The sequence below is a fragment of the Homo sapiens genome, chromosome 2, assembly GCF_000001405.40.
Source record: "Homo sapiens chromosome 2, GRCh38.p14 Primary Assembly".
NCBI lineage: Eukaryota > Metazoa > Chordata > Mammalia > Primates > Hominidae > Homo > Homo sapiens.
The window spans coordinates 19,402,684-19,524,579 of record NC_000002.12 but is presented as its reverse complement, the minus strand read 5'-3'; the positions used below and the strand labels follow the sequence as shown (position 1 = coordinate 19,524,579).

Here is a 121,896-nt window from a genome sequence, read left to right as displayed (position 1 = left end):
CACAGGGTGACAAAAGAAGCAATGGATCCTGTGCCCATGGACCTTATAGTCTAGGAGGGGAGAGAAGCTTGAATCAAAAGGATACATATTCAAATATAAAACCATCACTGTGATAAATATAAAGGGAAAAGTATAAAGTGCTATGAGGGTATTAAAAGGAGGGACCCAACCCACCTGAGTGCCAGGAAGGCTGCCTGAGAAAGTGATGTTTGAGGTGAGATTGGAAGAGTTCGGATGCGTCAGCTCAGAAGAGAACTCCAAGCAGAAGCAATTACTCAAGCAAAGGCTGTTGCAGGAGAAAGCAAGTGCCCTGAAGAACTGAAAGAACTTGTGAGGCATGACATTAGAGTAAGAGGTAAGGTGATCCTGCTGAGGCTGGAAAGGTAGGCAGGGTCTGAACCATTAAAGGCTTTGTGGCTTGAATAAGAATTCTGGTCTTTAGCTCAAGAACAATGGGAAAACAGAAAGGATTTGAAAGCTTGCTATGAAGCATAGTTTGGAGGGGTAAGAGTGAATGTGCGACACCTGTTAGGAGGCTAGTGCTATAGTCAAAAGAGGCCAAGATTGTAGCTAAGACTAAGGCATGGCAGACAATGAAGACAAGTGGACAGATGGAGAAGTTGGTAAGGACTGACAAACCTTGTCACCAGATTAGATATTTATGTAATTGTGGGCTGCATCAACAATGACTCCTAGATTTTGGCTTGCACAGTTGAATAGGTGAGGGTGCCATTTACTCAGATAAGGAATTCTGGAAGAGAAACAGGTAAAGAAAAATCACCAGTTCCTCTTGCACATGTTGATACAGCGGTGCCTTTGTAGCATCTATGTGGAGACACAGAATGGGCAGTTGGATAAATGGGACAAACGCTCAGAGGAAAGGTCAGGGCTGCACATGTGGAGTTGATAGTCATTGCTACACAACTGGTAACTGAAGCCATGGACATGAATGAAATTGAATGAAGGGAAGGGGGATATTCCTGCTGATGGTCTTTCTCTGCCTTAACTACCAAGCTATGGGTTCCCAGCAACACCTTGATAGCTGCCTTCTCAGGACCCCGAGAATGTTTTTCACTCAGTCTTGTCAGGTTTCTTGCCAAATTACACAGGAGTGTGTGTGTGTATGTGAGTGTGTGTGTGTATATGCATGTGTGTGTGTGTTTGTGGGTGTGTCTTTATGTGTGTATATAGGTAAAGTCTGTCCTATAGATCTAGAATTGAAAAGTCACCCTAGACTGAGTTTTGATTTCATTTTCTAACACTCCTGTCTGCGAAGATTTTCAAAATGGAGAAAGTAGAGTAGCTTTTCCTGGGGTATAACTTGTTTCCTTTACCTTTGACTTTTTACAAAGCTCACACCTTCTTCCTTCAAGGTTCCCTACTGCTTGGGACTTTAAAAACAGTCTGATCTTGTTTCACATTTCCTCATAGTTTCACCACCCACAAACAACTGGATAGCTGTACTTTTTCTTTTTCCAGCAAGGTTTACTAGGAGTTGAACACCTACTCTTTATTTTCCCACCTGCCTTGGCATATGATTCTGATTCCCAGAATGAGCCTATTGGTTACAACACAACGTGGTTCTGGCACTCCATCCCCACAGGTGCCCAAACATTCTGGTCCTTTGAGAGGGCACTATCAGGGGTCTGGATCTTTCAATAGAATTGTATGGCTGGATTTTCATTGACTTTTGCTTCCTTGATTTGGTTTGTGTTGATGGGGAACACATTTTAAAAACGCTTTTCTCATCATAGTCCTCAGGCAGCCTTCCTGACTTCTCTAAATGTCTCAGAGAAAAGGTAGTTTTGCAGTGGCCAGAATGTGGACTTTGGAAAGGTGAGGGTTTCTGTTTGTGGCTGGTAATTAGCTTATCCTCTGCTATGATTCTAGGGTCTGCTTTTACTGTCTCTCATCTTGCAGTTCTAGATTGGAAAAAAATATATTTTACTTTGAATTTGGTTACCAACCAAGATAGGGTGAGTGCCTAGTATCTGCTGGGCTCATACCCTGGGGATACCAAGATGAGAAGGAAAGACGTGGTCCATGCCCTCGAGATGCACATTTGTGTAGTAGAGAAGACAGGAAGAAGACAGGAAGAAAGTGACTGACTCTAAGGTGATGTCATGACAAAGATGATAAGGATGCAACTAACCTGAAGAGAATAAAACATTCCACTGGTCATTTAAAAGTTATATGCTTTTCATTTTTACTTTTGTTTTTTTTAATTCAACTTTCATGTTGGATACAGGAGGTTCATGTGCAAGCATATTACATGGGTATATTTCACTCAGGTAGTGAACGTAGTACCCAATAGGTAGATTTTTCAACCCACAAATGCCTCCTTCTCTCCCCACTCTGGTATAATGGTCTTCAGTGTTTATTGTTTCCATCTTTATGTCCATGCATCTCAATATTTAGCTCCCACTTATAAAGGAGAACATACGGTATTTGGTTTTCTGTTCCTGTATTAATTTGCTTAGAATAATGGCCTCCAGCTGCATCCATGTCACTGCAGATGATGTGATTTCATTATTTTTTATGGCTATGTAGTATTCTACGGTGTGTATGTACCACATTTTCTTTATCCAATCCATTACTGATGGGCATCTAGGTTGATTCCATGTCTTTCCTATGGTGAATAGTGTGGTGATGAACACATAACTGCATGTGTCTTTTTGGTATAATAATCTATTTTCCTTTGGGTATACACACAGTAACGGAACTACTGGGTCTAATGGTAGCTCTGTTTTAAGTTCTTTGAGAAATCTCCAAACTGCTTTCCATAGTGGCTGAACTAATTTACATTCCCACCTGTGGGGTATAAGCATTCCCTTTTCTCCACAGCCTTGCCAGCATCTGTTGTTTTCTGACTTCAATAATAGCAATTCTGCTACTGAAAAAAAAATAAATAAAACAAAAACAATAGCCATACTGACTGGTGTGAGATGATATCTCATTGTGGTTTTGATTTGCATTTCTCTAATGATTAGTAGTAATGATCATTTTTTGATGTATTTGCTGGCCACTTATATGTCTCATTTTGAAAACTGTTCATGTCCTTTGTCCATTTTTTAATGGGGTTATTTGTCTTTTTCTTGTTGATTTAAGTTCCTTATAGATCCTGGATATTGGACCTTTGTTGGATGCATAGCTTGTGAATATTTTCTCTCATTCTTTATGTTGTATGTTTACTCTATTGATAGTTTATTTTGCTGTGCAGAAGCTCTTTAGTTCAAGTAAGTCCCACATCGATTTTTGATTTTGTTGCAATTGCTTTTGGAGACTTAGCCAAAATCCGTTGCCAAGGCTGATGTTGAGAAGGGTATTTCCTAGGTTTTCTTCTAGGATTTTTATAGTTTGAGGTCTTACATTTAAACCTTTAGAATTATTTTTTTATATGGTGAAAGGTAAAGGTCCAGCTTCATTCTTTTGCAAATGGCTAGCCAGTTACACCAGGACCATTTATTGACTAGGGAGTCATTTCCCCATTGCTTGTTTTTGTGGGCTTTGTCGAAGATCAGATGGCTGTGAGTGTGCTGCTTTACTTTTGAGTTTTCTATTCTGATCCGTTGGTCTATGTCTCTGCTTTTGTGCCAGTACCATGCTGTGTTGGTTATTATAGTTTGAAGTCAGGTGGTGTGATGCCTCCAGCTTTGGTCTTTTTGCTTAAGATTGCTTTGGCTGTTAGGGTTCTTTTTATGCTCCGTATGAATTTTAGACTAATTTTTTCTAATTCTATGAAGAATGACATTGGTAATTTGATAAGAGTAGCATTGAATCTATACATTGTTTTGGGTGGTATGGTCATTTTAATGATATTGATTCTTCCAATTCAAAAGGTATATATTTGAGGAACTGAGATTGGTTAGCCTACACAAAACAGCATTCACAGTTTATCCATTTGTGAAAGAACACATAAGGGAGGGAGGTAACAGATAGAAAGTCTGTATTATTTCAGAGAAGATAAGTAGGCCATAGAAGTTACAGGGGGTTAAATATGGCACTCTAGAAGAAATAAGCATCCCAAGAACTTGAGACATCTGATATGGAAATGAGCTGCTTCAGGACAGTGAACTCACAATGACAGCAGTGTGCAAACAGATATTGGATTACTGCCTGTCAAGATTGTCATAGAAGATACTGATTTGTGTGAAATACTGGACTAGGTCAGAGACTTTCAATTTATTTTCAAGTAGTGTAATTTTTTCAAATGATCTCTTACATGAAAGCATAAAATTTAAAATATGTATGTGTAAAAGGAAGACTGTTTGGTTGTACCCTACCTTATTGGTCTCCTCAACTCCCCCATCCCCTGCAATGACTGCCCCCACCCATGACATTTCCTCAGAATTCCAAGGACTTGAACAATGCCCCTCCCCCAACACACTGTTTAATATCTAAGGCCTATGATTCCTTTTGCTTCCAGGATTCCATGATTATTCTATATAGGAAGTTTTCATGTTTAAAATGAATCATTAGCTATGTTTCTTTTATTTTCATTTCTTTTTGCTTTAATCTCCAAACATTATGGAATTTCACAAATTAGGTTCAGGAATGTTTAGCCCAGAGTTTAGTTTAGGTCTGTTGAAACATAGATTTTGACCAGTTAAGATACAGAAATGATTTTTCTTCCAAAGGATGAATGTTTGCAGTCTAGTAATATATGTTTTAGACACAAACTACTTGAAATCAGATTGTTTGAGAATGAGGAAGTACAGCATTAAGTAACCAGCTCCAAAAACTTTGATCAACTTGTGTTTAGCATGTTATGGAATTATGTGTTTCTTTCAACTTTGCCTGGCCATAGAAGATCTTTTGAAGCTCACATGTAGGCAGTTAATCTTAACTGGGTTCATTGATTTATAACAGGGAGAAAAATGCTCTTGTGAATCCAAATAACTTACACTTGAAAAAGGTTAAGTCAAGTGATTTTGTCCATAAGCCACTAATAAAATTAAAGAGACGTCAAACAGATGCCTTGCGGGGGGGCGGCGGTGGGGGGTCACTGGTCTGCAGGTGCGAAAACTTGAGTTAAGCCGTTAATCAGCTTCAGAGACTTAACACGCTAACCTAAAAAAAAGATGGATACATCAAGCATACAATTTATTAATTAGCATGAAGAAAAAGATGGCGGATTTGATTTGAAAAATGAGACTTTTTAATCAGCTTTCTCGTGTATATGTTCTCTTAGTAGACCAAATTGCATCAATTTACAAAAGAGAGACATTGACAAGTATGTTCATTGCTGCCTTAGTTTTGGTGGCTGGGAGCAGAAGGCGTTCTGGTTGTGCATAGCTTGAAGAATATGTAGATAAAATATGGTGGGTGTGTTCACCTTGTAATATTATGAGTAACCTCTTAGGAGCAATGTGCTAGCTGCCACATAGCAACATGGATGCATTGAAAGACATATGATTAATTTTAAAAGGAAACAGTGAAATGTAACACAATACCATTTACATAAATTAAAAATAAACATAAAACAGAAGAATCACATTTTGTCAAAGCACATACAAACACATTAGAATGGTTGTGTATACAGGGAATACAGGCAGAATAGGAGCTGTGAAACGGGAATAAAAGTGAATGATGGCAATAATCAAACAATTAGCTATTGTACAGTATAAAACTAGTAGTATGTAACAGAAATGTACACAGTAAAGTTTTGAAATGAAGAAGACTGACATAACTGTGAGAATGAGAGAAGACTTCTTAGTGGAGGAAAGGCTTGAGCTGGCATAGAACAATAAGAAAAATTTGGAGAACTTAAATAATTCAGTGTAGCTGTCATGGGAGATGAGGTGAATGCTACAAGCCAGGTAGAGATCACAGACTGTCTGGTACTCCATGTGAGCAACTTGTGTTTTATCCCAGAGGCAATGGAACAAATGGAAGTTTCAAGAAGAGGAAAAGTAAGAATGGAGTAATACATAGACCACTCAAGAGGCAGGGTAGAGGCCACATTTGAAGAAATAAAACTGAAAGAGAGAAATCAGTTGGGATATTTAAAAGGAAGAGGATGCCTGTAATTAAGGAAGTAACAATGAAGATGGATGCTGGGGAAAGATGTGGGAAGTATTGAGGAGATAATGTTGATTGGACTTTGTGACTGATTAGATATTGAGAGGTGAGAAAAAAATTTTAGGATGGCCCCCAGTTTTCTGGCTTGGATGATTGGATGCTTAGTAGTGTTGTTAAACAACAGAGGGAACACAGGAGAAGGTTTAGGAGAAGACCTAGTTCAGTTTAGCATATGTTGAATCTGAAGCACTTGTGGGACCAAACAGCGATGTCTAATTGGTAATTGAATCTAGTTATCAGGAGAGTGGTCTGAGATAGGGATAGAAGTCTGTGAATTGCGGCAGGGAAAGAAGTGTTTTCCCTATTCCAAGCACCCGGTGTAAAGATAAAAAGGAAGGGAAAAAAGAACGAAGCACTGTGGAGAGTACAAAGGAATGGGTAGGGGAAAGAAGGGGCAAAGGAACGTATTTAGGGAATAATAGAAGAATGAGAGCAAGGGAAGAAGAAATCTGGAAAACAGAAGGAAAACTAGGAGAAGGCAATGTCCTGGAGATCTAGGGAGTTAAACTCTTGACGAACGTGGAGGAAAGGCTTTCTGCTACTCCGCATATCCAACCGTCAGCCTACCCTGCTAACAACTTCCCTGAAACTTGTGTCTCTGTGGTTCTCCATTGCCATCTTCATCTTCCGAGCCCAAACCACCAACTCTCTACTGTGACAGCCACTTAACTGTTCTCTTGCTTCTATTCTAATCTTAAATTACAACCAGAAGACCCTAGTTAAAACAAATTATATCATGCCACTTATCTGCTTATAAACTTTTAATCACCTCCCCTTATAAGCAGGGAAAAAAATCTATATTCTATCATGACCTACAAGAACCTCCCAAATCTGTCATCCATGAGATGATCTCTCTCTAACCCATCTCATGACACTTCCTTCTTTAGTCTCCATTGTCCTTTGTTCTCTTCCTAAGATGCAGCAACCTCTTTGCTTGCTCTTTCCTTTCCCCAAATGTTAGCATGGCTTTTCCATTCTTATTTTTCATGACTCTATTCAAATATCATATGCTCAGAGTAATCTTCCCTGACCACTCTATCCCTCCACTACTCTGTCTTCATCACCCTATTGCTTTATATTTTATTTCCTTGATATCACGTATCATAATAGGAATAAGACAGTCCTTGCCTTGTGCCAAACGCTGTGTTAAGTGCTATTTCATGTATTAACTCAATCATCTCAGTGATACTATCATGTAGGTACCTGTATCCATCTGGGTTCTTTCAGGAAAATGAAGCTACTATGGGAAAATGGAATTAATATAGGAGTTTTATGTGGGAGGATCTGGAGAAGTGAAGATTTGGAGGCAGTGGCAGAAGCAGTGGAGAGCAGGGAGAAATCCACTGATCGTGGGCATATCAGGGAAAAGTCTTAATCACAAAGTGAGAGCTTGTAGAGAGATCTGGAATCCTGTTGTGTCTGACTGCCATGAACTTCTGAGAACAGGCCTTTGATTTCCTTCTGTCTTCTAAATTCACATGAGTTTCTTGTAATGGGAAATTCTAGTATGGAACTATCCAGAGAAGGGGGTTCTGGGAAGTCAGTTCTCAGCCTTAAAAGGGCCTGGTGGTAATGGCGCAAAGCCAACAACAGACAACTAACAATAGTATTGTTATCTCCATTTCTAAGCAGAAGAAATTAAGGGAAAAAAAAATCATGCAGTTTTCACAAGGTCACATAACAAGTAAGGTGAAGAGTGGGATTCAAACCTAGCCATCCTGGCTGCTGGAACTTGCTCTCACCAGTGTGTCATATGCCTTCAGTGTATACATTCTGTGACAACCAGGACCTATTTATCTTATCCCGAACACCTCCTATGGTACTTAATACATAGTAGGCACTCAGCAAAATCCATTAAAAAATACAGGAATGAAAACTCAGAGGTAATTGATGAGGTTATTAATTACTCAGCGTAACCAATGCCACTGTAGTGACTGAGAAAACATCAGCTCAAAATGGGTTAAAAAGTGAATGGAGGATTAAGATGGCATATATGAGGCAGAACTAGCTTGCAGCTCCTGCTCGCATGGACAGAGAAGTATGTGAAGACTCACACTGTGAACTTTTGCTCCAAGAACTACCACAGGAACATACCAGGAAAGCCAAGAGAATCCACAGACCCTTTGAAGAAACTGGATCACCACTGCAGACTTCAGTGAAATAGATAGCATAAATAAAAAACAATCACAACTTCTGGAAATCAAGGATACACTTAGAGAAATGCAAAATGCACTGGAAAGTATCAGTGATAGAATTGAACTAGTGGAAGAAAGAACTTCAGAGCTTGAAGACAAGGCTTTTGAATTAACCCAATCTGTCAAAGACAATGAAAAAAGCATGAAAAAAAAAATGAACAAAGCCTTCAAGAAGTCTGGAATTATGTTAAACGTCCAAACCTAAGAATAATTGGTATCCCTGAGGAAGAAGAGAAATCTAAGTTTAGAAAACATATTTGAGGGAATAATTGAGGAAAACTTCCTGGCTTTGCTAGAGATCTAGACATCCAAATACAAGAAGCTCAAAGAACACCTGGGAAACTTATCACAAAAAGATCATCACCTAGGCACATAGTCATCAAGTTACTTAAAGTCAAGACAAAGGAAAGAGTCTTAAGAACTATGAGGCAAAAGCATCAGGTAATCTATAAAGGAAATCTGCTGTCAGATTAACAGCAGATTTCTCAGCAGAAACCCTACAAGCTAGAAGTGATTAGGTACCTATTTTTAGCCTCCTTAAATAAAATAATTATCAGCCAAGAACTTTGTATCCAGTGAAACTAAGCTTCATAAATGAAGGAAAGATACAGTCTTTTTCAGACAAAAAAATTCTGAGAGAATTCACCACTACCAAGCCAGTACTGTAAGAACTGCTAAAAGGAGCTCCAAATCTTGAAATAAATCCTTGAAATACATCAAAATAGAACATCCTTAAAGCATAAATCTCACAGGATCTATATGAAAATAACACAATGAAAAAAAATGTATTCAGGCCACAAATAGCATGATGGATAGAATAGTACTTCACATTTCAATGCTAATATTGAATGTAAATGGCCTAAATGCTCCACTTAAAAGATACAGAATGGCAGAATGGATAAAAATTCACCAGCCAAGTTTCTGTTGTCTTCAGGAGACTCACCTAAAATATAAGGACTAACATTCACTTAAGGTAAAGGGGTGGAAAAAGCTATTCTATGCAAATGAACATGAAAAGTGAGTTGTAGCTATTCTTATACCAGATAAAACAAACTTTAAAGCAACAGCAGTTAAAAAAGACAAAGGGGGACACTATGCAATAATAAAAGAACTAGTCAAACAGGAAAATATTATAATTATATATATATGCACCTAACACTGAAGCTCCCAAATTTATAAAACAATTACTACTAGACCTAAAAAAAATGAGATAGATGGCAACACAATAATAGTGGGGGACTTCAATACTCCACTGACAGCACTAAACAGGTCATCAAGACAGAAAGTCAGCAAAAAAAAAAATGGACTTAAACTATACCCTACAACAAATGGACTTAACAGATATTTACAGAACATTCTACCAAACAACTGAAGAATATACATTCTATTCATTAGCACATGGAATGTCCTCCAACACAGACCATATGATAGGCCACAGAATGAGTCTCAGTAAATTTAAGAAAATCAAAATTATGGCCGGTGCAGTGGCTCACGCCTATAATCCCAGCACTTTGGGAAGCTGAGGTGACTGGGTCACCTGAGGTCAGGAGTTCAAGACCAGCCTGGCCAGCATGGCAAAACCTCATCTCAACTAAAAACACAAAAATTAGCTGGGCATGGTGGCACATGCCTGTAATCCCAGCTACTTGGGAGGCTGAGGCAGGAGAATCACTTGAACCAGGGAGGCAGAGGTTGCAGGGGGCTGAGATCATACCGTTGCACTCCAGCCTGAGCAACAAGAGTGAAACTCTGTCTCGGAAAAAAAAAAAAAAAAAAAAGGAAAATCAAAATTATATCAAATACTCTTTCAGACAAAACTGGAATAAAATTGGGAATCAACTCTAAAAGGAAGCCTCAAAACCACGAAAATACATGGAAATTAAATAACCTGCTCCTGAATGATCATTGGGTCAACAATGAAATCAAGACGAAAATTAAAAAATTCTTTGAACTGAACAATAATAGTGATACAATCTATCAAAACCTCTGGGATACAGAAAAAACAGTGATAAGAGGAAAGTTCATAGCACTAAATGCCTACATCAAAAAGTCTGAAAGAGCACAAATAGACAATCTGAGGTCACACCTCATGGAACTGAAGAAACAAGAACTATCCAAACCCAAACCCAGGAGAAGAAAACAAATAACAAAGATCAGAGCAGAACTAAATGAAATGGAAACAAACAAACAAACAAAAAATACAAAAGATAAATGAAACAAAAAGCTGGTTCTTTGAAAAGATAAACAAAATTGATAGACCAATAGTGAGATTAACCAAGAAAAGAAGAGAGAAGATCCAAATAAGCTCAAATAGAAACAAAATGAGAGCTATTACAACTGATACCACAGAAATCCAAAAGATTATTCAAGGCTGCTATGAATACCTTTATGCACATAAACTAAAAAACCTAGAGGAGATGGATAAATTTCTGGAAATATACAACCCTCCTAAATTAAAACAAGAAGATGTACTAAGTAGAATCTCTGGACAGACCAATAACGAATAGTGAGATTGAAATAGTAATTTAAAAATTGCCAACGAATAAAAGTCCAGGACTAGACAGATTCACAGCTGAATTCTATCAGACATTCAAAGAACAATTTGTACCAATGCTATTGACACTATTCAAAGAGAGAAAGAGGGAATTCTCCCTCAATCATTCTATGAAGCCAGTATCACCCTAATACCAAAATGAGAGAAGGACATAACAAGAAAAGAAAACCACAGACCAATATCTTTGATGAACATAGATGCAAAAATCCTCCACAAAATACTAGCTAACTGAATCCAACAGCATAACAAAAAGATAATTCACCATTATCAAGTGGGTTTCATACCAGGGATGCAGGGATAGTTTAACATATGTAAGTCAATAAATGTGATATACCACATAAACAGAATTAAAAATAAGAATCACATAGTTTTCTCAATAGATGCAGAAAAAACATTTGACAAAATCCAGCATCACTTTATGATTAAAACCCTTGCAAAATCAGCATAGAAGAGACATACCTTAAGGTAATAAAAGCCATCTATGACAAACCCACAGCCAGCATTATACTAAATGGGGAAAAGTTGAAAGCATTCCCACTGAGAACTGGAACAAGACAAGGATGCCCACTTTCACCACTTCCATCCAACATAGTACTGGAAGTTTTAGCCAGAGCAATCAGACAAGAGAAAGAAATAAAGGGCATCCAAATCAGTAAAGAGGAAATCAAACTGTTGCTGTTTGTTGATGATATGACTGTATACATAGAAAACCCTAAATACTCATCCAAAAAGCTCCTAGAACTGGGAAATGAAGTCAGCAAAGTTTCAGGATACGAAATTAATACAAATCAGTAGCTCTGCTATACACCAACAGTGAGCAAGCTGAGAATGAAATCAAGAATGCAACCCCTTTTACCATAGCTGGAAAAAAATACTTAGGAATACATATAATCAAGGAGGTGAAAGATCTCTACAAGAAAAACTACAAAACACTCCTGAAAGAAATCATAGATGACACAAACAAATGGAAACACATCCGTTGCTCATGGATGGGTAGAGTCACTGTTGTGAAAATGACCATACTTCCAAAAGCAATCTATAAATTCGATGCAATTCCCATCAAAATACCATTATCATTGTTCACAGAGCTAGAAAAAAAATTCTAAAACTTTTATGGAACCAAAAAAGAGCTCACATAGCCAAAGCAAGACTAAGCAAAAAGAACAAATCTGGAGCCTCACATTACCCGACTTCAAACTATACTATAAGGCCATAGTTATAAAAACAGCATGGTACCAGTATAAAAATAGGCATATAGACCAATGGAACAGAATAGAAAACCCAGAAATAAAAGTCAAATTCTTACAGCCAACTGATCTTTGACAAAGCGAACAAAATAAAAAAATAAAATGGGGACAGGACACGCTATTCAACAAATGTTGCTGGGATAATTGGCAAGCCACATGTAGAAGAATGAAACTGGATCCTCATCTCTCACCCTATACAAAAATCAACTCAAAATGGTTCAAAGACTTAAATCTAAGACCTGAAGTCATAAAGATTCTAGAAAATAACATCATGAAAGCCTTTCTAGACATTGGCTTAGGCAAAGACTTCATGACCAAGAACCCAACAGCAAATGTTACAAAAACGAAGATAAATAGATGGGACTTAATTAAACTAAAAAACTTCTCCACAGCAAAAGAAATAATCAATAGAATAAACAGACAACCTACAGAGTGGGAGAAAATCTTCACATTCTATTCATCTGACAAGGGACTAATATCCAGAATCTACAAATAACTCAAATCAGCAAGGAAAAACCAATCCCATAAAAAAGTGGGCTAAGGACATGAATAGGCAATTCTCAGAAGAAGATATACAAATGGCCAACAAGCATATGGAAAAATGCTCAGCATCACTAATGATCAGGGAAATGCAAATCAAAACCACAATGCAATACCACTTTACTCCTGCAGGAATGGCCATAATCAAAAAATCAAAAAAATAATAGATGTTGGTGTGGATGTGGTGAAAAGGGAACACTTTTACACTGTTGATGGGAAAGTAAACTAGTACAATCACTATGGAAAACAGTGTGGAATTTCTTTAAGAACTAAAAGTAGATCTACCGTTTAATCCAGCAACCCCACTACTAGATATTTTCCCAGAGGAAAAGAAGTAATTATACAAAAAAGATACTTGTACATGCATGTTTACAACATCAAAATTTGCAATTGCAAAAATATGGAACCAGCCCAAATGTCCCATCAATCAATGTGCGGATAAAGAAAATGTGATGAGAATACTACTCATCCATAAAAAGAACAAAATAATCTGCAGCAACCTGGATGGAACTGGAGACTGTTATTCTAAGTGAAGTAACTGAGGAATGGAAACCAAACATCGTACGTTCTCATGCATATGTGGGAGCTAAGCCATGAGGACACAAAGGCATAAGAATGATACATTGTACTTTGGGGACTTAGGGGAAAGGGTGGGGGGGTGGCAAGGGATAAAAGACTACACATTGGGTACAGTATATACTACTCAGGTGATGGGTGCATCAAAATATCAGAAATCACCACTAAAGAACTTATTCATGTAACCAAACACAACCTGTTCCCCAAAAACCTATTGAAATAAAAAAATTAAAAATTAAAAAAAGCAGCAAAAGAGTGAATGGAGGTGAATATGCAAGGAGAGAGACAAATAGACTTTCAGGTAATTTGGTGCTATATAAATGTTATGTTTTCATAGTATGGGTTCGTTCCTACAAATCTCTTTATTATGGCAATACGACTATTACCAGAGGCATATTTTCTCACTATATAATTGGTTATGTACTACTCTACTAACGCTCTAGGACTTTGAATACATCTTATCACCATTATTATCCATTATCCTGAGAGAAGCTCTAGTTTCTTCACAAGAGATAACCAGTTTCTCCAACAGTTATATATGCAAGACTATTTTGTCTTTTATCACAATTATTTTATCTTTTCCTCTATTTCTTTTCTTTTTACACTTTTCAGTGTAGTTCACGTATCTTAAGTATTCATTTGGTGGAGATACATATGTGTGTGTGTCGGGGGTACACATACTACTGATCAAGATATGCAAGATATAGAACATTTCAGCCCTCTGGGAGGCTCCCTTGTGCCTCTTCCAAATCAATACCTCTATTCTATTTTATCCTGCTTCTTTTGCTAAACCTAGTATTTCTGAAATTAATTAATGTCATAATGTGTAGCTTGTTCTTTATATTGCTGTTATTTCTTTACAATCTGCTACAAAATATTGCTACTTATTTTTCTGTGTTATTGTTAGTGGTTAGTTATTTTTATATTTTTGGTTATTATAAATAAATCACCTATGAACATTCTATTATATGACTTTTGGTGGTTATATATGTTTATTTCTCTTGCATATATAACTAGGAATGGAATTTATGGATCATAAGGTGCGCATATGTTTAGTTTTAGTAGATACTACCGCAGTGTTCTCCAAAGTGATTGTACTAATTTAAACTCTTACTAACAATAAGGAGAGTTCCAGTTGTTTCACATCCTCAGCAACACTTTTAATTATTAGACTTTTTTGCTTCAAAGAATGCACATAGGAAAATAGGATTAATCCATAGAAAAAAATAGCTAAAATACAAAGTGCTATGTGATGAGTGTATGATGGGACAAAAATTAAGGAACTGCAGATATTCCCAGACTTTATCCCTTGTCCAGAACTCTGAGGATAATCTTGCAATTGCTGACCCAGTATTCCCCTTCTTACTATATTTACATATTTAATGAAGATATAATTTTCATAAATAAAGTGCACAGATCTCAAATGATAGTTGGATGAGTTTTGGCAATTAGGTACATCTGTGCAACTTCTTCTCAAAACAAGTGACATAATATATTCTTCACCATCCAAAGTTATCTCATATCCCTTTCCAATCAATCTCCTCCCTTAAAACTTGCCAACAGAGGCAATCACTTTTTAATTTCTGTTACCAGCCATTTGCACTTTCCCAAACTTCTGCAGATGTCCCATGGGGAAAATCAGTTGTATGTTTGGGGCTTGACTAGGATTCCAATCCTTCAACATTGTCAGCATGACTATCAAAACTCTGAGGGGTTTTTTCCCCCCTTTGGTAAAGTACCTCTACCTTGGCTAGCTCCCATGATTGGCAAATGCTGCTAAGGTAGAAAATGACCAGCATTTGCCCACTTTCTGTAAAAAGGACATTTTCTTCTTTGGAAATTTAGGCAATTTAGCCATTTTTGCTTCTATAGTTGTCTGATGCCTCTAAAAATATTATCTTTAAATCTTTGTCAATTTTTCCCTTAATCATTGCAGCAGAAATGTTGAGCTATTACATTCTACTGCCTCCTACTTGAAAGTGGACACTTATTTTCTTTTTAAAAACTATTTTAAAAGAATTTATCAACAAGTACTTATTGGTCACTTGTTTTATTCTTAACACCATGCTGTGAGAGTTAGAAAAAGAATCTAAGCTGACGATCCTTAACCAAGGTAGCTGACATCCATTTAAGAAGAAAAAACGTAGCCAAGTGAAACTGTAAGAAAGCATAACAGCAACGTCAAATATAACAGGAAAGTCTGTAACTTTGGTTAAGTCATTTTGTCTTCCAGGTCTCCTTTTCCACAATTGTAAGCAAGAGATCTGATTCCGATTTGTGATTATCAAACATTTATGTTGAACACACTGAGCCAGATCATGGGGCTGGCCACTAAGTAGCTGCTCATGATATCAATCTGAATGAGGTGTAAAAACAGCAATGGAAATATAATAAGATGGAGAGAACACAATTTATCAGAACCTCACTCAGGAAGGGTACTGCCTGTGATCTTAGAGTAAGCCGTTTGGGATATTGGGTGAGATTTCCAAGGAGAATGCTTAAGAAAGAACAGATGGAGGATAAACTCTTCTACGGAGGGGGAAGCTGGTTTACCACAGAGTTTTTATTCTGTAAAACGGCAAGTTTGGGTTCCATCCAAGATGCCTGGCATAATAGAGGGGAGGCTGAGGCTCTAACAGCCCTATTTTTCTGTCCCCTCATGCAGCTTTCAGTATTTCTACATGAATGATGAGCATATAGTTTAAAAGTATAGTCTAAATGAGACCACATTCATATTAGCTCTGCATGCGCAGCCTAGTTCTCTAGTAAATAACTCCTTTATAAGTGAGGTTGTACATAGAACCCCAGTACAAAAACACGAAACAGAAATCACCTGGTTAAATTATACACAAGGGTGTGGGGCTTTGTCTGCTCAGCTTCCCTTAAAACCTGCTGATAAAATTTTACCAAATCTTAGGTCTTAGTGGAATACTCTTTGAAAACTACTGAGATGATTTCCACCTTTTTTTTTAACCACTGATGTTCTCTGATTCTGTGATAAGGTATAGACATCTGGAGAATCAGACTGTAATACTTTACTTCTTAGATTCTAATCTGTCATTCATGAATATTAATGCTATTAATTATTTGATGTAATATCGGATATTTTGAGAAAAATAAAACATGTACATGTTAAATGTATAATTATCCCTTACATTTTATTTTCTCTCTCTTTTTTTTATATTCTGAAAGCTTTCCTGAACTTCTTGTGGCCCTTCTATTAAATAATGTTTTTATTTCTATGAACTCTTTCCTTTTCTTTTACTATGTATTTTTTTAGTCACCTGTTCTTGTTTTCTGGATGCCCACTCTTCTTACAGCTCTTGGACGCTATTAATTAGAATTCTCTTGATGTTTGTTTCTCTTTTCTAGGGTACCCAATGTTTGCTTCTCAGTTCTTTCTTCCATCCTATTCCTTCTTCTCTGAACAGCTGGCTCTCTGCAAGTTTTCCAGGAGCCTTGATTGTAATTCATATTTAAGCACGAAAGACTGTTGATTAGTAAAGGCAGATGACGTGGTTTCCTCTGTTGCTTCAGGTGCCCCTCCACAGGGAGACAGCAGTTTGAATTCGGGGTGTGCTGACTGCCAGGCTTCACCTCAGTCAAGCTGCCCTGTCTCTCCCTTTGCTGGGCCACAACGAAGAGAGCCAGCTTTGAGGGACCAACTTTCATGTAGGTGCAAATTATTCCCAAGCAGGTTGCTTAATTCCTTTGGGAGCATCTCCCAGGCCTTCATGGGGGAAGACACTGCTGTGGCACGGGGCAGAGAGAGTGGAGAAGGGATTATCTCCTGACCCAGCAGAATTCCACAGGTGGCTCTTTACTCATCATCTCAATTTCTGCCCCTTCTCCCATGCTCTCTACATTGCTTATTCCAAAATATTATACGGGAAAAACTTATGTGGTGGTCTTCCTCCTGAGCTGGAGCCTCCTCCTGCATCCAGTGTTAGTAGGCAGTATAAGCCTGTTGTTCAAGATTTTCTAAATGGCTGTAACTCCCATTCTTGGTGCTTTTTTATGGCTTTATATCCTTGTGCACTTTACTGTGATAGCATACTAAAGATGGGGCAGCTGGAAAGCTCTGGGTGCAAGCAACAGGAGATGTATTGCTGGTAGAGAATTTAAACACAATAATAAAACCAACTGAAAGGAAGTCTGGTTTTTATAATCACCAAGGTCAGTGATAACTGGCCTCCTCCAATCCCCCGACCAAAAAACCCACTTTCTTTGATCTAAGTTCTAAATAATTGCTTTGGTTACTGTAGAGTTTTAATAATATATATGTGTATCAGAAAAAAACCACAGTTTTTACTGCCTGCTTATTCTTTAACAACACTGAATTCTACAGTGAAGCTAATTTGGAAATTTCCCAGTTACACGGTTGACCCCAACACAAATAAGCGTAATTTTTACTGCTTGTTCTGTAACAAACATTGGATTCTACAGAGAGGCTAACTTGGAAATCTTCCAGTTACATAATTGACTTCAACACAAAGGGATTCAGCTACCTATGTTTGTCTCAAGAGTAAGTTCTTAAAGATTTGGAAGCATTCAAGCTCACTTTCGGAAGCATTTGTATCTCCAATCCCTATGGTGCTACCTATGCTTGCGTTGAAAAGAGTAGATTTGAAATGAACAATGACAGTGCAGTGATGATAAAGAAGAAACAGAACTTGAATTACTTCCATTATCTCATTTTATCTGATAATTTTGAGTTTTATTTGTGTTTAAATTGAAAACAATGATCAACAGACCAAATAGCTGTAATATTTTTGTGGTAAGTACTAATTTTAGTTCATACATGATTTATTTCACTAAGTATTTTTAAATGAAAATTTTTGTATACAAAGTAAACCTTTGTTTCAAACTGTGAAACAAATTAATGAAATAACGATTAGTACTGAAAGCAATTTTGTCATAAAAAGGGAGTATTAAAAGATGATGCATCTGGGTGTCAAATAACTGCATGCCGCTGCTTTTTGTCATTTAGGTGGGTTGGGGGAAGGAAGGAAGTCAACGCATGTGTTCAGTCTGCCATTTTGAACGAGTAGTGCAGGTACCATAAGAAATTAGAGAACTCAAGAGGTTAAATAACTTGTTTAAAGCAAGGTTTAAGTCAGTAGTGGAGTTCATGTCCCACTCTCATTACTTTTAGTCAAACTAGTCATTGCACTTTGTGTGATTAGTCAGCCTGTGAAGGATATCCATACACGTTCAGCTTTCCCAGTCCGTTTGTGCTGAGCACAAGTCCCATTCCTCATTAGGACTTCTCCTAAGGCTGTTTCAGCTCAGACTCCTCTCAAGCCTCACATACCTTATACTTCATCTAGTGCTTTTCATATTACACCTGTGTTTTGCTTCCACCTGGGCTGTAATCTCTTTAAGAGTAGGAACCATATTTAATGGATTGCTCTATCTCTTTGCAGCACAGAGCCTACTTCCTGTAGGTTTCCAGGAATAGTTGCTGATAGAGATGGTTATGGTAAGGTTGGAAAGAAAGGCTAACCCTCAATGGTGACTTACTTTGAACATGGATTTTTACAAAAGGTCAATTCATTTGGAAACAAGTCTGAAAAATGAACTCTGAACTCTCGGTGTTTTTACTTTTTAGTCAAAAGTAAAGCATGATTACAAAGCAATGAGATTTCCTGATAGCTTCATTTACACAGTGGTTCCAGAGGAATTTCCAGAAGTATGATCCAGACGCATTCTGTGCTATGGCAAAGTCATTCACATGTGCATCTAGCCTCCTTCAGAAGGCTGACTCTGAAAGATAACACTTATTGGATCTGCTGGTTTAGTTACCTAAATATCCTGAGGTGATACTATTTTCCTAAAGCACTAAGTCATATTAAAGGCATTGGTTCAATGTGAAACATTATCAGAGATTAAAAGAAAACTGGATTTGACAAGAGAGTAACAGTTTGCTCCTTCTCTCCTTAGGAGAAAGTTCTGAATTTGTTCTCTTCACAGCCAGGGCATTGTTGTAATCAGACACCTTCTGTTAAACGTTACTCAATTTCAATTCTAGAGAGAAATAAAAAAGGGTAAGAGAGCTGTGGCCGAGAGCACGGTACCTTATATCATCAAGATCTGTGTTGTTTTTTTTTTAATCCAGAAAGACAATTTAACAGATTGAGGAAGTTGTGGGAGAAGAGATAGCTATATAAATACAGTCCCAAACAAAAGACCTTTCATTGAGAAAGATAAGACTGTGTTTGGACAGAATCAAAGTTTACCAAGTCATGATTGAATGGAGAGGATAAGTTGAGGCTTGTTTAACAAATGCAAATATTGAATATTCAAGAATGGCAAGTTTAGAATAAATGTAAGGTGTGTATTATTTCAGCAGAGGGAGGTAAATACACTTCTGGAACTCATTTAGCCTCAAAGGTGGTACTGGCTAAAATACAAGTAGATTGCAAAGTGCTTACAATCCATTCGGAGATGATAGGTATAGCATGGATTATTAAGGGAAGCCAGAGTGATCGAACCTTTCCCTGACCTCTGAGGCTGATACTGAATGTGACATGCTGGCCCTCCAGGACTCACTCTTGGGGTCATCATCAGAGACAGTCAGTTGGACTGCAGAATCAAGGGACTGGCCCAGGGGCACAATTCTGATGTTCTCATGTTTCATCTCACTGAGCTAAATATTAACTTTCGGCCTGTGTGTCTGTCACCAAGTCATCTGTCTTGGTAAATGCTGTTGGAGTCTCAGCATTGTGAGAAGGCAATGAATTTTCCCTGCTGACAGTGAGAATATCCACACCAAGCTGCCATAGAGATTTCTGCTTCCCACAATGTTTATGACAGTAAATTAGGCTACAGAGTGCACTGAAGGTTGTTTACATAACCCCGATAGCTGGTATATTTGTCAGTCCCACTCCGTGGGCTGTGACTTCAGTAGAGCCAGATAATGTTTAAAATATAAGGCTATAGTAATGTATGAAATTATCAGAGTGCTTTACAAGAACTCTGATTATAAACACTTGTTTATTTGGACCTTTTGCTTGGATCTCATATATTTTCTTTCCCCCTCTTTTTTCTTTTTTTTTTTTTTTTTGGATTGGATCTGTGTCCCCACCCACATCTCATGTTCAATTGTAATCTCCAATGTTGGAGATGGGATCTGGTAGAAGGTGATTAGATCATGAGGGTGGATCCTTCATGAATGATTTAGCACCATCCTTTCCATCCTTTTGGTGCTGTTCTTGTGATAGAGTTCTTACTAGATCTGGCTGTTTAAAAGTGTGTGGCACCTCCCACCCTCTCTTTTCCTCCTGCTCTGGCCATGTAAGACGTGCCTGCTTCCCTTTCGCCTTCCACCATGACTGAAAGTTTCCTGAGGCCTCCCCAGAAGCTGAGCAGAAGCCACTATGCTTCCTGTACAGCCTGCAGAATGCTGAACCAATCAAACCTCTTTTCTTTATAAGTTACGCAGTCTCAAGTATTTCTTTATAGCAGTGTGAGAATGGACTAATACAGTTCTAGTATTATCTTTCCATTTTTCTCTGGTTTCATTGTTAGTTTCAATTCTGTACCCAAACAGAGTAGCTTGGGCTTTTTCTTTTAAACTTGTTATATGTTCTAGCCCTGTCTCTCTACAGAGCCATTTTCCGGAAAGTCAGTGACACAAATTGGCCACATATGCAGATAATTTTCAACTCTCTAGATCTCACCCTAACTCTTTGCCTTGTGTCCAGACTTTCGGTTCAGCTTTATGCTTCCACTTACCTTGTTCAGTCTTTAGCAGAAAATCTCGTTTTATAAGACTTGATTGCAAAATAGAGACTGTTGCATAAAGCAATCACCACTGAGTGTCATTCCAATCAAAATAGAAGCTTTCAGGAAATATTCACTTTTGGAACTTGTGTGTGTAGCCCTCATTTGCAGTAAATTTTGTCCTTTGATATTGGAATCCGATTTTTCAAAAGAGCTAAAGTTATCTGGTTTCAAAAAAAAATTTGATGGTAAAGTAGCCCTAACAGATTGCACTTCATAAAATTTTTATTTTCATCAAGCTAAAAATCTGTTTTCTTATATATTTAATTCATTTTATATAATTTCATGGCCACTTTTTTCCCAGAACTACAAGAAGAGTTTCTGATACAGAAGTAAATTATACAAAGAAAACGTTTTAAAATAACTGTTTGGCCTGGAGGGAAATTTTGATTTCTTGGCTCCAACAATCCTTTATATCCACTTTAATGGCTTTCAGCAGGCAAAGACTAATTAGTAGATTATGAATTTTAAATGTAGTGGTCACTACCTGCAATGTTTTGTTTATTGTGTTTTGTTTTTTGATGGTGCAGAATAAATAGAAGGGAATAGAATAATATAGAATAGAATAGGATTCCAGTTCTGCTTAGGATATAGAAAGTCACAAGAAAACTCTGTTCCTATCCTACCAATAAGAAAAACTAAATAGTAAAAAACAACAAAAATAATTTTCTTGAATCCACAATAGAGGTCACTGGGTAACAAGGTGAACTGAATTATTCAAAGTGCACCAAAGGTAACTATAGTAATAAAAAACCCAAATCCAGATCACTTAGATTAAATCAACTCCCCATAATGCCTGATAGAAAAAGAACTACATCCATTTCTGTGTTCAAATATTTTAAAACTCAGTCAGTATTGTTCTAAGCATAATGTTTGGCTTTTGATTACAAAAATTATAAAACCCCTAAAAACTAACCCATTGTGAAGAGACAAATCAGTAGAGATGATATAGATGCTGGAACACTGACCTTTAAAAATACTTATGATTGATATTTATTAATGATATTAACCACTGGAGAAGGTAGACAACATGCAAGAATAGAGTTAGAATTTCAGTAACGAGATAAAAACTACATACATAAAAGATACGATAAGCAGGTTGGTCACAGCTGAAGAAGAATGAGTGAATTAGAAGTTAGAACAATAGAAGTTATCTAAGCTTAAACACAAGAGAAAAAAACAGGTGGTGGTAGAGAGGACAAAGCATCTGAGAGGTAAGAATTGTGGGGCAACATCAAAAGTCTAACATATGTGTAGCTGGAGTCCCAGATAGAGAAAAAACCGGAGAGCAGAAAAAAATATTTGAAGAGATCATGGGCAAGCCTTTTCCAAAATTGATGAAATGCAATAAACCAAAGATCCAAACACTTTATAATGTGTATGCACTTAATAGCAAACACCTACAGGACTGAAGCAAGAAGTCCACAATTATAGATGGAAATTTCAATACTTCTCACACGGGAATTGATAGAACAAATACACAAAAAATTGTAAGAATATAGGAGACATGAACTGCACTATCAACCAACTTCAGCAAATTGACATGTATAGAACACTTCACCCATCAGTAATAGAATACATATTCTTTTCAAGTACACATGGAACATTCATTAAGAAGCACTATCTTCTGGGCCATCAAACAAAGCTCAACAAATTTTAAAGAACTGAAATTATATGTATTAGGCCATTCTTGCATTGCTGTGAAGAAATACTTGAGATTGGGTAATTTATAAAGAAAAGAGGTTTAATTGGCTCATGGCTCTGCAGGCTGTAAAGGAAGCATAATGCTGGCATCTGCTTCTGGGGAGGCCTTGGGAAGCTTACAATCATGGCAGAAGATGAAGCAGGTGTCTCACATGGTGGGCGCAGGAGCAAGTGCAAAGGGGAAGGTGCTACACACTTATAAAGGGCCAGATCTAATAAGAACTCACTCACTGTCTCAAGGACAGCACAAGAGGATGGTGCTAAACCATTCATGACAAATGCACCCCCATAATACAATCACCTTCCACCAAGCCCCACCTTCAATACTGGGAATTACATTTCAATATGAGATTTTGGCGGGGACACATCTGAAGTATATAATTACGTAAAGTACTTTTTTCTGCAGAAGGGATTTAAACTAGAATCAATAACAGAAAGCTATTAAAAAGAAGCCAGGCACACTGGTGCATGCCTGTAATCTCAGCTACTTAGGAGGCTGAGGTCGGAGGCTTGCTTGAGCCCAGGAGTTCAAGGTCAGATAGCAAGACCTGATTTCAAAGGTATTGCAATAATTTCTTTAACATTCTGCAATCATTAATGATCAGCCTTATTATCATCATATATAATAGATGATAAAAATAACACTTGTGTGGCAAAGAGAAAATTGCTCATACAGTTGCTGACAATCATTTCTCTTATATATTGATGCTGTGTGTACAATCTTTGATAAATTACCTGGTAAATAAAAAACTATTTCTCAGTGTTATCATTTACCTTATATAATTCTATTGTTAAAGAACATTTCAAAGCAATGTTTATTACATCATGATACTTAAGTATAGATTCCACAATCCAATCTGATTAATGTCCTGATATTTGCAACACTTTTAATTTAGGTGGGATAAATGTGGCAAAATAATTTCATAAAAGAGTTGTGTAGTTGTGTAAGTTTAACCTAAATTACAATTCATTTAACCTTGATTTTAATTTCCTCCTAGAATTAGGAAGAAAAAATGGTGGTCAACATATATTAAGGCAAAAATATATTGGAAAGCATATAGAAATTACTATAATGCTTAGTCTATTAATAATGGTACAATTTCAAAGGACTACAAATATATATAATAAATATTGAGAATTCTTCAAAATTCTGTGATTGTCATGAATATATTTAAAAATACATGAAATAATTTTTAATTTAATGATTTTAGTTTCTTTAAAATTTAATCTTAAAGGAATTTTACCAAATAACTAGATTGTGGAAATATTTTGTTCAGAGATTGTTGTAAACTGTTTCTATTTACTACACAATTCTAAAGTTCTTTGGTTTTTGGAAGAGAAAGTATTAAACAGGGCATAGAAACTCACAAATGAGATTCACATTTTCAGTTGTAAAGAAATCTCACTTGGAAAATATTTTTAAAGATGTTATATGGGTAATAAAATTGGCTACTTAACTGATATTTTAAGCAATCTTAACAAATATAATTTAAAACTACAGGGAAAACCAATGCTATATTTCAACAAGTTAAGAGGTTCCAAAAAATGTTGTTATGGCAAGCAAGACTCAAAAATAGTCACCCTAGTTGCTATGTTTTCCCAACATTGCTATAACATATTGAAAAGAATGCTATTAATGAAGCCAGTTTGAATAAAATAAATTCAGAGATATTGTTACATTTCACTTCTTTGTTTCAAACTTTCAATCACTACTTTCCAGAAGGGAAATTTGAAACATTGAAGAAGAAAGTTTTCTATGCAAACCTTGAATTAATTATTTATTTAAACTTGATCCACGAAAAATAAAATAAATCATTATATCTAAGCTCTTCCTTACACCAAAGAATATTTATACAATAGAGTTTACCATTGTTTTGGATTAAGATTATACGAAAATTTCTATTGCTAAGTAGAAAAAGTGTATATCTATAATTGCCATTCACAATGAATTGCCACTCACAAAGTTTATATCATCTTGTATAAACTAAGATTTTCAACACTGAATTGATAAAAAAAGAAAGAAAATAATAGCCTCAAAACTGTACCAGGGGTCATCTGCTTCTGGTTAAGGTGAAATAACAGACTAGATTTACCATTCCACTTGAAACAACTAAAAAATAAAAATTACATAAATAGATGAAATAATGATTTTTAAGAAATTGGAAATCAGATAATGAAGGGCAATAATCTCTGAGATATAATAAACAAATGATGTGAGCCTTATAAGTAGCCACAGTGCAGGGAGAGGCGACCCAGGCAGTACCCATTGGTCTCCCTGAGTTGAAGAGACAGAGCTGAGATGCCAAGGCTGCTAGAGTTCACAGAGTAGAATACCAAAGAAGGGAGAACCTGATGAAGAGATAATGCAGAGATTTGCAGAGGGTCCTTCTTGAATATGCAGCAGAGTACTGAGTCTGTTCCCCCTCAGCAAAACTGGAAAAACCTCTTAACTCACAGGGGATTGACTAGAACTCTCAAAAAATTCTTGTCTCAGTTGTGGGAATTAATAGCCTGAAGCTAGATCCAGCTCTCGTCCCACCTAATGAGTCTCAAAAGCAAGGTCTGAAAGAATCATGAGGCCGACAAATAAACTAATTTTGTTTCAGAACAATAATCAAGAATGTTTATAGAAATATGATAATATCCATCACCTAACGAAGCAAAATGCACTGTGTGGCATCTAATGAAAATGTACCAGGCATGCAACAACAACAACAACAAACTAGGAAAATAGAACTCATAACGAGGAGAAACATAAATCAATTGAAATGGACCCAGACTGACACAGACCTTAGAATTACCAGCAAAAGACATAAAATAAATTATTATAACTGCATCTATACTCAATAGGCATGCAAATTATAAAATGAAGATCCAAATCAGCCTTTCAGAAGTTAAAATTATAATGGCTATGGCAAAAATACACTGTATTAAGCTAACTGCAGATTAGATGTTACAGAAGACTAGATAGTGAACATGAAGACATAACAACAGAAATGATCCAAAATTAAATAGAAAAAAAAGGCTAAAAGTAAAATGAAGTATCAGTGAGTTGTAGGAAAACTCCAAAGAAGTGAGCATCTGTGTAATTGGAGCTATGAAGTAGAAAGGAGACAGAAGTATTTGAAGCAATCATGGCTGAATACTTCCCAAATGTAATAGAAACTCTAAAGCCATTTATTTAAGATTTCAATAAACCCCAAGCTTGAGAAATATTATAATAGCATAGTTCAAAAGCAGTGATTAAGAAAAAAAATCTTAAAAGCAGCCAGAAGACACATAGGAAGAAAGACTAGACAGATTTTTTATCAGAAACTTGTCTTCATCAGCTAGAAGACAGTGGAACAACATAAAGACAAACCAAAACAAAACCCCAAACTACCTGTTAACCTAGACTTATATATCTAGTAAAAATATCTTTAAAAAATAACCCCCCCAAAAAAAGACTTTTTCAAATATGCAAAACCTGAAACACTTAATCACAGTGGACCTGCACTACAAGACACATTTGACAAAATTCTTCAGACCTAAGATAAATGGTACTAGATAGAAAGGGAAGTCTACACAAAAGAATGAATAGCCCATAAAATGGTAACCACATAAGATTTTTTCCTATTATCTAAATCTCTTTAAATAATTCTTGACTGCTTAAAAATAATAACAACATAGTGTGATGTTTATAATAGGTATAAAAGTAAAATGTATGACAATAGCACAAAGGCCAAGAAGGAAGAAATGGAAGTAAACTATTATAAAGTCCTCTTACTATACATGAAATGGTATAATATCTCTTGAAGGTAGAGTGTAATAAGTTAATATGTATGCTTTGAACCCTCAAGCAACCACTGAAATGAAAAAGACAAAAAAGTTATAGCTAATAAGCTAACGAAGGAAATATAATTGAATAATTTACAAAATTCAAAAACTAGAAACAACCAAATGTCCATAACTAGGTTAATGGATAAGCAAATTGTGTTATATCTATTAATGGAATAATTCTCAGCAATAAAGAAGGAATCACTGAAACATAAGACAACATAGATGAATCAGAAAATAATTCCACTGAGTAGCTAAATATTGAGAATACATTGAAATATCCATTTATTAAGAGGTTTGGGTCCTGTTACTCTTCTTTCAACGTCCTTCACACTATATATAGGGAAACACAAGCCAGGATGCAAACATCCCAGGGTTGTAAAACAATCTTTGATAATGGTCTTTTGGGGAGTGGTGAGGTTCTGCGTTTTGTGTTCTAATCTTACATTTGCCATTAACTAGTTTTGGGGCAATGGGAAAGTCATTTTCCTTATTGGCTTTGCTTCTGCATTTGTATTAATAACATAAGGGGATTATAAGAGGTTTAAGGCCCCATCAGCTATGAGTCACTAAACCACAACAGGTCTTGTAAATCCAGACACAGAACTGAACTATAGAACGGTTGGGACCCCAAATCAGGTGTTTTCATGTCACACACTTCACTTGATTTTTTCGTGTAGTTGATTGCACACTTATTTTGTTTCTCTTACCAGCCAAGTGTTTCTGAGAGTCAGGGCAGCTCTGCTCTTCCCTTCCTCACCCAGCTCTGTGCTTCGATGATGATCCGGTCTAAGGTAACATTGGCTGACTTGACTAACTCATGAAAAATAGGGGTAATAGAAGCACTGAGTGTCTCCTCTGCAATTGTGCTGCAGTGTTGTGCAGTTTGAGATGACTAGAATAGGAATCAGGAGACTTGGGCTTTAGTCTGAGTTACCTAGTCTCAGTTTCCTCATCCATAAAATAACTCCTGGTGTATTCATTGCAGTGAGTGGTTGTTAGAATCAGATAGGATGATGGATGTGAAGGCATTTTGTAAAATGTAAATCATTCTGCAGAATTAAGGGAAGACTATTATTTCTAAATGTGAATTTGCAAAGAAACACCAGCTGAAGTAGCTAAGACTTTAACATGGGGCTGCTCTTGAGCTAACTCAAAGTGGGTGCCAGAGGCGACTTTGGCTTTGCTTTTTATGTAACCAAAGGGAATGATTCATTAGCTGCTGTTACGAGGCCTATATATGTAGCACCACCTGGGTGTGTGGTCAACAGTGCCAAAGTTATTTGGTCACCGGAATTTGTGGGAAATACCTGGAGGACATCACTTGTACTTGGTGGGTGGTGATAGAAAACTTCCTTCTGAAGGACGAGATTAGGTCTGATGCTGATATCTTTTAGAAACCCCGTTGAAAGTGAATGAGTGAAAGTTAGAGCATGCCTTCCCCAGGTCCTGGAGAAGAATGTCTTACAGCCTGCAATACAGGCAGAGTTGGGTCCATTCTACTCCCAAGGTGCCCCATTCAGGTCTGGATTTGCAACATTATGCTGTGATTGTCTTCTGCTTTTGCTCTACCCAATTAACCATAAATTCTTTAACATCAGGGACTGAGTTTTAGGCATTTAATTTTCAGCCTTTGAGACCTATGAGTGTTGAGTAGGTGCTCAAAAAACCTTTGGTGACCCCAAACGAAAACCAATGGATAAGATATAAGACTAGGTTCTTCATCTTGCAAAGCTTGTGTTCTGATGGCAAAGGCAGATATATGACCAGATATTTATTGAGTGATGTGCTATGTGTGAGAACAGAAGCTTCAGAGAAGACTTTTTGGCAATAGGAGATGATACTTGAGTGGCATTTTAAAGGATGAGAAGGCTGAGCCAGGGGAAGAACGGAAGGAAACATGGTTCAGGAGGTTCCTGTAATATCACACTCTTAATGTGCTTAAATATTGCAAGATATTTTTGCATCAATTTTCTTAATTTTCACAGTAATTTACATGTGAGTAGGATAATCCTTAGTGCCACATTCATAGATCAGGAAACCAAAATCCAGATAGGTTAAAGGACTTGAATAGGTCACACGGCATGTTGGGGGAGTGTGTAAATTAGAATTCTCTTAACTTTTACTTCTCTGTCATTCATCCCAGAACACATGGCTTTATGTATTAGTTCATGGACTTTCACTCTCCATTAGAGCTACTCTTTTGAGTTTATTGGAAGCAGTTTCCAGAGATAATTATAAACTGGGCAAAAAATAAACTGCTTATCAGAGTTTGGAATGGGGAGATTTATTTGGTAGCTTATACTTTACTTACAAACAAAAGAAATTCATTGCTTACAATGTAGAGCCCAAGCACAGTAAAGACAAAAGAGTCCAGTTCAAAGTGACATTAACAAGCCCAGGGCATAAGGCGAGAAGAGCTGATTTTGCCAGTTGTTGCCAAATATTTGAAACTTAAAAAAAAATTCTTTTGAATTTGAAAAAACTCAAACCTTCTTTTGCAGGACTCTTCTCCTCTATTTCCTTCATTTCTAAATTTAAGAACACTTAAAGGAAAATCAAATCCATGGGATTAGCATACATTTAAATGATACAACAGCATTGTATAAGAGCTAATTAATGTCTAAGAGTCATAAAGCCTTTGATCTAAATGAAAGTTCATTTGTCAGCTACAACTCCAAAATATTATTATTATTTTTTGAGATGGAGTCTCACTCTGTCACCCAGGCTGGAGTGCAGTGGTACAATCTTGGCTCACTGCAACCTCCTCCACCTCCCGGGCTTACGCAATTCTTCTGCCTCAGCCTCCTGAGTAGCTGGGATTACAGGCGCATACTACTACGCCCGGCTAATTTTTGTATTTTTAGTAAAGATAGAGTTTCACCATGTTGGCTAGGCTGGTCTTGAACTCCTGACCTCGTGATCCGCATGTCTCGGCCTCCCAAAGTGCTGGGATTACAGGTATAAGTTCTTAATGATCATGGACTTTCTCAGATTAAGTGTGTGTGACCGAAAAGCAGGTCATTTTAATGATCTGGGCCTCAACTTTCTCATTTATAAATTGAGATTTACTAGATTTTTTCTGTGTTGTCCTCCAGCTGCAACATTACGTGGTTCTGGCATTGTGGATATTTCTGGCCCATCAGTGTAATAAGACTGCCTAGGTTTCATTCTCTGGCTCTGTTATGAAGGAGCTCTCAATTGCTCTTGTTGACCTCAGTTTCCTCATTTATAAAAATGTAGTCATAGCACCTACCTATAGAATGATTGTTAGATTAAATGGGTTAATACAGGTAAAATGCTGAGGTCAGGATCTGCATCATGGAAAACTTTACAGAAATGAAAACTATTATTACATACTATCTTCTCTTGACTTTGTTAACAACAACAATAGTACCTATCATTTACTGAGAGCTTCCCATGTTAGGCAGTTGCTATGAGCCTCACCGACATCATCTCATTTAATCCTCACCATGACCCTACAGTGGTAGGTAATATTTTTATCTCCTCTTTTGTAAATGGGGAGACTGAAGCTTAGGAAGCTCACTTCAAGCCATACAGCTAGTAAATGGCAAAGCCAGGAATAAAAGTGACCCTCTGGACTTCAGAGTAGGAATTTTCACCCATCATGCAATATTACCCGATCTAGGTAAAGGGCTGTGCTATCTCTGGGGCCAGAGATGGAGACCTGTACTTTGAATCCCTCCTCTGGGCTAGGGCCAGAAATATGATTCAGAATATAATAAGCACCAGTCTGAACGGTAGTATAGATTCACATCATTCGTAAATCCTAAATAGTTCTAAGTCATTCATCTCATAAAAGTCATCTTCCCTCCTTTAATATTAGCTTATTGATTATTTATGTGTTTCTACTGATTTTTTCCCCCAGTGATTTTCTGTCTTCTAGTTAAATTTAGCCAACTACTTAAGAACATACCATTGTGGACAAGAAAGATCATTGTAGCACTTTTTGTAATAGTGAAAACAAAAACAAAACCCAGCATATGGCCTTAAATAAATGAAAGTCTATCAGTTATGGTCTGCTGTACTATTGAAAATAAAGAAGTTACTGTATCTATACTCTTCTTAAATAAACACAAGAAAAGTTATTAACTGTGAATACCCTAAGGTAATGGGGGTCATGCGTTGCCCAGGCACATATTCTTTCAGTCTTCATCTTCAGCCTCATGCCATTCTCTTCCCCTCTCTCTGGACTTCAGTCCTACTGACCTTCCTTCAGTTCTTTAAACATGCCCTACTCCTTCCTGCCTCTGGGCCTTTGCACAGACTTGCCCCTTCTCTCTTCCCAAACTTCCTCTCGCTTTTTTCTTTTTTGCCTTGCTAATTTCTGTGAATTTCCCAATATTTGGCTCAAACTGCTCTTATTCAGGAAGGCTAGGCAGGGGCCTCTTGCTCCACACTCTCATAGCACCTGTCTAATTTTTGGTTTAACGTTTGTCAACCTGCTGGAAGGTAAGCTCCCCAAAGGGCCAGAACCTTCTTTTCTGCCATTTTCACCATTCTCTCCCCTGTGCCAAGCACAATAATTTTTATGCTCCCCAATGAAGGAAAAGCTTATAGATCTCTTAAAGGTAAATATTATTTTTTACTCCTAGAGCTGGGTATGACTAACGCGTTAGAGCTTAAGAAGATCACAGGGAGGAGTCTGAGGTCCAGGAATCTGCCTCTTTGAACAGTACTCCTATTTGGACCACACTGGCCTTGAGCAGAATGGTAAATCAGAAAAAAAATTAGACCTTAGAGTTAAGATATGATTTTAACTCCCATTCATGTATTAATTCAAAAAGTATTTTGAGAGCCAGACACTGTGCTGGGTGCTGCAGAGATAGCAAAAGAGGATTCATATTACCGTCTTCAAGAGCTTTATAGTTGGGGAGAGGCAGGTAAACAGGCAGGTGTGATGCCGTGGACATGTGCTGTGAGAAGGGATGGGGAGGGTATTCTGGGGACCCAGGGAAGGGGATCCCTAACAACACCTGGGAGGTCAGAAAGGCTTCCCAAGAAAGGGAGAATGAGACTGTGAGCCGATGGAGGAGTTCACCTGGAGAGCAACTCAGTGGGCCAGTGGAGTGCATGCGGGCATGGCTGCTGAGGTAAGTGGTGGGTACATTGCAGGGCAGGGAGTTCACCTGGGCTCCAAGACTCAAGGAGGAGGATTTGGAAGGAGGCATCTCTGAAGGAAGTGAGCCTCCTTAATGGGGGATGTTCTAGATGATTCACAAAATTCTCATATGTTTGCATGCTTCCTGTCTCTTAGCTAGATGGAAAGTGGGTGATTATGCCCACTTTCCTGCTTTCTTAAGTCTCATCCTGAAGTTTGAGCATAAAATTTTCCCCTGTGTTATTTTAATGAAATTGCAAAGATCAGAGATTAATCCAGCATGATATGTAAAGGGCTCAGCAAACACGAAAGCAATAAAGTCAAGACAGTGGGTGACAGCACAGATTTTCGTTAAGTATTAAGTTAATTTAGGGCTTTTATATGAAACCCCCCAAAGGTCCTGATAATAAATTCTCATTCTCTTTTCCATAGCCACTCCTCTTTTCCCATCCAAAACTTTTCTGGACTTCAAAGTCTCCCTGCACCCCCAGAGGAGCTCTCTGGCCCTTAGCAGGGTTGTGAGGGTAGTAACTGGCTGATTTAGGGCCCTATCCACGTCCCCTTCACAATGAGGGCCGCCTTTTAACTTGGGTCACTGTCTGCATGAAGGTGCATTTTAAAAACACTCCAAGCCAATGACTCTAGACATTTTGGTCTCTTGTTAATATAGGATAATAAATTTCCGAATTCAGCAATGACAAATAACCCTTCGTGAGTTATTAATACTTCATAAAACAAATATCCCAGCTTTTGTTTCGTTTCTGGCTTTCCCTTGCTCTCTACCCTTCTATCGTTCTTTCTCCCAATTTTTTCTTTTCTCTTCCTACATCTGTCTTTTCTCAGACTCCCTTCATAGTACTAAGTTTGGTTTTGATTGTGAAATTGTTGTTCCAAGTATATAGTTTGCTAATCTACTTTGATAACCTCTTTGAATTTCTAAGTGGGATTTTTTTTAAAGGGTTGTTTTGTTGCAACTGTGCAGCCTTGCTTTAAAGTTTTCTTTCACCATGGAGTTAAAGAGGATTTTATAATGCGTAGTTTTTTCTTAACTAAGGCCACTTTTTATCTGCTTATCTTTTTCATTCTTTATTCCTCCCCTATGCTGTCTTTCCACTTCTCTATCTCCTTTTCCGGTATGATATCTCATTTATCTAGTAGTATCCTCCCTCCCCTTCCCCTCCCTCTTCTGTTTCTCTTCAATTTCTCTTCTCTCTCTCTGGTGTTGATTTTCTCATTGAAAGCTTCAATATTACAAGAGAAAAAAAAGATTCTGATAATTCATTGGAATCTCTACCAGGTCAACTGTGGCTAGAAGCAATAAGAGTTTCTGTGAAGGTTTTGAAAATTCGTTTAATATGGTATTTTTAAAGCTTGCAGTAAAAAAGGACAAGCCAAAATTCTTAAGACACACATATACAAATTTCTCGTGCAAAGGAACAATTCCATTACATAACTAGTTTTTGTTTCATACATGTTACTTTGCTCGTACAACTCAAATTCTGTGTAAATATGGGTTCAAGAACATATGCTAAAATTGAACACCAATCTTCTCTCTTGAAACATGTTCATCCTACAAGTTATAGCACTTGCTCTTTTAAGCAGGCATCACTAGCACTTTCCTGCCACTTCTTAACTCTCTGTGTTTTATAGTCTTCCAGGGAGAAAGGAGCCTGACTGCTTAAGCACCCCTCCAGGCAGGATGGACAGCGGCTCCAAATATCTAACAGATGTCGTGCTGTACCTCAGGATGAATCTATTATTGATTCGGAACTCTTGCTCGGGTAACTTTTTGCCAGGTTTCCTTTCACACTTGTGATGAGGAAACGGATTGAACATCAGTAAGGGGACAAGACAATAACAATAAACAGACATGGTTTAGAGCAAGACAGAAATAACAAAAACAATCCCTGGCCCCCTGACAGTCGGTCTCCTTCCAGCGCCAGGTTGCAAATCACTTTGTTTCCTTCTCCCTGAGCTCACACACATTCAGATACAGGATCTGAAAACTTGCCCAATTTGAGTTCTTGTTCAGGAAATATTTGGATAAGAGAGACAGGACTAAAGAAATTCAGAGTCATCTTGGAGGAAGTTATCAAAAGAGATGGGCGTGTTAGGCCTGGAAAGTGAAAAGGACGACTTAATTCTCCATTCCTGTCTAATCAGAATCATTTGTAGCCTCAGAAGCAGATCCTGATTGCAGTGGACGCCAAAGGCATATTTTCCATGTTCAAAGCAGAATCCATCATATTCTCCCCCTCCTTCCAAGCCTGCAGTCTCTCATCCAATTTACCTAATACATCACTGTCATGTTCATTTTTCTAAAGCTCTTTCCTCTCAACTGCCTTAGATAGTTTCAGGAAGTTGGTGTGATAAAAATATATGAATTAGTTTATCTAACTGTTATGTAATGAGTGCCAGCATTAAGGCTACAGAGAGCAATAAGAAACGGTGCTGCCCAATGTAGCCGGAAGATGGTAATATAAATGGACACACAAAACAGTGACAAGTGGAGTCAAATGGAGCTATGGAGAAGAAGAGAGGGTATTAACTCAATGGAGGGAGGGGGCAAGGCTAGGGATTATCAGGGAAGGCTTCATGGAGGAGGTGACATTTGAGCTGAATTTCCAAGGCTGAATAATATTTTTCCAGGCAGACAAGGAGACTACTCACACACAGGTATGGGGGTGTGAGAAATCATGACATTTAATGCAACAGTGAGGAATTCCAGGTCAAAGCACAGGGACCACAGGGGATGTGTGTTGAGGGGGTTACCTGGTAGGCAGATAGGTAAAATTTTAAAGATGACAATCCTGATATACCATACTAAAGCCTTGGACATTCTTCTATGGGAGAGAGGATTTTATTGATGGATTTTAAGCTACGGAACCATGCAATCATATTTCTAATTAAGACTCATGTCTTGTGGGCTGGGAAGGAGACAGCAAGCCTGGTGGGGGCTGTGCTGTTTGGAGGCAGCACTGACATGGGGTACTAGGGAAAAAGTGCTGTAGTAAGAGTCCAAGGGGGAATTGATAAGGATTGGGGAGCAATTTCAATGTAAAAGGTTGAATAATGATAAATAATAAATTAATGTAGGCCACTAACTTGCTTGAAAACAAAACAAAACAAAACCTTCAGTGGTTTCTCATGACTTAACCAAATTAAGCTGAAAGTATTTAGCCTGATATTCAACACCCTTAAGAATTTGGGTCCGGTCCATCTTTCCAATTCCACTTCTCAGTGTTCCTCTGCTGGGAGAAGAAGTGGAGGAATGCTCGTTGCTTTCTCTGTGTTTTCCTGATTCCCTGTCATTTCTCAGGCTCTTCGCTCTGCAGTGACAACGCTTCCAACCCTTCTCGTCCAAAGCCTCCCAGGGGCCCACCAATCCACGCTCCTTTGTCATCTCCCTGACCGAATAGAATCTCTCCCTTCTTGGAGATTTCATAGGAACATGAGTTTATCTCCCTTATTTCACGTATTTCTTTGGTGCTTTGTATTGGCTTAATAGTTTTCTCTTTCTTCCAATGCATTTATCAACTAAGATGTAATCTTAGTACTAGGACTTTCTTATTCATATTTTTATCCCCTTGCACGTCTCACTCCTAGAACTTTGTACAAAACACTTATTTTTTTTTCAAATTTAAGATTTTTATTACAGCTGAATTTCCTCAGTTTCGTGAAGTAAAGTGGAGAATTAGAACATTTAGGCAGATAATTCAAGTCAAAGTATCTATTTGGCCATGATACCTGGCCATTGCTAAATGAAATCTCATGACAATATTAATTTAGACAAGATTCACTAATTGAGTAAAGAAAAACATATATAAAGTTTTTATACCCCCAAATATCATATTCATCAATAAATCCTGGTTATGTTTGGCACATCACAAAGAGACCAATGAATCATAAAGATATTATTGATAAGATTCTATAAGCTCATATCCTGCTATTAATTTTTTATACCAAATTCTTATTGGCTTTAATGAGAGTTCTGATTTTTTTTTCAACAGACAACCACATAAAAGAAGTTTTAAATAAATTTGTTTTCAGTTCTATAGTGAAGTATATGTAGGTTCAAGTGGAGAAAATTGCTTTGGGACATATTTATAGACCATATGTATTTATTCATCTAGGGATATTTGAGTAAAAACTCCCCTCAAAGACCACAAACATGAAACAGTACATGAGTATCTGCATCATTGCTATTTTGTTTCTCAATATGATTATTATTATATTTATATGGTATTTGTCTTTGAGTGGCAATGAGTACACTTAATTAAAAAACTTTGAAAATTGTTTCATCTCTACATGGTTCTTAACGATCAAACGTTACCACTATTTAACTGATGTGGAGCCAAAGCACAAAGAGGTGAAGCTAATTCCTGGAGAGAACTTGAGATAACCTGGGGAGTCTGTAAATATTTTAGCACGGTCTTCAAAGCTCAGTTCTATCCCACTTCCTCCCAATACCTTTGCTTGGCCATTCTGAGTCAGAGTGATCCTCCTGAGTCACTGTTGCATCAGACATGGCTCTTGTGCCACTCTCTGCTTTGTGTATGTTGGTCTTGTCTGCCCATTTAGACTTCAAGTTCCTTTAGGGACATGAAAACATATTATTAGCTCATTGATTACAATAATTTCTAAAATTACCCCTTGGAATTAAATATGTTAAGCATCTGGTTTATCCTTTCTAGAAACATCTACTCTAACATTTGTTGAGTACTTAGTATGTGCCAGGTACCAGAGGCAGAGAAAGGAATAATCCATTGCAGTACCTTCTCCAAATCTATGGGTGAGACAGGACAATTACCACAGCTGAAGTCTGGTGAGAAGGGTTCTTTTATGGAGAAAAAGACAAGGGTATCTTGGTCCACAGAGAGGGCACTGCTAACAAGCTAGCCACTTACAATCAATAGAACAGAGGCTCCGGAAAGAAAAATAACTTGCCCAGTATAATGGTTCAGTACATGGCAGTTGCAGGATTTAAACCCCAAGTATACAACTTCACAGCCCAGGTTTCCTTTTCGACATCAATTTGTTATCCCACTTGAACACCTAACTGTGTCTTACTTGTGGGTGTACTCCTCTGCACCTGTACTACAGTTGCCATACATAGGAAATAGTTGTTTTACTAAGTTAATGTGCGGAGGTCATGTAATGTTTCTTACTGCATTTCATGCCAAATTTTAAGTTAATACTAAATGGCTAACTAAAGCATTTGCATGTTTTCAAAGAGAGATTGGGGGAAGATCAGGAAAGACTATTGCTCTATTTCCCTTTTGCCATTGAAATTGAAAAAAAGAAAGAAAGAAAGAAAGAAGGCCACTGCTTAACCCACATGGATAGAAATGGGGCAGAACTGGGGTCTGGCAATGAGTGATGGGCAGAAGGCTGTTGCAAAGTGAGTGAGTGGACATTGAAAGTGCAGGGTTGGCTGCTTATACCTTCTGTCTAATTCAGCTGTTTGTATGGGTTTCAGACAGGAAAGGTTCAAGTGCAGGATGGATTTGTGATATAAACGCCCCATTCTTTATGCCCATTCTTCCATCATTAACCTTCCTACTCAGTCCTCGAAATGAAAAGCCCGGCATCTTCCATCTGCTCCACGTTATTTATGATGATGTCTCTAATTATGTCCAATTGAGTTGCTGTCGATGATTAAAGGTAATAAGTAATAATAACTTGGCCTCATCATTACCACCATTATTATTAGCTCATTGATTGCAATAATTTCTAAAATTACCCCTTGGAATAAAATATGTTAAGCACCTGGTTTATCCTTTTTAGGAACATCTGCTCTAAATGTGTGATAGCATGGGACTGAACGTGTCTTGCTCCACAAGGAAAGCAAACAGTGTTGACATTGAGAGTCTTGGTTGTGCTGGTATGGATATATTGTGAGATGAGGAGAGGAGGAAATAATGATCATGCTCAAGTTCAATGCTGGAATTATAGAGCTGTTTAAAAAAAAAAGGAAGAAAAACAAACACACGCACACAACCTGGCATATTCTGTGGCTACTGCAATCTTTGCTCTTCTTTGAAAAGATTCCCACCTTCAGTGTGGCCCTGATCTTTGCCATGGTGGTGCTTCTCCTGATCTGTATAACCAGGACATTGGGTGAGTGGTAACTGGGAGGAATAGGTAGCGAGAGAGATTATAGAGCTACATGTGGTAGGGAGGGCAGTGGTCTATAGGAAATCCGTTGAGAAGATCCACTCCCTAACACCATGTTCCTGCTTTGGTTCTGGAAATTTCACCATGGCCTTTCATTCTTTTTGGTTAAGTGGTCTTCTCAAGATTCCTCTTTGGGAGTGAGAGTCCGCCACTGGGGGTTGCACTGCATGTTTATAATGCCTTGGTATGCTTTCCTTTATAACATACTTACCTCTTTATGGGGATGGTAGCCACTGTAGAGAGACACCGCATTTTCTTAGTGGTAAAAGATACTAGGGAAACATTAGCTCTGAGAATGGTATTTAAAACAGTGGCTACCATTTTGGTCAGTGAAAATATAGAACATTTCCGTCATCACAGAAAGTGCTGTTTTAGAGAGTGCAGATAGACCTTTAGAAATATTTATTAAGTAAGGATTCGATGTGACAAACTTTTGCTGGGTGCTAAGAGCTTATTTGCCATAGGCACCCCCCAAAAATTTGAGCGACTGAATCACATATAATCTATCCCAGCTCTGAAGAACTCAGATACTTAAAAATTATAAGATACGAAAACAAGATATAAGGCCTGACACGGTGGCTCATGCCTGTCATTCCAGCACTTTGGGAGGCCAAAATGGGCCTTTGGGGGCTCCTAGACCCTTTGCCATGGTACCTCTGATTTCTCAGGGACTTTGCATATACACCTTCTGATTGAATTCACTGAGCACAGCTGCAGTGAGCCACATTCAAGCTGCTGTACTCCAGCCTGGGTGACAGAGTGTGACCTTGTCTCAAAGCCACAGCAACCACCAGGATCTATGTCTGTATATTATCAATATATAAAATAAATGAATATTTAAAAATGAATTACTCCTTATTTGTTGTCTCATTTACTACTCATAATAATTCTGAAAGAGTGGATTATGCCTATTTTATAAATGAATAAATAGGCCCTGTGAGGCTAGATAACTTAGCCAAGGCCACAGAGACTATCTAGCATGCCATGTAAGTGGTAGACCCTGTCTGGCCTTTAGAATCCTATTTCAATGCCTTTTTCCAAAATATCCTACATACATGCACAGGTGGATATAAATGTATTTACTCTTTCTATGGAGAATATTATGCTCCAAATGGACTCAATTGTATCATAATCAGACTAAATGCAAATTATATCTGGGAAATAAAAATAAAAATCTGTGGTGTAAAAACCTTTGAATTATTTTTTAGATCTCTTACACTAGGTCAAAAAATGCAAAACATTTTTAAAATTGATATTAATGGTGACTTATAAATATTCAATGAGATGAACACAAAATAGATTTTCTAATTTTCTAATTTTGTCACATTATGAAATCACAGTGGTGGAAGTTTAATTTCCTTTCTAACTTGAAATCTTCACTTCTTCTCTCTGCTTTGACCAGGTCATTAGTTACCTACAGTCAAGTATGGATTTGGACTGCTCTGCCTAGGTCAGGGTGGCTCCCAGACCCCTTGCCATTGTACCTCTGGTTTTTCAGAAACTTTTCATATAAACCTTCTGATTGAATTCACAGAAACTAAGGAATATATATGTCACTGGTATATAAGTACTTGTGGAACTTCTATGTGGCTCCAGGGGTATGATTTGGCCTTGGCATCCACTCCCTTTAATACTTTCAAGGTCCCTGAAGAATGTCATATTTCAGGAAAGAGTTCTAGTCACATTGTATCATTAACTTTATGGAGTGTTGTGGAATAACAGTTTGATTCTGATAGAATAAAGGTGCAAATCCACATGCATAATTTAAAATAAAAATCCCTTCTCTGGTACCATATAAATACATGCCAGGTGTGAAAGGAGAACTGAAACAGTCTCTGAGGATGCTATCGCAAAGGAGGCCAAGCTTTCTCCATCAGCTACTTTCAGCCCCTGGGGAACTCATGTGAGTAGCTTCCACCATCATATCTGATGTTACTCCTAGAAACTTTCCAGGGATCCCTTTTACTCTCCCTACCCTCTCTTTCTCTGCCATAAATATAAATCAAGAGTGAATTTCTGGAGGTTCAACCTGGAATACCTTGCTTCCTTTATTGGGCTGTGAACCAGAAAGAATGAGGTAAGATACTTACAAAAGTTATTTGTTAGCTTCTAGACTACATTGGTGTAAGGGCATCATTTTTTTATTTGCAGAAGAGTTTAAGCTTCAGCTAAATAGCCAAATGCTGAGAAACTCACCCCCACAAAAAAAACTGTTAGAAATAAAAAACAAATTGAGTAAAGTTGCAGGATATAAAATCAACATACAAAAACAGTGTGTTTCTGTCCACTAACAAAAAAAATCCAAAAAGGACATTAAAAAACAAATCTCATTTAAAATAGCATCAAAAAAGCCTTAGATATAAATTTAACCAAGGGGTGAAAGATCTGTACACTGAAAACTATAAAGCACCAATAAAACAAATTAGAGACAAATAAATGAAAATATATCCCATGTTCATAAATTAGAAGAAATAATATTGTTAAAATGTCCATACTACCAAAAGATGTCTAATGATTCAATGCAATCTCTATCAAAATTCCAATGGCATTTTTTTCACAGATATAAAAAACAATCCACAAATTTATATAGAACCACACACACACACAAACAGAACAGCCAAAGCAATCCTAAGTAAGAAGGACAAAACTTAGAGGCATCACACTTTCTGATTTCAAATTATATTATAAAGCTATAGTAGTCAAGCCAGTATGGTACTGACGTAGAAATAGACACATAAACCAATGGAACAGAATAGAAGGTCCAGAAATAAACCCACACGTATATGATCAACTAATTTTTGACCAGGGCATCAAGAATGCACAAGGAGAAAAAATAGTCTCTTCAATAAATGGTGTTGGGAAAATTGGTTATCCACAGGAAAACAAATGAAATTGCACCCTGTTTTACACCATACGCAAAAATCAACTCAATATTGATTAAAGACTTAAACATAAAATCTGAAACCATAAAACTCCCAGAAGAAAACATGGGGAAAAAGTCTCTTGACATTGGTTCTGGCAATAATGTTTTGAATATGACACCAAATGCACAGACAACAGAAGCAAAAAATAAACAAGTAGGATTACATCAAATTAAACAGCTTCTTCACAGCAAAGGAAGCAATCCACAAAATGAAAAATCAATCTGTGGAATGGGAGAAAATATTTGCAAACCATACACCTGATAAAGGGTCAATAACTAAAGTATACAATGAATTTCTATAACTAAAGGGCAAAAATAAAATAATTCAATTAAAAATAGGGAAAGAACCTGAATAGACATTTCTCCAAAGAAGACATGACCAACAGGTGTATGAAAAGGGGCTCAACATTACTAATCATTAGGGACATGCATATCAAAACCACAATGAGTTATCACCTCACACCTTTAGTATGGCTATTATATAATAGCCATTTTCCATGTTCTCACCAGCACTTGTATATATATATACAATTGTATATATACAATATAGTATATTGTATATATACAATATATATACAATTGTATATACAATATTGTATATTGTATATATACTATATATACAATTGTATATATATTATTGTATATATATGGTGTGTATATATATACAATCGTATATATATTGTGTGTATATATGTACAATCGTATATATATTTTGTGTATATATATACAATCGTATATATAGTATATATGTATACATATATACACATATAAACATATGTGTATATACGTATGTACACATAGATATGTATATACACATATATACATATATGTATGTATATGTATATATGTATATATACATATACATATATGTATATATACATATACATACATGTATATATACGTATACATATACATGTATACATATGTATATATGTATACATGTGTATATGTATACATGTGTGCATATGTATAAGTGTGTGTACATATGTGTATATGTATATGTGTGTATACATATATGTGTGTATGCATATATGTATACATATATACTATATATACAATTGTATATATACACAGACAATATATATACAATACACAAATATACATATATGTATACTATATATACAATTGTATATATAGTATATATAGTATATGTATATATAGTATATATACACAATTGTATATATATACTATATATACAATAGTGTATATATACAATATATATACAATACACAAATATATATATTATATATACACACACACACGCACAAGTGCTGGTGAGAATGTGGAAAAAGGGGAATCCTTGCACATTATTGATGGGAATGTAAATTTTTATAGCCGTCACGGAAAACAGTATGGAGGTTCCTTGAAAACTAAAACTACCATATGATTCAGCAATCTCACTTCTGAATATAGATCCAAAGAATTGAAATTAGGATCTTGAAGAGGTATCTATGCTTCCGTGTTCATTGCAGTATTATTCACAATAGCCAAGATATAGAAACACGTAAGTGTCCTGTGGTGGATGAATGGATAAACAATTGTGAGAGAGAGATATATATATAACTCATATATATATATATATATATATATATATATATATATGACACACACATATGGCACACATGTGACATATGACATGACACACACGACATATGACACACATATGACATATATATGACATATATATATCACACACACACACACACACACACACACACAATGGAATATCATTCGCCCTTAAAAAGGAAATCCTGCCATTTACAATAACATGGATGACCTAGAGGGTGTTATCATAAGTGAAGTAAGCCAGTCACAGACAAATGCTGTATGACCTCATTTACATGTGGAATCTAAAACAGTCAAACTCATAGAAGCAGAGAGTAGAATGGTGGTTGCTAGGGGATGGGTAGGGAGAAAGGAGGAGGTGTTGGTTAAAGGGTACAAACTTTCAGTAATGCAAGATGAATAACTTCTGGAGATCTATACAGCATATATAATATTGTAGACTTAACATTTGCTAAGATAATAGATCTTACCATAAAAATAAGTAAATTAATTAAATGACAGCAACAACAATAATAATAAATGGGATGGAAGGAAACTTTGGGAGGTGATGGATATGTTGATGGCCTTGACAGTGGTAATAGATTCATGGATGTATACATATCCACAAACTCATCAAAATATATATATTAAATATGTACAGTATAGGTCAATAATACCTTAATAAAGCATTTTAAAAAAATACTTACTGTTAAGAAGGAGATCTCTGAACTACTATCTAAAACAATGGATGTGTAATTTAACCAACTTGGAACTGTGTAAATGTATCAGAAAGCATTTATTCCAACATTCATTTCCTTCTGTCCTCTGAAAGGCCTCTTTGTCTTTGACCTGCTGCCATTTATTTTAGCAGCATGCAAAGGTGGTTCACTGCATACTTGGATCTATCCTCAAGAAAGATGATGGACAAAGTTCTCTTCAGCTCCTCCAAACACCCCTTTCTGAACCCTTCTTTCCTCTTTTAAGGTCTCAACCTTTTTTTTTTTTAACCTTACTGTTTTCTGCTTCTTGAAGTCACCCGTGTCACAGAGTCAAAGAATATAATGACTTCTCGTAGAGGAGAGTTAGGGACTTCAGCATTTACCGGGGAACATCAGCATTTACAGGAGGAAATCAGAGAGGGAAAGGTTGTGTTCAAAGGAATGAATGAAGTCAGGGTTTCATGCATTGTAGATCATGCATTTGAGAAAAGCTAGGGGTGAAGATCTTCACCAATATTGGAAATCTCTTATGAGCTTGGTTATTATTTTCTACACCCTTGCTTGGCTGAGAGAGGAGTGAGGAAACTTCTGTGGGGCCTGAGCATCAGTCAAGAGGACCTAGATGAAAAGCCTGGAGCGGGGGAGGCCCACGGACACAGAGCACTTGGAAGAAGAAGGGAACATGTGGCCCACTGGTGATCTGTGTTTACTCGTCTGTCTGGTGTGTTCCGAGAGGAGGATGCAAGCCAGCCAGAGGTCAGCAAGTCAAAACCCTTTGAAGACAGACCCAGCTTCTGAAATGGATCTGGCGTTCCCTTGCTGGCTCAGTATCCCACAGTAGTTCACACACTTCCCAGCCATCACCTTTTGTGTGTGAATTGTCTACAAATTTCATTGATAGAAACACAAATGTGCAAAACTGTGACATCTTTATTTTTCTGGTACTAAACCATCACTCTCTGGTGCTCCATTTTCCCTAACAAGAACTTTCATATTATTTCTGAGCAGGCTTACATTTAAACCCAATTAGTGTTTTTTCCCCCACTCTTCGTCATCCCAGAGTATCATCTAAATATTTTTGGGGTATGCACATTAGGGCAGGAGTTGTCATAGCTATCCTTGCCCTTTGTTGTCCCCCATGGGGTGTACCTAATTCACATCACCACTGACCTCTGTCTCTCCTGCTGGTGTCCACGGTCCATCAAGGTCTCAGGTTTGTCCCCACTGTGCTGTTGCTGCTGATAGTGGCCTCTTGTCAGGCATCTTCTGATCCAGGACCTTCAAGAACATAAGAAATGTTTGGATGCCCTCTCACAATCCCTTTCTTCTTAGATATTCCAATTTCCTCTTCCAGTTCATTGCACTGAGGGGCAGGGCACATCTGAGAGGCTCTAAACTCAGCCTACTCAACAGGAGGCGGAATGCAGTGCTGTCTTCCAAGAATTCCCACTCCCCATCCCAAACCTGACTACCGTTTAGATCACCTTCTCTAGGGCTGGGCCTAGCTCTACAAGAGAGGAAGATGGGAGCAGAGTCCCTTCTCTGAGACCTACACAGTGACTACTAAATATTGCCCCCTTTTCCATCTCAACTCTCTTCTTTCTCCAGCAGATTGAATTTATGTAGTTTTTTGAGAGAAATCTGCCTTCTTCCTAACACTACTATTTATGGTATAAGATTTATCTTCATATTCCATCTGAGTTGACTCAGAAAAACCTTTTCTCTATCATAAAAACTTGGCTCTCACAATGAAAGCCTTGGCGCTCAAGATTATGCTCTGCTTTGAGTTTCTGGAGAATATTTTAGAAATAAGTCAAGATTTGATTCTTATATTTTCTGCATTTTCTCCTTCCCAAAGCAATAAAAATACCTAGTTTTTTGTTGTGGTTGTTGGGTTTTTGTTTTTTTTTTTTAATTGAAACTGAGTCTCACTCTATTGCCCAGGCTGGTGTACAGTGACGTGATCTCAGCTCACTGCAACCTCTGCCTCCCTGGTTCAAGCGATTCTTGTGCCTCAGCCTCCCGAGTAGCTAGGATTACAGGCGCCCACCACCACACCAGGCTAATTTTTGTATTTTTAGTAGAGATGGGGTTTCACCGTGTTGGCCAGGCTGGTCTCAAACTCCTGACCTCAAGTGATCCGCCCACCTTGGCCTCCCAAAGTGCGGGATTACAGATGTGAGCCACTGTTCCCAGCCAAAATATCTAGGTTTTTAGGTAATGGTTCCATGAAGAAGCATAGAATTAGTAATAATGCACTGATTACTGCTTCAGAAAACCACCTCGATACACTAGAATTGCCACAATTTACCTTGCCCACTTTAGCGAAGATCAGATTCTCATGAGAATCAGGGGAAGGAAGGTAGAGTCCACTAGGGGTAGCAAGGAGACCAAAAGGGGAAAATTCCAAAAAATGGAAAGTGAGTAGACATCAAAATTTTCTTTATGTTTACCATTAAGAATGCTTTCAAAAGGCATCATAAAAATATGGGAGGCAAACTAAAAAAAAAAAAAAAATGTGTTAGTTTCAGCTCTACCATTTCATAGCCATATAACATTTGATAAGACAATCTTACTAGTTTCTTCATCTGTGCAGTGGATATAATAATATTTGCCTGGCTTGTTTACTTTAGAGATATGTATCTACATGGAAATCTGAGTAGATGTTATATTTAATAAGCTTTGTCCTCTATAGAGAAGAAATAACTGTGCCTAACAATAATTGTATGAAACATGATAATTAAGAAAGACCTATGTTCCTTAAATGACAAGTGGTCTTACTTTCTATTTTAAAAGATAGGCATCTTTCCAAACTTAATAGATCTTTTTCTGTCTCTTCCTTTTTTCCCCCAGGAATAATTTAGGCAGTGACTACTACAATTGCATTTATCTTCAAGTCTGACCTAGAACTTAAGTCTGTAGCTGAACTTTTGTGTAACTTATTAGTCATTGAGCATTGCAGAAGATCGAGTACTTGGTAAATGAGATGTACATGCATTATGGTTTGAAAATTTATCCCCTCCAAAACTCATGTTAAAATTTAATCCACAATGAGGCAGTATTCAGAGGTGGGGCCTTTATGAAGTGATTGAGTCATGAAGGCTCTGCCCTCCTGGATGGATTAATCCATTGATGGGCTAATGCATTAATGTGTGAATGGATTGATGGGTAATCATGAGAATGAAACTGGTGGCTTTATAAGAAGAGGAAGAGAGACCTGAGCTAGCACAGTCAGCCTCCTTGCCATGTGATGCCCTATGCCACCTTGGGACTCTGAAGAGGGTCCCCACCAGCAAGGAGGCTCTCACGAGATATAGCCCCTCAGTCATGGACATCTCAGCCTCCCTGATTGTAAGAAATCCATTTTCATTTCTACCCAGTCTTAGGTATTCAGTTATAAGCAACAGAAAATAGACTAAGACAGTGTAGCAGTGGACTGTGGATAGTAAAAATCAAAGGATGATAATGTGGCCCCTGTTCTTGAAAAATTCCAAGTCCTACTGAGAAGACATTTGTTTAATCATTATTTATTATTTCAATAAATATTTATCAAGCCTCCCCATGTTCCAGGTATTGTTCTAGGTGCTAAGATTACAGCAGAGAACAAACGTTTTTTAAATGAAGCTTTCATTTTTGTGAGACTTTAATCAAATGTACAAAACAAGAGTAAGTTTTTGAAACATAAGTCATTACTAAATCATGTGATACAGAGGATTAGTGATGTTCGAAGGCAAAGGAGAAAAGATGAATGTGAGGGTGTTGGTTGAAAAATGCAACTTTCAATAAATTACATCTTAAGCTGGATCTGAAGTTTAGAAGAAATCTTTCAAATGAAAGGAAGAAATACAAGGAAAAGACTCTAGAGTAAGCATGATTTATTTGTAGACATAGAGGAAATTTGCTTGACTTAAACAACAGGTATATTTTGGAGAATTGGTGAATCCAACTGGAGAAGTACTGTGAAAAACTATGACAACTAAACTGAGAAATTTAGTTTCAATGGAATTGGGAGTAAAGGGCCATGGAAAGTTCTGGGTGGAGTGGTGGTCAAATATTGGTGATATAAGGGTGTGTAATGTAATGAGCATTGTCTTTAGATAATATGGATTTGGTGCACTCAAAATTCAGGCCACAGGGAGAATTACACATGAATTTTTATTTTCAAAGGCCCACACACTCTGAAGATTGTAAATTACCTGGAAAATTGATTATTTGTATAATCTTGACAAGTCTGCATAAAAAATAATTTCCCCTGAAATCCAGATTACTAACTTAATAAAAAGAATATGTTTGTCTTAGTTTCTAAGCTATGTAGTTACATAGAGCTGTGTACATTCACCTTCATGACATTTACATGTGGGATAATGGATGTGGATTTAATGCAATGATTAATGATTTGTTCACTTGGAGTTACCAAGTCATGTTTCTATTGAAGGTGGGGGACTAAAAATAGGAGTTTAGATTTTTTAGGAACAATCTCATCACACACAGAGAGAAAGGGGTTGGAGAATCAATTTAGGAACACTTTTCTTTTTCTTGATCCAGTGACCAAAGGCAGATTGGCAAGTGGGCATTATTTTTCAGAGATGCTTAAGAACTTATTATTGAAAAGATAACCAGCCCTCTATTGAGAAGTCAGACCATAGCAGCCATGTGTTTTATAAGCCTTTGCTTTGTTTCAAGGTGGAGTGTTCCTCACACCATTAAATTTGGAGTTGGTTAGGGATAATGTGGTTCAGGTTTTCCCATAATTGTATGGGAATTCCCTGGGTGAAATGTATGGGTCTGGGAAAGATCAGATCTGACTATGCTCAATAACTTCTGACTTTCAATTCATCAGAATGCCCAGTGGTCTCTCCTCATATATCTCCTCATCAAGCTTTAAGTTGGTAAAGTTTTTCATAGATAAAACGGTGCTTCTCACCGTGGGCTGCCAATGAAATCCAAAAGGAATAGAATGTGTGTTTGGTCAATGGAATTGGCAAACAGAGCAGGCTTCTGGGGCATCTGGACATTGTTCATACTGAAACCTCTTATTTGTTCATTTAGAAATGAACAATCAGGAAAGCTTCTACATTTGGAGGATGTTTGCAAAATGTGTTCTCTCAGGTTGAATTTGGCTACAGTCCCATGTGAAGCAGTTGCACTTTTTACTCAACAGATTTTGGATAAACCAGGGAAGCTTGGCTCCTCATATGGTCTGATCTTTGTTGCATTGCCCATTTTTGCAGATTCTGACATCTGGAATGTAAATTAGAACTACATATTTAATATTTCTGTTTAATGTTTATTATTGGGCTCCCCTGAAGATTGTTATTTGGAATTGGCTACCAAGGGCCTGTTATTCTAATTGACAGAGCTCTCATCCAGCTTACTAGTTATTCCTTTCTCTCCCTCAGTACACTAAGAAAGAGGTGGTGAGCTTTTTCAATTTTCACTGAAAAGAGTAAGTGAGCAGAGATCTGTAAGTTGACTTTTTTGCCTGGCAGTTGATAAATGTTCACTGAATGAATAATTCTAGAGTCTTCTAGGACATTTCTGTGTAGAAACTTCTTATTTACATTCTAGAAACTTTGGAGAACCAATGTTGGTTCTGCTAAACAGTATTCTGGTCCTCAATGCCTAGATTCACCAATTTAGACCCCAGACACACCAAGTTATGCACCTTGCTTTACTAAATTCTATAAAGCTTAGTCAATGAATACTAGACAGACATATGGCTATTGGGAATGCAGTTATATGGAGCTGTGTACATTGACCTTCATGACATTTACATATGGGATAATGGATGTGGATTTAATGCAATAGTTCATGGTTTGTTAACTTGGAGTTATGAACTCATGTTTCCATTGAACGTTGGGGACTAAAATAGGAGTTTCTAAGAAATAACTTCTACTCTTGAGTGGCTATATTAGTTTGTTAGGGCTGCCATGCAAAATAGCACAGACTGGGAGGCTTAAACAACAGAAATTTATTGTCTCACAGTTCTGGAGGCTGGAAGTCCAAGACCAAGGCGTTGGCAGTATTGGTTTCTTCTGAGGTCTCTCTCCTCAGCTTGAATATGGCCACCTTCTCACTGCGTCTTCACATGGTCTTTCCTCTGTGAACGACCTCTCTGGTATCTCTGTGTCTTAATCTTCTCTTCCTATAAGTACATCACTCAGATTGGATTGGGATCCACCCTAAGGACCTCATTTACCTAAATTACCTTTTAAAGACTCTATCTCCAAATACAGTCACATTCTGAGGTACTAGGGGTTGGGGCTTCAACATATGAATTTGGGGGTAGGGGCACAATTAAGCCTATAACAGTATTTCCAGTAGTAGAGGGGAAGCGATACATCTAATGACTATTATAGAAGCATGGAATCAGCCAAACATAATGAGCAAAGTCCCATGGGGATTGAGAAACCAGAGTGCTCCAGTCTATTTGGAAGAAGCTTTATGGATGAGATGGTTCTGAGATGGACATTGAAGAAGAGATTTAAAAGAACAAACTATTAAATTGAATTATGTGAAATTTCAGTTGTTTAGATCAAATATAAGCAATTTCATATGGTATAACATATTTATTTTTGTACTCATAGTATAGGGCAAATGCTGGCAATTTTCTTATCTATAATATTAAGAACCGGATGGTAAATATTTTAGGCTTTGAGGGCTATGTGGTCTCCTTCACAACTACTCGACTCTACTGTTATAGTGTGAAAATATCTATGGATGATACATAAATAAATGTATGATGTATTCCAATAATACTTTATTTACAAAACCAGACAGCAGAAGTAACTAGTTAGTAAAAGAGTCAGGACAACTTAGGCCCCCTGACTCACAGACTAATGTCCTTTCCTTTATGCCACACTAATTTTATTTCCTAGGAACTAGTAAGTTTCCAAGTGAATATTGGAACTTTTTTTTTTCAATTCATAAAAGCCCATTTGGGAAAATAAAAACTTCTAAAACTGCCAAGAAAAAAGACAGCGGGCTGAATTTGCCTTCTGGGCCATAATTTGCTTACTCTTGTGTAGGGAAACTTTAAATTCCCTAACTTTTCTATTTGCTGAAACATGTCTTCCCTGATCCTTTCACACCCCTGTGCCGATCACGGAGTTACTCTTCTGTGACATGTCTATCCCTTGTTCATTCCGAAGTAGAGCCTTTCAACATGCAGAGACTGCAAAGAGCAGAAAATGCCTTGGCCCCAACTCAATGTTGTCATGTGGTAACAGACCACAAACCTAAGCCACTTCCGCCTTGTTGTTGAACTCTTGGCACATGTGTGTTGCGTTTCTATTTTATTGGCTCTTTAGTGGAACTGCAAAAAGATTTGTGGCCTCCTTTCATCTAGCGAGAGAAAACAAGCAACCACTTCTCTTTTCACAACCTAAAATCCTCCTTGGTATCCGTATTGCAGAAGGGACCTTTTCACAGTGTCAGATCTTTCCAGATAACTGAGAATTTCCGTAAATAAAAACAAATAATTCATTGTGGCTATAAGATTTATAAAATGTACATAAATCTCCCTGTCTTTATAGAAAGAGGAAACTGATTATAACGCAACCTTATTGGGAAGACTCTGCGGTATCACTGGGGACTCCTCGCTTACTAGTTCTTTACAATCATTTATAGTGTGGCTGCTCCATGCCTTTCTGGGACCTGGGGTAGAATAGTGACCAAGCTAGGCAAGATTCCTCTTTTCATGGAGGTTTCATTCAAAGGGGAGAAGCAGGAAATAAATAAGCAGAAAAGCATATAAATCAAATAAATTCAAGTGGTAATTATTTGTAAAGAAAATAGAGCATTTGTAAAGAAAATGCAGATTGAGAGTGGCTATTTAAGAAAGAGTGAAGGGATGGAGAACAGAGAAGGGGCTGGCCGTATGAAGTGTTGCCTTGGAGTTTCACAGGCAGAGGCAAGGGCAATGCAGAGGCACTGAACTGAGAACAGGCTTGGTGCGTCGCGGATCAGCAAGGCCATTGCGGCTGGAATGGATGAACTGAAGGGATGGAAGTAGAGGGCAAGGTGGAAAAATCTGCTCTGAGACAGTGAGGCCCCAGGACACACTGAGCAGTTAAGGCTCTGTCCCAGACCAAAATAGCCTCAGACAGCTGCGTTTCTTAAAGTCCCTGTGTCCTTTTAACATGTTTTCCTTGCCTTTTCTACCAAGTTAGCTTAGGCCACTCTGTTAATTTTCTGCTTTAATCTCTGGGATGAGAAACTAGATAGTTAATTTAAACAATGTAGTAAAGTCAAATTGAACTCTAAATGGGGGTGTGAAAAACTTTTCCATGAATAAAGTTCATGGGTTGTTTTACAGCCTTTTAAAAGCTCAGACCCCTTCTTCATATTGAACTCTCAGCTGTGTTTTTTGCTAGTTAAGGCTGCTGAATGGTATACTACAGTCTCTTCCTCTATAATCGTACCTCCCACACTCCTGTATCCTCAGAAAGAAATTTAATAAATTTCTACAGGAAAACGCTTGCCGCTTTCCAGTAATTGTGTCTTTCCAGGATGCCAAATCATCAAGAAGGACCTTGGAGGCAGAATGCAGGGTTAGTGCCCACTTTACTGTCTCCTTCCTTTTCCTCTTTTCTGCTTGGATTTACAGGAGAATTCATTATAGAAAACACTCCGTCTCCCTACTTCTACTGTTGTTAGCAACAAGAAAATGAACAGTACACAATTTCTTTTCCTATATAGAAGAAGTAGCATTTGAATGGGGCAGGATTTTAATGAGTATGATAGTGAGGGTGTTGGGAGCTAAAGGCACTCAGACCCTGGTCAGTGTGTGGGTGTCTCTGAAGTAGCATTTGAATGGGGCAGGATTTCAATGAGGATGATGGTGAGAGTGTTGGGGGCTAAAGGCATTCAGAGGTTGGTCAGTGTGTGAATGTCTCTGGGCCTCAGCTCCCTTCTCTGTTGCCGTTTTCTCCTTCCTATTCCCATACCATAATGTCATCCCATCAGCTCCTTTGGCCGAAGCCTGTCAATACTGTTTTTTCAACCACAAATCCAGTTTTTAAAGCTCTATTTTCAATGATTTTACTTTTTCTTAAGAATTGTAGGCCAGAATACTGTTTGGCAGAACTAACAATGATTTTACCACCAGGTGCAGGAGACAACAGCCATGAGTGACTTCTGGGACAAGTAATAACCCTACTGTGTCCTCCCCAAACGCTTCATTGAAATTCCATCACAACAGCTATAATACTTTGATTTCAATTGTAAAACTCCCATTAAAATGTAAATACCCAGAGGAAGAATAATGCCTTGAACTCTCTCTAAGCATTTATCCCTTTGGTGAGTTAGATATTTTACTGACATTAGATTTTTATAGGAGAAAGAGGGGAGAGTGTGAGAATAGGAGAGTACTCCCAAAAAAAAGGCTGGGAACACCAAAGACCAACTTGGCTGACTTTACAATCATCTAAAACTCCATCCTCAGGAAATGTCACTGGGCTAATTGTTCCCTACTTTGGTTTATTAATCCTCATCTCTTTGGTTTGGATTGGTTTCTATCCCTCTGCCCAAGCCACGATGTCACAGCCAAACATCACTATCCCTATTGGGTATGATTTGCTACAATTGCTGGGTCTAAGTTTCTGAATCATCTCAAGACTCAGTGTAGTTGTTCTGTTGTTTGTAATATGTAATACATATTACAAAATCTATCCCAAATCTGGCTGACCATTTTCTCTTACTACTATCCCCTCCTCCATTAGTAATATATCTAAGTCACCGTAAGGGATAAATGCTCCTCCATCCACGGGGAGGAGGGGATAGGAGTAAATCACAAAACCCTTCCCTGTCTTTCATCCATCTCCCTTTCTTGAGCCAGTTTTTTCTCTTGCACCCTACATTACCCATGTTCAATAGCTCTTCCCCTTGACCATTAATCCCGGATGTGGATCTTGTCAAATCTTGTTTAAAAATCAAAGCACTCTTCATACAGCCACTAAATCTCCTTCATCTTTCATGACAGGGATATCTTCAAGAAACTCCATCCGATTTGTTAAACATGACCTCCTCTGCCTGGGTCCTTGAAGCCTCCCTTCAATAAAGTAGGCTTTTCCAGGTGCTCTCCTACCACATCCTTTAAGAATGCTTCCAAGAACTCCCTCCGCTGCACCCTTCTTATCCCTAAACAAACCAGATGTTACACACTCTGTTCTCCTATCTCTCTGCTTGTCTTAAGAGGGATCTTAAAAGAAATATGAAGATGGATCTGGCTATTTTCAAATCCTTTGGAATTACTTCCAAATAGATGAATTTCAGTCACTGCTGCTTTACCTTGTCCGCTCTTCCCACGAATGCAAATTTTTTTTTAAAAAAGTAAAATGAATAGCCATGTGTTTTCCACTGCATTGCATGACGTACCTATGTTGTATTTTTTGAAACTTGCCTATAGGTCAATTATCTTCAAATATACATTCAGGATTTGAGGGGACTCAATATGTAACATGCCTTTGAACCAATGGAGAGATTGGTTCAGAACCAATTGAGAGACGGGCATAGCTCTATGAAGACTAAGCCTCCACCTTTAACATTGTAAGTGAATTTTCTATTGTTTTAATTCTTTATTACATACATTTTTCTGCCCAATCTTTGGAACAACCAGATAATTATGAGATTCCTCCCTCAGCACATAGCCCACCCCACAGAGTAAAATGCACCCTTCTGGCAAATAAGCAGATCCCAAAGAGAGGAGTGAGAGGTAGGGGCTAGACCAAGCATTAGTATTGTGTTTTTCCAAGTTTACCACTCAGAAAAGTCATTCCTAAAGAGTAGAATATGTGAGGCATGGAGAGGGGCTGAAAAACTGTTCCTCTGTGGAAGTTCCTCAGGATAAAGGTTCAAATAGTTAGGCATAGTCTCCCAGTAATGTTAAGCAGCACAAAAATTGCATATGTTGTTTGATGTAAAATGCAGATTCCTAAGGCCTAGTCTGATTCAAGATCTGGAATAGGACCAAGGGTATCCAAATATGTAAATGAACTCTCAATGATTCTAATGCAGGTAGTTGGTTAACCCACTTTGAGGGACATTACATTAGAATCTTACAAAATGTTCTCCGAAAAAAGGGATTATATAGTCAACTGTTTTGGAAATATTAAATAAAAACAAATTAAGCACACTTTTCTTGATTCATAATATGATAAACATTGAACAGAATGCAACATAATATTCCTCAAGCTTTTTTTCAGACCACTTATTAATGATTTGAGGGATGCCACTGCACTAACACAGTTTGAAAGGTGCTGAGTTGAGTGCCTGGAACAAGAGAACTAACTATTGTCATCTGTACTGGTTAGAATATACCTGAAATTCAGTTTACAGCACTACCATGCTTTAAGAGAGTTGTTGAAAACCTGGAGCATGTTGAAAGAATTTGGTCTTTAGGGGTTTGCTAATGATATCACCTGAACAATGGTTGAAAGAGACTGAAGAGACTCTTAGGTTAAAATGGCAGTTCAAATATGCTAAACTCACATTTTTCAAAACCCTACCAAAGCCATAGGAAAGAGATTCAAAGGACTAGGAAATAAAGCGAGAAGACAACAGCCATACATTTTGGAAGCTGGAAAGCATATGAAGCAACAGTAAATGAGTTATGAAAACCAAAACAGTGGAATCCAAAACCAGAGTGGAGAGAGCTGGGAATCAATGTGTTACCCACCCACAGATTCTTCAAAATCTCTGGAATTCTCAGGACAGGACAGCTCCAGTTTCCTTTGTAACTGGGCATGATGGTGGAAAAGAAAATATAAAGAATTGTGTGAAAACTTCTGGCAAAGCAGTCAGATGTTTAGGTTTTCTTCCAAGTTCTATGCCACTGGGTAACTGACCTTCCTCCACTCTAGAGGTTTATCATCTGAAGAGGGTAGAACAGAGAAACCTGGGATGGGGGTTGGCTGGCACAGGCGTTAGTACAGTTAAGATGGGCTATCCTACTGAAAATAAGGTATACGCATTAAATATTGAATGCTGAGTTCCCCAGACCTATTTTAACCCCCAGCCCTAACAAGTCTCCTAGAATTCCCTAACAAGTCTCCTAGAATTCCCTAAGCAAGAAAATGAAAGAACATACTTTTAAAAATCTGATTATCCCCAAAGAAAAGACCAAAACCAGGGGCTCACTGCAAAATAGCCAACCACATCACCTACCTGAAAGCTCAATGTCAACAACCCCATTTACAAATGCCTACAGCCATATTCTGGGTGCCATATGCCCTCCCAGAACCTTCCCACTCCCCATTGAGAGTCAGTATTTATTTCTCTCCCATTGAGAATGGGTGGAGCTTTGTGACGGCCTCAATGAATGAAAGGTATTGCATGATTTTTGAGGCCAGGTCATCGAAGACAATATGGCTTCTGCTTGGCCCTTTCTCTCTCTGGATTCCTGCCCTTAGAATCTTGCCACCATGCTGTGAGGAAGCCCAAATTTTAGCCAATAGGGAGAGGCCCACTGAAGACGAATTGAGGCTTCAGCCAAAAGCTAGCATCAACTATAAGACCTGTGAGTCATGGACTCCAGCTCCTAGATTTGGAACCTTTCAGCTGGAGCCTCTGATGTCAGAAGTGCCGTTCTTCCTCTGCCCTGTTCGAACTCCTGAAACACAAAATCCATGAACGTAATAAAGGGTTGTGTTAGACTGCTATACCTTGAAATAATTTCTTATAAGTCATTAATAACTGAAGTAAGCATTAATTGAACCTTTAAACAGTTAAACTTACAATAATTATTTTGAAGATCATCTTGCCTTAAAAACTTCAAGATCTTTGAGGGGATAATTTGCCATCTTAGTATTTAGAAGAACTGTGTTTGTGTCTATATGAGGGAGATCAGATTATAATAGAAGGTAAATGGGTACAGCTACTTGGGAGGCTGAGGCAGGAGAATGGCGTGAACCCGGGAGGCGGAGCTTGCAGTGAGCCGAGATCCCGCCACTGCACTCCAGCCTGGGCGACAGAGCGAGACTCCGTCTCAAAAAAAAAAAAAAAAAAAAAAGCTTTCCTGGAATTTTAAACTATTTTCTCTTTTGATTAAAAAAAATAGAGGATGAGATATGCACTCATTACAAGAATATTACATTTCAGGATTTGGTAAAATGAAGAGAAAGTTTTGAATGGGCTAAACAGGAATTCAAGGACTTCTTATAATACATTCCAGAGCTCAGCAACTCTTTTTTTATATTGCCTGCTGTTTGGGATTATATTCATCATTGCTGCCTTCAGTTACAGGTGGGGACATTACTTTGGAAACCTTTGTTTGTATTGTCTTTGTAACCTAGATCTATTGCCCATGACATTTTAGCTATTTAATAACTACTGTTCCAGCAAAACCTCCCCAAGGAGCAGTTCAAGCTCCCAATGTCCACCAACCTAAGCTCTCCATAGGAGCAATGAAAAAACACAGGTGTGAGAAATCTGAGGATTCCTTCTCCGAGGGCTCTCTCTCCAGTCAGGGGTGTGTCTTCCTTAAAATAGAGCTTAAGCTCTATGGGGTAGTTAATCTTAGATATTCAGAAATGGAAGATTAACCCCCAAAGATTAAGTGATTATCTAAATGCGTTAATTCAAGGTGATTGTTAATTTATTACCTTCGATTCTTATGAATGAATGACAGTTCATCCTGCTAACTTCCTATAGATTATTTTCATCAAATGAGAACAAAAGTGTTTTTGTGAGGAAAATACATATATTTCCTCCAAATGAACAACAGAAAGATAGCACCATGTTTATGTACCTTATAAAAGGTGTGAAGGAGATTCTGAAATTCCATGACTCACTCATCTGGTGTGACATTTTTCATTTCAAAGAATATTGGTTTCTGCTTGAGCTTATAGTAAAAAGACAGGATTCCAATATTTATAGAAACAAAAAAAAATTTATTGGCCTTTTTCCTCTCAAAGAGATTTAGGGCTACCAAGTCTAGCAAACCCTATTGATTCAAGAGATACCTACCATATGTCATTTTTTTTCCAGGCTTTTTTATTGGTTCTGGAGAGGCAAATTAGACATGAAATTTGCCTTCAAAAAGCATATAATCTCATGGGGAGGTAAACCATGTATAAAAATAATTAAAATGTAAGGTAATAGAAAGTGAGATGGACTGTATGGAAGGTAGGGACACACTAAGTGAGAGTTAAGAGGGAGAGAAACTTTGCAGCTGCTGGTAGAAAATTCAAGATGGTGGGATAAAGGGGATGTGGAGTCAGAGGAAGTTGGTTTCATGGTGGAGATGAACCAGGGGAAACACACAGAAGATTTTTCAAGTGAAAAACAAAGGTTTGGTTTGGCTGGAATATCCAAACTGGATGTACATCAGTATTGATGGGGTCCTGCTAAAGGGGAGATTCCTGGGCTCTACCAGACTTACAGACCCAGCTCAATGTAGTGGTTTCTATAGGGGTGGACCTGAGCACTCATACATTTAACAGGCTGCTCTTGGGACCATAACTACAGCTGGGTTCAGGGATTTCCAGGCTGAAGGACAAGGTTTATAATAGGGGGGGATGAGAGATGACATTGGGAAGGTTCGCTGGTGTCAAATCATAAAGGGCCTTGACTTCCAGAATGTATATGAGCTTTATTCATTAGTCAGTGGGGGCACTGGGAGAGACTCTTGAGGAATGAACTGACAGATCAGAGAAGTGCTTCCAGAATGGCGATCAGCTGCTGTGAATAGGATGGATTAGCAGGTCAAAGACCAGAGGTAGGGAAAACAATTAGGTGCCACCTGTAATTTCCCATGAAAGAGTAATTGAAGCATGAAATTTAAGAGTGGCAACAGCAGGGCTGGAGAGAAAAGTATGGGAGGGCTTCTAATCTCATTCACCTGACAATGGTTTACTTTCATTCCTGGGACATCTCTGACTTTGATCTTGCTTCTCCTTGAATACACTCTTAGTAAATCCTTAAATACTTATAACCCAGGCTCTTGTTATTTATGGCTAAAGTACATTGTGCTTAAATATATAGAATGGCATTTTCTATCATTATTTTAAGACAAAAGCATGTTCATTTCACTGAGTCCTCTGAACTTAAAGATACTTAAGGATGTCTTAATCTGGATATGATTGACTCTTTGCCAAAATGAGATGGAACAAGAAATGGTGGAAGCCGTTGAATTTTTTTATCTGCCCAGCACCTTGCATATGAGTGAACACACAGTAATAACTTTAAAAATCTTGGTTATTTACTTGAGCTCCAATTCCAGTTTCTGAAGGTTTTGATTCTGTTCTGATTTTCTTGGGAAGTCAGGATATGCTTTTAAAAATATTATTTCTTCTCTAATAATCTTTTTCTCTTTCTCTGCTCTCTGCTCACACAGCCTGTTCTCATAGGCTTAATGGGCCCTGATTACTCACAGGGATGCATAAAGTAGTCCCTTTAGAGGAATAATAGAGGCTGATGACTTCTTGGAATTACCTGGCCTTTGAACACATTGCACATGTTTGGGAAATGGCTCAAAATTTGGCACATTACTGTCTTCCACATGAATAATTGCAGCACATAAAAACAGATATTCCCAGCAACTCTGTATAAGGAAACATAGCTAAATGAAAAGAAGAGAGGGCAAATGCTGTGTCCTTTTGTGTGGAAATATCAGAAGAAGAAAAAAACTTTCTGTCTCAAAAACATAGCAGCTTATAAATTCAGATTAATCTTAACCAAAAAAAGGATAAAATGCAAATGAATCTTAAGGAAAAACTTAAAATTAGTTGCTGTAATCTCTATGGGACCTGTTATGGGCTAAACTGTGTCCCTTCAAAATTCATATGTTGAAGCTCTAAACCTGAGTACCTCAAAATCTGACTGTATTCGGAGACAGGATCTTTAAAGAGGTGATTCAGTTAAATGAAGCCATTAGGATGGATTCTAATCTGATGTGATTGGTGTCCTTATAAAAAAGAAGGAACGTGGACATAAATAGAGACATCACAGATGCAAACAGAAAAGACCACGTGAAGACAAAATGAGAAGATGCTGTCCCCAAGCCAAGTAGAGAGCCTTCAGAAGAAATCACCCCTGCTGACACCTTGATTGTGGACTTCCAGCCTCCGGAACAGAGCAATGAGAAAGCAAACTTCTGTTGTTTAAGCAACTCAATCTGTAGTACTGTGTTTTGTTATGGAAACCCCGGGCCAACAAATATGGACCCCCAGTGCCAAAGGGAAATCAGAGGGCTTGGGAGGAGCCTGGCACCAATGAGAGGCCCACCCTGTATGGCACACGCCTGAGCCAGGGGTATTGTGGCATCAATTGATCTTCTACCTCCATCACCAAGGGGTCCCTTACCTCACCAGAAGAAACCATGAGAAGCAGCTGTTTTCAGGGTTTATCTCCATTTTATCAGATGTGTTTATGGTGATATAATGGAGATTGAAAAAAAAAAAACAGAAGTAGAACGTATTTTCAGAATCTCTCTTCGTTTTAGCAACCGGTTCAAAGTTGAGATCAAATGAAGATTGTTAAGAAGAAGGACTACAGGTCATAGGAGAAGGTGACCCCTCCAGTGGCTTGCTTTCTGGGGTCCTGACTCTCTCAAACACGTGCCTCCACTGCCTGCACTTGACCTGAGATGCAGTTCCTTTACTGTGCATTTTGCTCTAATCGCTCTGCCCCACTCAGTCACTGCCTGTTTCCACCTCTACTATATTTTGGATTTCAGACTGACTTTTTATTCTCAAGGCCACCTTCCCCAAAGAGACTCACTTTCCTTTCTCCCTGCATGACACCCCAAAGCTGTGAGCCAACCCTAGCTGCTCCCACACCAGAATCAACTCATTGAACCCCAGGCTTGGCCAGAGCTCCAGGTTGGCCCAAGAGAGTGAAAAGAAACAAGAATAAGCCCAGTCCAGGCACCAACCCTTTGGCTGGGCTCACCACAACCTCAGTGCAAAGAGGAGCAAAATGCCCGCTAACTAACCTGCACCAATAATACCATATTCTATCAAATCTAGGTAGCTATCAGTTGAAAGACACAATATGATTTTATATACCAGTAAAAAGAACAAATACTGTCAAGTAAACACTATCACACTATCAACTGTAAGATGCTTAATATTACAGAGTAGTTCAAAGGTTTTTTTTAAAAACTGTGTATTTTAAAATCAATGATGACATGAGATGCATAAGCATGAAAAGGGTGTGACTTAAGAACAATGTCCCAGCACTTTGGGAGGCCGAGGCGGGCGGACCACGAGGTCAGGAGATCGAGACCATCCTGGCCAACATGGTGAAACCCTGTCTCTACTAAAAATACAAAAATAAGAAATTAGCCGGGCATGGTGGCAGGCGCCTGTAGTCCCAGCTACTCAGGAGGCTGAGGCATGAACCCGGGAGGCGGAGCTTGCAGGGAGCCAAGTTCGCACCAGCCTGGGTGACAGAGCAAGACTCCATCTCGGGAGCCAAGATCACACCAGCCTGGGTGACAGAGCAAGACTCCATCTCAAAAAAAAAAAAAAAAAAAAAAAGAAAGAAAAATGAACAAATCCTTGTCTTTTTGCAGACATATGATTTTATGCTGTGATTTTAAAGTTTGCAATATTTTTTCTGTACTGAGCAGGAAATAAATACATTTTCCTACGCCATCCTCCAAATCCATACAACTGAAACCCCATATAGTTTCCCAGGTCAAGGTAACGAAGGCAGGAATTCAGGGTAGATACTGTCCCAGAGGTTTTCATGAATATCTAAGCTTGTGACTATTGTATAAGAGAGTGTTTCCAGAGGCTCTTGCTTTTCTTCTGAATGTATTTCTATTGTTTCAGGTTGCCTGATAGCCCTTGCTATCTAAATTCTCATTATCTGAATTATTGCTGTCTAAACTAAGACACTAAATAGATGTAGATAGCTTTTTTTTAGATGGCCTGACATCTCTCAGTATCTGAGCTCTCATTCCTGTCTATCTGAAATCCACGAACCATCTGATGTGGATAATGTTTCACAACCTGAGACTGAAGATTTCCAGACCTAAACAGACCTTTCCAATGAAAGAATGGCCAGGTTTCTGTGTAGGACCATGCTTGTTTAAGCCCCGTCAGTCACCTTGTTACGCAGAAGGCTAGCAATTCTTTCGCTGGAAACTCCATCATCTAACTACGCGAGGTTGAGCAAGTTGCTTTATTTTTCCCACCTTTGTTTCCCTGTCTGTCCTATGCAAGTTACGACTGCCCCATAGAGTTGCTGTGAGAAATAGATGTGATTGATTTTATGTAGATGAGCAGGAGTACTCAGTGCCTGAGGCCTCACACCTGCTGCCAGCTTGTCTGCCCCTCTACCCCTCTGGACACCCCCTTCCTTGACCTCTGGCTACTGGTTGGTTTTGGCCAATGGGAGGCACAGTAAGGGGTTGGGAGCAGGAAGGAAAAAGGAGTTTGGATACTTATTATTCCTGAAATCTTCCTGCTTTCTACTTCATTTTGTCCTAGAGAATGCCCATTCTTTTTTTTTTGAGACGTGATCTCAGTTCACTGCAACCTCCGCCTCCCAGGTTCAAGCAATTCTGCTGCCTCAGCTTTCCCAGTAGCTGGGATTACAGGCATGTGCCACCACACCCGGCTAATTTTTTGTATTTTTAGTAGGGGGTTTCTCCATGTTGGTCAGTCTTGTCTCGAACTCCCGACCTCAGATGATCCGTCCGCCTTGGCCTCCCAAAGTGCTGGGATTACAGGCATGAGCCACTGCCCCCGGCCGAGAGCTCCCATTCTTTACTGGTTCCCTTAACTCTCTTCACACTCCTGAACACAGTCCCTGTTAACATCTCTTGTATTATTCCTTTGAGGGCACCATCTGTTTTCTCCCAGGGCCATGACTGTACCCTCTCCCAGGCATGCAGGTGGTGACGTTTGCCCCCTGATGGAGTTTGCTGCCTTAAGAGATTGTATCTTAGTGCAGCAGCAGAATGACTTATCCAGAAAAATCCACTATTTGAAACCTGGCTCTGTGCAGGCTTAAACATTTTGTTTATGTGGTGAAAATAAGGAGAACGTCATTCTTGAAAAGGGATTTCTTTTTTAACTTTTGGCCAAACACCCCCTTTCATTCCCTCCTCCTCTTAGAAAAAAAAAGAAGATGCTCTGGCTTGTATTTATGAGGGAGTAAGGCATGCAGTTCTCCTTTCAAAGCTGTTCACATGGAAAGGAAACTGGCCTTGACATTTACACAGTCCAGGAGGATTCCAAATAGAATTTGGACAGATTGGGAAGTTACCATCTTGGAGTGTAGGGAAAGCAAGCCTGGTGGGAAGATGTGGTGACATATATGAGGCAATCCATAGATGTTAGGAATGTGCTGCTCTGTATGTGCCTCGCTTCTTCAAGATCCAATGGAATTGCCACAAATATGCATATGTTCTTTATGATATCACATGAGAAGACCATCCAATTAAAGCACTCCACACTAAAGGCAAGGCGTATAAGTGCTGCATATATTTATGATTGCTTAATGTCAACAAAAGGGTCTTTTAAGCACAGCACATTCCTTACCCTGCACTCGCAGATCATGCTAAACACATCCAAATGCACAAACTATAAAAGAAGGAAGAGGCAGTACCGGCACCAAGCTCTTTGGTTTCTGCATCTGGCCGGTGTCCACTGGGAGAAATGTAAGTCAGAATTTACCACATGGATTACAAATGTGCTGAATTGCAAGAATGATTATTAAATGAACATATCCATAGCACCTGCAACTTGTCCCGGAAAATTCCCCCAGGGTGTTGTGGGTGCTTTTCTAAAAAAATTTTTTAAGGAAAAAAAGGAAGACAGAGTGAGATGCAAATGGCAACTCCAGCTGTTTATAGTAGCAACTCCATTAATGTTCCTGAAGGGTTTGCAGAGTCAATTCAGTCAATCTGAGCTGCTTCCATTCTCAGCATGAGTGTGAGGAGTGGGGGCTAGGGGAATATCATTAGCCTCTTTCCTTTGAGGTTTGGATGATCAAGACAATGAAAATAATAGTAATGTAAATGGAAATTGCTTTGAAAAACAAAGCATGTCAGTGCAGGGGGAAGCATGAGGCTAGCTCCATTTCTCTGACCCAGCAGTAGTATTTATTCTGTTATAAGGTCAGGGCTTCTTCTAGAAACAGAAACTGAGAGGCTATGTGGATTTCGTTTATTTAATACATGATTGTGTGTACATATATAGAACACTCTGAACATATGTAATAATATCTGGCTGTGTTTCAATTAGTTTCTGTGTCTGTGTGTGTGTGTGTGTGTGTGTGTGTGTGTGCATGCTTGCATGAGCATGCTCACACATCCATGTATGTTTGTGTGCATGTGAAAAGAAAAATAATAAAGTTAGGGGAAGTTCAGTGAGGTGGTAAATTTCTGGAATTTGAAATCAAAATACCTAGAGTCAAGTTCTCACCCTATCAGTGTAAGTAGTTGGGCAAGTGATTTAACCTTTCTGCACCTGAGTTCCCTAATGCAGCAGTCCCCAACTTTATGGCTCCAGGGACTGGTTTCATGGAAGAACATTTTTCCATGGACTGGGGGCAGTTGCAGGGGGAGGGGGATGGTTTGAGGGATGAAGCTCTTCCACCTCAGATTATCAGGCTTTAGATTCCCATATGGAGCACACAATCTGGATCCCTCGCATGCGCAGTTCACAATAGTCTTTCGGCTCCTATGAGAATCTAATGCCTCTGCTGATCTGACAGAAGGCAGAGCTCAAGCGGTCATGCTCACTTGCCCACTGTTCACCTCCTGCTGTGTGGCACAGTTCCTAACAGGCCATGGACCTGTACTGGTCTGTGGCTTTGCTAAAAAACATGATTCAATGATACTGTTAAAGCAAAGTAAGACTATTTAGCACCATCGTGATAATCACAGGGACCACTGCAATGGGGTCTTGGGTTCAATTCCAAATGCAGCGTGGGCAAGTGGAACTTTATAGCCAAGGAGCAGGGTGGAGGTCAGAGGATAGAACATTACCAAGAGGAAACATCAGGGGTAAGGGGGACTGTGGCTAAATTGACTTAAGAGAATTCTTGCTGAAGGCAGGCCAGGGTGATCAGACATCACCTGGGGATGGTGGATGGAGGATGAGGAAACTGAACACCTATCCAGGGTGATGAGATAGTGAAGGTGAGGGTTCTTGCTAAACTGATTTAGCAGGGTTCTTTGCTAAAAGTGGATTTTATAAGCAAATGAGCAGTAAAGTGTGGCCAAAAAGAATTTTTGTTACCTTGTAGCTTTTTAAAAAAACTATTAATGAGCTGTCATAACACAAATATGATAGGCAGATAGATATATTTTTTGAGACAGGGTCTCACTCTGTTGCCCAGGCTGAAGTACAGTGGCATGATCATGGCTCACTGCAGCCTTGACCTCTTGGGCTCAAGCGATCCTCCCACCTTGGCCTCCAAAGTGGCTGGAACTACAGGCATGCAGCACCAATGCTCAGCTAGTGTTTGTATTTTTTGTAGAGACAGGGTTTTACCATGTAGCCCAGGTTGCTCTTAAACTCCTGGGTGCGAGTGACCTGCCCACCTTGGCCTCCCAAATTGCTGGGATTACAGGTATGTGCCACATTGCCCACCCTATGACAGATACTTTTAAAGGGCTTTAAGAATAATATATCTGGACCCTTGTTCCCATTTCTGACCCCCATCCCACCGCCAGCAAACAAGCATAGACTTCTAAAGGAGTGTTCTACTGTGTCTTCCAGGCCCTGGGGTTTGTGGTGTCAGTGTGGTTAACTGGCAAAAAGAGGACTGAAATGAAACTAAGACAAGCTGAATTGACTTACATTATGGAAGGGCAAAGCGGTGGGGGAAAGCAGAGACCTAGAAATGTGAAAAGATGGCAGAAAGCTAGAGGAAGGTGAGAGCCACTGAGAGTTGAATTTTAGGAGCACTTTTTGTAGTACGGAAGCAGTGAGAAAACAGGTTTTCTCTGTTTTCACCATGCTGTGATGGGCAGAACGTTGGAAAGATAATGATTTAAAGCAAATTTTGAAGAATTGTTTCCTATATGTTGCATTTTGTTATACCTCTTTGCCATTTTCTTAGACTTCAATAAATAATCAGAATTGTTTGCAATCTCTTCTGAATTGATTGTACATTGAACTGGAACACTAGGGAGCTCAGCTTTGCATGTGTTACAGAAAGATAATTTTTAAACTGACCATTGTAAGAATTGTAACCTACATTTTGATGTTGAGTAGATAATGAGTTATGTTTTCAGTTATGCTCAGGATTATGTGGTGAAATGAGAAAAAAAAAAGAAATGCACAAGACATAGAACTATATTTTTACCTCCAGGGCAAAATGCTGAATGGCAGAAGGCTGAAGAAAAGCTAAAAGCTCCGTCCTATTGAGAAGTTCATCACAGGGAAGACTCCACTGAAGTAATCAGATGCCTTTCCTGCTGCCCTGAGTCTTTAACTGTCCAAAGGGAGTCCTGAACCCAAAGCTGTTTCAGCTGCATGCGATTGTTAGGATCATTCACTCATACCTCTTCGTTTAGGATAGAGAACAATCAGGCAAAGAAAGGGGAGGACTAACCCAAGGTCAGATAATTAGCTAAGGGCATCAGAACCCACAGTTCAGGGTTGTTAGTACCACATCAAGCTCCCTTGCAAATTAGCTTCATAAATTCTAAGCCCACAGGCTCAGGGCTCATCTGAAAGAGATGGACCAGAGAGGAGGAGATGGAGAAAAAAGTCTCCTACCACACACTGGAACCACTTTTACAGAAGTGCCTGTTGTCTCCCCTGCACCCCTGCACTCCCAACCCCAACAATGCCAGGCAGCAAGCTGTTGCAGAAAGGAAGCAGGCTGCTGCCCCTGCAGTGTTCAGGCCTCCTCCTGGCAGGGCTCCCTCTACCTGAATCCATCTCAGGGAAATGGTCATCTCTGACTATGCTGCACAGAGCCTGCAAAGCTATGTTAATAATCTCTCTGGGCCTTAAACTGAATAACCAAGATTTCGCACATGTACCATTCACTTCCCACTTAATATGCACACTCAATTTACACAGGAAGTATGCCTAAGGCTCTTTCAATGACTGTATGTGACTACACATAGGGTTTTTCTTTTATAACAGATTGGCAAATGCCTGAGGTGGTATGAGTGTGATGTTGCTGGAAAACCTTAGTTGAAATTCCTAGACTATATGAAATCCTTTTTAAATCTCCTTATTCTGAAAACATATTTTTTTAAAAAAAATTTAGACCACTCATGGGATTTAAAGTAAAAAGTACAAATATACTGTATTTCGTGACTATAATCAAACTGGAGACATTATGCAAACATAGAGCTCTTATATTTTCATTCTTCTACTTTAGGTCGCAATTGTCTATCTCTGCATTATGTGCAAACCAAAATGAGAACTGCAGGAATAAAACACATGGTTGTGTCCACGTTCTGAATGTTCAAGTATTAGCAGAATTGAGAGATCCATAGAGTCACAAGAAATCATGAAAAATTATTTTGTGTTGCTGCCCCTTTTTCTGCACCCCTCCCTATGATATATGCCTCTTTACTTATTGCAGGTCCCTGGGAGTTTCCTCCAGCTTTTAAATGAGGCAGGAGTCTACTTTTACCTCTGATGACTCAGTGTAGTATCCAATAATAGTCACAGAATAATACATAAGTATTTTCCTTATGTCTAACCTAATTTCTAAATATAGACTTATACTTCTGGCTATGATGTAGTAGTTTGTGGCAGACTTAAAACTCTTGCCAGGAACAACCAAAAGAGAAGGTTGATTTTTAGAAGTGTCTAAAGGCATGATGGCACTACTAACACAAGGACTCAAAGGGCCACACACAGGAAGAAAGGAAGCTCAGTGAGGTGAATATCCTGCTTTTCTAGTCAGGACATTTGGCAATTTTTAGTATGGGATAAGTGTCAACCTCAAAAAAAAAAAAACATCAGAGAAAACTATCTCTTAGGGCTGGGCATGGTGGCTCCGGCCTGTAATCCCAGCACTTTGGGAGGCCAAGGTGGGTGGATCACTTGAGGTCAGGGGACCAGCCTGGCCAACATGGTGAAACCCTGTCTCTGCTAAAAATACAAAAAATTAGCAGGGTGTGGTGGCATGCACCTGTAATCCCAACTACTCGGTAGGCTGAGGCAGGAGAATCCCTTGAACCCAGGAGGCAGAGGTTGCAGTGAGCCAAGATCACACCACCGACAGAGAAAGACTCAGTTTCAAAAACAAACAAACAAAAAAACCAAAAACTTACCTCTTAATTTAATGATTTTATTCAAGAGTAAGCAAAGAGGATTATAACCTGGGATGCACAGCTATAGCAAGTCTCAGGTGCACCTGAAGAGGGGAAGGTAAGAGGAAGCTTTTATTTGGCAAAAAGGGAGAGGTTTACATAAGCTACTTAGAAAGACTTTTATTGGTTCTGTAGGCTCAAAGCTGGAATTGGCATCAGTTCATTGGTGGAGATGCCATTACTAGGCAAGTGTTCTTCTGAGAACATTTTATCTGAATTGCTGCAGTCCTAAAGAATGTCTAGTGTTAAATCTGGTCATAGAAATATGTGCATGCATGCAAAATGTAGGTAATAAAAAGCATGAGATGCTTAAAGGACATGAAAGAATTTCTCATGAGATTATTTTAAAAAGTCCTTGGGACGATCTTGTTTCAGACATACAAGCATTAGCTCTCTGTCTTCATGCTTTCCCAGCTTCAGTTTGTTTGGGCCTGCCAAGAGTGATTTCATCCTAGTATCTGCAACCTTCCCATTAGCCCATCAGAGGAGCACTTCTAATGGTCAGAGAAGTGGTACAGCTTTAGGCAATGATAAGGTGTAGGGAACAAAAGGTTGGAATTCTGGATTTCCAAGACAGCTAAAATGTGAGGGCTAAAATCCTGGAGAGAAGAAAGGTGCAGAAAAGGGAGCCTGATATTTGGCACCATTTTTATTCTCTGGGCATTTGATAATTAAGCTATATAGGGCAAGAGGCTGCAAAGCTAAACAGTAACAACCGAAAAGCAGAGCAGTCTCTGGCAGTCACATGGTACCAAGAAATTTTTTAAAAATTGGGTTTAAAACTTGAAAAAGAGGAGGAGTCATTGCAGACACTTCAGGCTCTAAGCTGGGACCACTGGAAGGTTATATTCTACAAGCAGAGGTAGACCAAGTTTTCCAATGATGCAAATCAGTCTCAAGTCAGTTCCATCTATGATTAGATTGAAACAATCTGTCTCCTCCTGCCTTCAGAAGGGAGACTGAATCCCCTCTGAAAGAATACTGCATTATTCAAAGCATTAAAAATTTTCACACACAATATCTGACATTCAACAAAAAATGATTAGGCATGCTAAGTAATAAGATCAATAAATTAATAAACAAGAGAAAGAGATATGTGACCCAGATATTCAAATTATTAGATATGAGTTTAAAAATAATTTTAATTAATATGTTTAATAAAATAGATGGCAATATGAAGAATTTCATTATAGAATTGGATTCTTTTTAAAATAATCAAATGGAAAATTTTAGGAATAAAGTTTTAATATCTGATATTAAGAAATAGGTGAACAGCAGATTAGACAGAGCTAAAGAGGAGCTCAGTAAGCTAGCAGATAGGTTAATAGGAAATATTAACAGTGAAGCCTGAAGACAAAAAAAGCATAAGAATTACAGAAAATAATGTCAGAGACACATAAAATATGGTGAAAAATCTTAACACAGAGTTTCTGAACCTCTGCACTATTGGTATTTTGAGCCAAATAATTATTTGTTGTATGGATATTTTGTCCTAGGGACAAAATTTTCCAAATTGAGAGTCATTAGTCTAAACCTAGCATAATTAAAGAGAGAATGAGGCAGAGGCAATACTTGAAGAAAAATGGCTGAGAATTGATTCAAGAAGCACTGCAAATCCAAAACCTAGGCATATCGGAGTAAAACTGTCAAAACAAAAAATAAAGAGAAAATAATAAATATAGCCAAAGGGAAAAATGATATGTTACTTTTGAAACAGCAACTTTAACAGTTCACTTCTCAACAGAAATGAAGGGAACTATGTGACAATGGAATGATAGCTCTAAAGTGCTGAAACAAAATAAAAGCTGTCAGAATTCTATAGCCAGTAAAAAAAATACTCAAAAACAAATAACAAATAAAGGTATTCCTGACAAAAGCTGAGAGAACTCATTCCTGACTCGTTTCCCTGCAGGAAATACTTAAGGGAATCTTTCAGTCAGAAACACAGAAAATGCAAGAAGAAATGAAGAACAATAGAATGGTTAAATATATGGGTAAATCTAAATTAATATTGACACCAGAAAAAAAATAACAATAATATTTAATGAGATTTACAATGTATGTAGAAATAAAATATATGGTAACAATAACAGGAAGGATACAGAGGGTTGTGCAATAGAAGAACTAATATAACAGTCCTTAGACTGCTATCATTAGAAAGGCCTGCTTGCAAGGTTGCCTCTGCATTTGGAAACTTGGATTTTAGTAGGGTTCCCACCATTTCCTGAGCCAATAGTAGTGGCTCACTGTGTGTAAAGAGTTTGTGTGAACCATATGGTTTATGCTGAACACCTAGTTTCCTTCTGGAAGTCTGAAATTTTGGTACATGCTAGACGGAAGTTGTCTATATGACCAATATTTAATAAATACCCTGGGTGGTAAGTCTCTAATGAGCTTTCCTGGTAGACAAGCATTTGACAAGTGTTGTTACAACTTGTTGCTACAGGAATTAAGCACTTCTTATATAATTCCACTGGGAAAGGACTCTTGGAAGGTTGTGTCTAGTTCCCTCCGAACTCTGCTATATGTACATTTTCCCTTTGCTGATTTTGTTTTGTATCATTTTGCTGTAATCAATCATAGCTATTAGCATAACTATATTCTGAGTTCTGTGAATCCTCCTAGTGAGTAATAAAAACTTGGGATAGTCTTGGAGGACCCCAGATACAGGGCCTTTTAAATCTCAACATTCAAAAGTTCAAGATTTCCAAGGCTCTTTCAACATCAGTGAAGTGGTAGAAGCACAAATTTGTATTAGTTTCTAACAAATAAAAAAAAGGACACTGTAGTCTTCAAGATAACCACTGAAACAAAACTAAATGAATGTTTACTTAATGAGCTAATAGAAGTGGTAATAGGTCATAGGGAATACTTGATTAAGCCAAAGAAAGGCCAAAAAAGGAGAAAAGGGGATCAAAATTAATGTGAAAGATGAAAAAACAGATATTAATATAAACCTAAATATTTTAGTAGTTCCATTAAATGTAAATGGCCTATATATCCTAATTAAAAGACTAAAGTAGGCCAGAGGCTCACACCTGTAATCCCAGCACTTTGGGCGGCTGAGGCAAGAGGATCGGTTGAGCCAAGGAGTTCAAGGCCAGCCTGGGCAGCACAGCAAGACCCCATCTCTACAAAAAAATAAAATAACAAATTAGGTGGGCATAATGGTATACATGTGTAGTTCCAACTACTTGAGAGGTTGAGGTGGAAGGATCACTTGAGCCCTGGAGGTCAAGGCTACAGTGAGCTATGATTATGCTGCTGCACTCCAGCCTAGGTGATAGAGTGAGAGTTTTCCTTGAGAAAACAAACAAACAAAAAAGATTAAGCTAGATTTTGTAAAAAGTCCAACCATATACTGCTCAGAGGAGATGCACTTTAAATATAAGGAGGCAAAACTATTGAAAGTAAAAGTATGGAAAAGCTATATTAGGCAAACCAGTAGTATACTGGAGCCAGCTATTAAGGGCTTGAAAGGTTGTGAAACATTCAGAAATTTTGACTGTTAAAACTTTGTTTTAACATTTACACCACTGATGCAAACCTTAATCAAAAGAAAGATGATATGGCTACACTATTACCAATCTTCTCTAAGGCAAGAAGCATTATACAGATAAATCCATTTCTTACTGATAAAATGATTAATCCACTATTATAGTGTAACAATTTGAAATTTGCTTACACTTAATAACATACCTTCAAAAACAGCAAAATTTGATGGAATTTAAAGAACATGTGCTGAACGTGCAGGTTTGTTACATAGGTATACATGTGCCATGGTGGTTTTTTGCACCTATCAACCCATCATCTAGATTTTAAGACCTGCATGCATTAGGTATTTGTCCTAATGCTTTCCGTCCCCTTTCCCCCCACCTCCTGACCGGCCTCAGTGTGTGATGTTCCCCTCCCTGTGTCCATGTGTTCTCATTGTTCAACTCCCACTTATGAGTGAGAACAAGGACATATATGTAAATTCACAATCATGATGGAAGAGATCAATATATCTTTCTCAATAAATTATAAATATATTGGAAGAATTTCCTGCCTATATGACACAAAGTGGGAGTGTTAGAACTTTTTATTTGTTATCTTCAGACTTTAAGTCTGAAACAAAGATATCCCAAACAGAGGCCATCATTCCACCTGCTTTTAACTGTTTAGCAAAGGCAATCCTGGGTATTTGATACAGGTAATGGCTACTCACGCATGTATTCATAGTCAGTCAAACATTTATTCAAATCCAACCTGTGCCATTCTCTGTTTCAGCTGTTAATTATACCACCATAATGTCTTTGCTATGAAAAACTTGGTCTAATTTGAGATGTAGACATAAACAAGATATTGCAGAGCAAAGCACCAAATATTCCATTATCAGTTAAGATCTTTCCCATTGCAAATAATAAAAACCTTGACTCAGATTTTTTTAAATGTTATTCATCTGCAACTTTTGAATTTCTACAATCATAGAAAGTTAGACATAGATAGACAGGACATTTATAATCAACTAACCAGAGTGCTTTAATTTTAACATTAAATATAACACAGCATAGGGACTTATTTACATTCATAGAGCAAAGTAGTTGTAATGCCTGAGAGGATAACACCTTATTCTTTATTGAATGGTGCTCTTGTTACACCATATTGCACACCTTGTTTCCCTTTTGAGCCTATTCTGTTTTGAAGCAAAACTTGTAGTTTCTTCTCTAAAGCAAATAATCAGGGTAAAAAGATTATATAGATGATTATGCAAGATTTTATATGTACTTTTAAATTTTTCTTCATTCTAAAATCTTTATCCATTTATAATCAGGTGCAATTGAGAATTTTCAGGACAAATAATAATTCATTTATTTATTCAACCGTCACATATTTATTGGTATTTATGTGCAAGATACTTTGCTAAGCCCTTGGAATTTAAGAGTGACTTTATTGAGTGCATTATCTGAAAGGGGAAAAAATAAACACATCTCTACCATAATAGTGATAAATGCTGCCATAGAGGTATGTACTAAGTAAGTGTATATAGGAGGAGATACAATTTATTGAATAATCTTTTATGGTCAGAAGGCTTACAAAATATGGCAAATATATCACAAGCTTTATAGAAATAAATGTATATGAGCCTGGGTGCATGTATGTGTATGAGAATGTGGGTAATTAAAAATGGCTGAAGGTAACTTTGGCAGTGACATAAAAACTAGACTCAATGCTGTTCAAGTAAAAGTAATTACCAGATCACTGGGAAATAGGAGAAAGACAAAGGTAGTCTCTAGTCTATTAGTAGGGAAGACCAGAATAAAAGTACCAGTACAGCTTAGGTAGAAGCCTATTTATGTTAATTGATGGAGAGACCTACTGACACCATCTTTGGACAAGCAGGAGAATGGATTGTGGGACCCCGAATGCCCTTCTTGCCCTTAATACCTTCATGAAGCAAATGGGGGTAGTTCTCTCAGCATATTATATCATTTGATCCTGTTATTCTGACCAATAATGGTTGCAACTGAAGGTTAGTCCTCTGGCCAAAAACAACTTAATATACTGTTCTGTGTAGTAGGCACTAGCCACATGTGGCTATTGAACACTGAAAATGTGGCTACTGAGCACTGGAAATGTGGCTAATCTGAATTAAGTTATGGTCCAAGTATAAAATACACACAGGATTTCAAAGACTTAGTATATAAAAAAGAAGTAAAACATATTACTAATTTTTTTTTACTCAACACATGTTAAAATATAAATTTAGATATGCTGGGTTAGATGAAATGTTATTACAGTTAGTTCCACCTTTTTCAGTTTACTTTCTTAAAGTAGTTACTAGAAAATTAAAAATTACATATGTTGCTTGTAATTGTCACTGGCATTATATTTCTGTTGGACAGTGCTGCTGCTCTACAGGCTGGACCAACAGCTCGTTAGGAATTGTGGTACAACAACTGCCTGATAGAGGTGCCCCATGTTGAATGGTGACTGGTAACCAATCAGATTCTTTCTCTTGTGGGGGTGCGGTTGGCACACACACACACACACACACACACACACACACACACACACACACACCAGGAGAGCAGAGAAGAGAGGCATCAGAGAAAGAAGCTGCTTCAGAAGAATTGTGGGCCTTCACGGTAGAGAACAATGGATGGCACTTCTGAGGAGACAGGTTGAGAGTATCATCAGACAGCTCTCCAACTATGAATGCTGTTCTGTTTCCAAGAGACCCAGCTGTGTGGTCTGCCCTATTTTATTTCTTCTCTTTATAGTGTCATGATGTCTCTGTCACTTAAGGTACTTTAGCATTTCTATGTTCCTTGTATCTCAAAAGAGCTGAAACCATAATCTGGGTAATAGAAAGGGTTAGAGAAGTTGGCAGTTTTCTGGGAGAGAGGAAGAAAGAAGATTTTGTCTCTGTGAGAAGATACAGTGTTTAAGAGTAACAAAACCTCTCTTCATCTCATTGAAGATGCAACCTGTGCCTGCAAGGGTACATTTAGAAGGCAAGCGAAACGCTTAGTTGATGCAAAGTAAATAGTAGCCATTGTCATTATTACTATTGTGATTATTTTTATTGCAGCTACCTTTTCATGGGGACTAAATGAGATAAAATGGGTACAGCAGCATGCGTAACGCTCAGTAGATAATTTTTTTCCCTCTTTCCTTTGAGAAAAGTGAACCAGACACATTGGGTGTCTGGAAAGAAGGTTACATTGAGAATTACTAACTTTTATTTTTATTTTTAGATTAAAAAGTGATTATTTCACATCATCAACAAACAAGTTAGTTTTTATTTGTTTAAGAAACCATTTTCTCCACTCTTCTATGCAAATTCTCTTACAGCTAAGCCAAGCACCTGCACTCAAATCCTGACATCCTTGCACAATCCTTTCTCTATGCCAGTGTTTCTCAAATGTTGTCCTCAGAACAGCAGTGTCTGCAACAACGGAGAACCTGTTAAAATACACATTGTTGGACCCCATGTCAAATCCACTGAATCAGTCTCTGGGGGCCCTGGGACCTGTTGTAAGCAGCCCTCCGGGGGGCTGAAGATGGAGAACCACTGCTCCCTGTCTGTACTCATGCAGTCTCCCCAGCCCGAGCTGTTCCACTGTCTCCTTTCTACACAGTCAATCTCCTAACCTAGCCTCTCACTCTGCTTCCTCTTCCAGAAAGTCATCCTAAACATCCAGAGGAAGTGTATGCTTTCTGGCTGAAAGGTTGACACACCTGAGCTAATTCATACGCAAGTTTAATTTGTTCTATAAATGGCTTCTTGTGTGTGAGACAATGAACTTGAATACATCTTGGGGGTAGGAGTTCTGCAACCTCTCTTCCACCTTTCTAGTAAGTACACAGTAGCCATGCTTTTTGCATTGAATTGAAATTACACAGAACTTCTTTGTCTTTGCATGGAATATAGTGATAATCTCCTTTCAGATTAGTAGTAACATCCCAAGCCTTACCTTTCTGTCTTCTCACTGCCTGAGGTAAGACATCTAAGACTTAGGGGAATGGACTTTGAATCCACTCTCCCTTCATTTAAAAACTTTCTCCTTCACTGGCAAAAATGCCAGGGTAGCCAGATGTTTTCTCGTCTTAAAGCATTGGGGTGTTATTATAGTTTCAGAAGTGTTGCTGAATTTTTCAGAGAACCTCTGAGAAAAGGAGATAAGGCTTGAAAGTCCTCAACAATTTGCCTGTTCCCTGTAAGACCATAAGAAACTCTTAGGCACATTGAAATGTTTTCCTTTAATTTTTAATTTTTGCTTTACGATAAAGCTAATTAAAGCAACACCTGTTTGGAATGATATAGTTGGTGCTGGGTCAACATTTCCACTGGTTTATAATCCAGCTGTGAAAACTCAATTTGAACTAAAACTTGGGTGTATAATATCCAAACCCAGGGTAATTCAAAAGAAACACTAATATACCAGTGTGCATATTAGGGGGCAAAACAAATAGACACAAAGTGGTTTCAGGTGCTCTTTAGCACTTGTGTAGTGTGCAGACTTTTTTTATGATCACAGTTTGTAGGCCTTCAGCTCCTCATGTAGGTGGGATACCTTTGGGTATTTAAAACGCATGAAAACAGGCCAGTTAGTCTGTGTAAAATATCAGCTACTGTGTACACATGGTAATGAGGTTTTTCTCATCAAGGGGTCTTAAGATGTGAAATGACTACTCCCATGTTTCTCTGGATTTAAGACTCCCTAGGGGCATCCTGATGTGACAGATGACAATATGTCTTGAAGACCAATGGGCTGCTTCTGTCTTACCTCTTCTATTGGGGGGCCATGAAGCAGAGATTTATTGGCACGTCATGTAAAGAAACTGGAACTTGGGTTCAGGCAGGAAATAACACTACAGACTAGAACCTGCCCTGTAGTGGTTCTCAAACACTTCTTAATACCTATAGGGAGACCAGTAAAAAAGGCAGATAAAGGTAGAGTTTCTCAGAATCAGGGGGAAAGCCTAGAGCACCCAGCTGCTCAGCTCAAAAACCTCCAGAAGCCCTGGAGATGCTTGGTGGAACTCTAAGGCTGTGAGAAGCATAGTTTGAAAACTGCTGTCCTACCAATGATTTAAGCAGCTAAGCTAACTCTAAGCTTTACTTTTATATGCTCTTTTGGAGTAGAAGTTTGAACAGTCAATGAGGGAGATAAAATTCACGTTAAGCAGGCTTTGCTTGAAAACACCTTCAAGAAACCCGATAGTGCCACAGAACTGGGTGTTAAGAAAGGAGCACCTGTCAAGCATGAAGACTGGTGACTGGAGTCCACTAACCCCGTGATGTGCTATATGTGAGAGCTTTTGCAAATCACTGAGCCCAGGATCTTTCCCTGGAAAGGGGATAGGAATTCCCGCCAAATTCATAGGTTTCCTTTTTTTTTCTTCTTCTTCCTCTCATTTTAGAGGGGTGGGAAATCAAATAAAATAACGGATTTTCAATTATTTTTAAATTGTGGCACAAGTGGAATTAAAGCGATTAAGAGAGTTTAAGGCAGAGTAGAATGTGGTTTACTATATTGGAATGTAAAGCACAGAGGAGAAAGAGAGAAATATTTCCTGGAACCACTAGAGAAGGCGTATGTATCACATATGGGCAGTCTCAACAAGACTACATCTACTTTTACATCTCCAATTCTCTTTTCCTCTTCATCTTCCTCACATCCCAATCTTTCCTGCTATCTTGTCTTTCTTAGTTTTCCTGTCAATTTGGAGAAATATCTGCTAATCTGAAGTCAACATAGACCATTTAAGCTGGGAAAGATGTTAGAGATTATGCTACGTTCCTTCTGTGTCTATAGTTGAAATTCTAAGTTTAAAGTTCAGGCCCCTGCATTCCCAGTTCACGTTTTTTTGACTAACGGTAGAGGTGCCCAGGTGCTCCCATTGCAGTGGATAAACACATCACTGCCACCATGACACTGGCCATGTCCTTCTATGTGTCTTTTTCTTTCTCTTTGGGATTAGAGGGAGCCAGAAGATCTCATGCTCTGACACCCCACTAGGGAGCATCTGGGTCCTATGCCCCCTCTGTTGTCTCGGACACATGATGCTTTACTACCCTCCAGTAATCGCTCACCTGATATCAAAGCCTTCGCCTGAAGGTGTCAATGATTGAAAATAACCTTGGGTCTAGACATTCTGAGGGCTTTTGTTTAATTATGAATAAAAAATTCTGTTGAAGTAATGAATTTCTAATGGTTGGATTTTAGATATCAGCAGATGTAAAACTTGAGGTGGAAGTCCGATCCCAGGTCCCTCTCATCCTACTGTGCTGGCTATCTCCTCGACCTGAAAGCAAGTTTGGCCAGATGTTCTCATTTCTCTTTTCTTCTTTCACCTTATAGGTGTTTTAGCTCTTTGCAGGAGTGATCCTGTAACAGTAAGAGGAAAGAGGAGAAGAGTAAATATGTGCAAGGCAGCCCTTCATCCAAACTTTCTAAGACAATCTCATTTTGACTCTATTTGATAACTCTTAGAAGAGATCAGAAACCCCTGAAGTAATGTAGAAATAATAATAATAGTAATGAAACTACATTTACTGTACTGTCTATGCAGTCAGGAATAGCAAAATATTCTTTAATCATATGCATTGATCTTTGAGGTTCAGAAAAATAATGTTCACATATATAGGCAGGAGATTGCAGACCCTCTGATGGTTATGGCTTATCTTCTGCTTTATAGGTTACAAAGCTAGGAAGAATTCAAGAGAGGAGGTGAGGGCAATGAATGGCTTTTGTTTGCAGTTTGACAATCTGATGATGGTTGGGGTGCACTCTGGAGGCCCAAAGAGCCGTCTGTCATGTGAGCTCAACACAAGCTAACCCCACTTGATAGGATAAGGCTAAAGGCAACTGAGGGCTGCCAAGTCTCTTGCCCTCTGGGAAGAAGCATGCAGTGTCTCTCAAGAGGTTAGGAGCCCCTTCTTTCCTCTGGGATTCCTCACATTAATCTCATGCAATTCACCAAGTTGGAATGTAACCTGTGCAGCCCTAATTTCTTTTCCAGGTGACTCTCCTGGGATATGGCTTCCCCCACAACATTCCCAAAGCCAATCACAATGTTCTATGACTGTAACAGAGAAACCTCAGAAATGGAATCAAGAGGTAGCCACTTAATAAGGCAGCTGGTGGACTGAATTGAATGAGCTAAGATCAGCCAGCTCAAACCCTTCATTTTACCAATGCCGTACTTGAGGTATGGAAGTTGGAATGTTTAACCTGGTTCCCAAAGTAGGTTAGTGGCAGAACAGATTCTGGAACCAGTTCTCCTGCTTGTCTTTTCCTGACCTCCCAGCCGCCCTGCAAGCATAGTCATGGGGAAAAGAGAGGATTCTTGTTCAAACACATATTTCTGGGGATTTTCTGTGAAAAATGTCAGGAATGGGACATTTTATGAGCTGTTTCTTCAGTAATAGCTCTAAACTTTGAAGCCAAAACAGAGGCTTCTGGGCCCAAGGATTGAAGAGCAATTGAGGAAGGAAAGTTTAGGTTCACATGCTGCATTGTGCCTTCACTCCGTATCCTGTTTAACACACTATAGTCTGGCCATTGGTACAGAGAATGAATTAGTCCATTCTTACACTGCTGATAAAGACATACCTGAGACTGGGTAATTTTTAAAGAAAAAGAGGTTTAATGGACTCACAGCTCCATGTGGCTGGAGGCCTCACACTCATGGCAGATGGCAAAAGGCACATCTTACATGGTGGCAGACAAAAGAGAATGAGAGCCAAGTGAAAAGGGAAACCCCTTATAAAATCATCAGATCTTGTGAGACTTACTCACTACCATGAGAACAGTATGCGGGATACTGCCCTATGACTCAATTATCTCCCACCAGGTCCCTCCCACAACACATGGGAATTATAGGAGCTACAATTCAAGATGAGATTTGGGTGAGGACACAACCAGACCATATCAGAGAACACGTTCAGGGAGTCATATTTCCATTGCTGTTCTTTTGTATATATTAGGAGTCAAGGACAAGGTTGGGGTTCTACCAGGAAGACAAGATAAGGAATTTAGGAGTCAGTTGATCTGGCAGAGCTTTTATCGGTGATCACCTATGACTGAATTTAAGAGATATGTAGTTGGTAAAATGATAGGACATGACAACAAAAACAGTTGAAAAAAGGAAGGAGTATAGTGTGAGCACTAGGCTGTTTATTGAGCTGTTTTGCCTAGAGCCCTGAATAATACTTGTGAAATAACATAAACAAAATCAAATCTCGTATGATCAAGTATTCTACTGTGTTGGAGATTCCAAATGTTGCAATTTTAAGATAAAGGAGACAATGAAGACTACAGGCTGAATTGAGAATATGATTGTCACCTTAAAAACAAAACAAAAGGTGAAGCCTAATTCCCACCCTCACCCCCACTCTCATACCTGGGTGTGGGCTAGACTTAGTGAGTCACTTTCAAAGAGCAGAGAGTAGGGTAAGGAAAAAGGAGTGACTTTACAGTGGAGAACTTAGCCAAGGGATTGAAGTTAACATTGTCAATGTTGTCATGTGGGTATCATCTTTACTGATATGATGTGATGAGAAGGACATTTCTATAGCATTCTTTCCCCAAAACCCATAACACCAGTCTCAACATGAGTAAAACTCAGAGTAGAAGACATTCCGGAGGCTGCCTGGTCAGTGCTCCTCCAGCCTATTGAGGTTATAAAAATCAAATATGGACCAGAGGATATTGCGGAAATACGACAACTAAATGCAATGTGGTACTCTGGTTTGGATCTTAGAACTGAAAAAAACACCTTTGATAAAAAGCTGGTGAAAGTGAAATAAATCATGGAATCCTGTTAATACTGTACCATGTTGGTTTCTTAGTTTTGATAATGTATTGTGGTAATGAGAGATGTTAACAATGTGAATAACCACTGTCTAGGCAACTTCTCTGTAAATCTAAAATTATTCCTAAATAAAAGGCTATTAAAAAATACAACAATAGCCCACAAGCCAACCAACAATCTCCCTTGGCCATGTGTCTCTGCTTTCATAGTTGAGCCTCCTGAGAGACACATTCACTGTCCTCATTTGCTTTCTCTACCAGTTCATTCCCCAGCCCACTTCATTCCTGTTTCTGCCCTACCAGACTCCTGTCTGTGATGCTGTTGACACAGTGGCCATTTTGTTCTTTAAACTCTGTCCACCTTTAGTTAGTGATTGCCCAGGGTCTCAACTGCAGACCTTTCCTCTCATCCCACACATGCCCTCTGGATGATCTCATCTTACTGTGTCTTCAAGTTCTGCACATTGTACACACCAATGACTCTGAACTCCATTTTTCCAGTTCAGACTTTTCCCTGAAAATTCTCTTGCCTACTTGCTATGATTTGAATGCCTGTCTCCTCCCAAACTCATGTTAAAATTTAATTGCCATTGTAACAATATTCAGGAATGGGACCCTTACGAGGTGAGTAGGCCATGAGGGTTCATCTCCCTTTAATGGATCAATGCTGTTATCACAGGAGTGGGTTTCCGATAAAATAGCTCTTTAGCATCTCCATCGCCTTATCTTTGCCTTTCCGTCATGTGATGTCACAGCAAGTCCCTCACCGGCACCTTGATATTGAACTTCCTGGCTTTCAGAATTGAGAGCCAATAAATGTCTGTTTATTATACAGTACCCAGTCTGTGGTATTCTGTTATAGCAGCACAAAGCATACTAAGACACTACTTAAAACCTCTCTTGAGTGCTCCACAGGCACTTACTCAAAATAGCCTCAAACCAAATTTCTTTTCCTCATCCCCCTTCCCTGAAAAACTTCCTATATTCCCTGCGTTGGTGAGTGGCATTGCTGTTCATCCAGTTGTCCAAGTTTCAAGTAAACTGGAAAGTTTATTCGAGCCATTCATTTTCCTCACTCCCCATGACCACACTAAAAACCTCTTAAATCTGTCCTCTCTTCTGGGTCTCGTTACTACCTTTGTTCAGGCAACCATTCACCTTCACCTGCCCAGCTGCCGTAGTCCGTAAATGGAGTCTTTACTTTTGTTTTTGGAGCCTTTGCCCTTTACTTCTGTATCTCTTCTTCAATCCAATCTCCACATTTCTGACAATGATATCTCTAAAACTAAATTCTAAACCGATGATTCTTTTTCTTATAACCTTAAATGACTGATAGGAATATCACTTTGAAGAACATATCCAAACTTCTTTAGAAAGTATTCAAGGGATTTCATCATCTGACTCCCCCACACCTCTTCTGTTTCATCTTTTTCCACTCCGCCACCTGTGCTCTAGATTTCAGCCACAGCAAACTCCTTATGATCTTCCAGTTCTCAGATACGGCCTGCTCCCTTTCTCTCTATGCTGACTTTTGCACAAACAGAAGGCCAGTCCTTCCTTCACTGTGGCCTAGTACTGCCCAGTACAATTGTCAAGACTTAGCTTTATTCTGCCTCATCCTGAGGGACCTGAGGCACAGAGAGATTTGGTAATGTGCTCAAGGTTAACTGACCAGCAGTGGCTTTCTTCATTGAGGAACTTGAGCTGGTAAGAGTTTTTCATTTTTGGTTTATTTGTTTGTTTGTTTGGTGATGACATCCCAGAGAAGCAAAAGGGGTTGGGGCATATGGTCTGTTGGTTACAGAATTCTTTATGAAGTGAGGAAGGGAAAACTGGAGCAGCATAAGTGAGTGTCTCACACTTGCTGAGTCTGAGACAGGTGAGAATAAGGGAAAAAAGGCAAAACGTCTCCCAAAATGATGGACTGGTCCCAAAATTTAAAACGTTAATTTATAACAATAAACTCCAAAGAAAAACATCCACTTTGGCAAGTGATTCCCAAATTGGAATGGCTGATGGATGGCAAGGGAGCAAGTGCTGAGATGAGGTATGGTGCTGTCCACAGAGAAGAGGGGCAGACGGTGGTGAATTATGGCTCTAATTCCACCTGGACTGTGAGTAAATAACACAGTGCCAGAGTGAGGCTCCAGATGGTTTGTGTTGTGAGTGTGACCAGAGCTCCACAGAGGAGCTAGAGCCTGGGAATTCAAGCCAGACCTGCCTTTATATGTCATAGCAATTTACAAACCTGCCAGGATGTGTCTATTGGGTGTGCCGGTGGCCCTTTGATAAATGCAGGCTTCCATGGAAATGACTGATAGCAAACTTTGGAGGCCATGTCACATCCTGGCTAAAGTCCACTGCTTCCTGGGAGACAATTATTGATAATTTTAGGGAAATGCCAGTGAGCCTCACTAAGTTTCATACACACACGTCAGCCCATTGCATCTATTGCAAAGTGAATGTTCTGGGCTGGGGGAGGCAGAATTAAAATATGAAAGTAAAGTGGCTATCCTTTTTAACCTCCACCTTCATACCTTATTTTATATGTTCCCACTTCCCCACCCTCTGCCCCACCACTGCTGGGGCTACTTTGATGAGACAATAATGAGGGCTTGTTCTCATAGAAGTGTGTGAGAAATGTGGAGGCCTTCCAGAGGCCTGTGTCATCCATGGGTTAGAGCTATAGCTACCCAGCTGAAAACATAAGCGAGCTTTCCCAGTGGCTCCTGTCTGTAAAGCCAGCATCTCCAAACGGGAGCTCATTCCTGCTTCAGTGCCACTAGGAGTGGAGGAAGCTTGCAGGGCAGTGTGTAACAGCCTGAAGTCAAAAATGGAAGAGGAGGCAGCAGTGCCTCAGGCCTGAAGGGATGGAACACAAGTAGCAGGTGGCAGGCAGCTGCCTGGGAACTGCAGGGCACAATGAATTCTTTAAAGACAAGGCCCATATTGGCATTATTGTCTTTGGATGTGCATATGTCTGAGGACAAAGCACAAATTCTTTCAGTTGGGGACATAACGTTTTATGATTTATTCCCTTATTCACAAACTACTTTTGAGAACTTATTACCTAGAGGATCAAAAAAGGAATATGGCATATTTCCTGCCCTTGTGAGTAATGAAATCAACACACATTTACTGAGCATGTTCTACTCACAAGGTGCTGGGTGTGGAGACACAGAGATGGAAGTTGCTGTCCCCAATACAGTGCTCATCATCTAGTCAGAAAGACAAACTTTTTTGAAAAATGTATCTTGATAGAAGAAATTTTAAGAACCCAGTGGATCTTTCATGGAAGGATATTTAGTGACTGAGGCAGAGGGTGGGATGAGGGAGCAGCAAGAAAGAAGCTGGTATTGTCATCGAAGGCAACCTCATGGGGGACTTTATGCTGAAGATTTGAGGAGCTGTGGACAACTCTCTGTAAGGAATGACACATTGAGATAGTGTTTTATATTATTTGTCAGTTACATGAAGGATGATTGAGGGAAGCAAGACCAGAAAAGCAGGGGAAAACAAAAAAATGAAGAAAATGTGCCCCGATGTTCCTTTTCTTATGTTCTAGACTTCACATCTCTAGCAACTACATAGTGATATGGTTTGGCTCTGTGTCCCCACCCAAATCTCATGTTGTTTTGTGATCTTCAGTGTTGGAAGAGGGGCCTGGGAGGAGGTGATTGGATCATGGAGGAGGATTTCCCCCTTGCTGTCCTCATGACAGTGAGTGAGTTCTCATAAGATCTGGTTGTTTAAAAGTGTGTGATACTGCTCCCTTTGCTCTCTCTCTCTCCTGCTCCAACATGTAAAGACGTGCTTGCTTCCCCTTCACTTTCCACCATTTGTAAGTTTCCGCCATTTGTAAGATTGTAAGTTTCCTGAGGCCTCCCAGCCGTGCTTCCTGTACAGCCTATGGAACTGTGAGTCAATGAAACCTCTTTTCTCCATAAATTACCCAGTCTCAGGTAGTTCTTTATAGCATGTGAGAACGGACTAATACACACCCATACCAGAGCAAATAAATGTTAATTTCAAATAATTGCTGTGAGTGGCTTTAAAGTAAAATGGCTTGTCCATCCATAAATATCTTAGGTTGCCTTCCCCAGGAATGGAGGCCCATCTGCTTGCTTTGGGGCTCAACATAGGATAAACCTTCCTTTGTTGTCCTACAGGTGATTTGTGGCCTGCCCCCTAGGTCTTGGGGTGGGGAGTTGGCCTAGGTAACCAAGGGTTTCTCCATGCCAGGGAGGCAGGGGGTTTGGGGGCTGGCTGCTCCTGGGCTGGCACAGGTTCTTATTTTTCTCCTGCTAAATTGTTGAAGTGGTTGAAATCAGAAGCAAAATGCCACATTGTACGCCCACTGAAGTCTGGGCTCAAGGGAAAGGAAAATGATTGCCAGTGCATTCGCTGTTCCCAATCCACTCCTGGACCTTAAGCTGTCTTGAACAGAGTTGCCAAACAGCTTGGTAGAGACTGGCCTTTGGGTGGGTGTGGGCAGGGGATGAGAGGCGGGAGAGGAGCAGTTGGCTCTCCACCTTGATTTCTTCTTCAGAAGAAGCTCCCTTTCTGCAGGGCTCTGGGATCCTCTACGGCAGGGTAAGTCTTTGACTTTGCATGAGAACTTGCTGGCATATATGCCATTTGACTATCTATATGCAAATAAAGGTCTGTTTAAACTGATTTAGAGTTTACTCTCTTGGTAAGGTCAAATCCAGTTGCAAAGCCTTAGAAAGGACTTATTGTAAAAGAATGATAGCATCTTTTTGTGGACTGCTGGGCACTGTCCTAAATTTTTAAGTGGAAAAGGGAGATTATCAGGAGATGGTAATTTAGGCATCTGGCAGTGACAAAGTACCATGGAAAGAACAGTGTCTGGGGCTCAGTAGACTGGGGTTCCAGTCCCAATTCTAATTCAGTTGTTATCTTGTACAAATCCCTTCACTTCCTTAGCCTTGTTCACCCTAAGGGAAATAAGGGTGGTAATCCTTCAAGGCAGTGCAAATGTGAGATTTTCCAGTGGATCTGACTGAGGCCTGAAGAACTGAAAATACTTATGCAAGGTCTCAGAGTGAGGTGTCAGGGCTATGAGCAAATGCTCATTCTCTCTGTTCCATAGGAAAGGCACTTGGGTTCCACCTGGGTCTATGTGTGTGCTTTGCTGTGGGGCAGTGGGAGTGGCCACTGCAAGGTCTCAGGTCACCACTGTGTGCCTTCTTGTGTGGGTGCTAATATGAAGATGAGCTGTCACTGATAAAAACGGAGTAGTGCTGGAGAGCAAAGTACAGCAGCAACCTTCTGGCTTTTCCACAGTGTGATGATACCATAAGATCATGGTCTGCAAAAGGCACAGGGCCCAGAAGGTGAGGGTCCTCTTTTGTCCTTGAAAGGCTAGTAAAGAATTGATTCCTACCATGTGTTTGTGTGCGTCTGCCATTCGCTTTTTAAACATGCGCAGGTTTGTCTGGGATTTTGGCAGGATAGCAAGACCTTTCAAGATGACCACAGTGATCTAGGCTGATTTACAATGTGTTGCCTTGAAAAGTACATGCTCAAAGTCAGGCTTGGTGCATTCTAGGCTGATGCCATGTTCTCCAGACAGCAGCAGGCTTACATGACCCTGTAGAGTGTTCCTTAGGCACCCATTCAGTGGTGTGGGTGACAGCTGCAGTCCTCAGCCTTCTCTGTAGTTCCTGTGTCACTGACGTTTTCTGTAGCTGAGGAAAGGGACAAAAGTTGGTACATTTAAGGCAAAATTGAAGTGAGTAGATAAAATGCTGACTATTACTTTAGAGGAAGCAAGGAATGAGTCTTCAGGAATAGAGTTCAAAGCAAAATTAGCTTACTCCTTAATTTTTTCTATTTTAATTTTTAAGTAATATGTCATTTCATAATAAGAATAATAGCAAATGGTTATACAACTCTAAGTATCCCTCTTTCAAGTGCTGTATTAACCGATTCAAGCCTTACAACAACCCCACATGGCAGGCATTATTATTATTATTACCATTTGAAAGCCGGGAATCAAGATATGGAGAGATTAGCTACCTTGCCCAAGTGTCAGAACTGAAATCTAAACCCAGGCAGTTAGGTCCAGGTCTGGGCTTGTCAGCACCATAGCATACTGCGTCTCTGAAAAGCAAAAGCCAAATAACATTCTCAGTCTTATAATAACAAATAGCAGCTCCTTGTTCCACCCATCTCCAGCCCTAACTTTTGTTTTCCAGAAGTAGCCACTTATAATCCTTACTGTCGTTTCTTCTGGCATTTATTTCCATATTTCCAAAGATCACATTTACTGTCTTTTTTCTTGGTTTTTTTTTCAATTTTGGATATTATTTATTTACTTTGTTCAATGGAAGATGAAGATTTAGTTCTCTATGCCATCCCTCTGCCTCTTCCCTAAACACACACACATGTCATCTCCCCACTTGCCTTTTAAAACAACAGCACCATTTTTAGTTAAATCAGTATTCAGTGTCTTGCATTATATAATCAGGTAAATATTATTCAAAGATGGGCCATGCAATATGATATTACTCATTATCTTTTTCTACATTTTTGTAGCCAGTAATTCCTTCCTTTGTTTCGTGTTGTCATCTGTACAGCTAATGCTAGTTCTTCTGCAGCTTTTCTAACAGAGCTATAAAGCACTTCTCAATATGAACAGATACTTCAGGCAATCTTTCAGATTTTGTTTTTTCTTAGAGTTATTCCTCCTGGAGCCATCTGTCCTGTTCTTCCTATGCCAGTCAAGATTGTTTATGCTGTAGGCCTGAGGCATAGCTGTTATCCTAGGATTTATCTTCATTATCATCCTGGGAATTCCCTTCATTGGTCTCCTAAGTTGCGTCCCTGGTCTCCTGAATCTCATGTCTTTCTCTTTCCTAGTTTAGACTCTCATATTGGGGAATGTATCTTCCAGTACGTCCCTAAGAAACCAGGAAGAAAAAGTTTTGAAGACCTAACATGTTTTAAAATATTTTTGTTCTACTCTCACATTGGCTTGCAGTTTGAGTATAGATTTATAGATTGCATCCAATTTTTTGTTCTAATTTTAAGGCATTTCTCCATTGTCATTTAGCTCTTAAAGCTACTTTTTGAGAGGTATAAGACCATTCTTCTTTCCTAATTCTTTGTATGGAACTATTTTTTTTCTCTAGAAACTTTTAGGGATTTCTCTTTATCCTACATTTTATGATGATATGCCTTGATGGGTCTTTTTTTAATTTAACATGCTGGGTATGCAATACTTCCTCTTCAATCTGGAAAGCCATATCCCTTGGCTCAATAATATTTTCTTCAATTATTTTTTACAGTTTCTTTCTCTGATTGTTCTTTCAGATGATCTCATCAGTTGGATGTTGATCTTCATGGATTTATTCTTTAATTCTCTAACTTATTTTTTCAATGTCTTCTCATCAGCTTTTTTGTTATGCTTTCCAGGAGCTTCTCTTAAGTTTAATCGTCTATTCATTCTATTAAAGTTTTAAATGATGTTTTTAAGTGCTATAATATTTTTAGTTGTAAGAGTTTTTCTTGTTTGCTGTTATTTTGTTAATAGCACTCTTTTTGTACAGATTCAATATCTTTTCTTACAGCTGAGATTTAATTGTTTTCCTTTTTTTTTTTTTCTGATTTCTCAAATGCTTCTGCTCCCCCGGGTTATTTTTTTTCCTTTTTTGCTTTAGTTTTTTTGTTTGCTTATTTGAACTCATAACAGAAACTTAGTAGAAATGTCTTAGTGCAAGTAAATGGCACAGACTCATTCTTAAGTTCAAACCCTAAAAATCTGATTTGAACCTGTGTATACATTTACTAGCTGTGATACTAAGGGGGAGGAGGGTTTGTCAGTGGTGGGTTTGCCTTGGGGTTGTTGGATGAGGACCTAGATATTTCACTGGGTTCCCAACCTAAGATTTTTCTTCCCTTGGGGAAGATCAGATTCCCCTGAGAAGAGTTCTAATTCTCCAATCCCCTGCCTGAGGAATACAAGTCTGGCTCCTGGTGTTCTGGCTGCTGAACAGGGAAAGATGGTGGCTTTCACTGTTTCATGTGCATATATGTTTATCTATGCCACCTTCTTTTTCTTTTAGTGCCTCACCCCTGCCTTCAGCTGAGCCTGGTGTCCCCCAGTCCCTCTGGAGAGTAAACCTGTTTGTGTCCTAATGGACCAAAGGCAATTGCTTGACTGTGGGCTAGGGGAGGGTCTGGGGTCTACTTCTTACATAATTGTCAAGCAGTCCTCCTGTTTTCAGGCTCATCCCACACCAGCCTTGAGATACACAACACCCTCTCATCTCTGAGACTGGAGGGTGTTGAGACACACAACTGGGTTGTACTGGGTAACAATTGGCATTCATGGGTTCCACAGTTCCCGAACTGGCAGTTGGATTTTAGTAACCACTCATTTATCTACTTTCTATTCCCTAAATTTTGTTGACCATCTCTTGTCTGCTGTAATACTGCTTTCATTTTCTTTGTCATTATGTGTTTATATATTTTATATTATTATATTTTAATGCTGCTGCAGGAAGGAGTGGAGATGAGCATCTATTCGACTTTCAACAAACCTTTTCATCCACATGTTGGCTTTCTATGTTTAAAATAGTTGAAAACATCAACCGCTATTTCCCTTACAGGACAATATTCAGGGTTGACCAACATATCTCATGTTCATGTCAATCAGGAAACAATTTCTGATTGTCAGAGCATTGCGGAATTCAAAGGGTATACCTGACCCAATTTCTGACCTCAGGGGAAGAATAGACAATGCTCGCAGAAGAGAAGATGTACAACGTGGGCAGGAAAGGGGAAATTTCTGGGATTGGAGGTAAGGAGGAGCCACAGAGCAGGTAACTTTTGAGTTGTACTCTGAAGTTAGAAATGGTGCTTGTCGGGGAAGAGGAGAATAGAGCATCCTCAGTGGTAGAAACAGGTTAGAAAACACTTGGAGCAAGAATTTACAAGGCAAAAGGGAGGAAATAGGGAGGAGGCCAGCAACAGCAGAGAGCTCTTGGGAGCCTGCTTGGGAAGATAAGATCAGAAAGACAATTAGAAACAGATGGCAGAAGAAGCTTGTCTGTCAGGAGACAAAGCATAGACTTACATCTAGGGGCTTGATTTCCTTCAGTTATTGTAAGGAGATGAAGAAGTAGCTATGTACATTTCTTTCACAGTTTGACTCCAGAAGTTGGGGATTTCAGTAAGGTGGGTCAAAAGGCTGCAGTCAAGAAGAAGCAGTTACCCGAGTTGTTCCAACTTCCTGCTGGCCTTTGTGAATGAACTGAGGTGGGTTCCTTGTCATGGGGCTATCCTAGGAGAGGAAGTGGATTTACCAGCAAAGTGCAGTGATTCCTGAGAAACTCTTACTGAAGGTGAGCAGAGAGAAGCCATCCTGGGCTCATGAGTGACCGAGTGAAGTGAAGCCTGGTGGAAGACAATTGGGCTGTGCAAGTGTTGATTAGAAAGCATGAGACCTCGCTGACATGTTGATATGATGATGGTGTGGCAATCAATGTCTTAAGAGTTTTATTACTTTTCATCTTTTCACGCCAACTTTGAACAAATTGCTTCCTTTGCTGTGGTTTGCTGAAAATTAAGGAGCAATTTCTGTTTACTCTTGGTGAACTGAATACCTGAATTTGCTCTGATTCTTCTTGAAACCCAGCCTGAAAGCTTAGAACTCAGTCCACCCAACATCTCAGATTTCGCTATATAGGTAACAGGCCCCCTCTCCTTATAATAAGAGTTATTAATTTAAATTCTCTGCATACTTTGGAGGAGGGTATAATTCATGCTTATATTAATGCCACAAGGGGAGAGAAATGAGTGCCCTTTTCTGGTTAAAATCCACCAAAGAACCTTTGTGAGATAGAGGGAACTTGGTAAAGAAGGTAATTATGGGAATGTCTAATTTTCCAGGTTGACCAGATTGTCCAGATTTCCAATTCATTGCTAGTAATAGCATTCATTAGTGCCTCTCATTTACTACTGTCACCCAAATTAATTTTTGAAATATGGAGATAATCTCAGCTCTGTTCTTTGCAATTACAAACATCTCTCCACCATAGTTCATATAGAAACAGTTTAATTTAAAAATAATAGCATTCCAAATACATAAGTATAAAGGCTATGGTTTTGAAACTATGACTTAAAAGAAAGGAAAAATTTCCCCAGACAAGTTTAAAAAAAGCAAGTCACAATAAATAATGCAATAATGCAGTTTTAAATTCTAATCCAAACCATAAAATAAATATCTATGAGCTCCCACTGATATAAATAAATGATTGAGTAAAATAAGTGAGGGAGAGTAGGCAAATCTCCCATGCAGAATTCCAAATAATATATGTAGAAATTCTGCCCTCAAGCAGGGGAGCCTAACTCTTCACTCCTGAGGTCTGAGCTAAAAAGTGATTAATAGTAACTTCCTCCAAAGAGCACAGTGTTGAAAGGAGTGGGGGAGTAATTTTACAGTGGAAAACATGAAAAACACCACCTTAGCCAAGTGATTAAAAATTAACATCAACAGTGATAGTCATATTTCTAGTACATATTCTTAACATGATGTGATACAATTGGCAATTCACCTCTGTGGCCTCCCTCTCAATAACCCATAACCCCAGTTTAATCATGAGAAAAAAACATCAGAAAAATCCGAATAGAAGAGCTGTGTTAGGCCATTCTTGAGTTGCTACAAAGGAATACCTGAGGCTGGGTAATTTATGAAGAAAAGAGGTTTAGTTGGCTCATGATTCTGCAGACTATACAAGCATGGTGCTAGCATCTTCTTGCCTTCCAGAGATGCCTCAAGGGGCTTTTACTCATGACAGAAGGTGATGGGGGAGCAGGCAAGTCACATGGTGAGAGCAGAGGCATGAGAGTGAGGGGGGAAGATGCCACACACTCATAAAACCATATCTCTGAGAATTCATTCACTATAGTGAGGACAGTACTAAGGGGATGCCACTAAACTATTCATGAAAAATTCACTCCCATGATCCCATCACCTCCCACCAGGCTCCCCCTCCAATATTGGAGATTATAATGCAACAGGAGATTTAGAGGGAACAACATCCAGACTCTATCAAGGGCATTCTACAAGACACCCGTCCAGTGTTTCCAAACCTGTCAATATAAAAAAAGAAAAATCTGAGAAACTGTCACATAAACAGGAGCCAAAAGACACATGACAATTAAATGTGATATGGTATCCTGGGTGGGATCTTAGATCAGAAAAAGGACACGGAGTCAAAACTAAGGACATCTGAATACAGTATGGCCTTTAGTAATAACAATTTACCAGTGTTGGTTTATTAATTATGACCAATATACCATAGTAATGTAAGATGTGAATAGTAGGAGAAACTGGGTATGGGGTATATGGGAAGTCTCTGTATCACCTTCACAATTTTTCTGTAAATATAAAACTCTTCCAAAGTAGTTAAATAAATAAAATGAAAAGTTTATTTTTAAAAAAGCAACTCACCAAAAATGTATTGTGAGTCTACTTATGTAGAAACAAACTAATTCTAAAATATGCATATAATATATGTCAATATCAATACAGATACTTGGAAAACTATAAAAGAGGGCATGTCTAGTTACTGACTTGATTAGTTCTAGAGGAGGGAAGTGAGATCTTTGGATAAGGAACAATTAAGGGGACTTTTATTTTTACTGTACATAGTTACAAGTTTTGCATATATGTATGATAGACATGTATTATACATATATAATATCTAAATATGTAAATATGTATGATATATATTGTTATACATATAATTAAAACTAAACATGAAAAACGAAAAGCACTCAAGTAAAATGAATATTTTTCTAACCTTAGATCTTTTTTTTTGCTCTTAAAGCCAAGTGTGATAAAGGCAGTAGTAGTGGGGAGATTGAGTACAAGTAACTGAAGCTCTTGATCTGAAATCTCTAACAGTATCCCTATTTGGTCCTTCAGCAGACCCATGCTTCTCTCTCCGAAGTTAGACTGGCATCCTCTTAAGATCAGATTGTGTTTTGAAGTATGTAAGAAAAGTAATGGGCTACTTGGTTTGGGTCTTTCCTGTGAGGATGCTTCAGCCTCAAGGGTTTCATTTCTTAAAAGTGAACTGAATTAGTTTGCATCTTAGAAATTAGCCAAAGTACCAGGAATGTTTCTAGCTGGGATGATAGCATTGTTTGGCCTCCCCAAAGCCTTATTCAGCTCAGCTATTCCAAATTGTCAGTGGCTTTCTTCCAGAGTGGCTGGGGCTGTCTGAGATGAGTTCAGACTCACTTCAGGGGCATGTCACTTTCCTACGAGTGCAGATATGAAGCCTAGAAGAACTGATTGTTACAATAGGTTGCAGTTACGATAGACTTGGCCTTGGCCACAAGGTGGATTGGGGGAAGGATAAATCAACCCTCCTCGCTCTGGGGCTACTGAGAGGCAGCCAGCAGCCCATCAAGAGTGTGACGAACTTGGATCCCATCAAGTCTGACATCCAGATTGGAAGGGTTTCTCTGGGAAAGGAAGATGGTGACATGTAGAGATGGTATGGCAGCAGGAGTCTCTGCAAGGGAGAGTTACTATTATTATTATTGTTGTTATTATACAATTGCCTTTATTAAAGGAGACCTGTTCAGGTTGAAGCAGGAACATAACCATCTCTGTTACACTCTTAACAATGAAGCCAGGGATAGCCCACATAATATAAACAAAGTTTCCCAACTGAGCAGTCAAAGTCTGGTTTGAACCTTTTACTCAAATTTTATTGTCTTAGTTTCCTATGACTGCTATAACAAATTACCACAAACTTGGTTGCTTAAAACAACACAGATTAATTCTCTTCTGGTTCTGGAAGTGAGAAGTCTGGAACCAGTCTCACTGGGCTAAAGTCATGGTGTCAGTAGCACCGGCCCTTTCTAGAGACTCTAGGTGAGTGTATTAGTCCATTTCCATGCTGCTGATAAAGACATACCTAAGACTGGGCAATTTATAAAGGAAACAGGTTTAATGGTGAACTCACAGTTCCACATGCCTGGGGAGGCCACACAATCATGGTGGGAGGCAAGGAGGAGCAAGTTACATCTTATGTGAACACTAGCAGGAAAGAGAGAGCTTATGCAGAGAAATTCTCATTTTTAAACCCATCAGATCTTGTGAGATTCATTCACTATCATGAGAACAGCATGGGAAACACCCACCCCCATGATTCAATCATCTCCCACCAGGTCCCTCCCACAACTTTTTGGAATTATGAGAGCTTCAAGATGAGATTTGGGTGGGGACACAGAGCCAAATCATATCAATGAGAATTTTCTTCCTTACCTTTTCTGGCTTCTAGAGGTCACCTGTATCTCTTGTATTTTCTGCAGCTCCAGGGCCACATGGGTGCCCAGGCCATAGCTCCCACCAGGCCTCTGTCAAGACCAAGTCCAGACAAAACTTGCTGTTGAGAAGGGGACCCTCACTCTGCACCAGGTTTTATTCTCTTTAGCTCAGGACTCAGCAGATCCAAGCTGTAGATTGGAGATATAAACAGACAAGGTTGAGAAAGGCAAGAGGCAAGGCAACCCAGGTGCCCTATGCGACTGACTTGCCAGGGAGAGCAGATCCCGGGTCTCATTTCTTTCTCCTTCCCCAGCATCCACAAAGCCCTGCATGTTGTTTCAGTAATAAAACCTCAAATTTTTTAGCACTGTTATTTCATTGAACTTACCCAGTTTCTGTGCCACAGGTACTATTATTTTTCCTACTTTCCAGATAAAGAAATTTAGGGAGGGAAAGTGACCTGCTTGAGGTTACTGCAAGCAACTAGTAGTCCGAGGCTCAGGCTGCGTGGTGCTCTTAGATCTCACCATAAGAGATGTCAACAATTTGAATATCCAGTGCCTTTTCAAGAGGGGTGGAGTTATTGCTCATATTAATGGCAAAAGAGGAGAGAATGTGCCTTCTTTTCCAAATAAAAGAAAACCAGACCAAAAAACACCTGCATACAAATGCTCACACGTGGGACCAGGCATCACATTTATCATCACTGAAAGGTGCCTGAACTGCAGAAATCTTTTTGAGCAATAAGCTTGTCCTGGAATGTTGCCCTTCTTCACAATGGTCTTCAAGGCATAAGTATTCCCTGCAAGCCCAGAGTATTTTAATGCATGTTTTATATAAGTAGCCATTAGGCAAATGTTTTAAGTGGCTCCAGTAAGCTACTTTTACCACATATAGCCTGCTTTTTCAAAAAACAAGAACGATTAAGAGCAACAACGTAAATCAGCTATTTAGTCCACAAAATTCCATTTTGTATAATAGAATTATGAGAGTGTATGTTTCAACAATCTATTTATTAAAAGAATTTAGAGAAAAATTGCTGCCTTGAGTATGTTTTTTAGTCCCTCATAGTGTCTAGCACAGGAGCTTGCAACAAAGTAATGAAATGCTCAGTAAATGTTTCACTGGCTAAATGTAGTTAGCAACACCTTCATTAGTGTAAATATCAGTTAGCTTCTAAATGAGATGTCTTTCTTAGACACCTATCATAAGGTTACTCTTCATTGCTCATAAGATGCAGATTTTTAGCATCCTGTTCAAAGTTATTTGAAATCTGGCTCCAGCCCACCTTACCAACTTCCTTCCCTGTATACTGCAACTACATGATGTTGACTTATCCCTTCAAAATGCTTGAACTTTCTTGCCTCCATGCTTTTGTTCATTTTTGCTTTTTCTACCTAACATGTTCTTTTTCCCTTGTCTGTTACAATCCCTTCAAAACCAAATTCAAATTCAATTTCCTCTGCGAAGCCATATCCAGTTGTTACCACTCAGAATAAACTCTACCCTCTCTTTGGCCCGGGTTATAAACTGTGTGTAATTCTAATGTAGCACTTACCACAGTCTCCTGTAGGTTCCAGTTAGGTGTGTATATTTTGCTCCACATTCCACCATTCTCTGCTTCTTGAAGACACAGCCTCTTGCCTTGTGTTCTTTTGAATTTTCCAGTTACCAAGAGACTCACTTATATTAAATGCTCAAGAAATATTTATTTAAGGCAGTGGTTTTGGAACTGGGCTGCACAGTAGAAGAATATGGGGTAGTTTTTTTAAAAAAATACCAACTCTTATACCCCACCTTAAAATAAATAAGTCAAAATCTCTGGGAGATGGGGCCCAAACACTGATGTGTTAATAAAGCTTCTCACGTGGTTCCACTGTGGGCAGAGATGAGCTTTAAGATCTGTTAGCTGGAAGGTAGCCCCCCACTAACTCACAGTTTTTCCCGGCCTTGATCACCCACATCTCTGAAGATAAATCCTTGCACCTGGAAAAGTTTTGACTTCACCATGACTTTGAAGTGAACTTTAACTTCTAAAGAAATCTGTGATGACACAAAAGGCAGGTAAGATATATAGTTGAGAGATCAGCCCCCACATGTGGAAGTGGTTTGTTGCACTCTGGAATGTACCTGTGGAAAAGGTAGTTTTGAAAATGTGAGTAGCAGATGCTCCTGTTCATACACATGCAGTTGACTGATTATGGTGTGCAATCACTTCTCAAATTCAAAATCAGTTGTCTTCCAGAGGTGTTTCCCTTAATCAGGTCTGTGGTGCCAACATGTGGATTGGCAGACCACGCCTTTTATGCAGCTTTATGGAGGCTTGCCCTAGGCTGTCATGCCTTGCTTCCTGTCCTCCTGTCTTTACAGGTGGAATGGGTAATGTTTCTCTATGCCAGTACAGCTAGTTCCTATGAAGCAAGACTACTGGCCCTATGTCAGTGGTTAAAACCTATATTACTGGGCTCTATCCCCAGAGTTTATGATTCAGTAGGTTTGGGATAAAACCTGAGAATTTGCATTCCTAAATTCCCAAGTGATCCTGATGCTGCTGGACTAGTGACCACATTTTGAAAACCACTGCTCTGGAAACAAGAACAAAAAAGAGAATAGAAAAATAATTGATTTGATTCTTAAAGTGGTATAGGTTAAGGTTATAATTGCTTATAAAGGCTATGAGGAGAGAGAAGTGGCTGTGATTCTTTTTTTTTTTTTTTTTTTTTTTTTTGAGACAGAGTCTTGCTGTGTCCTGTCACCCAAGCTGGAGTGCAGTGGCACAATCTTGGCTCACTGCAACCTCCGCCTCCCAGATTCAAGCAATTCCCCTGCCTCAGCCTCCTGAGTAGCTAGGATTACAGGCATGCACCACCATACCCAGCTAATTTTTTTGTATTTTTAGTAGAGACGGGGTTTTACCAAGTTGGCCAGGCTGGTCTCAAACTCCTGACCTCAAGTGATCTGCCTGCCTCGGCCTCCCAAAGGTGACTATGATTCTTAATGTTTCAAGAGCTATTTCATGACTAGCCAATGTTACATTTTAGCAACAAAAAACAAGGAGTAAATATGTACATGATTTGTACTATGAGCTTCTCTGAGATATGAGTATGTGGATGGAGTTATGCTGTGAAATGAGAATTTAAAAGGCAATTATATGTCTGCTACAGAATTTGTTTTGTCACAAGTATGAAGCTTTATCATAGAATAAAATGGTATTTTTCTAATAAGAAAACCAACTGTGCTTAGCATGACCCTTACCAAACACATAAAGCTCAAGGCCTCTGCCTGAACCTCTAACAGATGGAAAGCTCTTAGCTGCCTCCAGAAGGTGTTATACAGTGAGAAGATTGAATGGAGAAAATATAAAACAAAACAAACAAACAAAAAGAAGCTGTTTCCCTGATTTACAACTATCGGTGTTATCTACTGTTTGCATCAAGTAATAACTCTCTTGTAGGACATTAAACAGGTGCTAAAAAAAAAAAAGCCCAAGGACAAGAGATTAATCAACATGTGTTTTCTCAATAACCCAACAGAACTCATCACCTGCCGTAGTTCCAGAAAGTTGCAGTCACAGGCTATGACTGAAAAGATTAAAAATGAATCTAAGAGATGATCCCACCAACACAAAGTGACACTTTATTTTGTGAATACAGGAAAGGCAGAGCTGGCAAAACAAATGCTAACACAACATTAAGGAGAACAGGAGTACAGAGAAGCAGGTGGTTGGGGAATCTGATTCCTGTACAGAGTAAACACTTAAGCTGACGCCAACGCAAAAACGAGGCAAATCCTTAGAATTCTAGTAGCAGAAGAACAGGATTTTAGGCTTTACAAATGTTGGACTGGTGCTTTTCTAGGTCTTCAAATTCACTTTTTTTTTTTTTAGCTTTTTCTTCCCAAGTTTGTCCTCATAAATATCTAGCCTAATCTGTTCTATAGTAGCACATAGAGTATACCCTGGGATATAAGACAGGATGGTAAAGGGCTGCACACTTTAACACCAAACAGCCAAGGGCTTTGGTAGGGTAGTTTCTATATCTTGGCGGGCCCCTTCCAGGCAGACACTGAAAAAATATGTATTTGGGGCAGGGAGGAGAAGAGTAGTGCCTATGAGGAGGATAGGAGACACATTTACTTAGAATATTTATGTATTTATGTCTCTCAGATAAACCCTCCAACTATATAGAAGTTGTCCACTTAATAGCTCAGTGGGGCTGGGCGCAGTGGCTGATGACTGTAATCCCAGCACTTTGGGAGGCTGAGGCGGGCGGATCACTTGAGGTCAGGAGTTCGAGACCATCCTGGCCAACATAGTGAAACCCCGTCTCTATGAAAAATACAAAAATTAGCTGGGCCTTGTGATCCCAGTTACTCGGGAGGCTGAGGTGAGAGACTCGCTTGAACCTAGGAGGCGGAGACTGCAGCGAGCCAAGGTCACGCCATTGCACTCCAACCTGGGCGACAGAGCATGAATCAGTCTCAAAAAGAAAAAAAAAAAAGGATTTCAGTGCTATCTCTGGAGTCAGGAACAGTGGAGAGGCCCCATCTCCTACCTCCTTTTCTTCTCTCTGCAGGAGGAAATATTCTTGTGCAACCCTGATTTAAGACATTCTCCAGATCTCTTTGTTTTTCACCCAGCAAAGGATATAAGATCTTTTTAAATCACACTTTTTTAAGTACTAAAATGCTCTTATGAGGCCCCTTTAGGGGAGATATTTAGATATTCTTTCTTTTATAATCCAAATTCTTGTCTGTTAAACGCAAGAAAAAAATTCTAAAAAAATTTTTTAAAAACTTAAAAAAACAAATACATCTGGTGAAATTAAGCATAATTTATTTTAAAATTAGGTTAAAAATGTTTACAGTGCTTGTCCCAACTTTTCTAGATGTTACAACAAGTAAACACTATTAGATCAAATTTAATTTGGTTTGGTGTTCTAACCAACTTACACCTTGATTTTCTTTTTTCCTTATAACAAGATTCACTCCGGTATGGGGGGTGGTCTTAGAAGTGTTGATTTTAGCTTTTCTTTTCAATGCAAACACATGCACCAAGGCACTTTCTTATTGTAAACTGAGTTAGATAAGCTTTCAGTGTAGCTCTGCTTTATTAAACCAGGAAGTTTATAGACCCTACAAAAAGAATATGTATTTCCATTTCATGTTGGCATCAGTGGCGGTACTATGTATAATGTTGTTAGTACTGGTAGCTGGAATTCTCCATGGGAGATAGATGAAAGACGGGTGACAATAAAAAGGGTATCAGAAACTAAAAACAAAATGTGAGATGGACTCTAGAATCAAGGGCACTATTTACTAAGGCAGAAACTTGGGATTTGGCCTTCAAATCTCAGACGAGAGTGAAACTGGGGCTCCCTAAATAGCACAGCAGGTAGCAGGAGGAAACAGGACAAGCTCAGGGAAAAGAAGAGTTTCCCCAGCTTCCAGATTTGCAGGGAGAAGAAGTGCTTTATGGAATGTGCAGTGCTTTACGTTATTGTTCAAAAGTAGTTTTCCGTATAATTTCGAATGCCAGGGAAATGTGTTGGTTTAGCTCCTGTTTAGGGGACTGAATGATGCAAGTTATAGTTTAGTCAAGTTAAATTAAAGAACAAACCAGTGTCGGTGTTGACATTTGATCCCTATAATACCAAACCTTGTTTGATTCTTCTGAGTTATTTGTGTTAACAGAGGTGATGTTAATGGCTTCCACCTTCCTTTTCATGCAAATGATAATTTCGTCTTTGCCAGTTCTGTGCCTGGAATTGTTGCATAGATGTGGATAATGAGGGAGAAGGAGAAGCAAAAGCAACCAAACTAATTTGACGGATTTACATTGGAAGGACAGAGAGCTACCTGCAGAAAAGAAGAGACTAGATTATGAAAGTAAGGGGAGATGGGCAAGAAAAATGAAGTCTAGCTCAGGACAAATTTTGAGAAAGCGTCAGAGTACATTTTGAGAGAGAAGGAGAAAGACTGGAAGAATTCATTATGCTGAGATGAGAAGGACTTTGGGATATAGATAGCAAACAGGATTTCAAATAATTTTGTGTTGCATCATACATGGGCTGTGAAAAGACTCACTCAATGTTCCCAGCAAACTCCCAAGAGCCAAGCACTCTTCTTCATTGTTTTCCTTATGAAACCCTTTTCTTTGCTTGTTTTTCTTACGGTACAGTTGATCAAGTCTCATTTTGAAATAGTTTTCCTTGGATTTCCAGGGAGTCTACTACAGTACAAATTCATACAAATCTGTAACAACCTCCCATTGCCATCAATTAGGGTTGCATTTGACTGCATTTAACACATAATCATCTTCAGTTAGTTTATTTTTTCCATATAACTAGAAGTCTGGAAATGGGCAGATCTGGGGAAAGTGCAATTTCTCAAGGAAATATTCCTGTCTTTAGGATATTTTTTTGAAGATGGCCATTTCACCTTCAGATATTGAAACTGTGTTCCAGACAGAAGAAGGATGAAAAGAGAAATGAACAAAGGCATATGCCCGATGAGTCCATCTCTTTAACCAGAAAAACAACAACTTTCCATATCTGATGGACCTCCCCTTAAATTTCTACCACAATCTTGTCACCTGGTCAACCCCTAGTTGGAAGTGAGCCTGAAAGACAAAGCATTTTATATGTGCACATTACTTCCCCACCGAGCAAAATAGAGCTTCTGTAAATACAAAGGAGGAAGAAGATAATGAATATTCAGCAGGCTGCTAGTCATGTCTGCTACTTTTCTAGCTTGCTACATTAAGCTGGATATACAGATGGAGACTGGCAGACACTTATTATGTTCTTCCCCCACACAGTTACATCTATAAATTTGTAGTCTGTTATCCTCAGTTTTAGACTTTTTATATCTGTCAAAGTATCCTAGATAGTATTGCTAGTTTTATATATCCTGTTAATTAGATCAAGCTGGAGAAGTCTGCCTTTCCCACCAAACTGAGACCTTTATGCCAATCCAAGAAATATATGAAAAGTCAAAAAATTTAACCAGAATATTTGAATATGTAAAGAAACCAGTAGATATTCTACAACTGAAATATATAATACCTAAGATTAAGAATAAATTAGATGAGTCCAACAGCAATTAGACACAGCAGAAGATTCAATTATTGAACTGAAAGACAGGTGAATAGAAAATATTTAAAGACAAATATTGAAACAACTGAACAAACAGAGCTTAAGAGTTGTATAGGATCTCTCCAAAAGTTCTAATGCACGTTTAATTGGACTCCCATAAGACAGAGGAGAGAAGACGGCAGGAGCAATAATCTAAGACATAATGGTTGAGAATTTTTGAAATTAATGAAATGCTTCAATTCACAGATACAAAAACATCAGTGAACCACAAGCTAAATAAACATAAAGAAAACAGACCTAAGCACATCAAGTCAAACTACAGAAAAATTAAAGACAAAGATAAAATCTTAAAAGGAGCGCGAGAAAATAACTGCCATAGTAGTATCTTAAACTCAATGAAAACTTATTTCAAAAAGGAAAAGAAATTAAAGTTTTTTCTTTGTTTGTTTTAGGAAAACAAAAATTAAGAGAATTTACTACCAACAGGTCTGTACTAAAAGAAATAGCAAAGGGAATGCTTTGGAAAGCTCAAAAATTATCCCAGCAAGATACATGAAAATGCCATTTGAAATAAAGAGAACTAACTGGAAATGATAAATATGTTGGCAAACATAAAGCAATAGTGATGGTATAGACAATAGTAGAAATGACTCAAAAAGTGTAAAACAAAGATGCTTCATAAAGATAATACAAAAGATGGAAGGAGGTAAATGGACTTAAAGTGTTTTAAGATTCCAAATTATAGGAGAAATGGTAAAGGTAAATATTTTTATTAGAATTAAATAATTTGAAAATGTAAGTTGCAATTGCTTGAGTAAAAAATAGAAAAATGTATAATTAACAAATGAATAGCAAGGAAAATGAATAATAAAATTATTTGATTAATCTAAAAGAAGGGAAGAAAATAGAATATAATACATATTAGTAAATTAGAAACAATAGTAATACATAAATGCATAATATATGTATAAACCCAGTTTAATCAAGTAAATGGACTGAAACTTTTGAGTAAAAAAAGTTATAGTACAAAATTCTTTTAAAAAAGAAAAAGTCTCCACTATGGTACTTTCAAGAGAAAAACAAATGTGAACACAGAAAGTTTGATACATACAATGATGGAAAATATCCTATGCAGGCCGGGTGTGGTGGCTCACGCCTGTAATCCCAGCACTTTGGGAGGCTGAGGCCAGAGAATTGTTTGAACATGGGAGGCAGAGATTGCAGTGAGCCAAGATTGTGCCACTGCACTCCAACCTGGACAACAGAGTCAGACTCTGACACAAACAAACAAACAAACAAACAAAATATCCTATGCAAATACTGACCAAAGGAAAGCTGGTATAACTATGCCAATAACAGACAAAATAGGCTTTAAGACAAAAAGTATTATGGAAGATATAAAGGATATTTTCTATTGGCAGAGGGATCACTTCAGCAGAATGGCAAAATCCTAACTCTGTAAGCACCCAATAACATAGCTGTAAATTATATGAATGAAATTTACTAACAACTAAAAGAAAAACTAAATAAATCAACAGTTTTACAACTATGGTAAAAGGTTTTAACATATCTCTTTTAATGACTGATAGATCAGGCAAATTATAATCTGCTCCCAGACAAAGATTTAGAAAATGTGAAGAACAAAATTAACCAACTTGGCCTAAAGTCATATATATGACCTAAGTGACATATATAGAACACAGAACCAATGTTGCCACATTGACATCTTTTCATTCTCACATGACACATTTACCAAAATAAACAATAATGTTGGTCCATGAGGAAAGTCTTAAAAAAGTCTAAATGACTGAAATTATTCAGAATTGGTTCTCTGATATCAATGAATTAAATTAGAAACCAAGACCGGGTGTGGCGACTCATGCCTGTAATCTGAGCAGTCTGTGAGGCCAAGGCGAGAGGATTGTTTGAGGCCAGGAGGTCAAGACCAGCTTGGACAAGACCTCATCTCTACAAAAAAGGGAAAAAAAGGAATTAAAATTAATGATAAAAAGATAACTGAAAACATTTAATTGCCTAGAAGTTAATAAGACACTTCTAAATAATTAATAGGTTAAAGAAGAAATCAAAATTAGAAAATACTTTGCGCCAAGTGATTATGAAGATAAAACATATAGTTTGTCACTTGAAGCTAAAGCAGTACTTAAAGAAAAATTTATAGCCTTACATCATATATCAGAAAACAATGAAGATCAAGAAATAATAATTTAAGCTCTGTCTTTTAAAAAACTATTAAAAATGATACTTAAGGAAACAAAATTTAGGAAACAATAAAGATAAGCACAATAATCAATTTTTTAAAAGTACAATAAAGTTAATAGTCCTAAATTTGATTTTTAGAAAGGGCTAAAGAAGTGATAAACCTGCAGCAAGATTGGTCAAGAAAAAAAGAAGAGAGAGAAAAGACAAATTATCAATATTTGGAATTAAAGAAGAGATCTCATTATCGATCCTACAGATACATTATTTTCAAAGATAAAGGTATTGCAAACCACTTTATGCAAATGGAGTTGACAATTTGTATGAAAAGGACAAATTTTTCAAAAAATGCAACTTACTATAGCTGAGAGATAAAGAAATAGAAAACCTGAATATTTCAATGTCTATTAAAGAAATTGAATATTTTATTGAAACCTTTTACTCCACACACACACAAATGACTAGATGGCTTCCAAACACATAAAGTAAATAGAACATAAATCTTATTCAACTTCTCCAGAAGGTAGCAAGTGTATGTTATTTAATGAGTTCCATTCATTTGAGATGCTTGTGATGTTTGTGAGTGGACATGTCCAATAGGTAGCTGAGTCTGGGCAGAAGGGATAAATGATTCGGGACTGACTGTGTGCAGATGGTGACAGAAATCACAAGTGTGAAAGTGTCTTTTACTAATTGTCACCATTTTATCAACATTATGGAAGAACCAAGGAGAGATAGTGGAATTCTTGCGATTAGGAGAGCTGCACATGTAGGCTACTTATTAAGAGTTAACATTCAAGAAACAAAATTATTCTTTTTGGCAGTTCTTTTTATATATCTTTAATACCAAAATCTGATGAGCATATTATAAGAAAGAAAAATTTCAGTCTTATCTTTCCTGTGAACATAAAAGCAAAAATTCTAAACAAAATATTAGCAAACAGGATCAAGCAATATATTGAAAAGGATAATATATCTTGACCACTAAGTTGGATTAATTTAAGAAAGCAAAAGAAGATCAACATATTAACAGAAAAATGAGAAAATCACATAATTTCAATAGATGTAGAAAAGGCATTTTATAAAATTGAATGTCTTTTAATGATCTAAACTCCAAACAAGCAAGAAATACTCTGATTATAAATATCTATTTTTAAAAATATACAGCCAGCATCATACTAAAGGTTGAAATAATTTCAGCTCTCCCCCTGAGTTTGAGAACAAGGTGGGATGTTGCATACACCACTTCTATTGAACATTGTACTAGTGATCCTGCCAAGTGCAATAAATAAATAAAAATGTGCAGGGAAAATAAATCAAAGTCATAAGGATTGGAAGGAAAGATAATGTTATTTTATTCACAGATGACATGATTTTATACTTTAAAAATTCAAAGGATTTTAGTGACAATAGCTTTAATAAGTGAATATTGCCAAGTGGCTGGATAGAAAATCAGTATACAAACATTAATTATATTAATCGGTATACCAGCCACAAACAGAGAGAAAAGAAAATACAAAATATATACCACTTAAAATAGTAACAAAAAACTTGAAGTTGAACAAATGATGTCCAAGAATCCTACACTGAAAACTGCAAGTCTGCTGAAAGGAGTTTAAAAATACCTAAGTTAATGGAGAGAGAGATAATATTCATGGTTTATAAGGCACACTATTGTTAAGGGGCCAGTTATTTTTAAATTAATCCAAAAATATTAATGGCATTAAATCCCAGACAAAATATCAGTAGGTTTTGTTATAGAAACTGACAAGCCATTTCTAAAATTCATATACAAAGGCATTAGAGAAAATAAGGTAATTTTTAAAGATAAGCTTTCTATTTTAGAGCAGTTTTAGATTGACAAAAAAATTGCGAAGATAGTACAGAGAATTTCCTATATATCCCTTACCTAGTTTCCCTTATTAACATCTTACAGTAGCATGACAGCTAATGAACAAATATCAACACATTATTAGTAACTGAAGTTCATATTTTATATTCAGATGTCACCAAGGCAATTTAAAAGCTCAAGGTTTTGCACTATCAGATTTCAAGACATATTGTGAGGCTTTTGTAATTAAGACAGTGTGACATTAGCATAGCATAGACAGATTTACCAGTGGAACACAACGGAGAATGGACAGTCCAGAAATGGGCTCACACACACAGTCACCTGATTTATCATCTATTCTATTGTTCTATCCAGGTTTCTAAATCTATTTGTTAGATCAGACTTGAAAATCATTTTATTCAAGAATCCTATATGTTTACTTTTCCAAAAAATCTTATATGTTTACTGAAAGAAGTGTGTTAAAATCACCCTAATAGCCTTTTTTGGTAAAGTTTTGAGGTTTTTTTATAATTAAGTGATACTAAATTGTATGTATTTTGTTGATGTTTGGATAAAAATATATTAGTGAATAATTGTTCATTTCTTTGTTCCTCTATGTTATACCCTGGAGGATTTTCTCAGTTGTATCTTCCAAGGAACTGTTCTCTCTTCAGTTTCTCCTGTCTATTCTTTTTCGAATGCTTTTATTTCAGCTCTAATGTTCTAATGGTTTTTAATGTCTACCTTTAATCTTTCATAACTTGTAATTCTTCCAGATGTTAGTCCCTCCTTTGGCTTTTTGAGAATTTTAAACATCCAGTGTTTATTTTAAAGTCTTTTCCAAATACCTCAATCATCTCTATATTGTCAGGAATAAACAGTCCCATCTGCTGGTTCTTTTGACGCTGAAGTCCTTTCTTGGCACTGGAATCCTCATACATCTTGCTTCATTTCTTTCTCCCTTCCCATCTACTATTGGAATGATCACATTTTTTTAAAATTCCACCTTGTCTTGTGCTCCCTTGGGTTAGAAGTTTTATTTTACATTTTTATTTTTGAGATGGTTATACTCAAATTTTTAACATACATGATTAATTTTAAAATGTCAAGTGGTGTCATCTCCACATTCATAGCAGATTTGCATCATTTCAAAACTACATGGGAACACTTAAGCCTCCAGCCATGTTGGAAGCTTAACTGGTAGTGAACTTTTCCACAAACCGTGAACAGCTAGAAAACTGGGTAAATATGTGAAATAACTTTCTGGAGATTGGGCATTCTGCTGTACAGTATTGTGTTCCCTAAGTAAAAGGAGAGCCATGAAATGAAACTAATGAGCCTTCCGGCTTTCTCCCTGGGCATTTTCTGTCCTGAAGCACAGGACAGAGAGGAGTGGGACCTAAGCGGAGCATGGGGGTTTTGCTGCACTGAGAGATTGGAGGACGGAAAGCTGACACAGCTGAACTCTGATGAACAGAATACTATGGGGAAGGAAACCACAAATGGGAAGAATTGCCGAAATCTGCTGTTTTAGTCCATTTAGGCTGCTATAACAAAATTCCACAAACTGAATAGCTTATGGATAGCAGAAATGTATTTTCCACAGTTCTGGAGGCTGGGAAGTCCAAGATCAAGTCTCCAGCAGATATGGCATTTGGTAAGGACCTGCTTTCCAGTTTGTAGCTGACACCTTCTTGCTCTGTCTTCACAGGCTGGAAGGGGTGGGGATGGCTCTCTGGGGCCTTTTTCATAAGGGCACTAATCCCATTCATGAGAGCAGAGCCCCAATCATCTCTGAAAGGCCCTACCCCTTAATTCCATTACTGGGTGTTTAGAATGTCAACATATGAATTTTAGGGGAATAAAACCTACTCCATATTCCATATTATTTTTCAGCCATAGCATCTATGCAGGGAGTGGTTACTGTAATATTTTTCCTAAATATTGCGCTGCATAGGTAAAGCAAGATGCCATGAGGGCAAGGAAAGAACAACTACCAGAGATTTGTGGGTTGAATAATTCCCACAGCTCACATATGTCTGGGAGAATTTCGTGTTCCAACTAGCCAGAGTGGAGAGACCTTGCAGAAAAGCCAACTGTTCAGTATAATTTTGTTTCTTGAATGATAACTCTTAATAAGTAGCCTACATGTGCAGCTCTCCTAATTGCAAGAATGCCATTACTTCTTCTTTGTTCTTCGATAGTGTTGATAAAATGGTGACAATTAGTAAAAGACACTTTCACACTTGTGATTTCTGTTGCCATCTGCACACAGTCAGTCCCAAATCATTTATCCCTTCTGCCCAGATTCAGCTATCTATTGGACATGTCCACTCACAAACATCATAAACATCTCAAATGAATGGAACTCATTAAATAATGCAAGAATGAATTAAAATAACATACAATGCTATAATGTTATAATTTACCAATTGTTTTCCATGTTTATCTCTCTAGCTATATTGAAAATTTTTGAGGTCTGCTGTCTGGGTTTGAGTCATTGCCCCTTCCCATATCCCCTTGAACAAATCACTAAACCTCTTTAAATGTTTACTTTTTTCACTTATGTACTAATGACACTTATTTCTGATTTATTTGAGGACCAAAATTTAAATAAGCAGTGTATATTAAGTGCTTTGTAAGTTGTAAAGGATAATAAAAGTGTGGGATATTATTATATTCCAGCATTCCCCAACAGCACGTTCCCCACACCAGCAACAGTACTGGGCATGTAAAGGGGGCTCAGTAAATGTCTGGATATTGATAAACTAGACTGTATGATGAAATTGGAGGACCAAACATCACGAGTAAGAGGACCTGACTTTGTTCTCTTCTGTACCACTGACTTCCTGTGTGATGTGGGGCCAGTTCCTCGCCTCACTGGACTTTTTTTTTTTTAATCCAGATAACATCTAAGAATCCTTTCTGTCCCCATGGCAGGCAGTTCTTAACAAAAGGCTTAGTTAACTCTGCTTTACAGATTTCAAAAGCAGAGTCCAGTGGCCCTTCCTATCAGACACCTTACATTTACCACCTTATCGATGTTCTATTTTCCTTCTGCATTCCACTTCCGTAGCTCTCCCAGGTGAAGATCTGGCATGTGATAGTGAATTCTCCATTGGAATCTCCATAACAAAGGGAAAGCAAGAGTAGAAGTCTCTGTAATCCCACAGAACTCTCTGGCAATGCTAGTTCTGGCCTTTTTTTCCCCATTCCTCACAGATGGACAATTGAGAAGACATAGCCAGTTGGCTTTTTTTAAAAAGCTAGTCAACAAGTTTCTTGACATAGCAAGTTGCTTTTCTTTCTTTCTGTCAGCAGGGAAGGGTGGGGACATGTTTCTCTCCCAGGCATGGGGGGCTGCCCATGTCTACCTTTATATACTAACCTCTCAAGGCTTACACTGGGGTCCATCCAATCTTGGCTGCATCCACCTAGATGGCCAGGGATCAACTTTCTGTCTGACTTCTATTTGGATTCAAGGCAGAAATAAGGGTCCCATGGGCAAAGCCTTTTTTACTTTGGGGCTGTTTCCAAAAATTAAGTTGCTGTAATACCCAATAACACCAGATAAGGAACAGAGCAGTCACAGTTGTTCCCTGGCCTTTCACCTCCTAGTGGCCATCAGCCAGTGGGCTTCAGGGCCCCCGAAGGCTGTGCAATGAAGCATGGCTGCTAGGGTCCTCTCTTCAATGTATTTAGATCCACCATAAAGTAAACTGCCTCAGGATGCCACCTTCCCCCAGCCCCTCCCAGGACTTCCAGAGGGCACTGCTGACATACAGATGGCCCTCTTTCCTCCTAAAACTGCTGTTTCCTAGCAACTCTGCTTTTGAACTTTTCCCATGGCCTTCGAAGGTATCCTTTTCTTTGTTCTGTTCTTAAACTTAAAAGCTATAAAAATTTGCAAAACATTTGTTCATTCAAAGGCAAAATAATAATTTTTATAATAATTTTTATGCACATAATTTCTCCCCTTACACATGCTATCTCTATATTTACCAACTCTTTCTCTTCTCTCTCGGGGACATTTTCTGCATTAAATGATCTGGAATTGTTTTCAGAAGAAACATAGAGAGAGCAAAGTAGAAAGAGGAAAGAAAGAAAGAGAACCAAAAGAAAGAGAGAAAGAAGAAGGAAGGAAGGAAGGGGAAGGAAGGAGAAGGGGGGAAGGAAGGAGAAGGAAGGAAGGAAGGAGAAGGAAGGAAGGGAGGGAGGGGAAGGAAGGAAAGGACGGAGGGAGGGAAAGGAAAGGAAAGAGAAAGAAAGAAAAAAGAAAGAAAGAAAGAGGAAGGAAGGAAGGAAAAGAAAAGAAACAGAAAGAAAGGGAGAAAGAGAGAAAGAAGAAAAGAAAGAAAGAAAGAAAGAGAAAGGAACTGCATTTAGATATTGGCCCCAAAATGCCAACCCCCGAAGAAGCCTAGGTTCTTAGCTGCAGTGTCCTAACACATTGACCCAAGACACACATTGACCCAAGTGTGTCTGCACCCAAGCCAGAGGCCCCACATTAATTTAAATCTGGCAGCAGCTTCAGCTGTTCTTCATGAGCAGAAACAGAATTCTCTTTGGGGATCTAGACCTAGGAATTTGAAACCCATACATTTCTAATGTGGATGGCAGGCTGGAGTTGGTGGGGGAAAGAAGGGGGTCACAGGTGTGCAGAGAGATGGAAATTAACTGGAGCCTCCTGAAGAGAGTGGAATGTACCAGAATTAGCCAGAAGACTGAGTGCTCCGATGTGGCCTTTATGCTTTAATGGTGGAGAGAGAGATGGTGAAGAAATAAATCCTTGCTCAGGCACTCTCTGCCTTACAATATGCACTACTCAGTGGTTTGGTATCTTTGTGCATTGTATTCTTTATTATATAAGAAGCTTGTAAACAGAATGTGAGCCCTTTTAGAGAAAGGATCAGTATCCTCCTCTGTTAAACAGAGAAAATGTATTCAGACTTTATTTAGTACATGACACTTTCCATTCACTTCACACACACACAAAAAGTTTCTAATAAAAGTTAAAAACAGATTCTCTATTATAACCTTGCTCTATTGCCAAACTCAGAGACTAAGGTTGTCACCAATGACCTAATAGGCAACTGTCCCTCCCCTATGTGAACATGATACATAAAGCTGTTTCTATTTTTAAGTAAAATATATAACGCCTTGTGAAATTTCTTGAAAGTATTTCTAAATGTTTTAGGCAAATCAAATTATCAAAACTAACTCCAGAAAAAGTAGAAAATGTGCATAGATAGTAGCATTGTAATCAACATAAAAAGTTGTTAATGAACTATGCCACCCAAAAGGAAAATGGCCATGGGTCCAGAAACTTTCCTAGTGAATTCTAGAGAGGCTCTAAGAATAGACTATTTTCTATCTAAACTGTTTGAAAGGGTGAACATAAAGTTCAAACTTCCCAATACATTTTTAAAGCCAGAAAAATTTTAAAGCTAAAATATAAAATACATCAACCTTATTTGTGAATGAAGACTCACAAATACTAAATATAGTATTAGCTAATTAAATTCAGCTACATATTAAAAGAACTACATACTACCACCAAGTTGAGTTTATTCCAGAAATGAAAAGATGTTTCAACGTCAGAAATCAAACAAGATAATATATTTTGTTATTTGGTGAAAGAAGAAGAGCTGTATGATCATTACTTGAGATGTTTTTCAAAAGGCATTTGTCAAAGAATCTATTTGTAATAAAAAGTATTTAAATGTCTTACAAAACTGAAGAGTAGTAGATTGCTTCCTTAATGTGATAAATATCTGAAAACAAAAAAATTTATATTTAATAGTGTAAGCCAAAATAATGCATCTTAAATTCATAATTGCCACTCTGGTTTAATTATTAAAGTTTTACATTGTAGTTATACAGTGACTCATTTGCCTTCCTTTGTGTTATCAACATTTTCTATTATTATTGTCTCTTTACTCTTTCATAAAAAAACTCTTTGTTTTGAATTTGATTATTATTGCACTAAATGTATAGGCCAATTTTTGGAAGAATGGAAATATCTATAATATTATCATTAATGAACTTGCTATATTTGTCCTTGTATTCAGGTCTTTATTTCTTTCAATAAGCTTCGTGATTTTCTTCATAAGTTTCTTAAACATGCACTGTTAGATTTATTCCTTGAGTAGGTGCTTTGTAATTGCATTGCTACTTTAAATGGATATTTTATTTTCTGTTACATTTTAATTAGGTACTGCTAAGTTAGAAGCCTGTTAGTTTGTTAAGACTTCCCCAACAACATTTCACAGAATAAGTGGGCTGAAACAACTGAAAATTATTTTCTCATGGTTTGGAAGCTAGAAGCACAAGACGAAAGTATTGGCAGTGTTGGTTTTTCCTGAGGCCTCTCTCCTAGCTTGTGGATGGCTACCTTTTTGCTGTGTCCTTGCATGGTCTTTCCTCTGTGCACGGACATCCCTGGGTCTCTTTTTGTGTCCAAATTTCCTCTGACTTATGAAGACAAAAGTCAGATTGAATTAGGGCTCACACTAACAGCCTAATTTTAATTTAACCACAACTTTAAAGGCTCTGCCTCCGAATAGTCACTTTTTGAAGTACCGGGTTAAGGCTTCAATGTATCATTATTATTATTATTATTATTATTTTTTGGTGGTGGGATGCAATTAAGCCCACAACAAAGTCTGTAATTTATTTCTCTATGTTAATATTTCTTATTAAAAGTAATAGTTTACAGTTCTGTTAGCTTTTTAACATGGACCATCATATTGTCTGAAATTAACATTTTTCTCTCTCCCATTCCAATTATTATTCTTTATGTAAATATTTTTCTGGCCTTATTGTGTTGGTTACACTTTACAGAGCAAGGATGAATAGAACTTGTGAATGGGATCATTCTGATCTTTTTCCTGCTTTTCCGAAGTCTACTTTTTCTTTCTTGGGGTGCTTTTGTGGCTCTTTAAGGTGTCACTGTCAGTGGGATTCCTTGCATGCAGTTCCCTTCACTCAAACACATTAACTGTTTACTATGCTTTGGGATGGATATTGTTAATATTTGTCAAGTTAAGAAAGCGATGGCCGGGCGCAGTGGCTCACGCCTGTAATCCCAGCACTTTGGGAGGCCGAGGCGGGCGGATCATGAGGTCAGCAGATCGAGACCATCCTGGTTAACATGGTGAAACCCCATCTCTACTAAAAATACAAAAAATTAGCCGGTCGTGGTGGCGGGTGCCTGTAGTCCCAGCTACTCGGGAGGCTGAGGCAGGAGAATGGTGTGAACCCGGGAGGCGGAGCTTGCAGTGAGCCGAGATCGCGCCACTGCACTCCAGCCTGGGCAACAGAGCGAGACTCCGTCTCAAAAAAAAAAAAAAAAAAAAGCAATTTCCTTTTTCCTAGTGTAACAAGCTTATTGAGCAGATGGGATTCAGCAATCTGCAAGCAGAAACAACTTTTACTTTTTCTCCCTCATCACTCTTGATCAATTTGGCTCTATTGACTAGTTCTTTCCTACCCTGGATAAAATAATGGTCAGAATCCCTACTTATGCAATTTGTCTCAGGTAAGAATATGTTCTACAGCTACTTTAGGTTATAAGTAGTCGAGTCCACTTAAATAAGAAAACTCTAGACTTGAATCCAACTTCACATTCCCCTTCTCCATCAGGGGCCTATCCCAGTGCACAAGCGCTGCAGTGAGAGGAAGGGCATGGCTGGCGTCCTCACTGTTTTTCACCATTCCTTGTTCTGGACTCACTAGTTGGTGTTTGGGCCTTTTGAGGACTGGTTGAGGTTGGAGGGAAGGTGGTCGTAGGAAATGTCTTTCTTGACTATCATTGCTATTCTCCGAATATGGTGGATGTTGAAAAGCTGATTTTTTCTTTCTTGAGATGTTTTTGTGGCTCTTTGAAGAGGCACTGTCAGTGGGATTTATTGCATTTAGTCCCCTTCACTCAAGCAGAGCCTTCCCTACCTGGTCTTTAAGAGGTTTTCCTTCAGGCTGCTGGCTTCTAGGGGTACATAATTCAACAGGGACATCCTCTTCCAACAGCCATTCGCACAGCATTTCTTTTAAGATGACTGGTCTTTGGGTCCATTCTGTGGGACTGCTAGATGGCCTATATGAAACACACTCATCCCTGCCCTCACCAAGCTGGGGGAGCACAAGCTCGTCCAAGGAAGCACTGTCTGTTTGTCACCCTCAGGCACCTCTCCACAGAGCCTCTTGCCTTTAGACTTCCTCCCAAGGCAGGAGGCAGGTACCAATCCAAAAGTCCTCAAATCAAAGCCTCCATGTCAGATTTTCCAAGAGGCTCTGTTGAAGGCCCTCTCATTTGGTCTCAATTAGAGATAAGTACCTTTCTTCTCTCGCCAGTGTACATGTGTGTGAGATTGCACAGCACAACTCTGATGGCTCAACCTTCTTGATGAAATGTTAAAGTTCTTTTCTATCTCCTTGAGAAGGGAGATGGTTGATGCTGACAGAAGAGGAATTGACTACCCCTTTCCAAGTTCTCCATGACTGGTGGCTTAAGCTGTTTGTTTTAGAATATATAAGTACTTAAAAATTATCATTTTGCTTTAATCTTTTGGAACTTCAACCAATATCCAAAGATAACAAGAAAGATAGGATGTCACAGTCTGACAAACAAACAATTTTGTTTTCTGTTTAACATGAATGAATCTTAAACTTTATCAGACAATTTGTCTGCATGCATTAAGATGATCATGTAGCTATTCCCTAGAAATATTATTATGAGATTATTTGTGTCTCCCCTGAATCTGTAGAAATTGTCTATATTTTTGTTCATAATATTGTTTATTTGTCTCTTCTTTTTTAAATTCCATTTTGTTAGAAATTTGCTGTCTTTAAGCCTTTACAAAATGAAAGCATTTTATCTTGTTAATCATTTCTATTATATTGAATTTTCCATTTGTTAATTTTTTCATTTTAGTATTTCTTTACTTCTACTTTCCTTGAGTTTTCTGTTCTTTTTTTTAATTATTATACTTTAAGTTTTAGGGTACATGTGCACAACGTGCAGGTTTGTTACATATGTATACTTGTGCCATGTTGGTGTGCTGCACCCATTAACTCGTCATTTAGCATTAGGTATATCTCCTAATGCTATCCCTCCCCCCTCCCCCCACGCCACAATAGTCCCCGGTGTGTGATGTTCCCCTTCCTGCATCCATGTGTTCCAATTGTTCAATTCCCACCTATGAGTGAGAACATGCAGTGTTTGGTTTTTTGTCCTTGCAATAGTTTGCTGAGAATGATGGTTTCCAGCTTCATCCATGTCCCTAAAAAGGACATGAACTCATCATTTTTTATGGCTGCATAGTATTCCATGGTGTATATGTGCCACATTTTCTTAATCCAGTCTATCATTGTTGGACATTTGGGTTGGTTCCAGATCTTTGCTATTGCAAATAGTGCCACAATAAACATATGTGTGCATGTGTCTTTATAGCAGCATGTTTTATAATCCTTTGGGTATATACCCAGTGATGGGATGGCTGGGTCAAATGGTATTTCAAGTTCTCGATCCCTGAGGAATCGCCACACTGACTTCCACAATGGTTGAACTAGTTTACAGTCCCACCAACAGTGTAAAAGTGTTCCTATTCCTTCACATCCTCTCCAGCACCTGTTGTTTCCTGACTTTTTAATGATCACCATTCTAACTGGTGTGAGATGGTATCTCATTGTGGTTTTGATTTGCATTTCTCTGATGGCCAGTGATGGTGAGCATTTTTTCATGTGTTTTTTGGCTGCATAAATGTCTTCTTTTGAGAAGTGTCTATTCATATCCTTTGCCCACTTTTTGATGGGGTTGTTTGTTTTTTTCTTGTAAATTTGTTGGAGTTCATTGTAGATTCTGGATATTAGCCCTTTGTCAGATGAGTAGGTTGCGAAAATTTTCTCCCATTCTGTAGGTTGCTTGTTCACTCTGATGGTAGTTTCTTTTGCTGTGCAGAAGCTCTTTATTTTAATTAGATCCCATTTGTCAATTTTGGCTTTTGTTGCCATTGCTTTTGGTGTTTTAGTCATGAAGTCCTTGCCCATGCCTATGTCCTGAATGGTATTGCCTAGGTTTTCTTCTAGGGTTCTTATGGTTTTAGGTCTAACATGTAAGTCTTTAATCCATCTTGAATTAATTTTTGTATAAGGTGTAAGGAAGGGATACAGTTTCAGCTTTCTACATATGGCTAGCCAGTTTTCCCAGCAAGAGTTTTCTGTTCTTATGGCTTCTCTGTTTTGAGTATTTATAACTTTTTTCTTGTTTTTCATAACGTATTTGAATGCATAAACTTTCCTCTAAGCACAATTTTATTATAACTCACATATAGCTTTTAATATGGTATGCTTTTCTGTTGTTTAGTTCTAAATATTCTGTTATTTGCAATATCATTTTCCTCTGAAACCCATAATTATTTTGGAGTGTATTTTTTAGTTTTTAGTTTTAATATACATATAATTTTTCAATTATCTTTTTAATTTCAATTTCTAATTTAACAGCATTGTATTAGAGGATGTGATCTATTATGATATCAAGTCTTTATGATATTTTGAGTCTTTAGGGTCAATGTATAGTTAATCTTTAGAAACGTTTTAAGTATACATAAAAATAATTTTATTTGTTGGTGGACAAGATTCTGTATGTACCTATCAGATAAAATTTTTAATTTTATTGGTCACATTTTCTATGTTCTCACTAATTTTGTATCCAATTGATTTGTCTGGGTCTGAAAGAGGTACATTAAAATCAATTGGTTTAAGCAATTTGGACAGTTTGACAGTGATATGCCTCAACATGGACTTCTTTGGGTTTATGATTCTTGGTGTTCATTTAGCATCTTGTTTCTGTAAATTTCTGTCTTTCATCAAATTTTACATGGCACTGTTTGATATTATTTAAGAAGTCTCTAAAGCTGTTCTTTATTTTTTCCCCTGTTCTTCACCTTGCATAATCTCTATTGCCCTGTCTTCAAGTTTACTTGCACTTTCCTTTGCCATGTCCTTTCAGATGTTAAATCCATCTAGTGATTTTTTTGATTTCCAAAATTGTGTTTTTCAGGTCTAGAATGTCCTCTCTTTTGTTTCTATTTATATTCTTTAATTTCCTATTTCTCTGCTGAGATTTTTGTTCATGGAAACCATGCTCTTTTGCTTCATTTAAAATAGTTATAATAACGACTTTAAAATCCTTGTTTGTTAGTTCCAACATCTGGTTTATTTCAGGGCAAACTCAACTGATTTTCTTTCCTTTTGAGAATGTATTTCATTTTTTTGTTGTTTTTTGCAAGTTGTGTAATTTTAACATGATGCTTATATTTTCAGTGGCATGCAACGTTGCAATTATGTGAGAGCAGAGCTCATTCACAGCTTCCATCATGAACTCCCTAAGGCTATGCAGTCATCTGGGAGATAGGAGGAGAAATTTCACAAACAATTTTTTTCTCTTCTCCAAGTGGATAAAGTCAAGTTCATGGCAATTAGATATATTCATGTGATGACCTCACCATTGGATGTGTGTATTTATATTTAGAAAGATAAATAGTTATAATCTTTAAAAACCATTTGTGTGTTGCTATCATTGTAAAAGATCGTACAGCATTTTCTAATATTTATGTTACAAACAACCTTAAGACAAAATATATTTCCCAAATACCAAAACCTGTTCAAATGGGCCCAAGAGACTTTCTTTAAAATCATGTCATTCATATGCTAAGGCAGATTTGGTTTTTCTGGAATGTCAGCTTATGCCAACCAACTTCTAAATGTCAATGATGTAACAACAGGGTGAAGTCAAAGGCAGTTTAACTTTCAAGGGATACTGCCAAACACTGTACTGTCTTATCTAACTTCATGGAGGAAAAGAATGCCCCTATTCATGCTCTTGTGGTTTACATAGGGAATTTATTTGTGATACTTCAATATGGTATTTGGAAGTGACAATTCTAGGGAGAAGACACTATTTCTTTCTGATAAAATTCTGTTCTGCTTGTCAGTAATTTCCCCCTTATACTAAAGTTACTTCATTAGACTCACTTATTTCATTAGAAAAATATTGATAATTGTTTCATCTGGATGATGGTTATAGAATAGTGTATCATATTAATTCTCTTTACCTTGGTTTGCATTTGAAAATGTCCATAATATAATTTTTAAAAATTACATCTTTGTGGTTAAGAAATAGAAACACCTGTAAAATTTTTAATGAATTTCCATAGTGGTTAGTTTTTAGTATCATGGTTCAGAGCATAGCATTTTAAGCATAAATATGAGCTTGGAGACTGCCAAATTTGAATTTTGACTCTGTGTGAGAGTCAGAATTGGGCAAATTGATTAACCTCTCTGGGCCTTGGTTTCCTCTTTTTTTTCCCTTCTCTTCCTTTATCTATCTTCCTTTTTCGTCTCTCCTCTTCTTTCCTCTCTTTCTCATAAAAATGCCAAAGAATCAATAATAGGTACTAGATAGTACACAGAAGGTAGTATCAGGTAGCCTAAGTTTGATTCTGACTCTACTTTCGTTACTCTCTCAATATGTGCATGCCCATCTTTTTTCATTCTCACAACACTGAAATCATTTCTCTGCCTAGGAAGCTCTTTGCTCACCACTTTGCCTGCTAGGATCCCATTTACACTTCTGGTCTCGAATATACTTCTTTGGATGAGTCCTCTATGATGAACAAAACTAGAATACACACCTTTTTATATGTTCTCAAAGATCTCAGGACTTTTTCCCCTTGGCATTTAGCACAGTTTCATTTCATTGATTATTACTAATGGTATATGTCTGTCTCCCTCACCATACTGTAAATTCTACAAGGATGGAGCCAGGCCGGGGTGGTGGCTTATGCCTATAATCCCAGCGCTTTGGGAGGTGGAGGCAGGAGGATCACTTAAGCTTAGGAGTTCAAGACAAGCCTGAGCAACATAGTGAGACCTCGTCTCTACAAAAAATAAAAAAAAGTTAGCCAGGAATGATAGTATGTGCCTGTAGTCTGAGCTACTCAAGAAGCTGAGGCGGGAAGATCACTTGAGCTCAGGAGATCAAGGCTGCAGTGAGCTATGATTGCGCCAGGCTGTACTCCAGCCTGGGCAACAGAGCAACACCCTTTCTCAAAAAACAGAACAAAACTAAAAAGAGGGTGGGATCCATTCTATCTTGTTACCTTTGTTACCCCAACACTCATCACGGAGACTTTCTTGTAATAGCTGATCAAATATTTGAGAAAGTTTCTGTTTCAATTACTTTGTCTATAATATGTGAGTAACAGCAGCAATAATAATTCACATCTTCTGGGCTTTGAAACAGTAAACTAGATAAACCCTATAAAGCTTTTAACATAGCACCTGGCAAAGAACGAAATCAATACAGAGTAATGAATTTAGTAATTATTAAAAGTGCCATTTTTTTCAGAATTACTAGAAGTTGCATAAGTAGATATTATTTGTTATCTGTACAAGAGCAATTTGTAATTTAATAGGATGTTTACAATCTTTTGCTCAAAGAAAGTTGCTGTTTAACTAAAATGTGTATTTCAATGTCTCTCTTTCTTTTTTTTTTTTTTTTCTGAGACGGGATCTCACTGTGTTGCCCAGGCTGAGTGCCGTGGGGCGATCTCAGCTCACTGCAACCCCTGCCTCCTGGGTTCAAGTGATTCTCCTGCCTCAGACTCCTCAGTAGCTGGGATTATAGGCACATGCCACCACACCTGACTAATTTTTTGTATTTTTAGCAGAGGTGGGGTTTCACTATGTTAGCCAGGTTGGTCACAAACTCCTGACCTCCTCGGCCTCCCAAAGTGCTGGGATTACAGGCGTGAGCCACCATGCCCGGCCCCAGTGTCTCTTGATAGGATCAATTGTCATATAGTCTTTCCTTAACCAGTTTCAGAAGATACACCTATAATTTATGTGGGGTGAATAAGATAAAGAGACGAAGGAGTCGGAGATGGTTTGCCACTGTATAATTTAATTAATTTGTGTGTTTATTTGATTGCCAGGAAATTACTGGTATTCACTGATTATTTTGACATGCAGTTGACTTATCTCTTGGGGAGAAATAAAACATTTTAAACTTCAATTCCCACTGTGTCAAAATCTTTTTTAAACCTGGGTTCACAGGGACAAATCTGTGACTTTTAAAGAAAGACATACTCCAGGCCGGGCACAGTGGCTCAAGCCTGTAATCCCAGCACTTTGGGAGGCCGAGGCGGGTGGATCATGGAGTCATGAGATCGAGACCATCCTGGCTAACACGATGAAACCCTGTCTCTACTAAAAATACAAAAAATAGCCGGGCATGGTGGCGGGCACCTGTAGTCCCAGCTACTCGGGAGGCTGAGGCAGAAGAATGGCGTGAACCTGGGAGGTGGAACTTGCAGTGAGCCAAGATAGCACCACTGCACTCCAGCCTGGGCAACAGAGCGAGACTCCATCTCAAAAAAAAAAAAAGGAAAAAAAAAAGAAAGAAAGACATACTCCAATACTCCGTTATATACGATTGCTTTCCCTTGATTGCCCTCCCCTAGATGGAACAATTTTGTAGGTGGCTGGTGAAGTTGCTGGGCACCAGGATGGAAAATTCCGGATACATGGGACAGTTGAACACCAACTCCATTAATGCTTTTATTACCTCGCTCCATTTGTAATGTAAGTCCTTCAGAGATGCTTCAGGTTTTTCTACTCTTAGAAGAAAAGTCAGAAGCTGAGTGTGGGTGCATCACCTTTATAATCAGAACACTCCTTTTAGTTCCTAATGTGGAACATATGGTGGTTGAAGAGGTTGCAGTGTTACAGAAATGTCATCACAGAATTTCTCCATGTTAACATGTATCATCTGTCACATAATTGTTTGTTTTACAGCCCATACCTATAATGGGCTAAGTGGGGACTATTTATATCAGTTAACAATGAGTACCTTTAATTAGTATTTCATGCAACTGGAACATGTTAAGGAAGCTGACACAAATCTGGCTAGGTTGAGAGATTCCATGTGAATTTCTTTATGGAATTGCTAAGATATTACGGTTGCACAGGTACCAACATTTCTGATTGAACTTCAGCTGCTTTAAATGCTGTGTACATGCAACATGTGTGAAAATGACAAACCATCACACTGGGCACTGCCACTCAGCTGATGGACATGTCAAACTTGTCCACTTTGTTTGCTAAACCCCAAATGCCTGATGCTAGCTCATCTAGAGTCCTGCATGGGCCTGCAGATAACACAATTATAGAGCCCGTGCAAACCTTGGGGAAAAATGCTTGAAAAAGAAACAATGAGCAAAGCTTTGTGGTAGAAGCACACTAAGTGAGAGATTGGCAGTTGGATGAAGTGTTTTTGTTAACTAGTGCAAAAGGTTTTATTTTTCCCATTCTTATTTTTGGACACCTTTATTGATTTGAAGACATTTCATCAACATCTTAGACAGACTGAAGCAAAACTGGCTTTAGGAGACAATGAAGACATAATTACATGTCTAGACCTATAAGGAAGTATCTCCAATTAGATATATTGAAGAAGATAACCATGTCAACAAATCATTCATTAATTTCTTTGAAAAGGAATCCCCAGCTACGACTGCAATAGAGGCTGGTGGGCCATGCTAAACAAACTCTGAGCAGCTTCGTGTGATGTGCCCTCTCCCTGTTAGGATTTTGTAAGGTATGCATAGTATATTCAACCTGTCATCTTGGTTTACACAATCAGACAACATTTTCACATGTTGATCTCAGTTTCAGAAGGAATGCTAATTGTTTTGTCAACCTAAAATGAATTTTTAAACAGTAAAGTTTGTCGGGTTTTTTTGTTTTATTTTGTTTTGCTTAGAGACACGTTCTTACTCCACGCCAGGCTGGAGTGCAGTAGTGCAATCATAGCTCACTGTAACCTTGAACCCCTGGGCTCAAGCAATCTTTCTGCCTCAGCTTCCTGAGTAACTTGGAGTGCAGGTGCACACCACTATGCCTGGCTAATATTTTTATTTTTTATCTTTTGTAGAGACAAGGCCTTGCTGTGTTACCCAGATTGGTCTGCAGTGAAGTTTTATATATTTTTTGATGATTTATTGCTTGGCAAAATATTCTACTTTTTTGACAATGTTAGTTGTTTGTTCTTTTGGGTTTTTTTTTCCATAATGACAATATTACTCATTCAAGTAAGTAATAGGCTTTATGATGCTTCCTGTGAAATCTTTATTGTTTAGTGAAAATTTATGGACATTTTCTGGTGAATTTATCTTGCAATCAGAAGCTGCTTATGGTGGAAAAGTATCTTTGCTCAGTAATATTCTCAGACCACCAAATATCTGTTTCTAACACAGAAATTCCTGGAATCTGAGCCACTGAAAAATTACTAGCAAGTCTCTGCTTCTTGGTATCTATGTTAACCAAAGTGTGTGTAGAATAGAACAGCAGTTCCTAGTGAACCTGCACCACCCCTGCTGACAACTGCAGGAGGCCTTATTCATCACTGTCCTCCACCGTCTCACTTTCCCAGGGCCGTAAGGGTATAACACCTAGTGCACATTTTCTTATGGTGTCTTGGGCCGTGATTGTCTCTCCGCAGGTATTTAGTCATGGATTCATAGCAGATAATTGACTGTGAGTTTTTACTACAGTCAGCAATTTTCTTTTTCTTACAGAAGCTTTGTCTTCATTCTATTTGGTGTTGCATTCAAATGATGCTTATCATCTTTCAGTGCTCTGCATTTATAGATGGTGGGATTCTTATGTTTCTCTTTTTACTTAAGTGTTATCCCTAGTAACTTTTACACTTTCTATTTCATTCAAAATTAGATATGAATATAACCTTTTGTGTTTTTCTAATTCATTAGAAAATTATTTTGTGTTTTTCTAATATCTTTACCATAAACAATTTAACACAAATGCTTAATTATTTCCTCTATTGAGTCATATTAAAAGGTACTTTGGAATGCTATTAAAGGGATATTTGGCATTTTTGCTGCTTCCACATCAAGAAATAGAGTGTAGCACAAAACAAAAATGAAATAAAATATTGCACATATGAAATACATCCATGGCCTGTGTGGAGATTTGGGGGACTCTGAGATCACTTTAAGTACCCTACTTCCCTGGAGGTTCTATCCTGGGTTCATGTATTCTCAGTGGTGACAAAGTCTAGGGTTGCAGCCTGCACAAGATGTTATCTGAGTTGTTTCTGAAAACATTAATATAAATGCCACTGTCAGACTTGCTAATTGGATGCATGTTGATAATCCAGTGAAGGAAAAGGAACAGATAGCACCATCTCTGAGCTTGGAGTTCCTGTTCCAGTGGAGGAAACCTCTTACTAAGCAAGTGAACTTTGTGGATTAGGGTAGGGGTGGGCTGCAGAAATGGGATTCCACCCAGGAAACATTAAATGAATGGCTTACGGGGATGAGATCAACAGGGAGGGTATCGCTCAGGATGGTGAGTGAGGGAGGCTAGGAGGTGGCTCTGCTGCTGCAGATATACTATCTTCTAACTGAGTCCATTTGGACCAAGCTAATACAAACTTTGCTATATGCTGGCACAGCTCAATGAGAAAAATTGTCAGATGATTCTTTGGGAAAGCTTAGGCAAACCAGAGGATCACGGTGCTGTGCAATGCTCTTAATCCCTCAACAATTATTTGCTTAATTGAGCTTTTCCCCATTACTAAGTTCTAATCATATAAAACATCCTAGGCAAATGCCAATGAAGACAGAAACACATGTCTGAAAAGAGTTTAAAATTGTTATGGCACACAGAATAATGGCATTTTCCATCTAACATATCGTCTGTGTTAATAAGGTTCAAAGACCTTTAATTCTGAAATCACTAAGAGATAGATAATGGACAAGTTTGTTTTACATGTAAGTCAAGAAGGGGTTAGATTATGGCTAATCCCTTCAAAGTCTGTTCTTGAA

At 38.4% G+C, this 121,896-nt stretch overlaps 3 long non-coding RNA genes across 7 annotated transcripts, besides 1 other annotated feature; 2 read left to right on the top strand and 1 right to left on the bottom strand.

Annotated features, from left to right (window-relative positions):
* Positions 1-3,376: 3,376 nt before the first annotated feature.
* LINC01808 (long intergenic non-protein coding RNA 1808) lies at positions 3,377-55,651 on the bottom strand. Of its 5 annotated transcripts, none has more exons than NR_183418.1 (6): positions 55,500-55,651; positions 48,968-49,129; positions 45,296-45,356; positions 44,155-44,262; positions 36,091-36,212; positions 3,377-5,070 (listed from the first exon to the last, which is right to left on the bottom strand). It is a non-coding gene; the product is annotated as a long intergenic non-protein coding RNA 1808 (long non-coding RNA). The 5 variants fall into 5 exon arrangements; NR_183420.1 differs by lacking the exons at positions 3,377-5,070; positions 55,500-55,651 and adding exons at positions 18,788-19,220; positions 55,150-55,240; NR_183421.1 differs by lacking the exons at positions 3,377-5,070; positions 45,296-45,356; positions 55,500-55,651 and adding exons at positions 45,438-45,483; positions 55,150-55,240 and having other exon boundaries at positions 35,724-36,212.
* Positions 35,743-36,942: an enhancer, noted in NCBI's record as "MED14-independent group 3 enhancer chr2:19687399-19688598 (GRCh37/hg19 assembly coordinates)". NCBI's record gives its function as "activates an origin of replication core promoter dependent on BRD2, BRD4, P300/CBP and CDK7 cofactors, and independent of MED14, by STARR-seq in HCT116 cells {active_cell/tissue: HCT116}" and the evidence as "EXISTENCE:reporter gene assay evidence [ECO:0000049][PMID:35650434]".
* Positions 55,619-66,376, top strand: LOC101928196 (uncharacterized). The gene is made up of 3 exons (NR_187653.1): positions 55,619-55,844; positions 56,083-56,226; positions 65,260-66,376. It is a non-coding gene; the product is annotated as an uncharacterized LOC101928196 (long non-coding RNA).
* Positions 66,377-88,072: 21,696 nt separating this feature from the next.
* Positions 88,073-94,587, top strand: LOC105373458 (uncharacterized). Its single transcript, XR_939778.2, has 3 exons — positions 88,073-88,360; positions 88,707-88,904; positions 92,893-94,587. It is a non-coding gene; the product is annotated as an uncharacterized LOC105373458 (long non-coding RNA).
* The last annotated feature ends 27,309 nt before the right edge of the window (positions 94,588-121,896 follow it).